Source organism: Alosa pseudoharengus, unplaced genomic scaffold, assembly GCF_046254945.1.
Source record: "Alosa pseudoharengus isolate Yale_2024_CS ecotype anadromous, Long Island Sound unplaced genomic scaffold, YU_APseudo_1.1 YU_APseudo_1.1_scf_8, whole genome shotgun sequence".
NCBI lineage: Eukaryota > Metazoa > Chordata > Actinopteri > Clupeiformes > Clupeidae > Alosa > Alosa pseudoharengus.
The window spans coordinates 37200513-37344691 of NW_027468870.1; the positions used below are offsets into that span (position 1 = coordinate 37200513).

At 42.5% G+C, this 144179-nt stretch overlaps 5 protein-coding genes across 16 annotated transcripts in view; 3 read left to right on the top strand and 2 right to left on the bottom strand.

The window, feature by feature from the left end:
• The window catches only part of LOC143111756 (polyubiquitin-C), a 2709-nt gene extending 2006 nt beyond the window's left edge, over positions 1-703 (bottom strand). Inside the window, exon 1 of the mRNA XM_076274011.1 lies at positions 568-703. The gene's annotated coding sequence lies outside the window, so the exon portion shown is untranslated. The remainder of the gene's footprint in view (positions 1-567) is intronic.
• A 2071-nt stretch (positions 704-2774) lies between these two features.
• cenpv (centromere protein V) lies at positions 2775-8919 on the top strand. 4 transcript variants are annotated; one of them, XM_076274013.1, is made up of 6 exons: positions 2775-2889; positions 2994-3076; positions 7469-7567; positions 7693-7762; positions 7849-7963; positions 8123-8919. In XM_076274013.1, exons 2-6 carry the CDS (start codon positions 3036-3038, stop codon positions 8251-8253), a joined length of 456 nt encoding a protein of 151 aa, XP_076130128.1. In that variant the 5' UTR covers positions 2775-2889; positions 2994-3035; the 3' UTR covers positions 8254-8919. The 4 variants fall into 4 exon arrangements, with proteins under 4 accessions (XP_076130128.1, XP_076130130.1, XP_076130127.1 ...); XM_076274015.1 differs by having other exon boundaries at positions 2994-3061; XM_076274012.1 differs by having other exon boundaries at positions 2833-3076.
• An 18526-nt stretch (positions 8920-27445) lies between these two features.
• ncor1 (nuclear receptor corepressor 1) lies at positions 27446-101141 on the top strand. Of its 9 annotated transcripts, none has more exons than XM_076275378.1 (48): positions 27446-27733; positions 30110-30315; positions 35864-35961; positions 37731-37938; positions 38292-38474; positions 39701-39859; positions 41990-42046; positions 42223-42275; positions 43347-43413; positions 45386-45558; positions 49521-49632; positions 50022-50200; positions 53460-53514; positions 54749-54850; positions 65278-65408; positions 66618-66808; positions 67244-67336; positions 70078-70140; positions 72656-72792; positions 73793-73904; positions 77669-78116; positions 78686-78803; positions 79520-79700; positions 81163-81303; positions 83690-83853; positions 84151-84271; positions 84491-84586; positions 84813-84907; positions 85032-85200; positions 85466-85579; positions 85703-85786; positions 86018-86259; positions 86926-87247; positions 87864-88082; positions 88555-88752; positions 89537-89659; positions 90989-91141; positions 91578-91719; positions 92049-92515; positions 92771-92902; positions 93665-93795; positions 94303-94559; positions 94846-94992; positions 95461-95594; positions 95839-95892; positions 96504-96716; positions 96991-97161; positions 97714-101141. In XM_076275378.1, exons 2-48 carry the CDS (start codon positions 30208-30210, stop codon positions 97947-97949), a joined length of 7353 nt encoding a protein of 2450 aa, XP_076131493.1. In that variant the 5' UTR covers positions 27446-27733; positions 30110-30207; the 3' UTR covers positions 97950-101141. The 9 variants fall into 9 exon arrangements, with proteins under 9 accessions (XP_076131493.1, XP_076131486.1, XP_076131487.1 ...); XM_076275371.1 differs by having other exon boundaries at positions 27447-27733; positions 78686-78911; XM_076275372.1 differs by having other exon boundaries at positions 27447-27733; positions 78686-78911; positions 93668-93795.
• Positions 101142-116028: 14887 nt separating this feature from the next.
• Positions 116029-123119, bottom strand: LOC143112731 (transient receptor potential cation channel subfamily V member 1-like). The gene is made up of 14 exons (XM_076274996.1): positions 122916-123119; positions 122488-122641; positions 122230-122382; positions 122019-122156; positions 121637-121935; positions 120019-120195; positions 119601-119831; positions 119346-119416; positions 118462-118627; positions 118260-118326; positions 117471-117835; positions 116640-116761; positions 116267-116370; positions 116029-116162 (listed from the first exon to the last, which is right to left on the bottom strand). Exons 1-14 carry the CDS (start codon positions 123117-123119, stop codon positions 116029-116031), a joined length of 2385 nt encoding a protein of 794 aa, XP_076131111.1.
• A 5552-nt stretch (positions 123120-128671) lies between these two features.
• Positions 128672-144179, top strand: part of zswim7 (zinc finger, SWIM-type containing 7) — a 15678-nt gene continuing 170 nt past the window's right edge. Inside the window, exons 1-5 of the mRNA XM_076274401.1 lie at positions 128672-128985; positions 129442-129463; positions 130286-130388; positions 138751-138855; positions 143597-144179. The exon at positions 143597-144179 is cut by the window's right edge and continues 170 nt beyond it. Of these exons, the coding sequence (XP_076130516.1) occupies positions 128907-128985; positions 129442-129463; positions 130286-130388; positions 138751-138855; positions 143597-143713 (426 nt within the window). The 5' untranslated portion in view covers positions 128672-128906 and the 3' untranslated portion in view covers positions 143714-144179. The remainder of the gene's footprint in view (positions 128986-129441; positions 129464-130285; positions 130389-138750; positions 138856-143596) is intronic.

The following is a 144179-nucleotide window of genomic DNA, read 5'->3' on the forward strand; positions in this document are numbered from 1 at the left end:
GTATGATCCACAATGCCCACATCTCAGTCATGCATCAAAATAGAAAAATACAAATATACATATTACTTGGAACATTTCTGAACGCAAATAAATATATAATCCTACCATTACAACAATACATTAAATGAACAGTACAATTGCGTTAAATGACCTTCAAAAAAAAGCTGAAATGAGTTTAGCTCCGTCGGACTGAAAAGCAAGTCACGGACGCCATTTTATGACATCCGGGTTCTTTGTTCCGTGTCCAACGTTAGTTTCTGTTGTGAATCAGCAATCCTGACATTAACGTTAGTAAGCGAAACTTTCGTTTTAATCAAATTGTCCACCAAGTTATTGATTAAAAGGACAGATTCATCGCGAGTCACATGGTATAATATTCTTATCACAGCCAAGTAACATTTTAATCGGTCAGCAAAATAATGACGCAGTCGTCTTTTCAACCAAGTTAGCCATTTTAGATATGTTAGCCAACCGCGCTAGGTTATGAAAACAAGAAAGCCGGGTTATAACATGAAGACGTAGAGAACAAAATTCACGACTTCTAAATGTAGTGAAAGAAATACTTACTCTTTCGACTCCGACAAGGATGTAACGTTACGTCTTTTGGTTTCCTTTGCTTCTTTTCACAGCTGTCGTTCTTCGGTATATCTGCAGCTCTGGCGGATGGTTGCTGTATTTATACAAAAGCGGTATTGTGACGTTTTACAGGCGTCATGCCATTTTCTCCTTCCGCTTATAAAAATAGTTCCAAATTCTAAGCAATGTGTGTTTCATTGACATTGATGTCAACAATTTAAAACATTTGAAAATGAATATTTGTCACTGCAAGTATAAATGATAGTTATATATTTGACACTTCCTTTCGAATAAAAAAAGCTGCGGAGTGATACACCGCGAAGAGCCCAGAAAATGCGAGAAACTAGAGCTAGGCTACGCCTTCTTTGGTGATTGGATAGTAATGTTGTTTATCGGTTGCCATTGGTTAATCATATTAGCAATCACAATGTGTCAAGCAACAACGAGCAAACAGTTTTGGTGTTGAGCAATCTTGTCCATGTAGGCCTACAGTATTTTATCTCAAATGACTGTTGTTTTTTGCTAAGGTTACACACACGGCATCTGGACAACTTATTTCAGTGTGTAGGCTATTTATAAACATGTTCGAACACCCGCCATGACATGCTCTGCTCAAGACTACAAAAAAAACAACTTCTTTCTCAAGGATATGTGTTTTCAAAGCAGACATACATAACTCAAAAATATGAAGAATAACGTTAGCCCACAGAAAGTTTGTTAAAGAGAACGAACAAACGGTGGGCACGTTTTAGAAAGCAGCTTACAGTACGAGACTGAAAGAATTCCAAACACAGTTTGTGTTGCCAGATGGGGCGTCTACTGTAAAGTAGGTCAGGTCAAAAGAAAGCTGACTCCATCTCTGTTGGTTCTACTGTGCTTCACTTGCACTTGCTAATCATTGACATTAAGTGGAATTTAGGCCTCACATGTCAGCACATCAAACAGGACCTAAAGATTACACAGAAGAACACTATTTTGTAATGTCTGCTTCTTCTGCCATTGTTGGAGACAGCTAACAATGACTTTTTAATTTCTGGTTGAGGGTAGTCTATGTTGTAGCCTAATCTTAGGAAAAAAGACCTAAACTGAAGGGGGGGGGGAGTAATCTCTTCGCCTCAAAGGTTCCTCCAGCTGAGAATGTGGTTGGCCTATCAAGGTCTTCAACAGTTTCAGACAGAACAATTGCTTTGGGCAGCAATTGGCTTACAATAATAAAAAATGACTAACATTAACTAAAATTGTCCACAGAGTTGTTAGTGTCTCATTTTATTTTTTTCCAATAGCTAATTTCTAGTCTGTAAGGTGTGGTTTTCTATTTTAGGTCACTGAAATGCCCTTTGCTTCAGAACTTGCCAGCTTTTCATGTGACACGCATGATATGCCACGTCACTGGGTGTGACTGGGTCTGTTGAAAGAGTGTAGGCCTACCTTGACCAACTTGTTTGCTGGTCGTTGTTGACTATTTACTTTACTAGCTGGTGTTCCAGGAACAAGTGTTTTTTCTAGCCTTTATTTTTATTTTAAACGCATAATTATACACAAGTGTGATGATCTAATTTTGTTTTCTACATGGGAACTTGAACAGTGCCGATAGGCCTATATAAAACCTTTAAATGTGATTGTGTTACGCTATATTGTGTTTTTTCAACAAGGTGTTCTGTGTGTGGTAGCTTAACAGGTGACAGCTAGGATTAAGTCATAATCGCCTGATTTAATCACTTCCTTCATTAAAGAGGGGTCTAAAGACATTCCTATTCAACATATACTTAGTTGTTTAAGCGCTTATGTGTTATGGTTTATATAATGTTGTTTTATTTTAATTGGGCTGTTAATTAATTTGACATTATTGTTTATTATTGATATTCTCCTTAATGTAGTCTTATTAGCATGTTATTGTTTTTATATTATTGATTGAATTGACATTATTGTTTTATTATTGCCTTTCCCCTTTTTTACATTGCTTTTTTATTAGGCTATTGATTGAATTGATATTATTGTGTACTACAACTATTCTCCTTACTATATTTGACCTAGATTTTAATCTGTTCCCTGCTCATTTTTAAATATTATTATGTTGTTTTGTATTTATATGTCGCTTTGGACAAAGGCGTCTGCTAAATCCATAACCATAACCAAAGTATTTTCCGACATCCATGTATTTTCATAAAGTAAGCTTGTACAGGGCTACACAAGGCTAGTCTGGACATGACCAGACGCTGTCATTGCCTATCCACGTGATCTTGTTATCTGCTCATGCTTTTATAGCCTGCGGTTCGGATTCCTCAAGGACGCACGAGAGTTCTGCCCTATCACGTGTGGTGAACTTACAATAGTCTTACTCTTAACCTCAGCCTTTTTGGAACATAGCTCGTACGTTTGTCAAAGAACCCATTACCCTATTCTCTTTTGATTTACAGTCAACAATTCCAATCCCGTTGTCACTTGGCTGAAGAAGGTTCATGGCACACACAGAGCAAAACCAAAGGTACCCGAATAAATTGTTAATAGGATTTGGGACGAGTTTAGCCTAACAAACCACTGCCGTGGTCATGACACTGCTGCAAAGTTTAGCAAGGGCAGAAATGTTTGTAATCAGATCGCCGATAGGTTATTTTAGTTCCGCATAGTCTAGTTAAACTTCATAACCTAGCCTACTTGTGTAGTCTAGCTACGTCAGGCTTGAGCCGTAAGCCCTGGCGACAAAAGACCAGTGCTGCCGTGTTAGTTAATAATAGTCCTGCCTTTTTTCTATGGACCCTTTCAAGAGAGTTCCATTATCAGCATCATAGTTGGCCCCACAAGACTTACTTTTCAACATTCCATGTTATCTTAATGCAGAGGAAGTAGATTGGGGCCCAAATAGAACGTTCAAGCATTGTTTTTGTTTTTATTGTTGAAAGGGTCTATATGGCCAGGGTATTCATTTCAGGCAAAGATATTGCACCTAATCAGCATGTAGCATACCTATCCCGTAGCCTAATTGTCGCCCATCTCATAATAACAGTAAATAAACCTACTTATCACCCTATGAGTGCACCAGCTCATTTGCATGTCCCTGAATTGATTGAAAGTTAACAAGATTTAAATTATTCAAATTTTAAAACAGGCAGTTACAAGTCATTTTTTCTATATTGCTGCAGGGAAATATGCTTCTGGATTTTTAACCTTCTCTGTGAAAACGGTACACTAAAAAGTGTAAAAGAAGTTAAAAAAAAAAAAATATATATATATATCACTCTTTACAGGAAATGTACTGTAAACTTTTCACCAATCTACAGAACTTGACTTTTAATACTGTAAAAGTGCACAAACACAAAAAAATAACTTTCAGTAGCAGATGAGTCTTTAGGCAAAATGTGAATATTTCACATTTTCACCAATTCTAGCTTGTTCGTCTCAACTTCATCTTCAGTTCAGCCTCTTCTGCGGCCCACTCACTGGCACATCACACCTCTTGTTGCCATGTGATAGTTGTTGGCTGCAAAGTTATATCTCTTACCACCAGCCTTGGTAAAGCCAGAGACAGATCTCTGCCCTCCAAAGTTTTTTGTCTCACTGGTTGACTGTAAACAGAAATTGACGCCCCCTACTCTTTTACCATGCGTTTAAGCATCACCAGTAATATGTATGCACCCATGAAAAATGTGTGTAGTACATCGATACATCTGTTACAGTACCCTCCAGAATTATTGGCACCTCTGCTAAAGTTGACTAAAAACAGGTATAAAAAAAAATCTGATGGTTATTTATTGTAATCTCACAATGAAAACAATGAGGAAAAATTCAACCTTGAAGGGAAGAAATTTATTTTCAGAAAAAGGGAAATCTCATAAAGAAATAAATATTTTTAACAAAAACATGTTGCCCACAATTATTGGCACCCCTGCTTGTAATACCTTCTTAAGCCTCCCTTTGCCAATGAAACAGCTTGTAATATTCTCCTATGACACCCCATGAAGTTGGTGAATACAAAACAAGGGATCTTTACAAAATCTCTCCAGATCATCCAGATTCTTAGGTCCACACTTGGGCATTCTCCTCTTTGACTCACCCTGTTTGGAGTTTAGATCAGGGGACTGAGATGGCAATGGCCGAAGCTTAATTTTGTGTTCAGTAAACCATTTCTGTTTTGATCTGGATGTTTGTTTTGGTTCATTGACCTGATGAATGATCCAATCATGACCCACTTTTAGTCTTGGCAGAGACTGACTGATTTCCTATGAAAATGTTCAGGTTTTTTTTTTTTTTTTTTTGGGGGGGGGTTCATGATACCATGCACCTAAATAAGGTTCCCAAGGCTTTTGGAAATAAAAACAGTCCCGCAATATCACAGCCTCTCCACCATAATTCTCATTAGGCATGGGGTTCTTTTCAGTATAGTCATTCATGTACACCAAACCTACCTAAAGTGTTTCTTGCCAAAGAGTGCAATTTTCATTTATTCTGACAATAGACCACACTTCCAGACACTACCATTCAGTAACTCCTGCCATTTACATTTGTAATTAAATGACTGGAAAGGCTTTTACCTGGCATACCCTCTGAATACCGTATTTTCCGGACTATAAGTCGTACCAGTCAAAAAATGTGTCATTAAGAGGAAAAAAACATATATATAAATATATATATATGTTGCACCTGAGTCGCAGGACCAGCCAAACTATGAAAAAAAGTGCGACTTATAGTCCGGAAAATACGGTAATCAATTAGCAGTGAGGTCACTTTTGAAGATTTTTTGGGGGACTTACCATCCTCCTGTGCGTGGGGGCAAGATAACCATGGGTCTTTGTCCAAGCATGTTTGTCACATTTCTAGTTGATTAGAGCCTTTTAATTATTGTCTTATATGGGCATTTTCAATGAAGTACCTAGTTTTTATAGCCATTCCCCGACTTACAAATGTCAACCAACTTTCTTTTTATTTAAATTTAGTGTATACTCTTGTTGAAAAAGGACTCCGGGATTTATTTACTCTGGTCTCTGTGTCACTTTATTTTCATATCTTAGTGGAAAAAGTCATGAACTACTTCTAAGTTTACAGACACTGATTAACTTGAAAAAGTTGAAATAAGATAGGAAAATACTTCTGTTACATTTTGTATATAAGATCTTCTAGGGGTGCCAATAATTGTGGGCAACGTGTTTTTGTTAAAAAAAAAAATTCTTTATGAGATTTTCCTTCTTCTCAGAAAAAAATGGCTTCCCTTCAAGGTTGGATTTTTCCTCTTTGTTTTCCTTGTGAGATTACAATAAATCGGCAAAAGATTATTTTTATACCTATTTTTAGTCAACTTTACCAAAGGTGCCCATAATTCTGGAGGGTACTGTTAATTAAATATATTGTTGCACTCTAGGTTTATCTAAGTCTAAGTCATGGTTGCTGCTGTCACAGCAACATGTGACATTCTTACCCTCCATTTTGAACTCATGTGGCACGCATCTGTCGCTACCATCTGAGAGCTGATTCCATCCCCCATCCCTTTGCCATCCTGCAAGGTCACCCTGGGATAAGAGGAAATTGTGCAGCCAGTGCAGTTAGTGGCAGGAGTGGCATAGACTGAATTTTACATCTGGCTAAAAGCTCTGCAGCAGTTTTCTGTGTGAATGCAAAATTTAATTTTATCATTTCAGACTACCACATACATGACTTTGGTCTTCTGCACCAGTTGTCACCACGTTTTCAGGCTCAAATACCACACCACAAGTCCTACATATTAATGAACAGACATGGTTGGTTTGTCCATCTCTGGGTCTTGCTTACCCGACTGCAGAGTGGGACAAAATGCCGTACTCTTTCTACCAGTCAACATAGTTTCAGTTTGTTTGTCCGACTTTGGCATTTCTAATGGTCTTAACTCATCGCAAATTACAATATAATTGTCTACTGTCTAGTAACAAGAAAGACATTTCTTCATTTGATGCCTCATAAGCCTTTAGGCTATATATTTTCAGTTATGGTATAATATTGCACTAAAATAATAATCACATCATTAGATAAATGACTTATTCTTCTCAGTAGACCTATACAAAAGCAGCTGAAACACACATTGTACACACATAGCCTACACTTACACTTACAACTGTCTGAAATAATTAAATCACAGCCTACAGTACAACCTAGCAGTGATTCCTGAGACACCTTTTGTGGGGATAAAATCCCTCATCCTTGACTACTTATAACTTGGTCACACATGGCTGGTGTATTTAGGTTTTTCTGATATATTTGCAAGTGTGAAAAACCTGAGTTGGAAAGCAAATGTGGCAGTTATGTATAGCATTTCTGTTTTAGTCTATTCTGCACAGCTGTTATGACAGACAGAGACCATTTTTTTGTCCTGCATGCCTCAGAGGCTTAAAGGTGCAGTCAGTGCAGTCAGGGATTGCACAGGAAGTCGTGTTTGTTTGTTATTATGTTTATATTTACATTTATTAGCAGACGATTTTGAGCAAAACAAACAATATTATGTATTAACCAAGGACCAAATAAAACACGCCAGAGAGGTAGCTCACCGCACATTCAGTTTTTCAGATGGAAATTCCACGCAGGTTTTTTTTTTTTGGGGCGGGGGGGGGGCAGGCTGCCCCCACTTTGTTTGTTTCCTGAGCCTGGGCTGCCTACAGAGACTGGGCGTTTTTAGAGTGCACTCACGGAATGGGCAGCTAACGGTCGTGAGGAGACGATTGCTGAATGTGACAAAAAATGCTATGGGCTTGAAATGAAGTAAAATCTCTCACTGTACTTTTAAATTCAATCTCTCACTAGCTATACTGCCAGCAATCAAAACCGTCACTCTCTGTCAACACCCAAAGGTGTTGTGGAGACACACAGTGGACATGGTGGGTGGCCACATGACAAAAATACGATTATCAGTTTGTTTTGTACTTTCACACAGGGAGAAAGAGTGTCTGGTCCAGCACACTGGGGGATGTCATTGTGGTGCCGTTCGCTTTGAGGTCTTGAGTACCCCTGACCTACATGTATTTGAATGCAAGTAAGTACCTGTGATATCTGACCAAAAATCAATGCACTGTAGCTCTGGCACAGCCCTTCAGTCCACTTTCCTCATATCCTGCCTGTGGCTCCAGACTGTAGATGTATTTTCTCTTCTCTTCTCAGCTGCAGCATTTGTACAAAAAAGCAGAACCATCATTTTATTGTGCCAAAGGCCAACTTTACACTTCTGAAGGTAAACCAACTTTGCGTTTCCACACATTCAGCATTATGAATTTCCATAACAATGACTCCATTAACAAACGTCTTAATGTTTAACAGGGGTCGGACAGTCTTACTACATACACATTCAACACGCACCAAGCCAAACATATGTTCTGCAAAACATGCGGGGTCCAAAGTTTCTACATTCCTCGCTCCAACCCAGATGGCTTTGGTAAAGAATAACTCAAGGGCGATTCAGTGATCTTACACATATTAAACAAGCGGTGAAACCCATGTAATTACACAAACAAATGACCCCTTGTTTCTGATGATATCTGAGCCTGCTGTGAGATTTGTTTATTAATTCATGTTTGTGTTTTCCTCCTTAAAGGGGTAGCACCTCATTGTTTGGACTCAGGGACAGTGTGCAGCGTGACTGTAGAGAAGTTCAATGGTGCAGATTGGGAGGAGAGTATGCAGAAGCATCAAACTATAAAGAACATGTCAAAGCCTTCTGAATAGCTCTGAGATAAAAAGAAAAAAAACAGTGTCTAAGTGCTTGAAGAGTGATTTATTTAGGAGAGAGGGCAAGTGCCCTCTGCAAGGGCAAGACCTTTCTTAGGCCACATCCACACTGTTCTGTTTTTGTTTGAATCCAAAACACTTTTGTTACATTTTTGCCTCTCAGCTACACTACCGAAACAGAATGATGCGAAAATTTCATTTGGAAACTTTGGCTCTGCATTTTAATATTGACAGCAAAATCTGCAAACACCTGAAAAAGATCATGTTCCCTTCATGTTTGGACATTGTGATTGTCAGTCGGATGTTTCTTCTCTCTCCATGACTAACTGGGTAAATGCAAGATGGAGAATGAAATACAAGCTTTACTGGCCTTGCTGTCTTTAATAACATATCAGTTAAATTCTACATTTTACAATGCTGGCAATTACATGACTGTTCATGTGATTTGTGCTAATGGTCATGAAATCCACACTTCAGGAATCCAGAGTAAAGGAGGTTCTGGAATGGCAAATGTGTGGATGGAGATCGGATTAGTTTTACCATGGTGTTTTAAAACAAAAACATAATAGTGTGAAAGTATAAGTTTGCTGTTTCATCTAGTGCTAAAATATGATCATTATTTTGAGTTGTAACATGATACAATGATTAAAAAAACTTTATTGATATGCTGACTCATACGAATGAATTTATTACCAGGGATATATTCAGTACATCTGATCCTATTACAAATATACCAGTCAAGATGAATGTCCTTTTGGACGAGTTCTCCAAAGGGGGAGTCTTAGGCTATACTTAGTACTATGCCAAGTTAAGGGCACTCTCTGATTGAGGGTGATGTGTTTGGATACCAACATGCCAAGTGGTGCAAGCTGGCTTACCTTGGCGGGCATGCACTTTTTAAACTGACTTAGCAGATATCAGAGGGGATGAGCCCTTACTGACAGCTCAAGGACGGAGAAGTGATTGTTAAAGATACTGGTATGGTCTCACAGAATTGCAGACCATATAATGGAATACATCTGCTACTTCTCTAAAAGGTCAACTGAGAAAGGCTTGACTGAAATTGCTGTGATGTCATATGGCAGATGTCAAAAAAGGTTTAGGACAATTTAAGTACTACAGAGGCCTAAAGGGACATGTCTAAAATATTTGTTTCAAGTTTCTGGTGCATCAGAAAGTTTTGCGTGTGTGCAATACATTTAAGGGTGAAGTACCTCTTTAAATAATGTGGTATAAAGATGCTGCACTGCTGTTGGTCAAAAATAACATCACTGAGTTAAAGAAAACAGTAGGTGGCGCACTCTGCTGAGAAATACAAAATATCTGTAGGTCTACTGGAAAATCCTCATGAGAGATGCATTTACACTGTACCATTTTTTTTTTTACTACAGTAGGGTTTTAATATGCATTTAGGAGGCTGGAGGCCCTTGTGATTGATTTTCTCATTGTTGCAAATTTCTTGGCACAGCTCATGACCTTTTTCCCCTTTTTGTCCTTTCTTTTTGCAAAAAAATGTCTTAATCTACATTGCGTTCATGACATTGGCAAGTTTCCTATTTCAAACAAGTTGTTTTTGTTTTGTTTACTCTGTGTCATGTTGCTATGCGTGTGATGCTCTGTCTCTCTCTCTCTCACACACACACACACACATCTTGAATTTCCCCTTGAGGATCAATTCAAGTCAATCAAGTATCTATCTATCTATCTATCTATCTCATACACACACACAAACAAGAACACAGACCACAAAGACATAAAAACAACAATCTGAAAGCCTGATGTGGTTGAGAGCAGATACTGAATACCTTGACAGGTTCTTGGAAATCTCTGTAACCTCCATCTTAGTCACACCTCCTTGCTTATATGATAAGTTATATCCAAGAGCCACATCTCATGTATCATCATGTATCATCCCACTCGGCAAGAAAAAAACAACTCGCTGGCCCAAGCCCAAACTTGAAGTGGTGAAATAAAGGGCTCAACAGCCAAGCCAGTGGAGCAGCTAGTCTCCCTCCATCGAAACTCTGCACATTCTGAGATTGTTAAGGAGAAGAGGTGATAGCAGACTTGGAAAAACTGCATATCTTGATTCCTTGACACTTTTGGTAATGAAGGGGTAAGGGTATGTAATATGTAAGGGTTCTTCCTGACATAATTCAAGATGTCTACATGATCAGTATGGTAAATTACAGCCCAGTCCATGTAAGAAAAAACATTTGATTTCAGAGATACTAATCTATGACCATGTGATAGCAATACACAGTCAGCTGGAAAAAAAAGACACAAGAAATGATGCAGAGCACCACTCAACAGTGACCTCTGTGGTTTTCCGGTAACTGAAAGATTGCAATAAGGGGCAGTATTCATAGTCTGCTGTAACAAATTAGGTGGATCCTAAACGGCAACTTGTATAAACAGAATCTAAATTCTTCTCCATATGAAACCTGTAAGTCATAGAATTGTAGGGGATGCATGGTACTGCATATAACAATATGAAGGAGACTGGGGTTTCAAAGTACAACCAAACATGGACATTCAAATGTAAAAATAGCTGCTCAACCATTCACAATGTTCAGTTTTCTGTGGCTAAATTATGTTAAGTCTGTCTGTCAAACTGTTTTAGTATCACTGCACTTCTTAGCTTTGTCACTTTGTTGCTTGCTTCGTGACTGCTGCCTAAGTAGAACAGCCTAGAACTGTTTGGACCCTAAGTTAGTTTGTGGCTTTGAGGCTATCCCTCAGCTATGTGCCAATAAAATACATGAAGTGTGATAAAACTAGAGAGAGGAGAGAGAGAGAGAAAGCGTACTAGAAAGAAGGAATGTGTCTGTGTGTGTGTGCGTGCGTGTATGTGTGTGTGTCTATGTGAATCTGTGTATATGCCTTTTTATTTTGTACTTGAATGTTTTGTATGTGGTGTGATTGTGCATAGAAAATTATGGAGTCTAGGAGTTCAGACAGTGGGATTAGGTTTATGGACGTTGGCCCTGGCTCTAGGGTATGACTCTGCAGAAAGCTTGTCCATCCTTTTTGCAAGCCACAGTGTTTCCACCAAAAAGAACACTAAGAAAGAAGAAAAGAGTTAACATACAGCTATTTTAACATTGTCATATGATTGACATAGCCACTTATTCAGCATACATCTCAACCATAAATGATGAACAAGATAGTCAAGAAACAATGACAAAAAACAGGCTTCTAAAGTTCCCATTTCAATGTTACTTTTAAGGAATACAGTAAAAAAAATGTGTGTGTCTCCACTCAGACCTCCTACTATTCTGTGTACAGAATTTTGTCATGCTACTATCTACAGACAAACATTTTTGTCAGTATTCTTTACTGCTGTATACACATTTGACTTTCCTAGAAGTTAAATCAGAAGAGTGGTTGTTAAACTTGGGAGAGTGCTGTCTCTGTATGAATGAGAACAAACATAAGGCTGCTTGGCAGTGGATAACTGATATTTAGGAACCTCTTCTGTCTGGATTTTTTCCCCACACAATGAAGGAAAAAGTAAAAAAGAGGAGGCGGAGGAGAGAGAGTGAGAGAGAAAGAGAGAAAGAAAGTATGAATCATTTGAAAAGCCAGCAGTTTGTCAGGTTGGGTTTGGCAGAGTCAAAACATACCACAATCTGCTTCTCCACCAAACACAATGGGGAACCCCATCCGTCTCTTTCAAGTTCAGAGGCAGGAAATGTGAGTGTCTTTCACTGTGTCCAAGGCAGACAACAGCAGTAGGTTGTGGAGAAACCAGGGCAAAACAGAAAAATCAGTGACCAAAAAATTAGCTATTTGCTTAATTTACTTCATATTAAGCATTGCTGGTTAAAACAATGTGTTAAATGTTTTCAAGAAAGGGACACAATGTGTGCTTTTACGATTCAGGCTGAAGAGGTTAAATGAATGGTATCCAGGTTACACAAATATGGGTCAGCTGAATGTAGGCTAGTTTACAAAAACGGCAATGCTGCTTTGCGATTGTTGGACTTTTATTTTGACAAGTTGTTGTCATTCTGTCTTCCACATTCATGAAAGGTTTGGTATGAATGTTGAGTCATGTCTCATAAAACAGTCATGAATGCTTTATGTGCAGTTTATGACAGCTGCTATGAATGTGTTATGAACTCACCTGTCAAGTAGTGTTACCCATTTCTAATATCCATTCTCTGACTTCCCAGATAGCAACTGTCAACCCTGGGGGCACTGTGGCACAACTGCTGCAGCGCCAAAACAACACCTGGGTCCTAGTGCCCATAGGGACCCAGGTTATATCCTAATCCCACCCCATCTCTCTCTCCCACTCGCCTCCTGTCAGTCTCCTCACTGTCCTATCCCAATAATATTTTTTTTTAAAAGCCAAGAGCAACTGTTGGCCCACTGGGGGCAGATCTGATGATCTGCTGGCGTTTTGCTCATGGGTTTTCTGGCGGTCCACTGATGGGTTGCTGACAAACGCCCCTGCATTTTGCCAATTGTGGTCCAAACATCTTGTTATTTGTCGGTGTGTCAGTGAAAAAACAAGATGTGCTTAGGATGCTGGTGCGTTCATTGTGCATTTTGAGCCACAGAAAAAGGTAACGTCACTGACTAAGAAGGTAACGTCACTGACTGGTCTAAAGTGAAAGGTGTAGTATTTCACTTTTATTTTGAGAGCGCACTGTCAAGATATCTAGCTTGTGATCTGCCTAGTGGCGAGACCCTGGCAAGGGGTCCCCGGCAACGCAATGCACTGTGCAAGTGTGCTTGGCTGAATGTCCTTAAAGCGATGGTTCGGAGTAATTTCACCCTAGGGTACTTTGCACCAGGACCCCGTGCCAAACACCCTCCCAAAACCTGTTCTCCCTTGGTCGAACCCTGGTCGAGTAGCGCCGTCAGAAACTAATGACTTTCTGCAGGCGTTTATGGAACCTATAGAGTATCTCGTAAATTACCCCACTAATAATGCCCTGAATGGTACGAAACTTCTACAGTAGTACAACTAGTTCTTTACTCATAAAATGAGGCATTGAAAAGTTTGTAAGTACACCAGGAGTTTATTTAAATAACACTTGCCTGATGGATTCTGCTCTCTGCTACCGCTGCGTCGACGTTACTTCCGTGATTTGGGAAAAGCCTGTAAAAGTCCTGGCAGGAAGCATGCATAAGGATGTAGATCCAGGAATGCACTAATATTTTATTCGTAGTACCAGTTTGCAACAATTATTAGTTAACACTAAGTTGTAAACACTTCGGAAAAAAAATATTAAAAACTGGATACAAAAAACTTTGATGCAATCTGATAGGACAGTGAAGAGAGTAACAGGAAGCGAGTGGGAGAGAGAGATGTGGTGGGACCAGGAAATGACCCAGGTCGGACTCAAACCCGCCAATGATATGGGCGCTGTAGCCAGTTACACCACAGCGCCCCCTATCCTTAAGATTTGTATTGACTCGAATGGTCCTGGGGTGAGAGTTACTTCTTTTCTAGCTATGCTTTCGATTTTAACTCCTTGTCAGTCAGTACAGTAAAAATAAATACCTAAATGTAAGACTTTGTTTTGTTGTTATCTATGAGGTTAATGCCTAGGCGAGTACAGGTGTGTGTATATTCTGCTTGTCACACACACACACACACACACACACCTGTTTCAGCAGAGCAAGCTTTGGTGAAATCCTGGAGTTCCATAGATGGTCATGCGTGCAAGCAGATTGTTTCTGCAGAGAGCGTTCTGCAGAGAGCGTTCACTTGTCATTATTATACCAACTCGCTGTGGTGCAAGTGCTCCTTGCTCTTAAAGGAATTAGAGATGGCACTTTGCATGGTGAGACCATTTTCCCCGCTGTCAAAATACCAAAAGTGGATTCAGACATACAGTAAATGCACCTACACTAAAATACAGCCAATTCTGTTGCTTAAGTGGGCTTGTGTTTTGTTAGACTTGTAGTGACTTGTGGGAGGGGCAAGTGGAAGAGAGAGAAAATCAAGGGGTGGGGGGGATGTGTTTGCTTAGATCTTGATTTCAAATTCCTTTTGGGAAATTTTCTGGAACTTCTTTGTGTGGTTGATAATAATCTTGGGGTAAACCTGCCAAGCCTGACCCTAGAGAATCGCCTTCGTTTACTGCACCAAAAGCCACAGGACTTCTGGGAGATTATTAGATGTATAATTATGTCCAAATGCAGACAGGGGATGATTTGTTTGTCTCAGTCTATCAATTACCAAGAGAGGCTAGGTTGGTAAATGCAACCATGTCAACTTAGAAATTTGCTGCATCCATACAAAATAAGACGTTCAATGATGTCTGGACAAACGCCCCTTATAGAATGTAGATGCTTTGGGCATGTGCCAGAGTATTTGCACATGGCACAACTCCTCCCCTTATGGATTTTCTAGGGGGCCTTGCTTTAAGCTAACAAACAAATCACCCACACGTCTCCAATTTAAGATTATAACTTAAATAATAATTTCTGCACAATATAAGACATTTAGGAGAATGTTGGTGAATGAGGTCCATGTTACAATGACATAGAGTTCTGAAAAGTATGGGACAAACTGTAGCTGCTTTCAGACATGTCCTTCGCAACATATGCAGATCTTTGTCAAACGGAGGTCCGACCCTTTGTGTGATTCAGATATGATGCTAACATGCGGACATTATGTGTGAACAACACCGACGCACATGAACAGAATCTCTGCGTGGTTGAACACACACATGAACAGAATCTCTGCGTGGTTGAACACACACATGAACAGAATCTCTGCATGTTCTCCGCTTTGTTCAGATTTGAGCTCATTTACATAATGTCAGACGGAAATACTAGTAGGGGAGTAGTGTAAGAGCCGGCTAATTTCAGAGTTCCAAATGTCCAGTTATGTTGTTCAGAATATGGCCCAACCGCTTGGCATCTGCAGAACATGCGGACTGACACCTTTGTCTGAAAGTAGCTAGTTTTATGCAAATATAGTGCAAAATCATTGGAGAGTGGAGATTCAAGCCTATAACTAAATATATAACTAAGTATAACTATATATAACTAAATTAAATATATATTATAAAACATATATAATGTTAATGATGTTTAACATGTTATGAGCTTATCTACTTCAGGGCCACTGATGAGGACCACTCTAGCCAAAACCACTGCACTGGCAAAACTGTAATGTTGTGAGAGTGTTTCACATTAGACACAAAATGGAAACTCTGCTCTGTGATTTATGCTGAGGAGCATTTCCGTGTATGCTTAGCTGGAATGCTGGCCAGGAGACGGCTGAGGTCAAAGGTCCGAGCTGCCTTAGCATCACATTCATCTGCAGTTACAACTCAGGGAACACAAAGGCCCCCTGGAAGCCTCACTACCCGACTTTTGTTTCTTTTGTGCACCCTGTATCCCACACCATGTGAACTCTCCCAATCTGTTCTCATTGGATGTTGGAGGATGGTGTATGGAAGATGATCTTTTTTTTAAAGTTATGTTACTGCCTTCTCATTCTGTGTTTGTGATTTATCCCCATCCTGCTTCTCTCTCTCTATCTCTCTCTCTCACTTGCTTTTTCTGTTTCTATCTCTCTCTACATAGACATCAAACAGGAATGAAAGAGAGGCAGTCGAGCAGATCCAGAATGATTCAGACATGCTCGGGTCATGGCAGTTCAGATGAAAACAAAAGTCCTGCGGGCATCATTAGAAATGGGGGAGTGGAGGCGTTGTGTTTAACCATTTACATCACATGGAAGAACACTAACTTCCCAATCCACCAGGAGATCATCTACATAGAGGACTAACAGATCATTCTCACTTCGCACCACATTTTGAGAAGAAAAGTACAGGCAGTTGACAACTGATTGGGTTGTGCTATGGCAGCCATTTTCCAGGACTTGGCTCTGAATGAGTTAAAAAAAAAAGCCCCCAGGGCAACATCCCAACTCAAGGTCAAAGAGGCAGGAGAGGGAGGGAGGGAGAGAAGCCAAGGGAGTGCCAGAGCCAGAAAGTATGAGATGGAAGAACAGGCGTGCTGAGTTAGAGAAAGAAAGTGAGAGTGTGTGTGTGAGAGAGACAGATGGATTATCAGGGAAAGTGAGAGAGAGAGAGCGAGAGAGAGAGAGAGAAGAGCAGTGGAGGAAAGGCTAGACACAGAAAGGGGGAGGGAAGGGAAGAGAAATGATCACTAGAGGGTGTCAGACAGGGGTGGAAAGGAGTGGCCAACAGAGGGCATCACCCCTTTGCCCCCTCCCCCACCATCAACCCCACAACCACTCTCTCACAATGGGGCACACCCTCGGTGACTCCTCTGGGGTGTGATGGATCAGGACACAATCAAATGCTTGCCAAGGTTATGGGGGTCAGCTATGAGGGATACTAGGTCACAGGTGGTTGCCGGGCAACTGCTTATAGGGAGGCTGACAGTGAGAAACAACTGTGACGCTTTCATGTTTTACCTCAGGGGTCTCAAACTCAAATGAGCTGGGGGCCACTTCTGCCAACGTCATCTGATTGGAGGCCCGCGTCAGTGTTAAAGAATAATACAAAAAAGAATGTCTATTTCCTAAAATGCAATGTTTTTTTTTTTCAAATACTGTATTTTCAAATACAAAACTGCAAACAGAAAGTGCAAGTCTTTTTTTATCTATTTTTAGACACCTGTGCTATAAAATAATGATAAAATAAATATAAATACAAATTATGAAAAGAAACAAAAAAGCATAAAAACAGGTATGTGCGTGTTTCACACCAAAAAAAAATATTTTCCTCTCATAACTTATTTAAACCTGGCATATCAAAATTTCAAAAGGCCATGGCTTGAAAGTGGTCAGAGATAAAGTCCTACTGTAAATGTAAAAATCTTTGAGTATAAACAAAAGTTTATGAAGGGGGTAAATGTGCCCATCTAATTTGCCCCTGGATGGTAAGCACCTCAAATTATGCACCTTTCAGTAAATACTGGATGTTGAACTATTTGAGCAGGTTTACTTTCTTTTTGTCATATTACCCAAATAACAAATTAACAGGAAAACAGTAGGCCTAAGATGTAACAATATAAACTATACTAGCCTGTTCCACAAACCGTTATTATAGGTCTACAATAAAGTAGCCTGGTCAAATCAGTTCCTATCGCGGGTGACTTTGTAATTCTTCAGAGCTGTCTGTACCACGTCCATTACGGACACTATCATCACGATTACCACCGCCACCTCGAGCTATATTGGGCAAAGGGTCGAAATAAGCATGGTATGCTTAGTGGACACCGTCGTACGCAAAGACGCACCTCCATTCACAGACGCACCGTGACTATCACTGTCAATAGACGATCGATCATTATATAATCTCCAAAAGGCAGATATTCTCCTTCAGAATCAGAATAGGTGAATAGCATAGCCTACCCAAGACTTCATCACACGTGAACGTTTTTTCAACATTTGGTGTAGGCCTATTTCTGCTTCAATTTGTGCAAAACTAGGGCAGCCTTGGCCTACTGGTTAGCCCTTCGGACTTGTAACTGGAGGGTTGCCGGTTCGAACCCCTTGAGCAAGGCACCTTACCCCTCGCTGCTCCCCGAGCGCCGCTGTTGTTGCAGGCAGCTCACTGCGCTGGGATTAGTGTGTGCTTCACCTCACTGTGTGTTCACTGTGTGCTGTGTGTTTCACGGATTGGGATAAATGCAGAGACCAAATTTCCCTCACGGGATCAAAAGAGTATATATACTTATACTTATACTTAGCCTATACTAAAACTATGACCTGCATCGCTTCCGCGTCATTACAAACAAATGCACGTCTTCATGTTTCTCGCGTGTAGGCTAATAGCCTACACCAGGGGTCTCAAACTCAAATGAGCTGGGGGCCACTTCTGCCAACGTCATCTGATTGGAGGGCCGGCTATTTCTGAAAATGCAATGTTCTTTTTTTCAAATACCACACAAAACTGCAAACAGAAAGTGCAAGTGTTTTTATCTAGTTTTAGACACCTGTGCTAGCAACCTTAGCTTATAAATAAAATAATGATAAAATAAATATTAATACAAATTATAAAACAAACAAAAACCATAAAAACGGGTATGTGTGTGTTTCACACCAAATAAAAATATTTTCCTCTCATAACTTTTTTAAACCTGGCAAACTAGGTGTCAGGGTTAAGAAAGCAACACCATTGGATTTTTATATCAACATTTCAAAAGGCCATGGCTTGAAAGTGGTCAGAGATAAAGTCCTACTGTAAATGTAAAAATCTTTGAGTATAAACAAAAGTTCATGAAGGGGGTAAATGTACCCATCACTGGATGGCAAGCACCTCAAATTATGCACCTTTAAGTAAATACTGGATGAACATATTTGAGCAGGTTTACTTTCCTTTTTTACCCACATAACAAATTAACAGGAAAACACCTAAGATGTATACCAACACCTAAGATGTATATGGTTTAGTGATGTATTACTAAACCACAAGGCCTACAATAAAGTATTCTGGTCAAATCAGTTCCTATATATCGCGGGTAATCTAAGTACCCAGAAGTTCACATCATATTGCGGGTGACTTTGTAGTTCTTTAGAGCCCTGTTTCTACTAGCCCTGCTGTCTGTACCACGTCCATTACGGACACTTTCATCACGATTACCACTGCAACCTCCAAGCTATGTTGGGCAGAGGGTCGAAATAAGCATGGTATGCTTAGTGGACACCGTCGTACACGCAAAGACGCACCTCCATTCACAGACGCACTGTGACTATCACTGTCAATAGACGATCGATCATAATAAGGATATTCTCCTTCAGAATCAGAATAGGTGAATAACATAGCCTACCTAAGACTTCATCACACGTGAACGTTTTTCAACATTAGGTGTAGGCCCAGGGCGGGAGTGGGGCCACTTTTCAGCCCGGGAGTTTCAGGCCCAAGACCGGTCCACTTTTTTAGTGGTGGTGGAAATTGGATAAATAAGGCAACATTTCAGCTCTTACTATCCTGTAGTTTTTATTATAGGCTAATATTCCACAAGGATAGGTTGATAAGTTAACAAAAACAGGAAGGAAGAAATAAAGCATTTGAAATGTATCCCACAATTCCACTAAGAGGCATAGGCTATTGTTTACATGTTTTTTTATGTTGTTGTTTGGTGATTTGCTCCTTTACTACACCCAAACAAGCCATATAAGTTGATCATGTAGCCTACTGTCATAGCCTACTGTTTTTTCTTCCATAAAATAACTTTAATTCATAATGGTTAACTCTATTATCGTTTCTACTTGTCCCTATAGTCATAGTTAATTTCGGGCTCATCATTTTCAGCGGGGGACTGGCTGATCTGTTGCTCAGGCTAGGCCTACTTTTGTTTTTAGGCCTATAGGCTACTGCACAAGCTTGAGTTTTGTTATCAATATTTGCATAATATTATAAAAGTCTATGAATAGCCATATTGGATGATACCATGCTAATATTTTAATTCATTTAATATGTTACTTGCGAATAGGTTGACACGCTACAACGTCCAGTAGGTTATTAGCCCAATTACGCCGTCATGGCTATCTCTCTTTACCAGTTGCCAATGTCTGTCCTCTTCAAAAAAAATTGGAAGCATGGCACATTTGGCAGAATTTCCCTCCAATACTTTTCGTCTTTTTTACCTGGCCTTTTCAGTCACTCATGGCATCTTTCTACCATCCATCCTCCCTGACGCTTATCACTACGGTAGGGCCGGGCCGGCTGGTATGTGAGAAAACTTTTTAGGAAAGACGGGCTATATGGACCCAACCAATTATCTCTTCTGGGGAGGGGAGAACAACCCATGCAGAGGCTGCGGTGTTAGGCATAGAATGCGAACGTGTGTGCCAACTTTAAAATAAGATAGATTAGTTTGCTAACTACCACCGTCAAGAGTTGGGTCGCGATAGTCTGTCATTTTTAAAAAGTGGGTCCCCAGAAAAAAAGTTGAAGAAACACTGGATTAACGTGACAAATGCCAATATTTTTCCCTCGTCCGGCCCAAAAGTGAAGCGGCCCACCGGGAATTCTCCCGATTACCCACTCCGGGCCTGTGTAGGCCTATTTCTGCTTCAATTTGTGCAAAACTATGGCCTGCATCGCTTCCGCGTCATTACAAATGCACGTCTTTGTGTTTCTCGCGTGTAATTCATGGGTTTCATCAGGTCCCTTTCCACAGGTGTATAAAATCAAGCACCTTGATTATCAATGCAGACTGCATGGTGCTTGATTAATACACCTGTGGAAAGGGACCTGATGAAACCCATCAATACAAGTATTTCCTGAAAACTTTGCGCAGCGATTTTGGGTTTGAATCTAGCTCTGGATGTCTAGCACATATGGAGCAGTATAGGCTACAAATTAAATTTGTCACCGTACTTGGATCTATCGTCTACTTTAATCAGTATCGTTGTTTGTCGCAATTAAGAATAGCCTCAAGGGCCGGATTACATTATTATTTTGACATACGTCGCGGGCCGGTTTTGGCCCGCGGGCCCGGTGTTTGAGACCCCTGTTTTACCTAAAGATTGACCTGACCAGATGAGAAGTTGGCTTGCTCTGCGAAGTCCACGCACGAGAGTTAAAATATTTCTTTGTGTAGTTTCATTGTATGCTTTTATGACACATAGGGTCTAATTCACTTATGGATGATGTTGGCAAGTTCTTACACTATAGCCACAAAATCTGTTTGATTCTTAGGACTGGACGATCACTAAATGACCCATACAGCACATATGGGAACTAAACCACAAAATGTTAATTATTGCACCATCATCTATTTTCTTTAATGACTAGAAAGGCATTTTTGAAGAGGCAATTGATTAATTAGCTCCTTAAAAATGTTTCAACTACATATTAAAATAACATTCAAACTAACAGCCAAGCACCTCTTTCCTTGAAAGTGGAGCGAGGGAAAAAAAACAGAGAAAAGAAAAATTAACCAAAGACACATGATCTATCTGACCTTTCTCATGCTGAATGAAGTGAGACTGTTAGCTTTGCTATGGCAACAGCACCAAATGACCTAGGGTAACCCCCCTCACACCACTCCGCTCCTGCTCTATAGCTCAGGATGTCATTGTCTAATTGCTTGCAGGCATCCGAGTGCAGTTGTTGAACTTTGGCCTACTGGAGAGGCTGTGGGACTGACTGACAGTGCTTGTTTAGTCTGGTCACATGGGGCAAAGGCCTAGGAAGCTGCCAGGTTCCTGTCCCACTAATTTGTCCACAGCCCGTCGGAAGAGGCTGAGAGCTGAGCCACGGTTAACTCTTTCACTAGTCCCAGGATGCAGAGCAGCACTATTTAGTGTCAGACAGTGTCACTGTTCAAGGCTTTATTGAGTAAAATCAGATGTTTCAATTGAGACACAGCATGTAATTATTGTACCACATTTTTTTTTTTTATCTCGATACACACAGTTTTCAAAAGTCCTGCAGTGCTCTCTCGTCTTTCATTGCTACAGTATGATAGACAGAAATGTCAACATTTATATACTCATATAAGAGTGTAAGTTAATATATACTCATATAAGTATATACTACTTTCTACAACAACCTTTGAAGCAATATTCCAGCCATTTTACTTTTGAGACAATTGCTAATAAACAGAGAATGATGGCCTTGAATTTCCTGTTCTCTGACTACCTTTCTAGTTGCCTCTCATGATTGCATCAACATACACTTAACTCTGCTCTGCCACAGGCTTGTGCTATTTTTTGTCCTCTGCTCCCAGCCAATAACTCAGTGAGGGCTATTTATTCCCCCAGAATCGATTTATAATTGAACATGGGGTGGTGCATAAACCAGCTCTTTTAGCTCTCCGTTCTCTAGCGTTTTCTCCTTGTGTTCATTTAGTGGAGCCAGAGAAAATCAAGTCATTTTGCCAAAATCCACTTTTCGATGGGTTTTTCTTTGTAGAATTGCAAAAGATGGAAAAATAATCTCACACTATTGCTCACAGCAATCAACAATAACTGGCTATCTCTACAGATCTTTTCAACACCAAAGCAAAATTCTATTTAGAATATAATATATTCAGTTGTATATTATATACTGTATTAAACTGTTCATGGAATATATTCGTTTTTTTTTTTTACTTTCTCGATCCACATGTAAAGGTTTGCCGTGTGTTTTTGAGGAATACTAGACAGTGTTCTCTATGTATTCTAAAGCAGCATGAATACTGCTGTGTGGTACAGTAGGCTCTAGACTGAATGAGTTTTAGAGAGTGCACTGAAAGTGGTCAGGTCACAGGTCAGCTCAGTACAAGTGAAGGGGCACTGAACCGTGTTCAGATGTGTGTTGATCACAAAGGGCCTCATAACGCACTGGGGCCCTGGAGACTGTCAACACAGCTGTCGTATTCAGTGAGCATTAAGCTCTGATGAGGCTGGCACAGAGGCATGTGATCTGATAACAACGACACTAACTTAGAGAGAGAGGAGACCACTTTGCTCTTCTTTGGATGTATACATGCATATTTTAATATGACTAGTGACATAAATGTTGAACACGTTCAAAAGTGTACATTCTTCTGGTAATCAGACCATGCTTCGACATGATATCATATGCTGCAGACTTCACATGGCTGTAACCAGTGACTGACTGTAGTATATCAATTTCCTCCTATTACTTACACACATAAAACAGTGACCTACATTAGAGAATCCAAATTGGATGAGGTCTTTAGAAGGCCAAATCTTTGCCCACAGTATTTTGTAATTTGACAAACCTTGGCACTCATCTGTGAAACGGAATAAATATTGTCTGTCTCTCTCTCTGTTTGTGTGTGTGTGTGTGTGTGCCAAAACCAAAAGCGGGACAGAGAAAAAAAAAGTTGTGGGCTTTGCCCGTTAATACTGAGAACACAGGAGAAAAAGGAGAGTATAGGGGATTAGAGTTCATAGCCAAAGCAGACAGAACAAACTAGGATCAAAGTTCAACTACACATATGTGTGTACAGGATGATAAAATGGTGAGAAGGTTGAAAAGTGCTACTGAGGGAAGACACACACACACAATCCCATACACACACATGCACAATGTATGACAGAACAGTCGAGGCAAGTTGCCAGCAGACTTTGAGAAGCTGGCTGTTTCAATTTACATGTGACTAGTGCTGAAACCAGTGGCTTTATGTATCTAAGAAATGTCCTTGTTGTTCTCAGAACTGGGAGGTGTTCTGGGTATGACCATTCAGCAGTAAAAGTGATACAGGCACGCACCCAAACCCACAATCAATGAGAAAGAGAGTCTACCAAAAAAGGACCTTGAAAGTAACAATCTCCCTTAAGTGGGCCATATCATAAACTTCTCTAGGAATTTAGGTTGTTCTTTGAAACAACTGACTAGCTCCAGACTGAAATCCAAAGGCCTTAAAGTGACATGTGAACATGAACGTGATGATGTGAAATACTCATCATTACGCATAATACAAAACTGCCAGTGGATCATGCAGAAATGGCCATGCAGTGTGTGGTCCAAAAGAGATGGCAACAACTCTATCTACTGTCAGCACTGTGAGCATTGGATTCACAAACGCAGCAGCTGCTCAGTCACCCAGGTGAAAATAAGAACTAACACTACCTTCAAATGCCATTCCTTTAATGGGACAAGAGCCACACATGATGATAATATACATGAGATTATTCTGAGACACAACACACTGTTGCTAGGAGACACCACTGGCCATCGTGGAGGGTTAGGCCTGGGGCTAATTTTGTGACTGGTCCTTAGGGGGGGCTAGTCCTTAGCCTAGGACTACCAGAGATAATATACCCCCAACGAGAAAGGATTATTGAACCAACAGCTAAGTCGCTTTGGATAAAAGATGATCCACCAATCTCCTTTCTCTCTTACCCCTGAGACCAGCCAAATATATATTTTTTAGTATTCAAGTATTCAAACAAATGACCATTTTTAGCACTGAGGCTTGGCAGGGGCTAAACGAGGGAAGCCATGGCCTACTGGTTAGCACTCTGGACTTGTAACCGGAGGGTTGCCGGTTCGAGCCCCGACCAGTGGGCCACGGCTGAAGTGCCCTTGATCAAAACACCCAACCCCTAACTGCTCCCCGAGCGCCGCTGTTGTAGCAGGCAGCTCACTGCGTCGGGATTAGTGTGTGCTTCACCTCACTGTGTGTTAACTGTCTGCTGAGTGTGTTTCACTAATTCACGGATTGGGATAAATGCAGAGACCAAATTTCCCTCACGGGATCAAAAGAGTATATATACTTATACTATACTTAAATGTTATTGTGGGTATAGCAGCTACACCACTGGTCCCTTCAGATAAACAAAAAGAATTTTAGACCACTTGGATGCTGAGGATAGAACATGAGGCATTCCAAAATGAAGAGTGAAAGGATCAGTTCATCTGCTTATCATGACCGTAGTTTATGTGCAATAAGAACTGGAAAATGTTTGGCAATTTTGTATTTGTTTTATGGTTGGACTAGCTTTAAATATATTTCAATAAAATAAAGTTTACACATAGATGAAAAATACTATGACATTATATTCATACATTAAATAGCTGTTGTCATTTACACAGGAGTCAAGGCTGGTCTACGTTGAGATGGAAAACCCTATCCAAGTCACCCCGCTCACAATTTGTTTGATCTACTGCCCTCTGGGAAGAGGTACAGAAGCCTGCGCTAACGCACCACCAGACTCACCAACAGCTTCATACACCAGGATGTTAGGATGCTGAACTCTCACCCTCCACCCTCAGCTAACATCCTGGACTTTGGACCCACAATGGTTGCCTTGCAGTGCACTACTCCACTTGTACACTTGCACACTTTGCAACTTGTTGTTGTTGTCCTGTTGTCCTGAAAATACAACACTTCTGCTGCTCTTACATAACTTGCACCACTATGCCACTTGCTTACTTAGGTCAAAGAGAACTACCTCAGCCATTTATTGGCCTGACTTTGCACTATTATATTGACTGTCTATGCACAATTTCAACCTAATTTTGCTGCTCTTATTTCTTCATTGTATTCTTATTTACTTTTTATTGTTTACTTGAATGTTATGTTTGTCTGTGGACTTAATTGGTAAAATATGTGTTGTCTTCACCGTGGGATAGTGAGAAACGTAATTTCGATCTCTTTGGATGTCTGGGCATGTGAAGAAATTGACAATAAAGCAGACTTTGACTTGAGGAGTCAAGGCTGATCTACGTTGAGATGGAAAACCCTATCCAACATCCTGCATCTAATGTGAGATGCACTAGCCCTCTGGGAAATAGGCATAGCATAGTGGCCTAAAATAACTTGCCAAAGCAAGTACTTAAAGCATTGAGGGTTAGCAATATCCATAATGCAGCCTACAATCTACTGACTCAAAGTTTATAGCAATGCTGATAACCACTGTTATTTCTTACCACAAATGGGCTCCAGGTTCAAGTCCAACCTCATGTAATCTCCTGAACCCACTCCCCATCTCTCTCCCACTAATTTCTGCACTATCATACCAAATAAAGGCTAAAAATGGGACAGGCTTTATACAATGACAGAGACGAGGTCGGCGGGCACCACACCAATGACTGACCTAACAGGGTTAGTATTAAACAACATGGATTGTGTATTTTCTTTGAGATTGTGTAAAAAACACTACATTCAAAATCTTTGTTGATAGGAACAATATGTTTGTTGTACCTCTGAAAGGATTCGGTAAAGAGTTTAAGTTCTAAAAATTTAACTTAACTATATTGGCCATGAGTCCAGACCTCTTCTCAATTGTGAATGGGTTTGGTGTCAGCAGGCTAAGAGTCAGACCCAATCAAAGGTACTGTTCTTCTACTTCTAATCTTCTCCTTCTTCTATCAGATAGGCTAATACAGCTTCTGGGACAGCACCACAGTCTAACTAATGACAGTCTCCCCAACCCACTCTTTTGTGCATGTCTGAGATGGTGAAGTGTTAAATGGTCAGGGGATGTGCCCCGATCTCTGCAGTCTGATCCAAGGCCATCTGTGTTTTTGAAGAAGGTGGGGGTGACCTGTTGTTGCAAAGCTTTGGGGGTCTAATCGTGTATGACCTGTGGTGACAGAGAGAACCTATACACCAGGTCAGGCAAAAGCTTTGTTGTGGTTAGAATTAGACAATTTGATTTGTAGCGAGACCACTGTTTGCATGTGTCTGTTGTGGGTGGGTTTAGGGGCCTCTCTTAAGAGCATTTGGCAACTGTGTTTTATAAATGAAAGGTAGAATTGTTGCTTCTTTTCCCTTTGTTTTCCTTCCTTAATTACAACAACCATCGAGCAATCTTACTGAATCATTTCTGATTTCTTTTTTGTTTTGTTTTAAATGCTGCAAAGAAGTTATTTTTTCAGAACTAACCTTCTACAAATGTAAGCACTAAACTCGTATCAATTATCTTGAACTTGAACTATGGTAAGGGCTACTCTGTGGATTGTTTACATGATCATATCATCTAAGTCAAATAATACAAAAATAGAATAAGAATTTGCACTCGTATTTAACACTATAATGTAGCCACCAATATAACGTTAGACTCCTCAACGCATAACGTTAACGTTCCTCACTAGAGCGCTCCTCAAATCCAGTTCAGTCAGAGACTCACTTTATAGGGGACTTTAGTTCAGTATAGAAAACATCACCTTCGTGAGTAGGCTATCAGTCAACGATAACGCAGTATGACATATGATCAAATAAAATCAATTTAGGCTATAAGAAAATCTTGAACGTGTAGAGGAGCTTTGTCATAAGTGTTCCATAAAACATTCCGTCTAAAACTATACGCTTTCTATAACGTTCCACTTGACTTGTTTGCAAATCTGCTCAAGGCTTTATTCCATTGACGAATATTTATTGTTTTGAGAAATGGCTTTTCACATTTCAATGGTGAAACACATTTCAAGAAAGTGTATGATTTTGGGAACATGGTTGATTTTATCTGAAACTGTCAACCATCGACTTTGGATGCGACACCCTGTATTGATAACAATGAACTCAAACGTGATTATGCAGTTATACAACATCATTCACGGAGACAGCATTAGATACCGATGAAATCTTAGTCCTATTAAAGATTAAAAAAAATAATAATAACCTATCAAACAGAAACATATTTGTTTCATAAGATAAAAAGGTTTGGGCGGAGTGTGAACTGAGGCATGTCGGAACTTTAGGTCCGCCTGTGGGGAGCTATTTAACGTCACACCGTATTATCCTAGATGGTAAATGTTAGAAAATAAAGGAATGCCAGTGCTTCGCTTAGTTTAAAAAAAATCCATGATATCCCGTGTCTTTAAGGAATATGTTATTAAGGACTAATCGTAATATAATGAATCGTTTTGAATAATATACAGTCCATCTACATGCATAAGAACAATAGACGTAGTACTTCTAGGACAAATACAATGTTGAAGTGTGCTGCAGCCTTTAGCCTGCAACATTCGTTCAGTCCGTCATCCGCGGAATAACAATCACCTCTCGCACTTTATCGAGAAGTACACATCTTGTTTTTTTGGGAGGTTTACATTACCGATATGTGGTATGTTTCCATTTCATCTCACATACTACTGTAATTGCATGTATTTAGAACATATTGTGTTATATTGTTTAGACGTTTACGTCTGTGTGTAAGCAGCTCCTTGCAAGATGGCGGCTTGGTTGAGAATGCAGAGGTGAAATCAAACCTAGCTCGAAATACTTGTCTACTATTATTGCTCTGTAGCATCTAGTGTCTTATGATTTTAACTTTGAAAGCAATACATACTCATGCACGAAGCGATTGAAAAAACAAATAGAAGTGGAATTGAATTGGAAATAACTCCACCATTTCTTGTTACGATATCGTTAGCTAGCAATAACAAGCTAACTAACCATTTGGCTCTCTTAGCTGTGTCAGTTGGCTAGCTACCTAAGAAATGTTCCCAGCTCCCTTACTAACTTATGAAATGTCATAGAAACAATTCTATAATAGAAATTGCCTCATTTGGAGTACACAATTGCTTATTCAACTCGTATGATTAGGTTTAGGCGTAATTTAACCCACATAGCTGTGTATTGCTGGTATTATAAGGAGCTAAAAATCAGCTAGACACATTATTCTGCACCGTTAGCTAGCTCGTAAGCGAAGTTGGCTAACGTTACAACTACCACACAAACAACGTGAACATTTTAACCGCTAGGTCACAGACAAAACTTTTTCCTTGCGTTATTTGCTTGCTATAGCTTGTTAAGTTGGTCATTCCAACGTCACGAAGGGTAGGTTGGTTGCTATCGTATTGTCATATTTTAAATGGTAACTTGAAGGTTCATAGCTAATAGCCAAGTTACGTATTTCTGCAGTGCTCTGAAAAAAGTTAATCTTTGCGATCTAAAAGTGTTAAACGTTGTAAAAAGACAAAGCAGACTATTTAGAGGCTTGTCGTTGAAAGGGAAAGATTAAGTTGTCTAGTATGTCATGATCTACCGAAAAGTAACGTTCTGTTTTCTCTTCAAAGTGTTTAACCGTGTAATGTTAACTTGCGCGGGCAATTAGACTTTCATTTGACAAACTTGGAGGAACTGTGAATGTGTTCTCGTAAGTTACACATCTGACTTCCGGGCAATGTACGTACATATCACCGTATTTCTTGGACTGTAACGTAACTCCTAGGCTGTATCTTTGTCTGCCGTCTGTTTTTCAAGACCTAGGCCTACAAATTCTTTCAAATGAACATCGCTGGCAACTCAAAGTAGCTATTATGTAATGTAACTGTCTGCACGGTGTACACAAAAATATCAACCACCATAAAAACGGAGCTCTGTAAAATATATATGGCAGATTGCACATAATAGGCAAATGTGGTATGCTATGTTTGTATTAGATATGTGGTCATTGCTTTCATTATAGTGCATTTCAGATTGTGTTTGAATTCAGTGTATGGATGAACGAGTTAAGAACACAGAGGACATGTTACTGAACTTGGTGGCAGCTATTACGTGGTTTATTTTCTGTGAAGTATATAAGCCCTTTCATTTTTAAATATCTTACTGAGGGCAGTTGGAGAAGGGTCCTCCACGTGAGTCAAAATGACAGACAGATCATCAAAGCCATTTTCATGTGAAAACGACTTTGATCATCCTCATTTGATCATCATCATTTTCATGGATAATGCTACAGCCCAGCTTATGATGTGTAATTATTGGGCTCTGTGTGTGGGTAAGCTTAACAAAATGCCACGCTGGCTTGGTTTTGGTTTGTTTCAGCAATTCTTGAGGCCTAATGGACAGTTTTCGTACCTTCATACACATACAGTGCACAACAAAAACATAAAGTATTTTCCTCTTTGAGGAGACAAAGTTTGGCCACTGGTAATATGATGATGTTGGCATGTAGGCTCTTTACAAAATATGTCCACAAAATATGGCCACCAGCGCTATCAATGGTGTGTTTGTTTGTCAGGCTAGGTTTTTACTGTTCCTACTTGTTGTTCCCCCTTTTCTTTTCTTGATGCCATCACGGAATAATATAAACAAATATGACTAGTCATGGATATAACAGAAGTAGGCCTATTCATTTTGTTTTTGAGTTTTTGGGTATATTGGGTGCAAGGAGGAGAGAGACAGCCTGTGAATAGTTGGATTGGTAGATTGGTAGGACAATTTTGGAGGAGCTAGCTGGCAGTCTGGCAATTTGTGTATTCTAAATACAAATTGGTCGCTAGCACTGGGGACTGATTTAGAGCACCACAAGCTTCTGAGGTCACAGACTGGTGCAAAATTGTGGACGAAACTGACCTGGCACAACTATCGACGACAGAGTGTAGAATTCTCAGGGTCCTACTGCAAATGCATCTTTTTTTGTTTATTTAACGTTGCTGTCTCTCTGATCCTCTCTCTGTGCACATTTTGTTTACATGTCTTGTGTCTGTTTCCGCAGGTGGTTTGGGTTCTCAGTCATGCCCCAGCTGAGACCGTGATCAGTGCCCCCAGCATCTTGCCCAGGCCTAGGCCTGGTTTGGCGCAGCCTGAGCCAGCATGTCCAGCTCCGGCTACCCCCCCAGTCAGGGGGCCTTCAGCAACGAACAAAACCGTTACCCTCCACACTCTGTCCAGTACACCTTCAGCTCAGCACGCCATCAGCCGGTAAGCTTGCTCCAGATGTGGAAGCCAGGGTCACTCTGTTCTCGTGCCACCCACACATTTTGTTTGCACTATTAAAGTGTCTATTAAATGGCACACACAACTAATGCCTCAGTTGAGATAATGAAGAGCTTCTGGTGTTGGGGGTTGATGGCTGACGTGGCAGTGACCTGCTACACACAAACACGAACACAAATTCCTTAGAAATGAACTCAGCTGATGCTAATATTTTGAAACGGGCCTGCATTTCACACAATAAGTATAACATGTTGGCAACACTGGCAAAACAGGAAGTGGTGGCATTTCATTTTTCATTGTCTCTGTTTACCACTTAAATTCATTCCTCCTGTCCTTGAATCCAGCCAACATGTTGATGAGCTAAGATGAAATGGCTATTTTTTTTACACATCAAGGGTGTACATGCACACTAAAGCATGATGGTTGTCATTTGAACAGCACAGCCCAAACCAGGAGGTGCTTTCATGAGCATATATAGTTCATATAGGTAACTGCTAAGAAGCATATACCGTAACTTGGCTACTGAAAACATGCTGGGTTGCAGGCTACAATTATACATGTGAAAGTCTACAGGAACGCTGTAGTTAACATCCTAAGGCAATAGTTTGTAATTGAGCATTTAAGCGCTTCAAAAGAGAGATCATTTGATTCCAATTATGACACATTTTCAACTCTTTTGAAAGAATGTATGAATGTGAATAATATATTTCCAGTGCATGTTGTTGACTTTAGACTTGTTGACATTTCATGGCCGGTTTTGATTTTGAGTACAGCATTGCTGTTGTGTGATGATGGCAAGTTAAATTTCTGATCTTATAAATTGTGGCATAAATTGGCAGATTTTGAGTAGTACTTGTCCATTAGGGGAGATAGTTGGCAGACATGGTGGTTAGCCTCTAAATCATTTTTATGACAATTAGGAAATGCCTTTGAACTCAAGAAAGTTGTTCTAAAACACACCAGCTGTCCTCAACACTCTGTAACCTTTGTTGCATGTAGTAACGTCAACGACTCGTTAGTCAGGTCAAGTCGGCATTAATTAAAGACATTATTTGTGGCTGGGTATTGCAGGATGCTTTGTGATAAGGTTATACATCATGATATGGACTCTGATACAATGTATACATTTTGTGTTCGTTTTAGTTAACCTGTATTTCACACAAAGGGCCAAACAGTAATGGTATCTGTGGCTTGGTATGGTAAGATACATTGTCATAAAGTTTGCGTCGTCATAAAGTTATGAGTCATGAATGATGCATTGATTCCGATTCAATGCATGTTGAGGATGCCCGAAAAAAAAACATTGTGTACTTTGTGTAGTGTGTGCTTGCAGTTTAGAAGAAACCCTGTGAGCTGATAAGCTTGTGAATTTTATGTGAAGGCCAGCAGGGACATCAGTGTGGTTGTGTTTCGACGGCCATGTGGATTTAAGAAATTATACATGGCACAGAGAGTATAACTGTATCTAGCAGAATGGTCTGGCTTTGGGCTTGATTTTATGATTGAAGTAAAAAAAAGCTAACATTTTACTCCGCCCATGGCTCTGTGATTCTTTGAATGTACACAAAGAGTAGGCCTCTGTCCTATCCAGATGAAGTTCCTTATCCGGATGTCAAGCAGTGTTCTCATTAGGTTGTAGATTTGTGTCAGGGCTTTGTTCTGTCATTCATCTGCTTACACTAGCAGGAAAACATTCTATTGAGACTGCGTTTGTAGTGTAACTGTGATGAGTGTTGTGCAGGAGGTCAGTGGAATGCAATGCAGATTCTTCTTCGCAAACGTAGTCTCTGCAGCGTCACAGGCGTCACAAAAGGTAGGGTTTCCCATGGGATTTCCATGTTCTAGGCGTTTGTGTTTCTGTCATTATGCAAATCTAAGATGGCCCTGCTCCTGCCTATTGTGGACATTTACTGACCATCTTTGACAAAGCTGTGTGCTGGCAAAGGAAGGATTTTCAGGACAGGATTGTCTCTGTTTTAAGCAATGATTGCAAATGGATGAGTGATCATTTCCTTGTGCAAAAATGAATTTTGAAAATTTTTTCATGTTTCCCAGGCCTAGTTGCCTACTGTAGCTCACAGTGAAGCTCCTAATGAAAGGTTGGGACTAATTGTGGGCTTCAGTGCAGACGGATTTTGAGGAATGCTGCATTTTGCTGTGTTTGTGGTTTTTATTTTGTGATCCACAAAGACGGCCTCAATTCAGCTCTCATTTATGTGTGATGACATCAGCAGCAGTGCTGGGAAATATGGACCAAAATTCCTATTTCTTTATTTCTTGGCCGCATTGGCGATACGCAGTGTATTTTCTACAATGTGGGCGTTTTAACTGTTCAGTTAAAAGCCAAAGATGATCAAAAGACAAAGGCAAAGACAGGGTTTCATTCCTGGTTTAAAATATGCAGATCACCAAAGATTAAAAATGATATCAGGGCTCCAGAGTGCGACCAAAATTTTTAAGGGTGCGACTAAAAAATGTTCTGGGTCGCACTGGTGCACCTAATGTCATAAGGTTGAGCACCTAGACTTTACTCGCATCTGCTGTCTCCACGAACTAAGCGGTTGTTCTACTTTGACTAGTGGTGCATGGTGCACCAATACTGCAAAAGTATCGCAATACCCTGAAATGAGAAACCTCACAATACCTAATTGTATTAGTATCGATATAGCCTACGTTTAAGAATGACAGTCGTGCGCTTCCCGTAGCCTATGTGTCTTTCCTCCTCACACGCACACAGCTGTCGTGATCCGAGCAAGTAGCGATGTTGATTTGGACCTGCACCTCTCAAGTTTGTGTTGCCTAGGCTATGGAATTTAGTTAATTTAGGCCTACTGTTGAGTTTTCTGAAATAAGCTACACAACCTATTGCGTTCTTCTCGACCATGTTTTAAGAAATAATTTCTTTCGTTAGTTATTATAAGATCAGAAGACCTCCGTCTTTCACTATAAGGGTTGTATTTCACGCATTTAGCAAAAGCCCCAGACAGCAGCGTAGTGGTAATCGGGATTCGTTATTTGTATAAGTTGTTTGATGTACCGTCCGGTAGCCTGGACTGTGCGATCGCAGCTCCTCACTTTCACTTTCCGCAGTCGGCATTGCCGATAATAATGTGGAATGAGATGCATAGCATATGAGGTTGGTAGCCTACAGATTAGCCTACTGAAGATTTTAGATGAGTGACCACGATTGTAGTCTTGAGTAGCTTTTTGCTAGTTCCAGCAAAGGCTGGCAATGTATTCCGCTGGTTTGTGCACAAATGTTCAGATTGGTTGTCTGTTCCTCTTTTTTACGTGGATTTTACTGAACTTTGCACACAACTAAGGGTAGCCTATGTCTCTTAGCTGTCCACTTTCATCAGGTCGCATTGGTGTATAATATATCATGGTCCATCGCAATGTTTTACTGTACACATCATCCAATGCCAATTAAGGGGACATCGCCCAACCCTAGTGTCAACTGTGATCCTGTGTGGGATACTGTTTGTGTATTAAGGTTTTGCACCTACGTCATAATGTCATGTGACCGTCTGTTTACAACTAGAGTGGTAGGCAAGAATGGTAGGCAAGGCACTGCAGAGAGTGGTAGGCAAGCCTACAACAGTCGGGTTGCATAGGCTACACATAGTTACAAATAGCTTCAAAATTGAAATTTTAATATCAAATATTGACCGGGATGCCGACCACTTGTGTAGGCCCTAACAGTTTGTTTTACAATAAGAAGCAAAAAGGCGACGAACGACCGTTTAGCCTACCTATCCTCGTGGTTGTGGAGGATGATCATTAGCAGCTGTGAAGTCTTTTATTCTCAAGATAGCCTAATGGTGTAGCCTACTGTCTACGAAGACGTAGGCTAAAATACAACTATCTACAGTCATCCAAAAATGAATTGCCAGAGATAGGCTATGAAGGGAAAAAGTGCAGCATTTTAAACATGGCAAGATTATTTTTACCGGAACAGTTTGTTCTAATTTGTCTCGTGAAATTCGTGCTTGTGGACATCAATCACCTATCTTCTGTCCTTCTATTTCAAGTTATCATGAGTGTCATTTGATTATATAATCACAACAAATGCTAATAAATGAAAACAGAATAGGCTTATGTGCTATAGGCTAACGTTACAGGTCACTTAGACTAACTCCCGTATGTCAAAATAAACTGATTTGATCCTAATTGTTTAGCGATCACACACAACAACTTAACACAGCAACCTCAAACACCACTGTTGAACCTAGGCTACGGCTTCAATCATGTAAGAAATAAGCAGTTTATGAATTATCTTTACCCGTTTAATCAAGTCCACATGACCAAAATAAAAACATATTTAAAGGCTGAGCTAGCATAACAGCCTAATATAGGCGATGCTGCAATGGATAACTAATAAAAAAAGTTTCATACAATTAATGAACTTTATCACTCACATTCTGAGTTTTTCCGGGTGGTTATATATCCATGCAGATCGTCTTCGAATAAGCCATCGCTGTTATATGATATAATATGTTACAGGATTCATGACTAACGCCATTAATGTTACATGATGCTGACTGACGCTAGTAGGCTACCGTTTTAACGTCTGCTGAGTCTACTGCCTACTAAAACCTGTTCAGTTGAAGTTAAATGATCAAATATTGTTTGATTTTGTGTCAGCTTTCAGAAGGAAGACATGTTCCTTTCTGGTCCAATTTCACAGCTTCTAAGAAAGCTATATCGTCTTCGTGTAAACCGAGTTTTGAACAGAGAAAAAAAGTAAGGCTACCATTAGGCTACATGCAGGTTCTCCCATAACGTTATACAGATCAATGCACCAAATCAGGGCGATTTTAGCGAAACAACGTTCCTGTGACAGGCTATCAAATATTGAACAATGGGCCTGAAATGTTGACATTGCTGAAATACAGAGATGTAGCCTAGAGGCAGCTGCAGACAACGATGTTCAATGGGTTCAACTTGTCCCTTGCCTACCAGCTGGATGTAAACAAAGCTATAGAACCTAGAATACGTCACATGAAAAACGTTAATAGACCCTTTCAAGAGAGTTCCATTATCAGCATCATAGTTGGCCCCACAAGACTTCCTTTTTAACATTCCATATGCTATCTTAATGCAGAGGAAGTAGATTGGGGCCCAAATAGAACGTTCAAACATTGTTTTTGTTTTTATTCTTGAAAGGGTCTATAGACGTATTAGGGTATTTTATACTGTATTTGTACCAAAACTGACATTGTACAGTGATTCGAAGAGCAGTAAAGTGTTGTAAGGCTGCGTATACAAAACTGTTTTTTTACAGATCAGCTGGCTAACACTGCTTTTGCCAGCTGCCCGTTACGCCTGGTCAAACCTGTTGTATTTTCGCTGTTAATATTTTTTGTATTATTTTATTCAGACGAGAAAGATGCGTTTAGATTTTCATGTGAACAGTTTAGGAAATGACATTATGACTTATGACATCCCTTCATTCTTCTCTCTCTCTGTCCTCTGTCTCTGTCCTCTGTCTGTCTATCTCTCCCTCTGTCTTCTATCTGTCTCTGCTGTGTAGGAATTCACCGTCCAAGACTACCGGACACACATTCAGGACCAGCAGCAGGCGCGACGCAGACCCTCTCTGCTCTCGGAATTCCACCCCGGAACTGAGAGGTATATTCATTACGGGTGTAAATCTCTCATGTAAAAGACTATACGATTCGCATCTAGATACATGGGCACGATTCGATACAAGAAAAGATGCATGTCTTTTCAATTCAGTTCGATTCGATGCAGTTCAAGAATGGAAAGCATTCTGAAAGATTTTTTATAATTTGCTCAAGGTGCACATTAATTTTATATTATCAGTTATCATGGTCATGGTTGTCTATTAGGCAAAAAAATGTGTGAATATGATTATCTAAACTGAGGTTTGTTTCATATACTGTATTGAAATGAATGAAAAAAGAATAGTCTACATTTCAGTCAAACACAGCAGCCAAATACAAATTTTTTTTTTATAGACTTTATAGATTTTATAGAGTTATATCTGATTGTTTTCATGGAGCTGTAGCCTTGTTGAGGTAAGACAATACCGAAATAAAATAAAACAATGCTTAAGACACTCTTGGCCTTTCTGGGTTTATTTTGTTCCAACGGTAGACTGAAAGACCGGGCCTAATGCAGAAACCTATAATGCCACAAGTCTGAGTGAATATGAACAAAATAATTGGCTAATAATTTGTGCATCGTTTTAGCAAGGGCCAAATTATTATTTAACATTAAGGAAATCCCTTCATCAAATGTAAGGCTATACTCTTCAGACTATCGTTGCTGTTTAGTGTTTGATTTTGAAAAACAAAAGAGTAAAAACTGTAAAACAAACGACCGAGTTGTGCGAGTTGTCACATGCTTAAGTTGCAGTAGATGTATGGGTAATGAGGTCATTTGACAACTTTGGGAAATGAATGTAGCCAAAAACGAACTGCATTACCCACAATTCCGTGCCACGTATAGTTTCAAAACCGGACGTGGGATGAACGCGCTGATTGGAACGTAAATGAGAGTCTGAGCGAGCAGAAAAGGTTGTGAACCGATTCGTAACAAGTAAATCGATATAACGACCGGTTCATTTCAGTTTTATTCCGATACGGGGCTTCACGTATCGATCTTACACGTAAAAAAAACGGATACCGATACGTATCTGTTAATCTTTACACCCCTAATATTCATATAAGACACTTTTTTTTTTAAAAGTGTTCAGTCCTGTGAGGTTTCCCCTCATGGAGTCCTCTTAAGGCCACAGATGTAGGTAAAGGTGATGCAAAAAAGGTAGAAAATAAGCGAACTAGAGCTACTGTGAGGGGAAATTGCATACAGATTGTTAAAGAGAATAGAATGAGGAAGTATCCTAGAATGACCTTGAGGCTCTTACGAGGAGGCTACACCAGTCACGTATATATACGTTCACAGAGTGTCTGCTGCAATCAGCTTTCACTATAATCAATTGAACTGGCTACACCAGATGTGATAGTGCAGTGTTTCCCACAGCATTGAATTCTATGTGTGGTGGTAGATTTGCAGAATTAACTTGAATGCAACCAATAACTTATGATGCTAACCAGATTTAAGCACAATTTAGCACAACCTGGAAAATCATTGTGTGGTGGTCAATGTTGATATTGTGGTGGGCCGCCACAAATAAGTCAATGCTTACCTTCGAAAAACTTAGACCGGTCATCTAAAACAATTTTTTACGCAAGCAAAAAATTGTAAACGTGTGCAGGTAAACATGTGTGCTTCTGATGTGCCTGGTTTAGCCCAGGCCTTATTCTGAGAATCTTTTTTCTAACCCATCATGCATTGCAGCAGTTTGGACAGTGTAGCTTAGTTTGTTTGTATATTTTTATTTATTTATTTATTTCCTCTTCTCCTGCTCCCAGGCCACCGGAGAGGAGGCATGGGTACGAGCAGCAGTTCGTCTCGTCCCTCACCTCTCAGCCTGAGCATGAGTCCCTGGAACCCAAACGGCCACGCGTTGATGGGCCGTTGGAGACTCACTTCGCCCGTGCGCCAACAGGCACCATTGTCCTGCCCGTGCCCCACGTCATGCAGGATGGCATCAGGTCTGCAGCTGGAGAGGTCAAAAAGGTCGGTCACTGTCCCACTCCATCATAGGTCTCATCAGCATCAGTAGACATCAGAGTAATACTTTAGTTCAGAGGTCCAGAGCTTGTTTTGTGGAGACTATCTTTAGCCTCTTTTGTGGAGACTATCTTTAGTGCAACCACAGTCATAAAAACTCAGTCAGTCTTCAGAGATATCTTTTAGAAGCTGAAGTATTCCACCTGAAGGTGTTTTTTCAGCTCTAAGAAGTGAAATGATTCTCTGTTGTATTCGACTGCTGCTCTGAGACCTCAGAGACTTGCTGCTCAGTTGGTCCCAGTGGGTATGCTGGGTCCCATCCCAGTGCATCCTTCTTCTTATTCCTCTCCTTCCTACAGGAGACACAGTTCAATGTGAAGGTGGAGGCGTCCTCCCCGGGAGGAGTGGGTCAGCATATGGCGGAGGAGCAGGACGCGTCCCCTTCCAAACTGTCCAAGGAGGAGCTCATCCAGAGCATGGACAGGGTGGACCGAGAAATCGCGAAGGTGGAGCAGCAGATATTTAAGCTCAAGAAGAAACAGGTGAGTGGACATGTTCTCTGGTTGGGCCTCCCACTCTGAGATGTGTGTGATGTTTGTGAATGGTCTGCAGTAGTCTCTACTCTTCAAAACAGGAGAAACAGGCCTTGGGAGTACTTGGTGGCAGTTATGTTTGATAATGATGTTGTCCAGTGGTAGATAACTGCCCACTGTAATAGAAACTGCACACCAAGCACACTTCAAAGTAGAGACAAATCAGACATATGACTGTCGGCTTGGTCTTCGGTCCCTATTAGTCTTTCTTATTATCCCTCACTCTCAGTTTTATTTCAGTCGCTGCAATCGTTGTGCTGAAGTTGTCCTGTCATTTTATTGTACCTTGATTTTCAGCATGGACAGAGGTCATTCAATGCTACACAACATTCGGTCGCCTGCAGGCAGTTGGGATACACTGTAACAAACAGAAAAAAAGTGGAGCAATGAGCTGATGCTTTCGCTTCCAATGGGAGATAATCTTCAGATGTACCCTGCTAACAAGGGCCACTCCTTGGCCTCCTCAAGTGCTCTGTGCCTCCTCTAATGCCAAATCCCTTGCCCTGAGAGTTTGTAATAATGCGGTGAGGAGGGCATGCAGACGCATGCTCAGTCAGCCTCCTCTCCCCTGCACTTCCCCTCTGTAATTACCGTCTCTGGGGCAAAGGGTGACTGCAGACTTTGAGCTGAACTGGTTAAATTGGCTTTCCCTTCCTTCGAGTTTGTACCTCTTGTTGTAGGAATGGGAAAGAGGGATGGATAGATAGATAGAAAGAAAGGAAAGAAAGATATTTCTTTTTCTCCTCCACCCCATTCACTCCCTCTGGTTTGACGGAATTCAGCTCATTAGAGAGGAATGCAAACTCTGCTAGGGTAAAGGAAAGACAGAACTTTTTCACTTTTTTTTGGTTTTGTTTGCTTGGATTATTTGCTTATTCCAAGTGTGCCAGTATCTCATAATCTTTATACTATAGACTGTTTATTTACAAGTCCTTGAATGTGTAAACAGAATATTTTGTCAAGCATGTTCCAACTGTCCTCTCCAAAGAGTGCAATTACAATGTCCATGTACAAAGGCAGTTATGAAAAATGGGTTAAGTAATCGTTTCAACTGACAACATGATAATTTGGTTTGCAGAGGAGTGCAGTTTCAGTGAGGTAACTCTTTTATGCCGATGTAGTTTCATAACAGTAGACTGGTAAGACTTATGTTTTGCATATGTCCTGTCCCCTAGCAACAACTGGAGCAGGAAGCAGCCAAGCCAGTGGAGCCGGAAAAGCCAGTGTCCCCCCCACCAGTGGAGCACAAGCACCGCAGCATCGTCCAGATCATCTACGACGAGAACCGGGTCGGTGCACTGGGGACCCCAGTCTCGCTATTGCACACAACTCCAGTAGGCAGATATGAACAAACTTGCGCTTAAGATCTAACTGTGCCTCAAGGGTAGACACATCAGCACTAGCACACAAGTTTCCCACAGCTAGCAACACGCAAAACATAACTGCACCGTCAAATGGGCCTACGATTGTAAGGGAAGTTGCAAACTGATTTGCCTGAATTCACTGGCACACAGACTAGTCTGTTGCACTCTGTGACCTAGCCATGCTTAGAGCTGGATAGAAACCAGTTTGTCAGACATTAAACATAGTATCATTATATATAATTTTTCAAAATGTGATTATATGCATATGTAGACAGTGCGTGCATTGTTGTGGGTCCTAGATGATGTTGTTATTTGTGTGTGTATGTATGTGTAGATTAGGGTTTTCCAGAAGCTTTGTGCATGTGCTTTGTGTATGTTGAGTGCTAGCCAGGCAGAGGCAGAAATATTGAGTAGACGAAAAAAAGTGAGAGGTGGAGAAAGGCTTGTGTCTGTGCTACAGCACAGTGGGAGGGAAAGGGTGAGAGTGACTGTGAGGAAAGGGGGAGGGAGGGAGGGGAAAGAGGCTCCAGGGTTACTGTAGTTCAGCAGTGTTCGTCTGGTCTGTGTGCTGGCAAGACGTCACTGGGGCTTGGCTTGGAGCTCCGACATTCATTAACTCTTTCGGCAGGAAAGAGCAGAGAGGACTGACTGCCACACAGGCACACTCACCTCCCTCTCTTCCTGCCTCTCTTTCCTCTGCCTGTGTTGCTTCACGGTTTCTAAATGTTTAGTACTTATCCCTAAAAGAAGGTTTGAGAATTGAAGTTGTTGTTGTTTTTAAGCAGATTTCCACAGCTTAATCACATATCGCAAATCTGTGTGTGTATCTAAGCTCATTGAAGTTGTTTTTGTCGTCATTTGTAGGAGATCATGTGTGACTGTCCAATGCTGCAAACTCATTAGCTTTTTTGTTTCCACCCATCATTAGCTGCCAATCGTGTTTTGAGTAGCGCTGTGGTTGGCTGACTTGGAGGAAAAACTAAAATGAAAGCGGCAAACATCTGAAATGTAGCGACGCAAAACTCGCTGAAGTTGCTAGGGGTTTCCAGGGTTTGCTGCTGTGTCTCTCTTCAGAAGGCAACCTTTTTTGGCGTTTGACTATCAATTTGAATATTATGCTTTGTTAGTGTTACGCAGGCAGAACAGTTCGGAACGCATTACAAATTAAATTGCTATTTTCTCCTCTTCCCTCCCCCCTCTACAGACATTGTCCATTGTCCAAAACGCCATTTTGTTCTTTTTCTATTTGAACAGCTGCATGTTCTCAGCCTTTGATTCATCATTGTTGAGTGAACAGGCTGTGTTATCACTAAAATAATATTCCAGCATTCCCTCTTAAGTTGTACAGAATACAATATTATTAATTGTGCCATTGGCAGAGGAAACTAGACTTGGCATTTCTGTCACACACACACACACACACACACACACACACACACACACTCACACACTCCCATGTATGCACACTGAGACTAACAGATTTGGCTTCAAACTAACTTGTACTGTCTCTTAAGTCTGCTGTCTCTTATTACCTCTCCTGCTAAAGATGTTGTCTGTGCCTTTTGCTGGGTATGTTGTATGCACTCAGAACATGGGAAACAAGCAGTTGTGTTCCTGCACGTCAGGCACTTTTGGAACACTATTTTTTTTCAGAGCTGAGAATGGGGGGAAAAGTGCCACAGAATGTTTTCCATAGATCTTAAAATATAATAAAAGACACTACTTTGTTGCTTTTGCAACTCCGTGTTTGCGCTAGCAACTGTGAAAGTATGTAGATATTAATGCAAAATGGCATAAAAATGATTTGCTTAAGCGCATGAAGAGCCATGTCCTCTTAAATTAAGGGAGGTTTTGGACACACAATTGGCCCTAGAGTGTGTATTTGCAAAGTGTTACCATACCATCAACTCTATGACAGCAAAGCAGGAAAAAAATGCTTGCTCAGACTGGAACGGACATAACACAGCGTGAGTCTGTTCTCAAAGTGGGTGGTGTCGACACTTGTGTTTTAATCAAAAATGTGTGTGTTTCCACTTATTGATGTATTCTTTCTTTCTGTTTTCTCCCTCTCTTTCCTTTTTTCCCTTTTTCTTCTCATAGAAAAAAGCAGAGGAGGCCCATAAAATATTCGAAGGTCTTGGTCCCAAGGTGGAGCTAGTAAGTGTTAAGCATTTGCTACGGTGGATGTATGCAACATACAGTAATGTCTGACTGTCCAGCTCCATGGCTGCTGGTGTAAGCCAGATTTGGAGTCCTGCCCAGCTGATTGTTAATCATTAGCCTTTCCCCTGAAGGAAGCTGATTCCAGTGTGATTTTCCCCCCTTTTCCCCAGCCCCTATACAACCAGCCATCAGATACTAAAGTGTACCACGACAACATAAAGACGTGAGTATTTTCCTTTATTTTGCCTTTCAGAAGAAAAAAGGCTGCACTTTGCATACAAAAGTGTTCATTGCAATAAAGTGTGCCCTTTTTTATTCTCATCTGTTCTAAGTTTGGCTTAGCACTTTGAAAAAGAGAATAAGAGACTGAGTGAAGCCTGCTCCTACCACACAATTCTGTTGTACCTCTGTGTTGCTTTGAACTGAGCCGGTGCCAAATGAGGGTAGAGCCAGAGGCTGTGTGATGGCGTGATAGTGAGTGACTATACTGCACACAGTTGGCCAGGAAGAAAAGAACCCAAATATGTGTGTTTTTAATTTCCAGCGTGGGACGTGGAGATTTTTACCAGGCCTCAGTCCTCTCTGAGCAGCTCAATTCAGCTGCACGTTTTTTTTCCTCTGCTGAGTCACCTGGTTCTGTGTTTAGTCACGGTAGAGAGAGAGGCTGGGGGAGGAAGTGAAATGAGTGTGTGTGTGTGCGTGTGCGCGTATACTGTGTGTACACTGTGTGTGTGTGGTTTTAGCGTGTCTGAGGGTGAAGGACGGGTTGTCTGGGCTGAGGTTCTTATCAATTTGTACAGTATAATGAGAAAACGGCTCATCAGGTTGGCCTTTGGTTGTGAGGCAAGTTTGCTGAAGGCCCAGTCGAGTGGTCTCTGCTGCTTGGTGGCCTGCTGCAAAGCGTGCAAGAGGTGGCTTCTTACACTAACAGGAGCCACTTCCTCAAAAGTCTAACTCATCATTAAAAAGCTACTATTTTGTTTTGAGTTCTGATAGACTCAGAGGTGATATTTCGTTGTGTCCTTCTCCTTCCTATACCTGACATCGGCCTACTTACTTTTACATTTTGTGCTTCTGAGTAGACCTCAAAATGTCTTGCTAGGCTAGATTAGCCTGTCATAATGTCTACACCAGAGCTTAGCAGGATTTCCTGATAGTGTTACCCCATGCAGCTGCTGCATATTTACATTAATGGATGTGCATTAAATCATGTCAATTTGACAGACATTGAGTATCCATATGACTTTTCAGAGAGTTTGCCATGGAATAAATGGCTGCCCATTTTATTTTACAGTAACCAGCTGATGAGGAAGAAGCTCATATTGTTTTTCAAGCGGAGGAACCATGCACGCAAACAAAGGGTTAGTATGTTCACTCTTAGTGTATTGGAGGATGCTGGAAGAGACAGGGACTTCCAGGAAATTGGAGCATACTTTGAAAGGGACCACAAAAGGCCCACACATACTTTTTTGGACAACCTCACAGACACATCACAGACCCCCCCCCCCCCCCCCCCACACACACACACACACACACACACACACACACACACACTACTATGTACACATACTTCCAATTATGTTCAGATTTGAGGTCGGCAAAAATCCTATTATGACAGTCAAAAGCACATGGTCACTGGCGAATAGTTGAAACAAATTTCGGGGTTTGTCCAGTCCTTATTGGGTGTTGTTTAGTTATGAAACGTTATGAAACGTCCGGTGCACGGTGCAAGAAGGTGGGCCTTATGGTTCTTAATCGGTCATGGGTGTGTTTTGGGCGTAACATCATTTAAACCAATGAGAATGACATCTGTCATTCCCTTTAACTGCGCGGAGCGCAACTTCAAAGTCTGCATTGGTATTTTGACAGTCATTGGCGCATTTGAAAGAATCTGCTTGCACGCGAGACTGTAGGCCCTATGGAACAGTTATTCCACTAAACCATGCTTTATTAAAACCTAGCATAGTGTAGCCTTCACGCATTTGCACTCATCTATTATTTGATCTCATTGGCAAAGTGAAACTAACTTCACCGTGGTGTCAGTCAACGACAAAACAGTTCTTCACAATTAGTAACACTTACCCTAATAATGTTCGAATTACTTAATAAAACAATGTTTATCCTGCAGAGGAGTTGCTTCTCTTGAGGTTGAGGTTTCTCTTGGTCAGTGGCGCAATGCGTTTTAGGTTGTGTACAATAGCGATTTTTAGACAACGCACCAGACCACTCCCTAGGTTGTTAATTGCCACACCCCTGGGCGCATTGTTTAAAAACAAGACGTGCAAAATATGAAAATAAACTTTGCGCTGGGAAAATAACGAGTGTTCCGCCATGCGCTAGGTGGAATATAGCGCCCTCAGTGTTTACATCGCAGATTATTATTTGTTAAAAGTAGTGCATACATCCCTCCAATTCATAGGCCTTTTAAAGAGTGGTATGTTATCCTTAATGGCAATCCTTAGTGGCAACTTCTCTTTCTTTGCAAAATTAAATTATCAGACAAGCAGAACAAATATACCCATCCCCAGTCTAAGCACACTAATTTCTACAACAAAAAGTTTTCCAGTTGGAAAGGACATGAACTTGTAATCTCTGCTCTTCTTGTCTAAATATATCTCAGTTTTGATGAGGAAGTGTTTTGTGTTTATGCTTTATTTGTTTATTTATTGACCTATTTGCTTACATAAGGTTGTTGTTTTTAAAGAAAGGTGTAGTTCAGCGAGGTCAACTGTTTCCCGGCTACTCTGATGCCAAATTAGACAGACCCTTTGGACTCTGAACAACGAGAAGGGTTAGCATGGCTATCTGCCAAGAGGAAGGTGAAGTGTTGGAAGCTCACTGGAGAGCATGAAAACAAGGCTGCATTGTCCTCTCTAGTTTTTCCTCCCTCTCTCTCTCTCTCTCTCTCTAACTCTCTCTTTCTCTCTCTTTTTCTCTCTCTCTCTCTCTAACTCTCTCTCTAAATCTCTCTCTCTAACTCTTTCTTTCTCTCCCTCTCTTTCTCTCTCTCTCTCTCTCTCTCTCTGACTCTTTCTTTCTCTCTCTCCCTCTGACTCTCTTTCTCTCCCTCTCTCTGTCTTTCTCTCACTCTCTCTCTCCTTCCCCCCACACTCTCTGGTAGTATTTCATCTGATTGTTTATGCATATTTCATGTACACCACTCCAGTAGCATACAGCATGTCAATTCACATCTTGCCCTGTGTGGGCTGGGCAGTGTAGGAACAATGATGGAGTGGCCTCAGCGAGTGCGAGCTCTGACAGTGGGGAAACCCAGTAGTGGTGGGGGCTCGGAGGGTCGCTCCTCTGACGCATTGCTCTTGTGCTGCTGAGCAGGAACAGAAGATCTGCCAGCGCTACGACCAGCTGATGGAGGCCTGGGAGAAGAAAGTGGAACGCATGGAGAACAACCCGCGCCGCAAAGCCAAGGAGAGCCGCACGCGCGAGTACTACGAGCGACAGTTCCCAGAGATCCGCAAGCAGCGTGAGCAGCAGGAGCGCTTCCAGAGGTGAGTCAGTGTTTCCTCTACGTTGATTTGGGAGCGGCGGCCCGCCATGGCAAAATGAATGCCGCCACCTATCAGAATTAGTGCAGACGCTAGGGGTGTAACGGTTCATGTATTCGTATTGAACCGAAACGGTACGGGCGTCACGGTTCGGTGCATGAATTTACACGGAGAATACACGGTATAAAAATACATAAAACTCGTGTGCGGATTAATTAATGTCATGCGCAATTACTGTTAAGTAGCGAGAGTTACGGGAGTTCTTTAGCGACACCTAACGCTAATCTGTAGGTCGTCAGTCGAGTCCGTCAGTCATTAGCAGCACTAAGGTTAGACCCACAAGAGTTAGAGGATCCGCTGGTCTCTTTAAGATCGCAAGTTTGAGAACTTCAGTTACAGTAACGTTAGTACAGGCGAAAGAGTGGTGGATAAGATGAAACTGTGTGTCGGCGTTGTTCAGCAGTTGTTGGGTATGTGAGTGGAAAAAATGCTACACATATTCGAAGCCATCACCCAGATGTAGGCTACCAATCACTGAAACGAGGGGAAAAAAAACTTCCCCTGCGCTTCAGCAGCCTTTGGATACACATACAAATAGGGCCAAAACCTATGGCTTAAATTAAATGATTTCGTAATGACAGAAAGCTATGTAAATCGCGTGGTAATTACCTTTATGTTGGGGTAACTTGTAACTTCACACATGAGGAGCTGGTAGTGTTAAGTGCATAGACAGTAAAATAAAGTGACAACGCTAACCAGGCTAATAAACAAACCATGCTACGGTGAGTTAACGTCAAAGGGCAAAGTCACGTGACTTCTAGTTGTAGTCTGTTTATGAAATGAAAGGAGCAATTTCGTTTTTAAAAAAAAGGCAAAATAGTGTGATATTTTCACAGTTAGTAGGCTAGATTATTACTTTACACACAATGAAAAATATTGAGGCAAATTGTAGACCCTTCCATATACAACTAAACACAGATGTTGAAGGTCTTGCTTAAGTGGATTTTTTCTATGTAATTTGCACTTTCAGAAATAAGAGATACTGTAGGCCTATTTTCAGTTTTATAGCTGATTGTCTTATTTTGTTTACAAGTTACAGATGGAGTCTGGGTACTTATTGTACTGTTTAGCCTACATCTTACACACTTCAGGCTGTTGCAGATAGCTCAGGGAAGAGACTGTATGACACTAGATGGTACAGCCTGAGACATGCACAATAAAAAAAAAATGCTTTCTGCATTTTTGTTTTGCTTTTCCCTCCATTGTACTGAACTCGTACCGAACCGTGATGTCCGAACCGAGGTATGAACCGAACCGTGACTTCTGTGTACCGTTACACCCCTAGCAGACGCACATGTATAGTCGGCGGACCGGTTGCCTTTTAAATGAACCTGCCGACGTAGCCTGCCCCAGTGGCCGCCGCTCACATTTCAATTTAGCAATAAGTAGACTAAAACTAGTCAGTGGTTATCTGAACCCGTGCAGTTTCACTCCACATATTGTGTTGATGTAGCCTAGTTTATTGCAAAAACATTAACTTTCTTCCGCAGTGTTTCCTCTTCATTTTGCAGCGGAGTCCACTGCTTCAGAATTAGAGCAGGCGCACACTAAATTGTCCGGGGGCATGGAAGGTTATAATTTCCCTCCGCTAGCTGGTGCTCCCATCATAGCTATTAAACAATAATCAGCCATACTAATCAGAGGTATCTGTCTATTTTAATTCCATAAATTATGAACGTTATTTACGGCGCCATATGCTACTGCGGTAGGTCTGTCAACAATATTGCAAAAACCACGTTAATTTCCACATAACTTGGTGATTAGGTGTAGTAGATCTGACTCAAAGGGGATTTCAAAGTATATATAGTAGCCTTTTTTTCGCAACAATAGTCTCTCTGTGTCCATTTAGTGCATGATGAATTTGTGCGTAGGCAATTGCCGATGTCATTCATTTCTTCATGTCTTACAACATAAATAAATGCATTAAAGGCACACTATGCAAGATTTTCACCTTTATGAAGCCAATTTGATGGTAAACGAACTTGTAATAGGCAAACGTTCACCTAGCATAGCTATACAGCATAGACGTAGCGAGTCCCTACCGAGATAACCAGCCATGCAACTTCCAAGAGTGGCGCCCCGCCAAAACTCGCAAGAATCTGAAACATTACCTTGTCAGTAGATATAGTTCTTTGGAGATAGTTTTTTGCCTGTTATTAATCCTTCACCTCTACAACAAAAGCATTTGCATTGTGTACAGGGGGGATAAGTCGCGAGAAGTTTGCTACTTAACTGCTAAAAAAAAATCTAGAGGAAACACTGTGAGTGGTGGGAAACATGGCGGCCTGGCTTCTTGGTTGTAGCAGGGATGAATATTTGCATAATACTATAAAAGATGGCAACAGTGTTTGTTATGTGAGCTTTGACAATGAAAGAGCACTTGAATGTTCATCACCACACTGTTTCTGCCTTTAGACTAGGTCTCGGTTCAGCGCAGGGAACCATTATGGGTTTTCTTGCTAAGTTCATAATCAACATTTAGTACGAACCATGTAATGGTGTAAATTGCAGGGAAATTTACTGCCCAAAAATAGAACATTTTGCAGATGTTGCAGCGGTCTTCAAAACTGTTCCCAATAGATAGCATGTGAATACATACAAAAAGTATCTCTCCAGAGTCAATGGAGGTGCATTGATGCCATGTTATTGACTACAACATGCAAATATAATGCATTTTTGGTTAAATTGGTTTCTGACATTGAAACAAGGTCTGTAAAAAATGTATGGGCATTGGCTGCATTCAGAAACTAAGGACCTGTCATCACCGTGAGGTGAAGACAAAGCACATTGACAGCTGCATGATGCTGGGTGTCTGCTTCTACAGGACCTTCATTACATGATACGTCCCATGCCTGGCAATTTGCTGTGGTGTGAGTGAAATTGAGAAGCTGGCACATTTTCCAGTACAACTCTGTTCAACAGGATTTGGCGATCTATCAGGATCTATAGGCCTATTACCAACTGCTTATTATGCCCTTACCTGTTTTTTCAGTCATCAGTCAGTCTGGCTTTGACATTACCAAGGATAAGAAAAATCCCCCTGTTTTTATGAGTGGAAAATTAAGGCGTATTTCCTCCTATTCAGGTTTTACCCTATCCTCTACCTCCTATAGTTTGTTTACCTGGGCTTGTTTTGGAGGAAATTCTCCTAAAACTAAATGAGCTGCCCTCAGAAGTCTCTCAGGACAAGAATAGCCCTCAGGGAAGGATGTAGCGAGATACTCACCGGCTTCTGCAAGCGGTAGATCAAAGGCACTTTGGGTGGAATTGTTCTGAAGTGGTATCAGTTTGTCATCATTTGTTTTCTCTGAAGAAAACTTGCGTTTTGTGGGTTTTCAAAGGTTGAGGTTTTGAAGAACACTATAAATTGGCTGACCGGAGCTTGCCCTCTGATTTGTGTACAAAGCAGTTATCGGAAGGCTCAGTGTTTTTCCCTACTTGCTGCGTAAACACAGCTCTCCATTTATAGCTGCTCCAACACAATACCTCTCTGGACTCTCCGGACTCCCTGGCAGTCATGAGCTCCACTATGACCGCAATGGCAAGAACCTGAGTGAACCTGAGTGGCCATGAGTGAATGAAAGTAAATAGGACCATGCTAGTTAGCTACCCAGCTACTGGCATTAGCTTCTGGTGGAGCTGATCTAGTCTGGGAGGACACATTGAGCTCCAGTGTTTTTGGCTTATTGCTGCATGATTACTGTCCATCCCAGAGTCCTCTGATGTGCACTGGTGAGGAGCAAACGGGAATGTACTGGGCAGAGAAGGTCTGGCTAAAATAGAAATGTGGTGTTCATTCAATCAGCTCTGTTTTAATACAGCTCAGACAGTGTTCTATGTTAAGTGCTGTTTTTGTGCATTACATGCTAGTTCATTGCATATTGTTTTTAAATCTCTCCTTTAAGCTCTTTTCTTGCTCTCTCAAGGGTGGGTCAGCGAGGAACCGGTCTGTCCGCAACCATTGCGAGAAGCGAGCATGAGATATCCGAGATCATCGACGGCCTATCTGAACAGGAGGTGGGTGAGCTTCTCCACACAGGCATTTGCCATGGCAGATAGGTGATAGGTGTGCCTTGAGACCTATCTTGAGACGGCAGCTGTTTAGTAATAGTCAGGTATGGAGGGTAATTGTACACTCCCAAAATAAGGAGCTTTTTTAAAATCCTCTATCTGTGTAGCCAGATACATGCCAGCCAAAGAAATCAGACAGCGTCCTGCTTGAAACCACCGCAAAACCATACGCACAGGCAGCTTTTCCAGCTAACCATCTGTTGGAGTTGATCTGTGTGGGGTGGTTTGGGTTAAAGTCACCACCCTTGAACTTTTCTCTAGATCTCTCGTTCTGGCGGCTCACTTCTGTCTCTCTCTCCCTTTCTTTCTTCCCCTCGACCTCCTCCCTGCGTCAGAACAACGAGAAGCAGATGAGGCAGCTGTCCGTCATCCCGCCCATGATGTACGACTCGGAGCAGCGACGTGTGAAGTTCATCAACATGAACGGCCTGATGGAGGACCCCATGAAGGTCTACAAGTCCCGCCAGTTCATGAACGTGTGGACGGAACATGAGAAGGAGATCTTTAGGGAGAAGTAAGTGTGTGTGTGTGTGTGTGTGTGTGTGTGTGTGTGTGTGTGTGTGTGTGTGTGTGTGTGTGTGTGTGTGTGTGTGTGTGTGTGTGTGTGTGTGTGTGTGTGTGTGTGTGTGTGTGTGTGTGTGTGTGTGTGTGTGTGTGTGTGTGTGTGTCTTGAGCTCTGCTCTTTTTTTTTATGACGGGTGTATTTTCTAAGATGGGTTAATGCACTTCTGAGACCATAAGACATGCTGGCTTATTTACAGGAAATGGCTTGACTTTGTGTGTGTGTGTGTCTTGAATGAGAGAGAGTCCAACAATTCCATTAAATCCGAGTGTTGTTTTGGTGCTGATCCATACTGTAAGGCGAAGCTTAAAGTAAAGAGCTATAGATTCTGCAATTTCATAGCTTACTTCACAACCAGACTTTTGCTGCTGTCCTGTGGAGGGGGGCAGTAGGGGGGAAATCTCACACAAATTACCCTCCATAATCATTTTCATTTTCCTCCTACAAATCAAATTGACTCAGGAATGTTAGTGCAGTCTGCAGACAGCTCTTGAAAAGCCAGTGTAGGCTGGAAAAGTGTTCAAAGAAGCACATGTATGAATCCCACAGGCTCTGCCCATAGAGCTTAAGAGAATCCCAACATGGCCAGAAATCAGGAGGGAGAGCACGCCAGTCACAACACATTCCTTTGTCATCCTCTCGTCTCGACCATCATGCCTTTGGGCTTCCTGGCTTTTTATTTATTTATATTTTGATATTTTTTTCAGAAACCTGTAATCTCAATACTATTTTTTTACAGTTATACCCAGTCACGTGACAGGTTTGTAGGCAGCTTGTTACTTAGGTAGTTTCACAATCAGGGTGTGCGCTTGACATTTTTCACACACAGGCCTGTGTACCCCAAAATATGTCATATTGTTGGAATATTATATAAATATGTATTATTCATGCCAAGACTTAGGAGCACCTTGACAACTGGAAAAAAGAACGGTAAAAATAAAATTTCCTGGCACAAAATGCACCTTTCAGTCATTTCTATCCACAAATTGGGGTTTCATTTTAAATCTAAACCACTTCCACAACTCATATTAGCTAAATTATACTATAGACAAAAAATTTGACCACATTAGACCATTTGGTAACATATTACAAATTAAATGTGAAAAAGTTTAGTGAAAATGTTAACAGACATAGTGGATGTTAAGGTAAACAGTAAAAATTAGATATTAGCCTTAGAAAGAGCTCAACTGACTGACCCTTTGCCAGAGGGTATACCTCTGCTATACTTCATACATGTACCAAGCAACAACCTCCCAACAACATGCTCAGAACCAATTTGAACATCAGAAGCATGTATGCTTCTGGAAAATCACCCTAAACTTAACCACCAAAGTTTTATGCAATACAAATTCCACATATGTTTGCACATGTTCTTTTTCTTACATTACATAGATGGTGATACCATAAGGAACAATAATAAACCATATAAAGAGTTCACACCAATATTTAACCTCATACTAATGGCAAGAAATTGCCTTTGTTTCTGATGTCCACTCCTGCACATTTCAAGTGTAGTGTTTAGGGTTATGTTGTGTAATGCTGTCATGCAGTTAACAAGCATATTTTACCAGGTGGTGCTATATGCTATCCTGGACACGCCCACCTTTCTCCTTTTAGTGAGATACTAGTCTGGAACACCATAGTGTTCAGTTTTTTCCCCTCAGACAAAAAAACATGTCAAGCCAGTCAGCGACGAGAGGGGATGATGAAAATCGAAACTGACTGTGGTAAATGGTAGAAGCAATACCTGCAAGGCTGCAAACATCAAAAATTGTAGTTGCAATAATGCAAACATTTATTTACAGTAAAGGTAGACTCACACATATTGTTTCCTGACTGCTGATTCTGTTTATAGTTTGTAAAGTTTAGGCGAATCTCTGATCAATTTGATTTGTTAGGGTGGACAGATGATTTCAAAGTTAATGCTATGTCTATGCCCATCACCATGCTAGCGTTGTAAAGGATTCCTAATCGTGAGTGACCAGGCTATTCACTCGTGAATGAGTATGTTTTACCAGGCAAGCTATATACCCCTCAAAAGATGAAATAAACGGTCATGTTTTTATAAGATGCTTACATTGGTGCCACCTAATATGTTCCATTCGGTCATTTGCTCATATATTTGGAGGGATTTCTCTTCTTTAGATTCTTTAGATACACTGCCCATCTGCTTTGACCATCGGGTTTCATCATGGAATCCACAGGTTATTTTGGTTTTGATCGATCCCCGACTTGAATCTGACACTTTCAAGGTTTTTAGTCAATACAAAGGCTCACCACTTAATGAAAATGGAATCTAGTTAATTCTATTTACCACCTTCTTACCGCAGAGGGTGAAGCACAGTTGACTGAATTTACAATTGTGATTACAAATGCGATTAAAATAGCATAATTATGCACCTGTGAAAATATGCATTGGGATACCTTAACTGTATCCATAAAACTGTTTGATAACAGTGTCGGCATTTTACCATTTTTAGAAGTAACATATTAATTATCTGTGTGTTAAGACAAAGAAACACTAAAATGTCCACTCCAACTCAAATGTTTGACAGTCCATCAGACACAGCTCAGTCTAGATATGTTAGTTTTACAGTTGTCCAACAACATCAGAAGCTCTCAGTGAGAGGCAAGCAATCATTTAAAAGTGTCATGGCTATTCAGTGCAAAACAAATGACAAAAGAATATTTGTAGAAATTGGTGTATTTGCCACAAAAAACCTTAAAGTGTAAGTTCAGTGTAAATTGACCCATAGCCTTGTTGTATAAGCTCACCACATGCAGCCCATCGGAAAAAGAATGAGACAATTTGGGACAATGTAGGCCAAGTTATGGACAGGCAGCTTAAAGCAGACCCAGTAAACTATGTACTACCCATCTGCTTTAAATATTTAGGGATATTTACTCATGAAGACAGACAATCTAATACTTTGTTTTCACAATATCATCCCTTCCTGAGAGTTCTCCATGCACTGTTGCTTTGAAACAACTTTTTTTATCCTTCTACAGAAATATACTGATATATATAATGTGTAAAACCCAAACAATTACATTTTTAGATGGTTTAATTGTTGACCCTTTTGAAACAAAGTGCACACCCTGATTGTGAAATTATCCACTTAAAGCCAGGTTTTTTAAAATAAGCGGATTTTGAAATAATCAGTTATGATTTCACTCTGTTTCATTAGTTCCCACATTTCTTTTCTTTCAGGTTTGTGCAGCACCCAAAGAATTTTGGCCTCATTGCTTCGTATCTGGAAAGAAAGGTGAGTTTGTTCGGCTCCAGTGTTCTGCATTGTTTAAAGGATAATTCTGGTATTTAGCACTTTGAGTCCCTTTTCTGGTTTGTTTTGGATGAACAGGAGTGGTGGACACAGAAATGTTGATGATGGGTCCTGTCTCGACTTTTTGACTCGTTTAGAATCGCCTTTGACTGCTTCAGAGTGGCTGGCTACAGGCATGCACAAATGTGTCCTTAAAACAACCCTTAAAGTTTGTTTTCAAAACTGCAACTCACCGAGTGGTTACTGATGTTCCTTGATGTTCCAAAACAAGTAGCGTAGCGAAATACAGTTTCTGTCGGGTTTTATTTGGCATTTTGTAAAATCCCTGATCTGTTTGTAGAGTCATTGCTCGTTGATATTACTGAGCTAGCGGAAACGGAAAGGGGGGCTGTTTACATTTGGTTATAGTCTTTTCGCTTGGTTCTCCGTGAGCAGAGCAACTGTCTATGAGCAAGACACCAAGTTCCGTACAGCTTCCTTGTACGGCAAAGTGGTTGTCCCCATCAAGTGGTCGGGAGTGTGCTAACGCTTTAGACTCAAATATCGAGCGGAAGTTTATACGTGGTTGTGAGGTATCTGAAAAAATAGTACCACTATTAGCACGGATTGAAATCATACATTGCGCCGATATATATATATATATATATATTTTTTAATCATCAATGAACTCCACTAACCACTCGGTGAGTTGCACAGTTTTGAAAACGAACGTTAAGGGTTGTTTTAAGGACATGTTTGTGCATGCCTCGTCAACATTTCTGTGTTAACCACCCTAGTTCATCCAAAACAAACCAGAAAAGGGACTCAAAGTGCTAAATACAGGAATTATCCTTAAAGTTGCAGTTAACTTTTGAATTTTGCAATTTAATTTTTCACAACTCTGACTCGGTGTTCCCTGTAATCAATGCAAGTGAGTTTTCCTTCAGTATGTTTCCCTGAAATGCAGAACTTGATAGATTTGGATTATTTGAACTTTGTCCTGAACAGTCCTGCATAGCCTGCACAGCAGCTCATGTTTGACCACAAACCTGTGACCTGTGGTTGATGGGATAGACATATAATGTTTTGCACTAGCTCTGTGACGAGCTCAGCTTCCCTTTTTAGATATCCTGCTGATGCAGAACTACTGTATGTGGTTGTGCTTTGAATGCACAGTTAATGCATGTGTCATATTTTATGTGTCTTGACCAGTTATATGTGTTCCTCTTTTCTACAGTGTGTGGCAGACTGTGTGCTTTACTATTACTTGACCAAGAAGAACCAGAACTACAAAACACTGGTGCGGCGCAACTATAGGCCGCGGCGAGGGAGAAATCAGGTGAGCAGTGTTTCTTCAAGTATACCTAAGTATTCTTCAAGTCCTCAGAGAGTCTACTCTTTTTTTTTGGGGGGGGGGGGGGGGGGGGGGGGCACACACACATGTTTTCTGTGGTCGTTGGTGTTTTGACCTTTTGACAAAAGGCTCTGGCCTTTCTGAGGTGGTAAATGCTTCTTTTCCATATGCCGCCTCTTTGGATTCCCCTGAGTTTTTGTCCTTGGCGTGACCTTAGATATTCAATTTCCTTTTCCATGTGAGCAGTGCACTACTGTGCTAGTGATATTTGGCTGGATATGTCAAGGTTGGAACAGAGCAGGGTCTGTTGATGTGCAAAGTAACAACACAACAGATGTCTTCTTCCAATCCTGTGAAAAGTAGAGGGAGCCTTTTTCTTGGTATTCCACATTTATTACCCTTGGAGAGCAGTAAATATCAAATGCCAGCTCTTATCACAGGAGAAGGAGATGCAGGAGCACTGTTGCCCAGCTGCAGAGAGAGACTACTGCGTATTGCTTTCCCACTACGTATTTGGGCAGCCTGTTTTATTTGAGCAGCTACCTCACTATGCTGGTTAGTCTCTCTGTTTATTTAAGTTAGACAACCTAGTAAAGTAAGGATTGTCTGGCTTAAGGATTGAATGCTGAAACAATCAAGCTTCCTCTTGTGTACATTTAAAGCAGTCCCACTTCACCCACTTTATCTCAATGGATATCATTACACTTGGTCATTTTCATTCGCTTTTGCAGATGAGTTATTTGTTTGTATGTAAACCAGAAGTTTGTATTTATTTTATTTTATTTTATTTTTTTTCTGGGTATTGATGTTCAAGTTAGGAGGCCCTCTAGTGACGACTTGTATCCAAAGCAGTCAGTCGTCTGTTTGTTTGTGTCTCTCGTGTGTGTGGTATGTGTGTTGTGTGCTGTGTGTGTGTTGTGTATGTTCTCTGAGAGACTCACTCAGCGCAAAGGTTTTTGCTCTGAGGTTAAATGAGAAACAGGCCGAGCGGTTGGGCTCAGTGGTGAGGCGTGATTTATGGAGCGCTGCACAGCTTCCCAGGAATCTGTTTTATCTGCCTGCCATAGACGGGTGGCTCCGTGCTGCTTTCCAGGGACCAGGGGGGGGGGGGTGGACGATGAGGTGGGCGTTAGGGGTGGGGGATGGGGGTAGTGGGAATGGGGGGGGGGGTGGAAGATGATGGGGGCTTTAGGGGTTGGGGGGGGGGTTATAGAGGTGGGGGGGAAGGAGCAGCAAAACAAACAGTTCCACTTAGCCTGCTCTCCCATAACACCCCAACACTACTGGAGCAGTACTATGCATCAGTTCCATGTTTATGGTGCAGCAGTTTACATTAAGTTTGGGCTTTATTTTTGGTCTGTTCCCCCCTATTACTTTTTCTCCACTTCTCCACTGCCGTCTGTGTCGTGGTCTGGAGTCTTGTCGGTGTGAGGGTTCTGAAAGGCTTACTTTTGTGTGTCTGTGCGCAGACCGGTCTTGCCACTTACCGAAATGCCTGGGGTGCTGAACTGTTGCTATGGAGCCCTGATTGGGCATGCTTATCTGATGGTGACGTGAGCAGTGTTCTGAGCCATTTGGCGTGTTTGGGTGTTCCAGTGAAGCTTTAATGCCACCAATTGCTTCTTCTTTTTGTCGCCATGCACACTTGGGTTCTGTTTTGACATTTGGCATTATTGATTGCCCAAATGAAAACCATGTCGTCTCAGGTGGGGGGTGGCAGGTGTTAATTTGATTTTATAGGTTTTTTTTTACTTTGCTGGAACAAATGAATATAGTTTGGTAATCACAGGCTTGTTATGGATGTTTGTCAGAGTGTTTATTTCAATTAGAATAACACAGTATTTTCCCATGTTGTTTTGACCTCCCTAAAGGTGGTATAGAGTGTGTGTGTGTGTGTGTGTGTGTGTGTGTGTGTGTGTGTGTGTGTGTGTGTGTGTGTGTGTGTGTGTGTGTGTGTGTGTGTGTGTGTGTGTGTGTGTGTGTGTGTGTGTGTGTGTGTGTGTGTGTGTGTGTGTGTGTGTGTGTGAGAAAGCGCTCTGCTGGCATGGGTTGGGCTCTGGCTGTGACCTGTGTTCCCAGTGCCCTCTCTGTGCGCTCCCTCCTCAGGCCCTGGGATCCAGTACAACATGTGCACCATTAGGAGAGGCCATGGTGGGCAACTGGAGGAGCCCACTGTGACGGGTGCTGTGCTGTTGTGCTGTGCCAAGGGTCGTGGAAGGCTGGCACACAGATGGGAGGTGTTCTTCCTTTGTGTGTGTGTGCAGGGTTTAGTGCCTTCCCCCCCCCCCCTACAGAGTGAATTATTGAGGGTGCACAGGTCTCTCTCTTGCTTTCTGTCTGTCTCACGTATTGCACGCTCTCTCTCTCTCTCTCTCTCTCTCTCTCTCTCTCTCTCTCTCTCTCTCTCTCTCTCTTGGCCCGTTTGCCGGTGGCTGTGTACGGGTTGCTGCCGTGTAACATGACTTGGCCCCGCCGCCATTTGCCTCCCTGCGGCCTTCCTGTCTGGCATAGACGTCACCGGCTCTCTGCCTTCACCCCACCGCACCCACCCCCTGCTGCTGCTCCAGCTACACCCGCCGGCTCGTTTCGTTTCATATGAATCTCCTCTTACTTGTCATCATGTGTGTAAACTGCATATACCTGCATCAGACTTCCGCGGTTTAAGAAAGCGCTGTCCTGGGATAAAGGATTTATGAGTTTGTATGTGCGCAACGGTGCTGTGTTGTAACCTGCACTCTCACCGATTTTCATGTTGAAGGATTGACTCTGTTAGCTGAATGCCGCATGGTAAAAATGGAATCCCTTATTTTATTGTTTTATTTTGTTTTTATGGTGTTGGGCAGTCAATATGTCAACGTTTCCCCAGTACCTTTCCTCCAGCAGGCCAGCCATGCTCTTGAGTCTCACGGGGGTTGTAAAGCCGTGGTGTACTGTACTAGTGCCCGTAGTGTGTCTTGTATGAAAAAGAACATAAAAGGTCCCCCTCCACACTACACCCATTGTATGGCACTGGGAGGATGTGGCACAGACCTCCAGGAGATGCTGATTTTATTCTGCATCATCTGCTGACAAGAGGTGGAAAAGTCCAGCTCTGCCTGCCCAAGCGTCAGGGGCCCGGACCCAGAAATGGAGAGATGGAGAGGAGAGTTTGGAGCGTCAGGGAGGTTTCCCTCATTTGTGCGTTTCCCCCCCTCTCTCTGCACCTCATTGATGATCCTGGCGTGTTCGTCATTTTGTCAGTGCATATGGATTACTGGCACGGCCAAATGCATACATCAGTTCACAGAGAGGGCAGAGATGCTCCCCTGTGTGTGTGTGTGTGTGTGTGTGTGTAGGTTTTTTTCCCCACAGCACATGTGTTTGTGGGATCACTGCTCTTAGGACTTTGGGATTGGCTTGTGTGTGGGGGTGGGGGGGCTTCCTGAACCATCACATATTAGGAAGAGGATGTAGCCAGTCTCCGTGTTTGTGTTCCCATTCTGCATGCTATGCACATAAATTCCCTCTCCACTGTATATGTGAGAGCCACAAATCACCAATCACCACATTAAAGCACCTCTCTTCTCCTCCTCCCTAACCTTGGCATGCTAACAACTAGACAACAGCAGCAGCAGCAGACCTTATGCACTCGTTTTTCTTGTTGTGGTGCTCGGAGCCAGTGGAAGAAGACACTATAAACGACTGCCATATTTGTGTGTGTGTGTGTGTGTGTGTGTGTGTGTGTGTGTGTGTGTGTGTGCGCGCGTGCACGCGCCTGTGTGCATATATAATCAGACCCACTTGTCTTGGATTATGTGGGCGTGTGTTGGCAACAGAGAGCCCACTGTCTGGGATCCATCAGGAGAGATCACAAGTTTGGCTCCGAGGTCAGTGGTTGCATGTGTCCGGCTGTCAGGAGTTCGATATCAGTGATGAAAAAGATTATCCCCTCAGCCTGTGAGGACAGCCATGGTGACCTTGTGCACCATTGTACATGGCAGTAGGCATTATTAGATTTCTGGATTCTGTGTGTGTGTGTGTACGTGTGTGTACATGGCAATATTGTGCATAGCAGGAGGCATTATTAGATCCTGGATTCTGTTTGCGTGTTTTGTGTGATGGGGGGGAGGAGAGAGAGAAAACACAAGATCAAAAAGTAAACCCGAATGAAAGGGAATTATTTTGGCATCACGTGAACCTTTTCAAAAAAATGGGAATTTATGTGTACAGCCAGATGCTTGCAGATACAAGCAGGGGTTGGTTTGTTGTCTGCGTCAAGTTTGCCTGGGCGTTCATCATAAAGGGTTACATAAACAGGGCCCTGTCGCTGTGGTTAAACAGGAGTCCAGCTCAGCACTGGCTTTGTCCTGTTCCAAACAGACTTCTGGCTAGAGCTTTTTGTACTGGCAGAAATTCCCTGGAGAACGCTTGAGTGTGTAGACAAGCGCGAGAGGGAGTGGGAGGAAGCGACAGCGCAAGCCAACTCTGAATATGCAGAAACGGAAAAAGAGTGATTGGGAGGGGTGGGGTGGGGGGCAGAGTCCACACTGACGGCCCGAACAAGCTGTACTCATTTTTCTACCCCCGTCACCACACCACACCACGCCCCCCCCCCCCCCCCCCCATCCTCTGCCACTTGGCGTGAGAAGCAAAAAATGTGAGAGTGAGGGGGGGAGAGAGAGAGAGAGAGATAGGGGGAGGGGGGGAGAAGTGAGTACACAGAGAGAGAGAGAGAGAGACACCCCTATCTCTAAATCACCCAGTGGTACACTCCGGTGCTCCTGACAGGACCAGAAAACTTGCTGTGCTGCCGTGAGTGCCAATCACAGGGGAGCACTCGGCGGGGATTACCTTGGGTGACCCCCGCATAGATTAGAGCGTGCATCCGAGATGGGCGACCCTTTAGGCAGCTTAAGCGGCCCGATGACACGCTTTCCTGGAATGTGTGCAGCCGAGCGAGGCCCAGGCTGCTGCCCGCGTGCGCTCAGTGATGCTGGCTGCTTGGCCACGCCGCTGCTGGAGCTGCCGCTGTTGCCTCTGTCTCTGTCTCTCTCCTGCTCCCACCGCCACCACCACCACCGCTGCCGCTGCTGCCGTAAACAACACAGGAGAGCCGCTTCTGTTCGGACCATGCTGGTGGACCGGCTGGCCCTGTTCTGACCCGTAGGGATAGATGAGCTTGCAGGTACGTACGAGTGCTCGCTGCGGGCGGCGGGCTTTGAAGTGTGAGTTTGAAGTGAGCTTGCGTTGCATATCCCTACGCCCCTCCCTACCCTCCCTATCTGTTTTTTTTTTTCTCCCCTAATGCTTCTCTCCCTTTCTCTTGTCATTCGTTTCCTCCTCTCATTCCATGTGCTGTTGAACTGTTTATATCATGCGTCCTAACAAAGCTTTTGAGTCCCTCTCTCCCGTTGCTTCCATCTCATTCCCTAGCCGTTCCTCTTCCTGCGGTGCATGTACTGGCATTTTAGCTCTACAGCTTTTACTTTTTGTCTCCATGTGGTCATCTGGAAGCCTAATTTGACTTCATATGTTCCACTGTGGAGCCACTTGGGGCTTGTGAGAGAACAAGGGGAAAACGTGGGAGATGTATAGCATTCGGCACTGGAATTAGTTTCAACTATTTTGTTTTATGTTATTTTTTTTCTTTTCTTCAACATTCAACATGAATTATGCCAGATTCATTTGTATATACTGTATTACAGCATACTATTATGTTACTTTTTCTTAAACAATCGTTGTGCACCTTGTAATTTCTTTTAAATGTAGTGATATTTCCAGCCTCATTGTCAAGTGTTGCGTATTGGCGAAGGGTTAGCCAGCAGTCATCTGTTCCAGTGTGTAGTGTCTGGTTACTGTAGAAAAGTCATGCACTATGCATGTTCAGCACTGGCAGGCCTCGCCTCAACGAGGATTTAGTGTTTTGATGGCAGACAGTGCACACATGAGTGGGAAGGTTGTGAATGCTGAACAGAAAGATATCTGTGTATATTCCTTATAATCTGAGACAATGTTCTTGTTGTTTTCTCCCCACTGTCACAAATGACAGGAATGCATGGCCTTATTAACACGTTTCCAAGTCTCCTGGCTGATGCTCTTTCTCTTTGAAATGTTAATTTGTTCAGCTGCCGTTTTGTATTGATTTTTGTTTTTTTGTGCACGTGTGGTGCTGCTGCCCCTGAGATGTTAGGCAAGCAAATTTTGACTCAGCTTTCAGACATTGACCTGAATTTCCAAACCATCAGGTGTTCATTTACCCAAGAAGTATTCCTCAACATTCAGATGCCTTCCTGCTCGAGACCTCCTAAAACTGTAAACAAACCGAAGACTCGGAAGTCGGAACCAAAGACTGTAACCAAAATGTAGTCCTCCGCATTAGCCAGTGTGGTTGATAGTAGTTCTTCTTCTTCTTCTCCTTCTTCTTCTTCTTCTTCAGTGTCTTAGTGGCTCCCTCCCTCCCTGCACTCTCATTATCAGCTCTACACAAGTGTGCACTGGTGATGAAATGCACAAAGCCTTTCATATGGCTTTCTGTGTTTCAATGATCTATCAATGCTTAAGCCATCCTTACAGCAGAAGACTTTGACAAGATTTGGGAAAGATTCTTGAAAGATTGTAGTCTTTTGAGTAAAGCTTGAATGGGGGGGGGGCATTACTCAAAAGGCTACAATCTATCAATTAAAATGAGGAAAGAGGGAGGAGGAAGAGGATACTGGGAGAGAGGGAGGGCCAACACTGTGTCTTGACTCGGGCACAACTGGTGATGGGAGTGACGACTACTGGGAGCCACTGAGGAAGAACGAGAACCAACTTTTAACCACACTGGCTAAGGCACAAATATGTCCAGGTAGGCAGGATTAGACCGGCGCTAAGGGTTTATATTGGAAGTTAAACCTTTTGATGTTGATTGTTGATACACATGAGCGCTAAATGCCCTGAACAACTCTGGGCCTGGAAAAATGACGTTGATTTCCTTGAGTTTCTGTCATGAGGACAGTTATAATAGCGTTCTTCTTTGGGAACTATAGTAAAAAAAACTAATGTGTTTTGCAAAGCAGCCTGAGGTGTGTACAGTACAACCACCAACAGGCACAAAACACCCACATACCCAGAGCCATTTTAACAATAGGTGGCTGTGGTTTGGTAAGGATGATGGGAGTGATGCAAACAATGACCACTGTGAGTCTAACACAAGATGTTGGGTAATTTTACATTGAGCAAAAAGGTTAGCATCTTTGATTGAATGCCCTTCTTAACAAAAATATCAATGACTGATTCAATGCCATACTTTAAAAATCAAAAAGAAAATTGTAAGTTTGCGCTACCATTGAAAAAGTTAGCATCGAGCCCTAAAACTCAAAAGTTCAGCCTTGCTCTTCACACCACGGCCAAAGAGGTGTCACTAACCCCATAGCTGGGCTTTTACCCAAATCGAAACCCCCACACCCTTGAGCCCTGAGCCATGATTCAGCAAATAGGCCAGGCCTTTACTCCGAGAACGAAGGGAAAATTTGCAGTCCACAGAGATTCCTCACTGTGCTGCGCTGTGCTGCGCTGCGCCAGGCGCTGGGAGCTCTTTGGCAGGCAGAGAGGATATGGCCGCCGTGCCACGGCACTGGAACCGGCTCCAAAGCAAACACGGGCGCTCCCGAGGCCCTCCGCTGCCTAATGAGAAAGAACTGGCCGGCCCAGGTTAGGGCCAGGATGGAACGCTGCGTAGCGGTGAGGCCTGCAGTTTCCTCTCACAGTTCAATAGAGATTAATTCGACTGAGATATTGATACGTGTAGCTCTGCTTCTCTCTATCTCCGTCTTTTTTTCTCTTCCACTCACTCTCTCTTTCTCTTGTGTCTCTCTAGCGTGTCAGATTAGTCTATCCCTTTTCCCATGGCAGCTGAGAGAGTCAGTCTCAGTCTTTTAGTCCTGTTTTCCATTTGTATCGTTCCCTCTTATACTGCCTTATTTGTCCGATGAACATCTTGGAGAGCAGCATTCCTCTGGTCCATCTGGTACCAGCATGGGATGAGTGCACTGGCCCAGCCAAGCATGTTCCAACACTGCTCTTTCGTGCAACAAGTAGGGGAGGAGCTGTGAATCCTCTCCTGCCAGTAACCAAAAGCGATGCGTGCTTGATATATTGACTACGATAGCTTTACTTTTTTGTATAGCTGGGTAATATTTAGGAAATGGGAATGAGGGCAACTTTCTTTAACTGACCGTGTCCTCTAGTCTCCTCTAACGGAAATGCTCAGAATGAGTTGTGTTAGTTTATAGCTACAGCTCATGAACAGCAGCTCCTCTACCCACCTTCTTGGTTTTAAACGTTTCGTGTTTGCCCAATTTAAAAGGGGAATGCCAATTTCAATGTGTTTCCTGTCTTCCATCTACTGAACTATTTATTTAAAACATTCTGTATCTTGCAGTGGAGTTTGGAAAACCAACTGAATATAGTGTTGTAACATCAGGACCGTACTTTGGGAATCTTTTAACTGAAATACACATACTTATTTGGTTTGGACAATCCTTTTTTCTTCTAAGTATTCTTGATACTTTAAACATCTGTGTGTGTGTGTGTGTGTGTGTGTGTGTGTGTGTGTAGATAAGTTGAATGCTGAAAAATGCCCAGAAGCACTGGTGTGTGGCCTTTGTGAATCTTTGTTGGACGATGTTGTGGTCATTTGTTGGACAATATTGCAGTCATTTGATGGATGACGTTCGGTCATTTGTTGGACAATATTGCAGTCATTTGTTGGAAGATTTTTTTATCCACAGTGACTTACAGGTGTGATCCAATTTAATGATCTAGCCTAATTGCTCTCATATCTACAGCAGTTTGCTGTCTGTCAGTAAATGCAAATTTGTTTGCCATTGAGAGTCTGTGTGAAATATGGCCAGAGTGGCTGAATCTGAATACACTCAGGGATACTGAGCAGAGTTTTCACCAGCAGCATTCAGCAATATGCAGCAGATATCACTGGTATGTCATGCATCACTGGTATGCCAACACCATGCATTGTGGTCAGTGTTGGATCATATTTGCATCCATGCATACATGCATTTTTTCCCTCAATGGTTAATAAGTAAGTCTCTCTCTCTCTCTCTCTCGGTCTCTCTTTTTCTCTCAGTCTCTCTCTCTCTTTCTCTCTCAGTCTCTGTCAGTTTGTAGTGAACAGCTTTGCCTTTTCCGCACCCTTTGAACTCTGCAGAGCCAACAAAGGCCCCATTGTGATCGCACTGCTGGGGTGTGTGATCCGTCTCTCCAGACACCCTTTCCATGTGAAGATCATCAAAGGTTCTCATATTCCTAATCTAATCAGCGTGGGGTGCGTGACCAGGCCACCTCACTCCCGTCTCCGCCTCCTCTCCCCTTTCTTTCTTTTCACCCTCTTGTGCTGTTAACCCAAAGGAAATTGTAGGGCCATAGAATGGAACAACCTGAGGGCAGCCTATCTCCCCTCATTACAATGTAATGAGGCCACGAGGTGAGGTCTGGTAAACGTCTCCATGGAGTTCACTTGGCCATTTATATTCATTTCTGGTATTTAACCTTTTAACACGTCTCTGACCGCTTGTTTGCCTTTAGCCACTAAAGGACATTAGTTGAGGTTTGTCTTTGTTTATACTTAAAGCGTTTTTGAATTAAAACTATTTATGTGTCACCCTCCCAAGCCAGCCTTGTTTGTCAAATATCATACCAGTTTTATGAATCTGAAGCTAATGCCACAGCAACTAGAGGCGATGAAAGACAGGAAAAGTTGTTATATAGCCTCTCCATTTTAGCAATTGTGTTTGTGTAAACGGCCGAATGGTCTTGGATTTGGTTATTGACGATTGGACGAGGTCAGCTTAGGAATTCGGCATTTTACTACCAAATAGGAACTGGGTAATAGCTTGAGGCTTTGACTGCCTCAGTGCGTTAGAGGAAAGACTGATGCATTTCTTCATGCTTGATATATCTTTGTGGTTGGAAGTGACGGGCCAGTGAGTGGTGTTTTTTAGATAAGCAGTTGTGTGCAGTCCTACATGTCTGTCTGTGTCTGAATCAGATCAGGTAGAATTAAAAACAAAAAAAAGTTTCAGTATGACCTGAGAGGCCCTCTAATGTGTGTACATGCCGGGCATTCTGGAAAGACAAAAAGCACAGTCAATACAACATCTACACACCCTTTCCCTGGGAAGTTTGAGACGTTGATAAAGCTTTGTGGACATTTGTTAAACTTCTTAGAGTTTGAAGGTCTATGTAACTTGTATATGCGCCTTTGTCATGGGGAACTGCCAGTGTAAAAATTTGCAATCAGAGTCCCAGCTGTACTTCATAGCAAACTCCTTTTTTGTTACAGTTTCAGGATACTCATATTATTGCTTTCCTTTTTTTACAAAACTATGGCTAACCTTGTGTTATTTAAAAAAACTCTTCCTGTTGGTATTCCACAGCAGATAACACGGCCCTCACAAGAAGACAAGTCGGACGATAAAAACGAAGAGGACAAATCTGAGAAATCTGAGAAAAAAGAGGACGAGGAGAAGAAGGAAGAGGAGGAGAAAGATGAAAAGGAGGAGTCCAAGTGAGTGCCCATCTTTTGAGCTGCAGCATAGCATGCATCGTGCACCATCTGGCAGAGAGAGAGAGAGAGAGAGAGAGAGGCAGAAAGAGCAAGAGGGGAAGAGCGAGGGAGAAAGAGAGAAAGAGAGAGGCATAGAGAGAAAGAGAGGGGGGGAGAGGGAGAAAGAGAGAGGGTGGGGGGCTTTCCCACAGGTCCTGATGGACCTGGCTCAAGTCAGCCTCTGCCTTTGACACTTAAAAGCCAGTTATAAATTGCCCGCAGTAAATGAAAGCATTCAGGGTCTCAGTCAGAAATGTTGAAGTTTTATCTGGGGGGGGGGGGGGTCATCTGCCCTTGAAAGGTTTTAAATTATGCCAGCCACAGTTAGTGTGCAATCCTCTTCGTCCTGCTTCTGTCTGTTTTGACCCAGCCACTGATGGTTGTTAGAGCTCTTACCAGAGTTTCACCCCCCTCCTTACTAAGAGGAATGTTTTTGAAATGGTGTCTAAAATGTTAGTACAGTCACTGTCACAGTTTATTTGTTTTTATCCGTAATGTTGAGATCCTAGTGGTGATTTTCAGGGCTCTGACCAGAGTCCCCCCCACCACTGCCATTGCCACCAGCACCTATTCACACTATTATTTTTGAGGTGTACGTTTTTGGGAGACTCTCTCTCTCTCTCTCTCTCTCTCTCTCTCTCTCTCTCTCTCTCTCTCTCTCTCTCTCTCTCTCTCTCTCTCTCTCTCTCTCTCTCTCTCTCTCTCTCTCTGTCTCTGTCTCTGTCTCTGTCTCTCTCTCTCTGTGCCTGACCACTGAGTCGCCTGCTCTCTGCCTCCTTTAATGGCCTCCATGTCCTCAGTTATCCAGGTGATATTGTGTAAGTGTCCAGTCAGCTGTTGGAGCACGCCGTATTTAGTTAAAAACCTGCGTTTGCCAGGAACAGTGCCCTTTCTTTTTTCTGTTTAATCAGATAAGAGCAGCTTCCCTGTAGTCAGACATTTGACTTATTCTTGGAAAACGTAGTGTGGCTCGGAGCGAGGGACTGTAGTGCATGATGGTGGGGGCTACACCTGGACGAGTTGGTCCACTGCACGCTGTCTGTGTCAAACAGACGGGTTGAGAAAGAATTGCTTCGAAGCCACGAAGTGTACATAGAGGCTTTGAACCACTTTTGGAAAGTTGTGCAGGTAAAAATGAGCTGCGTGGCTCCGGGCTTTGTCTCCCTTAAGGGACCTTGGCAAAGACAGAGACAAGTGTGACGGCGGGGAGGACGAGGACGGAAAGGAGCAGAGCACGCCGCGCGGACGCAAGACCGCCAACAGCCAAGGGCGCCGCAAGGGCAGGATCACCACGCGCTCCATGGCCAATGAGGCTGCCTCCGTGGTGTCCGATGAGGTCCCTCCACCCCCACCTGAGCCAAGTAAGAACCACCCCCCCCACTCTCACTCTCACACACACACACACACCACACCACACACACACACACACTCCTCCATACCCATTTTGTAGTAGTAGTAGTAGTAGTAGTAGTAGTAGTAGTAGTTGGCATACTTTGAGTTGGTCATCAGTTGCCTCTGCTGACAATGCCATGAGAGGCAGGGATCTCTCTTCTGGAGTTGTTTTCCTACAGGGAGGTTACACCGGCATTTAACTGAAGCGTGCTGTTAGCTTAGTGTCGGTCTAAATATGCAATTTGCAAAACAAATATATGAGAATTATTTTGTCTACATTTCTGAAAGGTCCCAGGGTTCATTGTCAGTTAGGGCTGTTGTTGCCCCTGCATGATAGAGGTGTTTGTATTGATCACATGTCTACCTAGGGCTCCTTGTTTAATAATGGTTTTACCAATCTCCAGGTTTGCCTGAGCCTGTTCAGCCACCAAAAACTGAGCAAGGTCCCAAGACTGTACGAGAACCTGCCAAGACCGCTCCAGTGACCATGGATAGAGGTATGGAAGCTTCATGCTCTACTCCTTTTTGCATTTGGTTGTGTAAGCTGCCTATGCTTAATAACAATGTTGAATGACATTTCCTTTTTTACACCATCTGAAAACGACATTTACAAGAGGCCAACATTTAGCAGTTGATGTTGATGGTTTTAGGAAAGACAACTCATTCAGGTGACCAGGCCTCCAAATGGTTGTTCCACTTGTTTTGAATGTGCTTGAGCCTTTGCCCTTTACACGTCGTCCCTGTGCAAGGTAGAATAGTTCCTCTTCATGTAGCTCCCAATGGGTTAGGCTTTGAGAGACCGGTTGCCAGGCAGCCGCCCTCCTCCCTCCTCTCCTCCACCACCCTCCTCTGGCCTCCTTCACTGGCACAAAGGGCTTAGGGTTTGTGGGTCTCCATGGTAACCTTGTGTCTCCCAGGTGGGATTGTTGCCATGCCTACTTACTGTAAAAATGGTGGTGGGTAAACTCATTGACTTGTCCACTTCGAAGAACTGCTTTTCAGGCGAAGTAACAAGTAAATTGGTGGATTCTTTTTTTAAAATGTTATTTTGATTGATTCTGTTTTTTTGGGTCTTATGTCACCTCTTATGTACTCAAGCCCAGTTTTGTCTTTCCTGTCAAAGACTCGGTTTGTGGTAAAGACTAAATTGTTAATCAGAGACATAACCTAATGTATTATCTTATTTAATTAGGCCAGCTAAGCTTCCTCAACAAGACGCTATCCTACGCTTTATTTTTTTTGGTCATATACCGTAGTACTGCAGTGGAGTTTGTTTTTTATGTCTCGTTTCATATTGAATGTTTCACTGGATAGAAGGCGGTCCTCAAAAAGTGTATTGCTCTGACATTGTCCCCATTGGGCACATCAGACGAGTGTGGCACCATCATGCCCAGCTGTGGCCCCTGTCCTCTGCTCACCTCGGTGTCCTCATGCCATGTCGGGCCATGCCAGGCCATGCCAGGCTTTCCCCACTAATATGATTAAAGCCATGCCATTCTCCCCCCTGGTCAGTGTCAGATCTAGTAATGGTCTGTTGGACTGAGATGCCTCTTGGAACTGGGACCTGACTTGAAGGGGACCATCTGCCCATCTTGTCCACTTGGGTCATGGCCAGTGGCAGGGATTCAGCCTAGTATGCGTGCGTGCGTGCATGTGTGTGTGTGTGTGTGTGTGAGACTGCTCGTACGCGTACCACATGCACGTTTCTTTCAGTGTGCGTGTGCATATACATATGCATGTGTTTGTGTGTGTGAGCTGAAGATTGGGGTGAGGGATATGCCCTGGCCTTGCGTCGCGGACGTAAAATGAGGACTGAGGCAAAGCTGTGCATTGTGCAGTCATCTTAAGAGGCTTCAGCCCTAAACCTTAGATGTCGCTCAGACTTGGAGAGTGTTGTTTTCCGGGAGGGAAAAGTTGTTATTTGTTCCTAGGTTGGAGACATTGTGTTCATATCAGATCAGATTGAAGGTATCAATGTATACACCAACAAAAAATATGACTCATGCAAATATGTGTGTAGTGTACCCCTTGGTTTTTAAGCAGTTTCTGGAACAACTGGACTCCTTTATGTCGTTGTGACATTATTTGTGTTTTGCAAACAATGTTCTTTGTGTTTGATGCTTTGTATAGAAGTCTGAAGCTTTACTAGTGCCAGTTTGTTTCCGTATGTATCATTTCAATGTCCTAGCATCAAGATGTGTATCATATAGCCGAGGCGTTGCCTGTATACAGCCCTGTTATGTGAGCTGTGTGGCCCGGGGATCAGGGGTTAGCAGGTAAAGCAAACAAGTCTCCAATGAGCCAGCAGTGCACTGTAATATTTATTTGAGTAGCTTCAGCAGCCTCGGCCTGGTCAAATACGTTCCGTCCAAGACGACGTCTAAACAACTGTGGATGGATCAGCTCATCACAGGGAACAAATTCACATAAATGTCAAAGGTTCACGGGGCGCTATATTTGTCCCGATGCTTACTCAGTGTCGAGGAGTTCAACGGAGAGGGAGAGCGAAGAGTTGTGGAAGGCCCTCTTCTGGCTGCTGTGCAGAGAGAGCTGAGGGGCTGAGGAACACCAACAGCCAAGTTGAGGGGATGTTATGGAACATGCAGAGGGCTCAGAGTATGTTAATCTGTGTGTGTGTGAGAGAGAAAGAAAGACTGTGTGTGTGTTTGAGAGGGAGAGAGGCAGAAAGAGAGGGAGTGTGTTTGTGTGTGTTTGTGTGTGTTTGTGTGTGTGTTTGTGTGTGTGTTTGTGTGTGTTTGTGTGTGTTTGTGTGTGTTTGTGTGTGTTTGTGTTTGTTTGTGTTTGACAGAGAGAGAGAGAGAGCACGCTTCTGTTTGTTCAAACCCTTTCCCAAAGACGGAGGTGGTGCTCACCAGTGTTTCAGCCGAGATCAGCTGACTGGCCCTCCCCTTGTTGGAAAGGGAGGGGGGGGGGGTCAGGCGTCTGGTTGGTGCGGCAACGAAACGAGAGAGGGAATGAGGGAAAGGCTAGAGAGAGAGAGAGCGAGAGAGAGAGAGACAGAGGGAGAGAGAGAGAGAGGCAGGTCCCAGCAGCCCCTGAATGTAAACAGATTATTAGATTAGGCTTCGTGAGGAGGAGAGCGTAGTGCAGCCGAGTCTCTTGTGCAGGCAGTCTCTCGTTCTCGCGCTCTCTCTCTTTCTCGTTTGCTCGCTCGTGCGCTGACGCTGACTGCTCCGGCTCACTCTCACTCTCTCTCCCTCTCCCTGTGATTCTGCAGGAGCTGTCGAGAGCGGAGAGACGTCTCGCTGGACTGAGGAGGAGATGGAAATAGCCAAAAAAGGTAGGCCTCTTCAATTCCACTCTCTCTGCCTCTTGCTCTGTCTGTCAATCACGATCGGTCTTGTGCCCTCACTGGCATGCTTTTATAGCTGCCCCACCCCCTCTCCTTCTTTCCCCCCTCCCCTTTTCTCTTTACTAACATGCACTTTGTGCATCTTAGGCCACAGTAAGCCACAGTCGAATGCCACAGTTGAACAAACTGCCTATGACGGGTTAGGTCTCCTTTAAAGGCCTGAGATCTAGTCATTCCAGCATTTTGTCGGGAGTTGTGGACTTCACTGGTAGACGCGAGTTTGGCTTTCTTTTTTCAAAGTCTTTGTTTAATGATCTAAGAACTGGAGCACGTCAGTTTCTCAGTTTCTGTCGGTCCACTTGAATGTCGGGGAACATATCTGGCTCTTTGATCTTGGGCAACACTGGCTCTGACAGACATATTGTGGCGGCTAACCCAGCTTCACAGCTGGACTGCAAATTCAAATGCAGTTGTCAGTGCAGCTGATGCGAGACGAGGCCTGCCTAGGCAAATGGAGGGATGCATTTCCTAATGAGCCATACTTTTTTCCTTACATCGGCCAGCAACAAGGTCATCCGCGGGCATCCATCCTTCCCTGCTGTAACTTAAAGCACACCTCCCAGTGGTGGAGCCCTGAGGAGTAATCAGGATGAGGCTGAATAGGTGCTTGAAATGGAGACTTGCCACAGATAGGTGACTGCCCGCTGCTATGCGTACTTTCGCTCTGTAAATCGGGCCTGAGTTTTTCTACCAATGGCTGTGTATATATACATAACAGTCGTTGGTTTCCACCTCTTCCTCCCTGTGGCCCTCTGCAGGCCCGTCCTCCCACAGGGTGCTCAGCCTGATTATTATGGTTGTGCTGGCTGCTGCTATTCTTGCAAGGCCAGATGTTTATTCTGATGGATGTCTAGAGACAACTATAGGGGAACTTGGCGTGGATCTGATGTGGGAATGATTTGACTGTAAGCCGAGTTTTGACATTTTCTAAAGCAGTCTGAGGCACTGAAGGGAGGGGACAAAGTCTAAGGGGTTCGAAGTCTATTTGTCCTTTTGCCAAGTCGGGGAAATCCTGTGAGTATGACCTTGTTGGTGGCATATCTATTAAATAACAGAAGCAAAGTTTCCCATAGAGGTGTTCTTTGGACACCATAAGACCATATGGATGCAGATTTATTCCCAATGTGTGAGGCTGTAGATTGGCTGTGTTTTTTTCTCTGGGATAGCAAAGCTGCTGTTTACTCTCACTCTCCCATTGTTTACAGGTCTCACGCTTGTTTTGTTGTTAACGTCTTAACGTCTGTTGTTGCTTGTATTTGTTTGATGAAAATGGTTTTGGCTATGATGGCTATTTGGATATGAGTGGGTTGGAAAAAGCCATAGAACATAAGAATGTCAGCCATTAATGTTTCTGAAGTTGTAGAATCTATCTGCCTTGAAAGCACAAGCAACAACGGGGGCCGCTCTGGACTGCTTCAGAGGGGAGTGTGGGATGGTATGCGGTCTCACACACATGAAGCTCTGCTGCTTTGTGCACTTTCACACACTGACACAGCGACCTACTCAAGCGCCCAATGCACAGCTAATTCCCAGACGTGAAGCACGTGCACACATGCACACACACTCACATGCATGCCTCTACTTATAAGAACACGCTTAAAAGGCTGGAGGCTATCATTTCATCTTGTTCTGTTTGCTTATGTGATTTTTTCAGAACTTGTCATTAGTGGTTTACAGTGTGTTTGTATTATAACAGAGAGTGAAGTCACAATGCTACACCTGTTGCCGTTCTCCTGTGATGCTGTTTACAGTCCCTCTCCTTAGTCACTGTTGCTAAAGAAAACTCTGTGAGTCTAATGGACTAATCTGATGCTAAGTGGAGGACACACGTCGTCAACATGGCTCTCTTCAGAATTCCCAAATCCCAAAACCTCATCAACCCTATCAACTGTAATCATCAGAGATGTCCTCATTACCGCCCGCTGATAAATCAGCCACACCTCTTGGCACAGTCTAGCGTAGCCAGTGTTAGCTCCATACTGTTTCACCAGTGTGTTAGAGGACCGTGCCGAAGGGGAAGGCAATGAGCATCAGCAGTCAGTGGCAGCAGGCACTCTCGAGGAATGACACCCTCATGTCAGAGTTAGGCTAATGGGCTACTGCTTCCCACTGTGCACCCTAAGCCCCTTCAAAGCTGATTGGGAGATTATATTCTGACAGGTTGTAGGGTGAAGGAGATGTGCTGGGTGTCTAAGGTCATGGGTCTGGAAGACTGGTGGATTGTTTTTCCAGTTGCTTCGAAGAAACTGGCCTTGCGGGAGTACTCGGTAATGGAAAAGATATGCTAGCTATCTTTTTTTTTTTCTTTTTCTTTTTTCTCCTTCCCCCTCCTTGTTTCTTTATTTTTTCTTTTTCTTTTTTGGCTCTTCCTCCCTTTCTCTCCCACTTTCATAACAGTGCAGTGATCTTTCTCTCTCCCCTCCCTCTCTGTCTCCCCCTACAGGTTTGGTTGAGCACGGCCGTAACTGGTCGGCTATTGCCAAAATGGTGGGCACCAAAAGCGAGGCTCAGTGCAAGAACTTCTATTTCAACTACAAGAGGCGGCACAACCTCGAGGAGCTGCTTCAACAGCACAAACAGGTAGGCGCTTAAACACTGCTTTATTGTCAATGTGCTGTTTTTTTTTGCAAATGCTAGATTTGGCTTTAGCCATAAGGAACAAGCTGTTCTGGTGTGTGTAGTCATTTAACTGTTGTGGTTGGTTTCATTTTGATATATCGGCTAAGGGAGGCCGTGGGACTCGGCCTGTTTTCCACTTAAGACCGAGGCCAGCCCCACAGCTTTTCCTTCTGGCTTAATCACCTGAGAAAAGCCTCAGCTCTGTGTTTCCATTACGGGTTATTGCATCAGGGACATTACAGTAGCACACAGAGAGAGCTTGCCAACTTCTAAACGCCGCACATTAGCTGAGTGAGTTAATCTGTGAGCCTCACTCTGCGGCCATCCTGACATTGACACTTATTTTAAACATGACCATTGTGAGCTTTTTGTATGTTGTCAAAAGTGCTAATGTTTATGTTTCCTAAGAAGATGCCAGCTACATGGAGTTCTGATTCTTGAATTTTTCTTCTTTCAATTCTGTGTTCCTTCATGTTCCATTAAGACCTCAGCTCCTTGTTGTTGTATCCTGTTACACAAGTGCATATCCATCTGGGTTATTGATGGGGCACAGAGTCCAGTTCCCCAGTTTTGGTCTGTTACTTAGTACCCCTACATTGACTACCTTTAGCATTTTGTGAACTGGTTTCAGATAAAAACAGTCGTTCCCATTCCTAAGGATTACTTGGGGTGGATTTAGTTCATTGTGATTTCAGTTTCCCCATTTTATAGGATTCTGCCCTTGTGACTAGTTTAAGAGGTCACAGAGGACACAGAATAATCAGACTAAACGTGGAACTATTCAGCATCCTTTTGCAAACCTTGAAAACCAAAACTGGAATGCACTTTTGCACTTGCTTGTAACAGAAAACAATGAAAACGGTTCCCCAATGGGCCACTTGTGTAGACTTGTGTGTGTGTGTTGCTGTTGTGTCCTGCTCTGTGTGCTGACTCTGTGCAACCCTGGCTGTGCTGTGTGCAGGAAAGGCGGGGGCACAGAGGGGATCGGGACGTGTCTCAGAGCGAGAGCATGGCCTCCACAGCCTCCGCGGCAGATGATGACGAGGACGAGGACAACCCAGAAGATAGTGAAGGTGAGGGACCCAAGACGTGCGCACACACACGCAAATATGGTTTACTGATGACCAGACATTCAGATATATTCAAATGCAATGACATTATCTGCCCATTAGTACCAACATGCAGCAGACTTAATGCAGACAGATGGCAAAGGTTTGCACAGACATGCAAATTCACGATTGGACAAACATAATTTACACACGGTCACACATGTGTGTCCTCAAGTGAGGGGACCTGTGTATAAAGCAGACTCTAGGGGAGAATATTAACCTCAAAAAGAGGACTGTTGGTCCAAGGTCTTAACAGTCTAAGCTACATCACATCAAGGTCAGTCTCTCTACGAATTTTTAGGAACAGAAACGTGTATAGGCCTTTAGAGTGGTAGAAATGCCATGTTGGTATTTAGTGCGTAGTAGTGGGCTGTAGCATTTTTGTGAGCAGCTTAATAGTTGAGCATTTCACATGCTCATTATGATTACACGCTGGCACGTCAAATCACAACAGCCACAAGAAAGATTCTGCAGCCGTTTGAAATGAATGACGCTAAGAAATGCGTCATTGTTGTTGCTGATGTTTGACCTATCTGCTGCAAGTTTGCACTTGACATAAATGCATCACTGCCAAAAAGGCTTTTAATGTCTGAGCTTTGTTATTAAGACAAACAGGTTTACTTATTCTAATTAAAGTACAACACAAATTTCTGTTAAGAATAGCTTTTTATCAATAAATATTGGTTGTCGCTGTGCATTGGATATTGATTTGTTTTATTTATTTTGGCAAGACCTTTCACCCGATTCCCCAAATTTGCCCCAAAACACATAATAGAGCCAGGCAGGTCAGGAGCCTCTTGCCTCCCTCTGCCTGTACTTTTAATGAGAGCGAGAAGGGATCAGATGAGGAGAGGTGGGAAGGGTGGGGGGCCGCGTCGAGATGAAAGATCTCCACTAATTCTGACGGCTGGGGCATTTCTTATGTAAGTGTTCCCTGGCTTTGAAGAGTCAAGAAAGCGTGCTGCAAGGAACACTGTGCCGCTGCCTGCACCACTCGTTTGATCTGGCGGCTGCCTCTGGCCCGTACCTCTCTCTGGGTCTCTCCCCAACCTAACCCCCCCCCCCACCTCTCTCTCTCCCCCTCTCTCTTTCTCCCTCTCCTCTCTCTCTTGTCTCTCCTCTCTCCTGTATCCCTCTCCCTCTCTCTCCCCCTCTCTCTCTCTCCCCCTCTCTCTTTCTCCCTCTCCTCTCTCTCGTCTCTCCTCTCTCCTGTATCCCTCTCCCTCTCTCTCCCCCTCTCTCTCTCTCCCCCTCTCTCTTTCTCCCTCTCCTCTCTCTCTTGTCTCTTCTCTCTCCTGTATCCCTCTCCCTCTCTCTCCCCCTCTCTCTTGTCTCTCCTCTCTCCTGTATCCCTCTCCCTCTCTCTCCCCCTCTCTCTCTTCCCCTCTCTCTTTCTCCCTCTCCTCTCTCTCTTGTCTCTCCTCTCTCCTGTATCCCTCTCCCTCTCTCTCCCCCTCTCTCTCTCTCCCCCTCTCTCTTTCTCCCTCTCCTCTCTCTCTTGTCTCTTCTCTCTCCTGTATCCCTCTCCCTCTCTCTCCCCCTCTCTCTTGTCTCTCCTCTCTCCTGTATCCCTCTCCCTCTCTCCCCCTCTCTCTCTCTCCCCCTCTCTCTTTCTCCCTCTCCTCTCTCTCTTGTCTCTTCTCTCTCCTGTATCCCCCTCTCTCTCTCTCCCCCTCTCTCTTTCTCCCTCTTCTCTCTCTCTTGTCTCTTCTCTCTCCTGTATCCCTCTCCCTCTCTCTCCCCTCTCTCTTGTCTCTCCTCTCTCCTGTATCCCTCTCCCTCTCTCTCCCCCTCTCTCTCTCTCCCCCTCTCTCTTTCTCCCTCTCCTCTCTCTCTTGTCTCTTCTCTATCCTGTATCCCTCTCCCTCTCTCTCCCCCTCTCTCTCTCCCCCTCTCTCATGTATCTCTGGCAGTCTCTCTATCGCCTCTCTCCAGCCTTTCATCAGTCATCTTCTCTCAGACTTTTTCTTTTTTTCTTGCCATATTTTTAATTGGCACTTGCTGTTCATTTTATCTCTTCTGCTACCTCTCTGTGTATCTTCCTTTATCATACTCACACCGTAGACTAAGGGTCTCCATGTTCTTTTGAACTTTTGCAAAGATATGCTTCCATTGGCTACACCAGACGAGCAAGTTTTTTCCCCCTTTACTGTCTATGCGTGCGAGCAGCGTGTATGCGCTCCGCTTCCTTTGTTGTTTAAAGATTTAATGGGAAACGGATTTGGAGCCAAAGGCTAAAATTTAACACAGCTACAATTTGTAAGGCATCACCAATATCAATTTAATGTTACAGATGTATGGCTACATACTTTCTTAAAATGGTTCTGGTCTAGACTTAAATATCTATTGAAAACTTCACAATGGAGCGTGTTTTTAGAGCGTGATCTGCAGGCGACCTGTTGGCTATATTTAGAAGGTGCGCTGGGGGCGCCTCATAGCCGTCCCGCGGGCACCGTGTTGGAGACCACTGCTGTAGACCCTCACACACACGGTGTCATCACATCTATATTTTATTTTTATTTTTTTTCCCAAGACCTGAAATGCCCTTGTATGGACTGACATAAGCTGGCTGTTTGGGTCTTGTTTTGAATATTCAAATAGGGGCTTGCCAGAGCTGTGTGTGTGTGTGAGACTAGACTAATGGCTGGTTGGCCGGCTGTCTGGTCCTGGGCTGTCGTCAATGTCTGCAAAACCTTTTTGCCTTCACTGAAGTCCCAGAGTCTTAAAAAAGAACAATAGCATATTTCCCCTTTATATATTTGTTTTACTCCTGTTTGTATCAGCATATGCTGTTGTGATAACGTTATAACTTTTTTTGGCTGCAGCCAGCTCGTGGAAGTGAACTTGTTAGCTCTTCCTCTTACAGCACTTTTGGCTCTTCTGAACAGAAGGGAGGGAGGAAGGGAGGAAGGGCGTGAGAGGTAGAAAGGGTGCAAGGGACAGACACAAGGGAGGTGGGGGAGAGAGCAGAGGCTTCTCCCTACACGCCGCTGATACTCTATCTTGTGGATAGTTTGACTCTGCAACATGATCTAAGGCAGGTGGCAAGCTTTTGCTGTGTGTTTGTGTGTGTGTGTACGTGTATGAGATGGGGTGGGCGGGATATATGGGCAGATCCAGTAATATGTTGGATGTCACTTTGCCCTACTTGCTGTCACGGTGAATATTCTTTAATCGTGTGTTGTGGATCATCTGGTGCCAGGTTACTGTTTGGTGTTTTTATTGCAAAGTTAGAGGCCACTTTTTCTTTTTTCTTGTATCTTTTTCTGTCGGTTTGAAGAGCAATAACCCAAATTGTTTTGTATAGCACATTGCTGTGATGGCTCAGTCCTACTGGATCATACATGAGTGCATGTTAAATGAACCTAGATAACTAACAGCAGAATCCTTTTTATAGCATTGACCTTGGGAGGTGGTGGTTTTGTTCTTGTCAGGAAAGTCTCATAACTTACATTATGATGCCCAGCCTCCAAACTTTTATAGTTAATAGGTGGATTGGTGCCCAAGCTCATGACCTGCTGGTGATCTTGGTGCTTTGGTTTGTGTCTGTAACTGTATTGGAGGTGTTCATGTGACTGCAAGCTCAACATTGCTGCTCTCTTGCACTACATTCACTCGTGTAGAGTTCAGGGGAAGGGCAACCGACGCGTAACAGACACTAGGATGGACATATCCGCTCATGTTATTGCATCTCTCTCTCCGTCTCTCTCCCCCTGACCCCATGGCAGGTCCAGACAACAGCTCCGACACGGAGAGCGCTCCCTCTCCGTCTCAGACGGATCCCTCCAAAGCCGGCGGGATGGCCGCGCAGCGGGACGAGGACTCCGCGGCGGCCTCGGCCTCCGAGCAGGACGCCTGCGCCTCATCCAAGGGCCAGGAGGTGCCGCCGGACGAGCTGCGGGTCAAGCTGGAGAAGAGCCCGGAGGAGTCCAGCGGCGACGTGCCGGGAGCCCAGGAGGAGCGCGGCCGCGGAGCCGGACCCGGCGGCTACGACGCTGCCCAGGTGCACACCAAGAGCGAGCCCCAGGACGTGGAGATGAGCGGCAGCAGCGGCGTGCAGGTGAAGCTGGAGCCCGAGGCCAAGGAGCGGCTGGACAAGCACGGCGAGCACTCACACTCGGACAACGACTCCAGCGCCACGTGCAGCGCCGACGAGGACGTGGAAACGGAGCCCAGGTGGGTGGTGCTGACCCGAGATCCCAGCAAGCCACACCTCAGCAGCATGCTAGTCAGACAAGTGCAGATGCATGTAGTGATGCCTTGTCAGTGAATTGCATTGAGATGCTGTTCAGCATTATCGTAACCACAACCTTGATGTATTGATGATGTATTTCACTATTAGATAAGATTAGTTAGAGTTAGTTACTGAAATAAGTAGTTACTAAGAATTTGCTGTAACTTTTTTTTCTCAGAAATGGGTTTCTTATTAAATGATCCTTTAACTGTAATCACTGTGCCAATGTTCTGTTAATCGGACCACTGAGATTGGGAGGGTTTCCAGCAGGGATAATGGCTCCGTCTGATTGCGCCCTGCCACCACAAAGCAAGGGCCTCAGTCACATAATTTCCAGTCTGAGGCAATAACGGTTTTTGTAGTGATCGATGCGGCGGTCTCCTACACTTGTTTTTTTAAAGCAGATAGCAAGAGATCCTCCATTTTGTATGTGCATTTGTAAGCAGGTGCTGTTTTTCTCTGTGTCTGGGTCCAGCTTCCTCACCCCGCTGTCTTCTCTTCCCTCCCGTAGGATGTACGACAAGCCGTCTATGTTCAACCCCGCCGGCTCGGTGCTGGTGTCGTCCGCCATGCCGTCCCCACTGAACATGCAGCAGCTCCAGGAGCGCGCCGCCGCCATCCCACCCATGGTCAGTTTCCATAGCTACAACCCCCACAGCTCCATCAGATATGCGGAGCGACTGGGAGGAGGGCTCAGGGTTCAGAGCATGTCGTATGTAGACCACCACCCCCACCAAGTGAGTTCAGACCGCATCCCACCCACCACCATCAACACCCCCCCCCACCCCCCCACCAATCATACCAATCAGCCTCAGCAATGCACTGGTGGTTGTGTGTGATACTCTGTGCTGATTTTGTCCAATCTTTGCTTCATTAAACAAATCTAGGTATGGCCCGAGCTGGAGGTATGTGGTATAGTAAGGAGAACATAAAAACATGTATCGCTGGGGATACAGCAATCATGGCATCCTGTGAACTATGATTGTGCATTCTGTGTATGTAGCCGTGTGCTGGGGGTGTTAATATTGCAAATTGTCCGGTGGTCTTGCAGGAGAAAGACCACTATGGTGGTGGGCGAAACATGCTATGTAACTGTTGCACTGTCAGTGGGCGGTCAGTATTTTGCTGGGCCAGTTTTGTGTGGGGATGAGAAAAGGCTTTTCTGGAATGGAATGTCCGCTCCGGAGTGTGTTTATTTCCATCTTACTTAACTTCAGTACGCACATTGTGCAAACAATTGGGATTTTTAAGTATGTGTTTATTCTGTGTCTTTAATATTGATGGATTCCCATCACTATGTTGATGACCTCTATTCTGATGTGGGGTTTTGAATGTGACCCCCCAGGTCCCAGGTGTGTTCGGCCCTGGCGGCGTTCCCCATCTGAGTGCCTACAACATGTTCCAGCACCAGATCAAGGCGGCGCACGAGTCGGCGCACCAGGACGACAAGCAGCGGCAGGACCAGGTGGACCTGGAGCGCAGGCCCCGCTTGGCCACGCGCAGCCCCACCGTGCTCGACCGGGAAGGTGAGAACCACTTCAGTGCAAATTCCAGTACCAGGTTATTTTGCAGGCGTGTTGGAGTAAGCAGTAATGTCGCTGCCTGATGGTTGGCCGCCCCATGGTAGAATCCCCAACAGGCCATTGTGAGTCTGTGTGGCTTTGGCTAAAAGCCCCTGCTAAATACCAGTCAGTTTAGTTTACTTTTACTTTAAAGGTTGTATCAGCGATAGCGGGGATACGTCACTTCTGTTGATGTTCAAACAAAACAGAGAGCTATCTCGCTACTCCCTCCCCCTCCCTCCCGTGCAATTAAAACTCTCCTAAACGCGCATCTCGTCGGTTATTGGTTGAAACACTTTATTTTGCCTTTGAGGGGTTGCCAACCCTTGTTGGTAGCAATTGTTTTTGTGTACAGATCTCGGAGCCTAGGCTGCCTACAGAGACGCGTTGTTTTTGACGGCCTGCTTATGGGGCAGGCAGCTAGCGGATCGTTAGGAAAGATTAAATGAATGTGATCATTTATGTTTGGGCCTTTTTTTGGGCCTGAAATCGCTGATACAACCTTTAAAACTCAAGAATTAGTCTGGATGGGTGCTGGCTGGGATGAATGACGTGGTTATGAGTCTCTGCTCACTACTGTCTGGTTGGCAGGTACTTTGGCTCATGTTGTTTATATGGTGGTGTTTGCTGTTTGCTATAGCTAACTGGTACGGTGCACAGTGCATAGATTCACTATTTCTTGGCAGTCTATCGTCTTTTTTGTGTAATTAGTGGGGTTTTTTTGTCAACTTTTAATTCATGTCTGTCAGGCACACTGTCGATTTCACCCACATATATACCATTATTATTTTTTATTTATTTATTTATTTTTTCAGTTAATGCTTTGTAAGCAATAAGATGGCCTCAAGGTGCCTGTTAAAATCTGTTAAAAACAGTCTGTCCTGTCTGATACTTGACTGTAGAATGTAGCCATGTGACCCTTTGGCAAAGATGAGTTGGTCTCAGTGGTTCAGGGACTGTGACTCTTCAAGGGTGTTGGAGTTGTGAACAGGACTTTTCTTTGAGCAAAATACAGTATTCATATTCAAACATTCAAAGTGATTTGGCTTTTTAAAAGGATGACCTCATTTAGCCTTGAAGAAGGCATTGGGTAAGACTGAATGATGTCCATTTGAAGTGGCGATTGATTGTAAACCGTGTGCTTTTATCACCCTTGGCAAAGTTTGTCAGAAAACATGACTCAAGTGACCTTCTCAAAACTTTCCCTGGAGTTCTTTTGTTGATATGCACTATGTGGGTGTGGCATAGACAGGGAAGTATCCAATCATACTGTTTTGTATATAACCTAGATAACTGTTAGTTCCTATGCAACCATCACAGATTTATTGATGTTTTTATTTCAAATGTTATTTTTTCAATGTGTTTATAGCTTTGGCCTCTGAAGGGAAATTTAGAATTCAGTTGTGTGTGTTTGTTTGGTTTCCAGGCAAGCCATTCTACATGCCTTATGAAGTGCAGGATGCCCATGGAGGGGTTGTTCGGCCGGGCACTCCTTACCGCCTCTCTCCTCGCGATCCCAGCAAGGCCTCGCCACAGCCGGACCCTGCGCGCTACAGTGTGCCACCTGGTAAGTAGGGTGCCTGCACAGAACAGCTTCACGTCTGTGGTGTGGTGTACAGTAGTATCTGATGTGTATTTCATGCACTGTGTGCAATGAAGCCTTAGCTTTTATGTTAATACAGTTGATGTACAAATTATGTGGTAGACTGAAAACAAGGTTGCTTTTCTGACTTCAGGCACACTTACAGTACATAGGTTATATGGTCTTTTAGGCCCCCACCATGAACTTCAACGTAGCGCTGCCTGGAAGGCGCTAGGGTTAGGCAAGGGTTAGGGTTAGGATTAAGTGCCTTGAAGTCAACGGTGGCAGCACTGCCTTCAAGTTGACGGTGGGTGCCCAAAAGACCATCAAGCCTTAAATGGAGACCAGGATCACGTTATTAAAAGCCCTTTACAGCTGTAAAGTTGTACAGCTGTGGTGCCCTGATGCACCTGTGATGCACTATTTTACACCACATTTGGGTCATTTGTGACTTTCTAGCTTAGTAGATCCTAAAAATAAAAACTTAAAATAAAATGTCAATGAAGTTCAATATACTGTTTTTGGATGTGGGCAACTTGCAGAACTTTTGTGGTATAGCTAAATACACATGGTTAATGGTTAATTCATTAATGGTTAAAATATCTTTGCCAATTTCTTCGTGAGGGAGCCTTAATCTTAATCACAGTATTATCGATATTTCAGCCTGGCATCCATCAGCGGAGTAGTTTCATAATGGTTTCGTCATGGGCGAGTTTGCTTCCTTGTCTCTGTGCCAGTGACCCATGAGCACACTGACGTCCCCCTAGTAGGAACTGGCCGTGGCAGATTTGCATGTTACGTGTTTATTTTTCAAGGAGAGGTCACCAGAGTTGCTTCCTCTACGGAGGCCACTGTCATTAAGTGCTGCAGTGCAGCCTGTGATTGGTCGCTGCTACCCCAAGTGACTGTGGCATTTGCACCCCAGACAGCCGGACCGGTTGTGAATGACGTTACCCCACCAGCAGCTTTTTGCACTTTTCGGTGGCGTCATGTCATGTGCGCTTGGCCTGACCCAGTGTGTGTGTGTGTGTGTGTGTGTGTCCGTCTGTAACTGAAGGCCGCTTGTCAATATTTTATCAGCCGTATATATATTTGAACAAGTGACTTTGGGTCAAGGATGACACTAAAAAGTAGTCAGAGGAAAGGTGGGGTGAGGTTTTGTCTTCTGTTTCTAGCATGGCCAAGGTCCAGTGATGGCATATTTCTACATGTTTCCATGGAGAGGTCTACTTTACAGTTGGGCATTTATATTGTTATTACATTATATATATTACATTGTTAAGTTATTATGTCTCATGAAACAGTTACTCATAAAAATAAAACGATAGCAAAACTGAATTTGTTGAGATTAAGATAGGTAGATTAAGTTGTAGATCACCTGGCAGAAAAGTAAAAGATAAGGGCTCCAGACTTTTAAAAGTGAAAGGTTAGATGCAAAGCACACCAACTAATGGATAGCAGTGAAATGATACTGCACTATATTATGATGCAGTCCAAAAGAAAGGCAGTGTGAAACCACATTTCAGGCTTTGCTATGCTAAATCTAATTCAGCTAGATCTAGCCGGAGATTAGCAAACAACAATCTCTCTGCTCCTCCCTCCACTTTGCAGCCCATGTTCCCGAGCCAAACTGTTTAAAGTCTTAACCTACAGCACCGGCACAGCACAAGTGTGCTAAGGTGTCTGCTATTGTGAGCAGCACTGCCTGGCAGTAGGCCATAAGAAGAAAATCCCCCCCACAGTCAAGGTTATTGCCAGCGTTCCAAGGCAGGTGTCAGAACACTTAACCATATGTGCAACTATAGAATCCAATAATTTCCTGTGTTTTAACAGTTCCGTGTACAGAGCACATGACTGCGTTGTATGCAAATTTTTAAAAAGGTGTTAAAACGAAACCACACCAGTGTATTAACTGCAGTCTCCAATAAATCAGTGCTTTAATCTTCTTAAGAAAGAAGAATGAAGAAAAGAAATGTATTCTCATGCTCCCATGACGAAGACAGTGACTGCCTAATGCAGCCATACATTCTGAATTGCACAGCCACCAATGGGATCATTCATACAGACTTTATGATCACTATGTGTTATGCCATTGAAACTATAAGTAATGTTATTACTTATTACTATAATGGTCCTCGTCATAACTACACATTGATGAAGGCCAGTTCAATTCGCTGGACTTCTAAAAAGCTGCCTTGCTGAGTGCAACCAAGCAAAGTAAAACAGAGCTGAGCCAGGGCCTGAGTGGATTTCCGTGTCCGCAACCGAGAGTGAGAGAGACGGCAAGGCAAGACCAGAGGAGTAAAAGAAATCTGTCTGAATAAATATTCTACCTCTATCCCCTCCCCCTGCCTCCCCCACCTTGCCCCAGTTCTCCAGCCAGCGCCCAATCAGATGGTCCAGAACCTTACAGACGGGGTCCGCATGGCCTTCCCTCGGCACAGACCGCCCAACATTCCGTCTCCTCCTCCGCTCATTCCCACCTCCAAGCCCACTGACAAGCCTACGTTCATCCAGGGGGGCTCCATATCCCAGGTAGGTGCATGCGCTCATCCAGGGGGGCTCCATATCCCAGGTAGGTGCATGCGCTCGCCTGCGCACGTTTGCCTGTAAACAGATGCCAGTGTAAAGCTTACTCGTCTCCAAAGGAAGAACTGGTTCAGTAACGGACCATTTGTGGCTAAGTGTGCTTAAGGAGTAAAGAGCGGCTCTTGGGTCGTTTCAGTCTGGATGTTTCCCTGGACGCGTTGAGCGTTTTAATAATAATGTCGTGTGACCACTCTCTCCTTCTGACATTTGCTCTCATGCCCCCCTCTTCTCGTCTCTCTGCAGGGTACGCCTGGCACGTACCTCCCCTCCCACAGCCACGGCGTCTATGGGCCCGAGGCAGCCAAGACCTCCGTGGGCTCCATTTCCCTGGGGCTGCCAAGACAACAGGACCCCGCCAAGCCTGGTAAGAGAGAGCCCCTGTTGTTTTGGGTGTCGTGTTGATGCCATCTAATGGAGAGGCGTACGGATCAAGTGATTTTATGTTTGTTGTGCCAAGCTGTCCTCCTGTTTGAACGTTTAACTTTTTTATATATTTTTTTCCTCTCATGGGCCCCTTCATTCCAGTTGTCTGGGTCGCGCTCATTTTCACTGACACTCCCTCTCTCTGTTCCTCTACTCGCAGTGTCCTACATAAAGCAGGAGGAGTGTTCCCCACGAGGCCAGAGCTCACAGGGCGAGGGTCTGCACTCCAGAGCGCAGTACGAGGGAGTGGTTAGAGGTACGGCCCTTCAGCCTCTATGCCCTGTCGTGTGTGTGTGTGTGTATGCGCAATATTTTGTGTGTAACATGATCTTGTTTGTAATGTTTTGAGCTTTACTTTGGATGTACATACTTACGCTTACAAGTAAATCAGAGCATGCAAAGTTATGTCAGTAAAACCCAGAACATGAATTGCCAAATCCAATGTGTGAATTGCCAAACACGTCACCTCTGGTCTCTGGCAGGGGGTCCAATGTCTGCCATCCAGGACGTGGGCATGGCGAGAGGCTCTTCTACCAAACCATCAGAGGGAATACCTTTCAGAGGCTCCATCACACAGGTAGGAGCAACAGTCTGTGATACAAAAGCTTTGTTGCACTCCGTTTTATTCTCAGAAATGACTTTCTTCTTGACTTCAGAATCACCTAGAATCACTCTCTGTCCTTCCCCGTATCCTCCTCAAGGGCACGCCAGCGCTGCCACAGTCCAGTATAGCCGCCGACCTCCTGAAGACGACCATCACCAAACTGGCCACGGAAGAGCTCAGCAACTCCGAGAAGAGTCGGGCAGAGGCCATGAACAAGGGCCATGTAATCTACGAGGGCAAGCAGGGTCATATCCTCTCTTACGATGGTGAGAGCCTGGTGGACATTGCTGGCCACTTTTGCAACTGCTTTTATTTAGTTTTGCATTTGGTGGTTACAAAAGTCTTGTTGTGCAATATTGAAATATTACTGCTGTGCTATTAAACTTAGTGTGAACCCCTTGGGAAGTTTATTTCTCAATGCACTTTAACGAACAAACATCAGTGATGAATGTAGAATGAACTAACAAAAGCATCCAAAACAGTAGGTCGTTTGTTGAAATACTAATATCAATATTTTTATATTCTCTATAGCCATCAAGAACCCAAGAGAAGGTACAAGGAGCCCACGCCCTGATCTCAAGCGTCCTTATGACATGATGGAGGGGGGGAGAGGTCCCCCTGGAAGGGACTCTGTACCCTATGAAGGTGAGGCTGGACTTTTATGGAGATTTCTAAGGCTGTGTCCTTAGCAGCGGTCTGGCAAGCGTCTCTATAGATACTAATTAGCTTGGCGTGGATACTAAACACTTGTTTGTCCATCCCTGAAAGGGTTAATAAGCAGGGCTCTGCCCAGAGATGGGTCTCACCCGGAGTCCAAGGATCGCAACGTTGTCACAGGGTCCATCATGCAGGGTAAGGAATTGCATACAAATTGTGGAGACCTCTTAGGATGACACTTTTTTTTAAAAGTACTTTTTCGATTTTCTTTTTTCATGACATAAGTGTTGGTATTGTCATACCGAAAGCTGTTAGTCAATGGATGTATCCTTAAATTAATGTCAGCAGCTATTTCTAGTAATTAATGTCATTGTCATATGCCATTAGTGTTCACAAACAGCATTTTTTTCCCCCTGTTGCTTTCAGGGACTCCTCGCACGTCTGTGGAAGCTTATGAGGAAGGCATGAAGTACGGCAAGCAGATCAAGACTGAAAGCCCGCCCATTCGCTCCTTTGAGGGGGGCATCACCAAGGGCAAGCCCTATGAGGGTGTGAACACCATCATCATCACCAAGGAGTGTGGGCGTTCCATCCACGAGATCCCCCGCCAAGAACTGCAGGGCCAGGACAACCGCAAGACCCCGGGACTGGAGGGCTCCATGAACCAGGTCAGGACTCAGTGTTAAATAGTCTTAGTCTTAGTCTTAAACTGTGTTAAATAGTCAAGCATCACATGATGTATTGCTGAACTTTTCTTATGAATGTCTAAGTGCATTAATCTGAAAAATAAGTGCAGTATTTGAAATGTGTGATTGCTCAATTTTGACACGTAATGACCATATTGACCCTGTGATGCTATTTATGTGAAGAATAAGGAGAATATACTGTACAGTGTTATAGTCACTATATAAGCATAGTACATCACACAATCATTTTTTCATACATTATATATCTGGATGATGCCATACATTAAGTAACCTATGGCTTGTGTTGCTGAGGGAAAAGTATAAGTATAGAAATATATTACACTTTGCATAGCCTAACGCTAGTGGCAAAGCCAGCAGTCACTATTCTATTTTATTTTCTAAGTTTATTGCCACAACCTTACATCAACATGTCAAGCAACATACTGTACTCAGTACTGAATCGCACCCTCAATGAATGTGACTTGTGAGTTTGGTGTTTACATGCATAACATTAGCTGTGTAACATGGAGTTATGTGAAACAAAGTATCCCCTGAGGACATTAAAGACTATCTACTATTGGTTTTGTGTGCATGTAGATTTTCACTGTGTACTCAGGGCTGACGACGTGCCTGTTTTTCTGCCCTCAGCAGTCCACCATCAAGCATAATGTGAAGTCGCTCCTCACCAGCCCCAGCAAGCTGCCGCACCCAGGCATGCCCCAGCTGGAAGCCATGGAGCGGGCAAAGTACGAGGAGGCCGCCGCCGCCAAGGCCTCTAATGAGCGCGTGCGCCAATCCGTGGTCAACTCCACCTCGGTCCTGCGCTCCACGCACCAGGAGGGCAACAAGTCCCAGGTCAGCCCGGTGATGTATGAGGACGCCAACGCCCGAAGGACCCCGGTCAACTACAGCAGCAGCGGCAGCAGAGAGGTGTCCAGAGCATCCCCACTGCTGGTGCGAGGACAGGAGGGTATGTTTGGCCCACGCTGTTCTTGAAGTTGACCTCTGGCTTAATACTCTGTTGAAGTAGTCTTGATTGTACATAAACATGTCTATGTAACTTTTCTTCATGTTCACTACACTCTGTGGACATGTACATGGGAGCTCATGGACATGCTCCCAGAGTGTAGCGCTGTAGTTGCCTGGCTGCGTTAGCTGTTGGCTGTAGCAACTTGAGCTAGGTAAAACCGATTGTTTTTTGGGTTTTTTCGTACTCGGTGACTTCGAGAAACAGAGATCCATGAGAAAACTTGCCGGATTTCTCCTTTCAGTCTATTCCAAACATTGAAAGCCAGAGGAAAATAATACTTTTTAGAAGAAAAATATCATTTTTGAAACAAATTCTGGAAATATCAGGGAATTTTGTCGTGGCAGTTTAAAATGTATTTGCCGAAAAATATATTAATACAAATATATTTCCAAGCAGCATTGGTGTTTATAGTCTTTTCCATTACTGCTTGCTCCCGAGTGGTCATGGAAATTCAGGATTTTTGTTAAGGAAAAGTCATGGAATTTTACATTTGGCTTAGAGTGGGAACCCTATGTGAGCTTCAGTCTGATGTATTGTCTGGCGGTGTCTCCTTTAGGGAGCATCACAGCCGGGAAGCCGGTGTCTCACGAGAGGAAGAGCGCCCTGATGTCCACCCAGACTGGCAGAGAGAGTGTTCCTGCCAAGTCTCCAGTGCTGACCGCCGACCCCATGGGCTCACCCTTCGACCCCCACCATCGACCCGTCATTCCTGGGGAAGTGTACAGGCCTCCCCACCTGCCTCCACACCTGGACCCCAACCTTGTTTTCCACCCAGGTAGGGGCCTCACTCCACTCCACTCCACTCTCCACACTTACTGCTGCCCCTGTACAGGACTTTTAAGTTCTCAGGCTCTAAGCTAGAATTTAGATATGGGCCAGGCTGTTTAGGATTTGAAAATAGATCATTGTAAATGATGGCTTTAGAAAATGTCTCATAACTTCAGGCACAGAAACCTTCCTTTCTTTTAAGCCCTGCCTTTCATAACACGGCTCTTAGGGGTGGTGTTTGAGATGCACAAAGCTGTTATTCAGTGTTGTGTACATATTGCATTGTCTCTGATCACCCTACACTAGTGCTACTACTCCAAGGTTGTGCATGAATAAGGCCTTTCCTGTCTGTGCTGTGCTGGCCAGTGCTCTTGTAGCGTTTGGTCCATTGATGTCAGTGGGCACGCGGCGTGTACCTGTGAACTTCCTGCTCATGTTTTCCCTCTGGTATCTCTGTTGTCCTGCCAATCCTGGAGCAGCGTACATATTTCCGCGGCAACCGTCTCCGACGGGCTACCACAACACGTACCAGATGTACACCATGGAGAATACGCGCCAGACCATCCTCAACGATTACATCACCTCGCAGCAGATGCAGGTCCCGCGGCCGGATGTGGCCCGGGTGCTGTCGCCACGGGAACATCAGATTCAAATCCCTTACCATCCTGGACCACGAGGTATGCGATTTGTTTGTGTGTGTGTGTGTCTGCATGCTTGTGTGTCTGTGTGTATGTGAATGGACAGTGGTGTGAAGGACTGTGAGATGTGTCTTGTTTGTCTGTGTGTTGTGTAGTTTGAAGAGTTTGTGCTCGTGTGAACTAGTGGCAACCTTTTCCAGACGAACAGAAGCAAATGACCCTGGCAAATTGCCTGCCCAAACACTCAAAGCAACCAATAAAACATTAAAGGCTGGTGCTGTTAACTGTATTCTCTTCCTGCCCATATCATTCTATTTTCACAACCTGATAAATGCTTCAAATTAATTGTTCCATTCCATTAAAATTGTAATTGTTAAATGATAATTGTGTGCTCAAACGTTGTGGGAGGATTTATTTCACTCACTCATGTAAATGTGATGATGACACTGCTCTCTAGAACCGGCTAAGCTGAAATTATTGATTTTTATGGGTGCAGTTGCCGATAACAACCAGGGTTGCACACTGGCTCCTGGTTCCGGGCTTCTGTTACCCCGTATATCCACTATTCCACACTGCACCTACGTGTAGTATAATCTACTAATCCAAATACTCGTCCACAATTTGACATGAAACAGAAGACATGAGATTTGTAGTCAATAGCTTGACAGCCTAACCTGCCGGCAGTTTTCCGCTCCTTACTTGCTCCACTTGTGAGGCGGCCGGAAGCTGAAGCTACTCTTAAGATGTGTGTGGATGGCTCTCTTGAGAGTTGGATTCGCTCTGGTTTGTTCACCCTCTGGCCCTTTGCTTCTGTCTGCAAAAGGTATTATTGATCTAGCCCAGATGCCACGAGCTCCTATCCTGTTGTCTGACCGCTTCACCTACCTCCCTGGAGCTCAGCCCCCTTTCTCTCCTAGTGCTTTCAACCAAGCCTCCATGCTTGCAGGTGAGGATACCCCACCCTCCCCACTCTCATCCCCACCCACTCCCCACTCTTCCCACCCAGTTTCTTCCTGCACTATCCTCCCTCCCTCCCTCCCTTATCCCTGAAGTGACAGGATAGCACCTCTTTCTCATGGGCGCACCAGCAGCTCCAGCACCCAGTGTTTTGAAGAGCACCTCACCTCACTGGGGGATTTCTACCGTAACGTCTCCCAGGGCAGTGTGTGCAGGGCAGGTGGAACGAGGGCCCAGGAAGGAGGGTTCATGTCAAGGTGGTGTCTCAGGTTTCAGACTCTCTGGGTCATAAGTATCAGTCTTTGTGTACAACCTGCCAGGATTTGTGTACAGATTGTTTTTAGTCAGTTATCGTACATACTGTATGCACAAATTACGCCCTCTTCATAAACTTGAGTGTGGGTCAAGTCAGTTCACACAAACCTGCTTAACTTTGTTTAACTTGACTTGATTATCAATCTGAATATCCTCTCTTGGTTCTTGAGGTACGCATGTTTTTAGTGTGGCGATCGCACCATTGATACATGTGGCCCGTTACCTTCTGTGTTTATTCACCAGGGGCTTAAGTGATGGCATCAGATCCAACACACACACACACACACACACACACGCACACACACAAACGGGCAGCTGTTGAGTTGAGAAATGTCTTCACGCAGGTGATGAGATCATGTATTTGATTTAGCAGCACAACAAGCTGCCTTACCCCCTACGATGGTATCAAATCTAGTTTACTTCAGGTCACAGGAGGAAAGAATAACCAGTGTGTGTGTGTGTGGTGTAAACACCACGGTGTGTGTGTGCGCAGAGTTGGAGGGCAAACATGAAAGAGACCCCCTCTGTTTAGAGCTGGAGAGATTTAGTTTCACCCCAGCACCCCCTCTAAAGGCCCTGATGACAGTATCTCTGTCATCCCACTCGCATGTTGACATTACAAGCATAAGGAAAAGCTCTTAACCTCAGAGGATTACTTTTCAGGGAGTCGCCTTTTAAAGGAAGTGATCACGGGCTTATGTTTGTTGAGAATCGATTACCCAGAACTGTTTGGGTAGACCTCAAAGGTGAAGCTTGGCACTACAAAGAGAGAGAGAAAAAGACTGCTAGCATCTACTTTACCTGCCCTTGTATTCACAAAGCTAGTAATAGTGCTTACCTGAGCTGTGGCCCTTCACTCTCCAAAGGAGATCGTTGTATTCCAGCTCAACATGTCCCTTTGCGTTGTTGACCTTGCTGTTTTGTTTGTGGATGTGTCTTTGTGTGCGCGTGTGTGTGTATTTGTGTGCGTTTCCTATCGCTTCCCACGCTGTTGCCATGGCAGCCAGCGCAGAGCGGGAGCGAGAGAGGGAGAGGGAGCGTGACCGAGACCACCGGGAGCACCGGGAGCGAGAGAAGGAGCGCGAACGGGAGCAGAGAGAGCGCGAAAGAGAGAGAGAGCGGGAGCGCGCCGCCGCCAACGAGTACATGCGTGGAGGTAACACTGTGGAGGATTTTATTCTTCTTAATGCAGTAGCAGGTAGCAACATGTTCCGCTAACCTACATTAAGACAACAGGCTTTTCTTTGGAAGCCCTTAAAGGCCCAAGTTCCAATGTTTAGAGGCCAAATTGCAGTGGTGCAGTCAAATAAGATGATGATCTTCAAAGGAGAGCTATGGAATTCACCACCGTACATTCACCGACTTGTCCTTAGATAAGCCAGTCATATCTGTCCCTGAATGTTTTGTTTAAAGCCCATTTTATGTTGTGGTATATCTCTGTTTTTTCTGAAGTACCTTCTCATTGTGTAACTAAATGGGTCTCTCTCTCTCTCTCTCTCTCTCTCTCTCTCTCTCTCTCTCTCTCTCTCTCTCTCTCTCTCTCTCTCTCTCTCTCTCTCTCTCTCTCTCTCTCTCTCTCTCTCTCGGTGTAGGTCCTGAGCGGCCGGGCAGGCCTGGTAGCAACAGTTACCTGCGCTCGCCCTCGCCCTCTGTGAGGGCACAGGAGAGTGCCAACCAGCAGCGGCCCAGCATTTTCCAGGGCACCAACAATAAGAGCGTCATCACGCCCCTCGTGTAAGTGCCCTAGCAGCCCCACGAGTGGCCTAAGAACGCTGCTAAACTGGGCCAGGCTATCTCTGGGCCACTCTGCTGAAACAAATAAGGTTTTTAGGAGGAGTAAAGTAGGTTAAACGGCTATTCAAACTCCAAATGCAGTTCAGATGGTCTATTATGTGTGTGTGTAGAGCTGCATCACTTAATCATTTTCAATTAAGTAGTATATCTTTTCAACAGTCTTATCTGTAGTGCGTATGGCCTTGAATAAAAGCTTCTTCTAAGTATCAGTCACCTTTAAGGTTGCCCACTAGACTCTTAGTCACTGATATAATCTGGTCTCCCATTAGAATGTCGTCAGCCCAGAGTCGCTACAGCAACGCCGCTGTCGCCCTGGCAGCCCTGGTGGACGCCGCTGCTTCTGCCCCGCCGGTGGACGTGGCCAAGGTGAAGGAGAGCCAACAGCACGAGGTCCAGCGTGACGAGGACATGAGCTCCTCGTCGGCCCGCCGAGCAGCCGCAGCCGCCGCCTTCAACGAGCAGCAGGAGGCCGAGAGGCGGTCAATGCAGTCGCCGTACGGCAGCATGGCCATGCCCGGCGGGGCCAAAGGCCATCAGGGCTACATGGAGGCACAGGCCGCAGCGGGAAAGGACAAGAACGCGCCCACCAAGTCTCGCATCGAGGAGGAGTTGCGCACGCGCGGGAAGACCACCATCACCGCCGCCAACTTCATTGATGTAATCATCACGCGCCAGATTGCCTCGGATAAAGACTCGCGCGAAAGAGGCTCCCAAAGTTCCGACTCCTCCAGCAGTTGTAAGTTTATTTCATGTGATCATATGATCTTTGCTGACTTAACCACATCCATCCAATAGCCAACTTACCATGGAGTTACACATTTTTATCAGTGAGGACCGCTCCTGATTAAGTAACACATTCTACCACATAAAATGTGTCCCTAATGTTTGATGTGCTTTTTTGGAGTTCGATATGATTAGAAGAATGTGTGATTGTGCTAAGATTGTTTAGTGACCAGTTGTGGTGTATGAATCTCCGTCTCTCCTCACTCAGTGTCATCCAATCGGTATGAGGCCCAGAGCGGAGGTGCCGTTGAAGTCATCAGCCCTGCCAGCTCCCCGGCGCAGAGTCAGGAGAAGCCCGAGAGCCCCTTCCCCCAGGAGAAGGCCTCCCAGCCACCCTCAGGTGCGAGAACAGAGCGGCCTGACCCACACTGTGGGCATGTGTTTAGGGCATGCGGGTCTGTTTTTAAATAAATAGGATTTGTTTGGTGGTCGTGTGATTACTGGGCTCAAAGTGTTCAAGCACTGTGCCTGACGTTAGGCGTGGTCTGGGCAGTTTAGGAATTGAAAACAGGCAATATGCTTACAGGCCTATGGCATCTTCAAAAATGTCTGATGACTTCAGGCACATAAATGTTCTTTGCTTTAAGCCCCTGTGGTTAGAGCATGCATATCTGTTTTAAACCAGTGGGTTTGGTTTTGTGTCCACCCATCGAAACTTGTTTATGCTGAACGAGCTGTACAAAGCTAGGTGATATATGAATGAGCTGTAGAAATTGTTTTGGAATTACAAACCTGGATTATCTTGTTGAATTTTCCATTGCTCAGCAGCAAAAAACACCGCTTGTTTGCCCTCAAACACAGGCAATGCTGTGAGCTAAACAGAACAACATGCTGGTCAGCATAGAGTCCTCATCCTCACCCTCACCTCCTCCCCCACTTACCTCACCTTACCCCTACTTACCCCCACTTACCTGATTTTACCCCCACCTTACCCCCACTTCCCCTGACTCGCCTCACAGCAGCTTTAGAACACAGCTGGGTACCGTGCTATAGAGTCTTCAGAGTAAGCCCGCAACTCAACAGGCTGCTCTCATCCTCCACCTTCTAACCCCCAACCTTCTTTTGTGTGAGTGACACACTAATGAGCTCATGCTCTGCTCAGCAGGTGGCATGAGGGCCTTCGACATGAGCCGCTACCGTCAGCAGGTGGAGCGGGACCAAGGTCCTCCAGCACCACAGCAGCCTCCCACCCCCCAGACGCACCGCGTCATGACCCTGGCAGACCACATCTCGGTGAGGAGGCCCAGCACAAGGCAGACAGCCGTCATTAATGCGCTTTTACACACAGCAGATACAGATACTAATGTAGTGTAGTACACTATACAAGCTGATACTAATACAGTGATACTACACTGCAGATACAAGCTGATACTAATAGAGTGGTTCTACACTGCAGATACAAGCTACAGATACTATACTGCTATACAGATACAGATACTACTACAACATTTTTTTTTTTATGGCTTTTGTTGCTAGGGGTGGCTAGGAGGGAAAAAACACAGAAATGGGGGACATTTGAGAAGTATACACTACTTATAAAGTAGTGTTTCCGTGGAGAAAACTACTTTTTTACCCATTACTTTACCAGTTTACCAGTTTTTTTAATTTCCCCTAGGGATCAATAAAGTATCTATCTATCTATCTATCTATCTATCTAGTTCCCTTCTGGTTCTGGGGATGTTGGCTTATTTGCATGGTTGAGTTAATGTGTGTTTGATGGATTTTGTTCTTCCCATACAGCATATCATAACCCGGGACTTTGCCCGCAATCACGAGCCCAGCCCAGCCCCTACATCCACGCCCTCGTCTTCATCCTCATCCTCCTCGTCTGCGTCCGCCACATTCCAGAGCTCGGCCCCGCACGTGTCCGGCTCCGGATCGGGCCGGGCCAAAGGGCCCAGCAACTACAGCCCTGAGAACCCGGTCCTGGCCTCCCACCACCAGAGGCCCTCCAGCAGGGTGTCCCCTGAGAACGCCACGGACAAGCCCAGGTCCAGGTACGTGGCTTTGCACAGACACACCAGCACAACACATCCCCGCCCCCCTCCGCTCACACCTGCATGTGTGTACACAAGGCTATAGATGAGTATGTCTGTACTAATTGCGAATGTTGTCCTATTTGTATATGATTCTCAGTTTTATATATTTTTATTTTTATTTCTCTTCATTCAAAAAGAGTTCTTTATTGAGCCAAATGAGTAAGTGTAAGTATTTTTTCCCTTGATGAGAGTGATGAAGGTGGGTTCGGGTAATGACGTCTACTTTTGCGCTCATCCTGTCCAGGCCAGGGAAATCTCCTGAGCGAGGTGGTCGACCTCTGGAGAGTTACGAGCCCATCTCTCCACCCCAGAGTTACAGCATGGACAAGCAGGAGGCTTCAGCCGCTCTGCTGCAAAGCCAGAGGAGGGAAGCCGACATGCCTGAGCAGAGGTGTGTGTGTGTGTGTGTCTGTGTGTGTCTGTCTGTCTGCCGGTGTGTGTGTATATAACTTACTGTCAGTCAGCAAAATTTATATTTAGCTTGTCTGTTTGTCTGTGCACATGCTTAGATGTGTTATTTTGTGTGTATGTGTGACCTATCTGGACATGTCAGCAAAATATAAATTAAGATTTAGAGTGTCTATGCTTCAGTGGTTAAGTGAGACCGAGACAGCGAGAGTGGATGGTGTGTGTATGTGTGAGATACACAGACACTGTAGCCTGGCATACGAGCTCTGCATGCCCATAGGGGAATGCAGCCCCCTCCATGCCACTCCTAATGTGGCATCGCAGTGGAGTGGAAAACGGGCGCCGTGCCTAGGGGTGTTTTCGGTGCCCCCCCCACCCCTCCTTGTCCTCCTTGCCCCCATCCCGCGTCACCTCTGCTCCCCTGACCCCCACGACCTTTCTCTGGTTACAGGACGGACTCACGCTCGCCAGGCAGTGGCAGCTACCTGCCCTCTTTCTTCACCAAGCTGGAGAACACTTCCCCCATGGTGAAATCCAAGAAGCAGGAGATCTTTCGTAAGAAAGGTGTCGGTGATTCTGATGTTGGTACGAGGATACCTTTCTTGTCTTTCACGTTACACGAACTTCAGAATCAAGTTACATGAAAGAAAGTTAAAAAATGTTTAAATGGAAATGCAATGATAAATGCAGTTCTTATTCAAGCTCTCTTTTGACCCCTCCTACTTACTTTTTCTTTTGACCCCTATCAGAAATGTATCAACCTATTTCCTATTTTTGAAGTTTTTTTGTCAACTAAGCTGTAATGGTGTGTGTTTATTTCTCATTCCAGGCAGTGCACAACCAGGTACAGAGATCTTCAACTTGCCTGCAGTAACCAGCTCAAGTAAGTCCTACTTCAACTCCCTTTATTAATCCCCCCCCCCCCCCACTGCCTGTGTTTATTTACCCCTCCTTGCACTACTGCAACTGTGGCACAAGAATGTCACTATATTGCAAAGTATATGTGACATTGAAACTTGAAGTACCCTCACATCCCGGCTCTTCAGGGTCTTAGCACATTAAAGTCGGATGCAGAAAATTATAGCCTGATCCAAAAAATGTATTGACAGGCGCAAGTTTTGGAATTTGTGTTTCACAGCAATTTTGAACAACAAATACAGACTCACTGGCCTTAAAGATAATGCATACTTTCTCCCATAAAGTGCAGGTCTATAAGGCTAGGAATATACCTGCTGTTAGACCAAGCGTACGCGTATGCGACCTGCACCGTCCTGTCAACATATTCGTTGCCGCATACGTGGCCAAAACGCATGATACTGGAGGTCTTTGCATCTTGCGGACGTGTCACGTTACCACACGTCCACGTGCGCGACCGACGCACCAAATGAACGCAGAATGCGCATGGCGGCCATGATGCGTAGCAGCAAGTATAACTCAACCCTAACCTGTCTTTATTTGTCTCTGTCTGTGTGTTCGTGTGTTCTTGCCTCTCAGGTTCCGTGAATCCCAGGAACCACTCCTTCAGTGACCCGGCCAGTAACCTGGGCCTGGAGGACATCATCCGCAAGGCGCTGATGGGGAATATGGAGGAGCGGCCGGAGGAGTCGGCCCAGGCAGGGGGTCCCCACGGGGGCAGCGCCAGCAACCCCACCAGCATGGCAGCGGTCAACGAGGGCCGGCAGGACGCCAACCCCTCCCCAAACACAGGTACGGAAGGTTTACTACGTATAGCTGTGAAGTGACATTGAAAAGGTCTTTAAAAGTCTTACGTTTAACTTGGAGAACCCTGGCGGGTACTTTGAACACACACGGACACACATAAACAAACATGTATGCACACACAAATACATGAAATCAATGAAGTCTTTGATCTACTTCATTTGTGACTGAAATACAGTAACACTCCATAGTATGACCTGTGATCAATAAAAGCTGAGTGTTTGCGAGAGACAATGACTGACCATTCTGGTTTCCTCAACAGGGAAACAGAAGCTGCAGGGAAAGCCTAACAGCCGCAAGTCCAAGTCGCCCAATCCTGGACAGGCCTTCGCTGGGGGGGAGCGGCCATCCTCCGTGTCCTCCGTCCACTCTGAGGGGGACTACCACCGGCAGCCCCCCGCCTGGGCCTGGGAGGAGCGCCCCTCCTCTACAGGTCAGAACCGCCAAACACTCAAATCATATAAAAACGTGTTGTTGCTGTTATTATTATGTATTAATAAGTCACTTCATTATTATTGTTATGTGTTATGTATTAATCACTTTTACTATATGAATTGTTTATGCTATGTCGATGAAATTTGCAGTGAATATTTATATGTAAAGCTAGATTTAAAAAAAAAAAACTAATAATAGTTGAATGAAGTTTTCAGTATTCAACCCTCAACAGATTTGTAAAGGAGAACAAATGGCATAGTGCGTTTTGGTTGTGTAGACCTGCTTGGTTACTATGCTCTTGTTAAAGCTGCGTAGCTGCAGTGTTCAGCTGGTGAAGTGTCAACAATTCTGTTAGACCTCTGAGCTCCTTAATTAGACATGAGCTGGCCAGAGGAAGGCTCGATGAGTCCCTCTCACCTGCGGAGTGGTGAAACCCATGCATCCTGTTACCTCCCCCTGGACTAGTGTTGTATACCTCACCCCACTCAGCTTTCCCCCTTTTTGTCCTCTCTGCCTGTCCGCTGTTTCACCCCCCTCTCCTCCCACACAGGGTCCATGCAGTTCCCGTACAACCCTCTGACCATGCGTATGCTGAGCAGCACGCCGCCCACCTCCATGGCCTGCCCGTCGCCCTCTCTGCAGTCCCAGCAGCCTCCGCCACCCACGGGCTCCATGGCCTCGTCGGGAGCGCCAGGGGGGGCGCCGGGACCGCAGCCAAGCCGTGTCTGGGAGCGCGAGCCGCTCCTGTCGGAGCAGTACGAGACCCTGTCAGACAGTGACGACTGAGCTCAGCCACGAGACCAAGGACGCCCCCCTCTATCATAAAAAAACAAAACAAAACAAACCCTTGCATCGCCTCGCTTCTGGGCCCTGAGGGAACAGCCCCGTCCCCCATGAACCCCCCACCCCCCCACCCCAGTGCGGGTCTGCGCCACACGCCCCCCACCTCGCCCTGCCACGAGCCTCGAAACGCAGGCGGAACGCTGCAGGGAACTGCTGGGGTGGCACTTTTGGTGCGCTAGCGCCCCCTGGTGACACAGCCAGTGGAAAATAAGGGGCACAGACTCCTGACACGTTGGATGTTGCCACGGTGACAAGTATGTTAGGAGCTTTTTTTTTTTCTTCTTCTTCTTCTTTTGTTGTTGTGGAGAGACTTAACCACGTCACCTGGCCGGGGGAAAAGGCAGCTTAGACTTGTGTTGGCAGAGGTATGTGTCAGTGTGTTTTTTTTTCCTCCCTCTCCTTCCTTTTTTATCAGTTTTTAGTTCACATTACCCAGCCCCCCTATCTTTGCTGTTCCAAACAGAAATCTGATTTTTTGCAATTGGTCTGTCCCATTAATGACAGAAATTACCAAACTAATGACACCTCTGCACCATTGTTGCACTTTTTTTGCTTTGTAAGCTTTGACAGATATAAAGGCATACTACCTAATATAAGTTATTTAAGCTGCCCCCTGAAGGGGTTCCTTAATTTGATTTCATCAGCAGTCGGCATCACCCTCGGACTTCCTGAGTTCCAATCCATCTTCTCCAGTTGCAGATGTCCTATTTCCTTTAGAGTATGGTACAGCTCTGTCATGCGAGTGGCTTGTCAATACCATTTTTTTTTTTTTAGTCTCTTCATGGCCAGAGGAAAGCTGATTCTCTCTTTTTTGTCATTTACGTTAATAAAACTCATTGTCTCGCTCCTGGGTCTGGTGTATCATTCGTTCATTTGCCAATGTGGTTTTGTGAAGGATTGTTATTTTTGCCCCAACTGAATGACCGTTGAAAAATCAAACATTCTGATTTTTGTTCAACTTGTGTGGGAAAGCCTTTGTTTTGCAAATAGGAATATGTTCATTCGTTCGTTCAAAATATGGTTTGTAGTTAGTACCATTTTTCCTAATGTTCAGCAGTTGAAGGTTGTGTTGGTGAGGAATAGGAGCTCTGCTTTCCTCAGACAGTCTTTAAGAACATGCCAACTTTGAGAGTTGGCTTATTGGCTGTATGTTCCAGAGTTAGATAAGAGGATGCATACCCCTCTCTTCTCTGTACTTGGCTAGCTTCAGGCTAGCTACAGGCTAACTGGAACAAACCCACTCCCAGTGAATTATGGTAAGCTAGGCCAGCGGTGTCAAACTGGGTTATTGCACACAGAGAGAAAAGGAGGCTATGTATTCTCTTATCTAACTTGGGTAGACAGCAAATAAGCTAATTTTCCAAAAGTTGCCTTAAAGTTCCTTTAAGGTTTGGGTTGCCAGAACAATAGCCCTAGGCTGCAGACGGAGGAGACTTCATAAGCCTTGAATAAGGTTGTCCAGGTCATGTAGATTGGAAGGGTTTAATCACATTCAGTCAGTCAATATGTACCACAATACACAATGGAGATTACTACTGTTGCATAGTGGAAGCTGAAAAGCATATACCCAAGGCATATAATGCTCCATCCACCACAGACGTCACAGACACCGATCATGTGAAGAGATTTTGGAATAGTTCATTAGGTGACGAGCTTGGTGCTTCGAATTCCCCCCAATGATTAGGATTTGTGTATTGATCAAAGATTTCGCACTAGCTTGGTACTATGTGTCATGATTGTAACATTTCCCAGGTTAAAGCTACAGCATGTAATGTTATGTTCTTTTTGTTTGTTTTTCTTCTCAGTGAGTCATGTATTAATGTTGGCAAATGTCATCAAAATCTTGTACAAGTTAAGGTCACTGAACAGCCTTGCCGGGCAAGAGTTATGTTCTCTTAGTGAGGCTCTGCCTTACATGAGCTACAAATCAATGCTTAGTTCACCACAGTGTCAGTCCAAAGTGAGAATTGATGTTATGGGCAGGCTTTACTTTACACTAGGTAGATTTAAATGTACCTGTGCACTCTTGACAGCCTTAACCGTTCCGTAATGTGTATGAATGCTTGTAGTAAGACATTAATAACCAACAGCACATTGTGTTTGCAATAAATGGCTTTTATTTTTCCAAAGGGAGAGCAGTTGTCTCACACCCAGGAATATGAATGAACCAATTGAGTCTGCAAACAATACTTAAAATACATGTGGTTTAAATGATTATATAATTTTTCTTCCTATCCTATGTTACGCAATAAGGAATGTTTGCAGTTCATCACCATAGATGTAGTTGAATACATAGTAGCCTGGCTCAACTGAAGACTGAGATGATGATTTTGGGTTAGTATTTATTCCATGTGTGTTCTTCAGGAACTGCTCCTTTTTATCTGGCTAGCCAGTACTACGCAGAACTACAGGCAGACTGTGTTCATTACGACAAATCACTTCGCACAGGTCAATAGAAGTGTTTGGGTGGACAAGCGCGGACATCAGCTCCACCAGCCATGGCAGACAACCGTTTGAGAGGTTTTTTTTGTTTTGCTAGTGTGGTGTGTGTTTGTAAACCAACCAATTATAGTATGCGGGGATGTATTGTTTACAAATCCTGATTGAAAAAAAATCCTTATCTGACTGTGAGCAACAAAGACAACTGCTGTGTGGAAACTGTGCCTAATGTCGATAAGTAGAGGTCCACTGTGTGCTTGGGTTTGCTTTTGCTTTGCTGCAGACAGGTCTGGTCTGTTATAGACTTGACATTTTGTTTTTTGTTGCTTATGACCTGAAAAAAAAAACAGCCTACCCTTAAGCTTGTCTCTGGTCATGTCTTATAAGGATACATTTTATTATAAACTTTGTGACATTGTTATTCACCCTGTGTCACTGGGCAGGTGCGTACTTTGGCAACAACAAATTATAATTGATACTTGAAATCTTTTTCAAACAACTGAACTGGTTATCACCAATTAAACCCTGCCACTTGTGGTGCAAACCTTGCAGTGGTTGCTTTTTCATTAGTTGAAAACTGAGACTTGAAAACCAGTGTGTCTTCTGTTGAAAATTAATGTTTGTATTGCACAATGTCTCTTTAGTCAATTACAAAAATTCAGACCAATCAATAAAAGTAGACTGTACATACTGAAATGTTATCCATTTATTTTTCTGATCACACAGCTAAAGCATTGTATTGTCGTCGTGTCTTGTAAGAGCTCTTTAGTACAACATTGTTACAATATTCAGGAGGATTCATTCATGCAGGGTGTCACAAGTGGGATGAGAAGACATTGTGAATGACCCAGGGAAAATTATATGAATAGAATTACAGGAATGTATTAATGACTTATATTCTATTATTCTATATTATTAAGCTAATGGTTGAAAATTCAGTTGTACTATTTATTGGGGTCTCACATAAAAAGAGCATTCTCTTCATTTTCAAATTTCAGTTTGAAAAACATAAAAGCTACTCCTGGAGACAGTGTACACTGATATTCTCATGCACACTCACATTTACAACTGTAGCATAACAGGTAATTTTCATGCTTTCTGTGCTGATTTTGTAAGCATAGCCTCAAACATTGAAATCAATGGGAGTGGTAATCTATCTCTCTGTATGTCAACATAATATGAATGTATGGGAGACACTGCCCTCTTCAGGCCTGGTCAGGTGACTGCGGACTCATCTGCTCGTGGTCAGAGTTGGAAGAGAAGCGCGCCCTGAAGCGAGTCCTCAGAAGGCTCCAGCCATTTTCTTCTCCTGCCACTGGAAAATAAAGAGCTTTGACTACCCCACATAAAGATTCAATACCCCCTTTACCTTCTCTGTTGACCGGCTGTTTTGAGATTGGTCGTGCGTGTCTTACCCTTCGGGGGTGCAGGTTTCTCCTCACATATGGTGTCCTGCTCATTGTTAAAGTTCTCCCAGTCTTTCACCTGCGACTCCTCAACTCTGACCAGAAAGTGCATACAGACATCACTATTTACCAATTACTAGGATGTGTGTGTGTTATTAGACACAGACACTCTTCTGTTTCCTAACATTGGTACTATTGAAATGTTGTTTACTTCTATATACATCCCAGTGTAGCTATATACTCACTCTACTACCAGATAAATTCACTTTGCCACTGAAAAATATTGCAATCAATTAGACTTTTTTACCATCATCATGATATATCAAAGCTTATATTTTCTCCATGTGTCCAAATATAGACTCACCTGAGGCACCATCGTCGGTTATCACCTGCGGAGCCACCCAGGTCTTTCTCTATCCCAGAGCGCAGCCTCCTCCTCAGGCACTGGGGAAGAACCCTCTCCATGTCTAAAATAGTAATAGCACGCTGTGGAGCACACAAACCCTTACAAACCTACAGGCATATATGTACATCATGATGTTCCCTTACAGAGGTCTTTGTGCACATCCCAGGTGCGAGACAGAAAAATCTAAATTGTCCACACACTTCGTGGTAGTTTATTTTCTTACTTTATTTTATCATGTTTGGCTTATGAATGAATGACGTTTCAACCTACTCAGATTCACTCTGAATCTGTTAGGCTGATATCTACTGTAGCTGACATTTTGATGGTATGTCCTCTGCACTGATATTTTAATGTTCAATGGGCACTTCAGGCCAGGGCATTTGGCATTACAATAATAACACGAGCAGTCTGCAGACCCTCCTCTAAAATATGGATCCCAAAATATGGATCCTGATCTGTCTAAATAATCATGTAGGAGGACTGAGATACAGGTTATGTTATACAGTATGTCTTAATTGGGCCCCTCAATCATATGCCATGGGCTATGTTATTCACCCCTGATATCTGAATGAGGCCTCTCAGTCAAATAACACAGTTCATGCTGTGATGTTATAATCATGTGTGGTAATCATGCTTTGTAATTGGCATCTTTTTTCACAGCAAGATGCCTTAAATATGTTGATGGTTATGTCACATTTTTTATCTGTCCATTTCTTTTCACAAAACCTGCCAGGAGTCATCATTTAAGGGGCTATTTTTCAAAATGTTCTGATATACCAGATTTTCATACATTTCACAATATTCATGTTTACTGGTAAATAAGCTGTATAGAGATTGAACAGAAAGGCAACACATTTTCCATCATGTTTACTTTCTTTCCCTGTTTGGCATACCTGTAGTTTCCAAATGTTCATGCTCTCCTCTGTGAGTTTCTGCACAGTTTGGCTCATGAGGGCGATGAGCATGTTGAGGAGTAAGATGTAGGTGAGGACGATATAGGAGATGAGCAGCACATAGAACACCTCCTTGTACTGCTGGTACTGCTCAGTGAACTCCAGGTCCCCCATGCCAATGGTGAACTTGAACAGCTCCAGAGTGGTGAAGTAGAAGTTGTTGAATGTTGGCTTGTCACTTTCACCAGAGTCACTGTCAGGCTGATGTTTGATCGCTGTTTGATTGATGTTTGATTGAAATGTTTGAGTGCTGGATGCTGAGGTTGTGTTACTGTGATCTTTTGGCACATCCATTAGTGTGACCACAGCTGTAGGAAGCACAATATAACGTTATAATGGACATACATGTAGTAAAGTCTAGTTTCATGCTGTATCATTATAATATTTACATAGAGAACTTTCTGCTCTTTTGTTGTAACTGTTTCAGTTTATTTTTGTCATTGTGGAAATACTATATAAAGCTTTTCTCATGGTTGTGTAAACACAACACAAGCTAAGCATCAACTTGCTTTCTTGGGTACGTTGTGTTATACTGATAACTAGTGACATACTAATAACAATATTTTGATGCAATTTTATCAAATTGATTAGATTACTGTGAAACTCCTTGAGTCACACTGAACATTCTGGGGCCAAGTGGATAGCACAAATCTGTACCTTCGGAACAGTCAAATATGTACTAATATATGGCAATAATACGTGATAATATGTGAGCATATAATTAGCGTGGCCTTAATACCAGCTGAAAACCCAAAGAGGAAGACAATGTAGACCAAAAGGAAGCGCAAGAGAGAGAGAGAGAGAGAGAGAGAGCTTCAATTGTGTGAAGATATCCACACTGAGTTGTAAACAAAGGCATCTTGGTTTTTGAGGAATGTGTGGGGTGGGCAGGGTACCTTCTGTATCATGACACTGTAGATGCCCATGTGTCTGAAGCCTCTGGAGAAGTACAGCAGGTTGAGCCACGACAGGGCCAGACTCAACACCAGAAAGCACAGGTGCTCCACCTGGCCACACCAGTACAGCACAAAGGAGATGATGCACAGCAGAGCCTGGAGCAAACTAGGGGGCAAACCTATGACAGTGAATAAAACTCAATGGACATTATTCACATATGCCAACTCAAGCCTCTGGGTTGAAAACTAAAAGAGGGAAAGGCTGGCTCACACACAAAAACAAAAGTAGAACAAGGTTAGGAGTAAGTTGACCAACAAAACTTTTCAAACAATACGTTTTATTTTTCCTTAGAATATGCTTACATTTTATATCTACTGTACTTAAACCATTACAATATGAGTAGGTATAGTGCCTAGTCATTTAAATCATGAAAGGTGATTTGAAAGATGAGGAGCAAGCAGCCTCTATCAGGAACAGCTGAAGCTTAGATCAATATTACATAATTGTGTATGCTGATGTTTCAGACTGAATGTCTATACCTTTACCCTGATATGATCAGAAGTGAGCTGGAAGCAACATGGGCAAAGCCAGCTTAAAAGCTCCTTGGCTTACTGGAATAAAATGCTACAAATTATGTTTGAGACACTGTGGGTTTCATCAATATCCCGTAAGTAACTTGATGCCCCAAATGTCTTCCACTATGCATTACCAGGAAGCACTGCTGCTATCAGCACAGCTAATAGTTTTTTATTTGTGTAGTCATCTATCTAAAAGGTCTAAAGAAAATGAACACAAAAATTACAGGCACATTATATAACATTATTACAGAAGTTAATTGAATTTACATCATAACTTTATATTAGTGCTAATGGTGGGCTGACCTTCTGTGTAGGCCTACTAAGTGATTAACATCATTAAAAAAAACTTTTCAATAAATGTTTAAGCAGGACATATGTATATTATATATGAGATGTGTACTGATTGCAAACTTACAAAATCAGTTCAAAGTATCCATCGATCAGCAAAGACTGCAAGTTTGGACGTCTTCTTTTGAGAAGGATATACTGCTTGGTAAAAATGGACACAGTTCAGGACATGTTCCGTATAATTTCAGTATGGCTATTTCTAATTTAATTAGTAGGCTAGGCTGCTACATTTTCAGGTTTAGACAATCATACATAGACACTAGCACTCCTATTTCTTCAATCACTGGATTCAGTTTATCATATGATTAGTGTTACCATGATGACATTAAGTCATATCATTAAGTCTTATCTTGATATCTGGCGCCCCCTCGTCCTCAACGTGACTGGTGTCCATGGGTCCCTTGTCTTTCCCCGACTTGCCCAGCGCACAATCCAGGAGATTCCTCTTCTTCTCAGCTATTTTTCTCCCTTCATCTGCATTTATCTCTTCTTTACTTCGATCATCAGATTCCAGCATGAAAGTTTGAGGATTAGTGGCCATAGTGGTTCCTCTTCTCTGGCTGACATAGTGAAGAATGAAGGCATATTTAGCATATTTATAAGTATTTTTCTCACTGAAAACCCAAATTTATGTATGTTTTTCAATCTTTGCATATTTGTACTCATATTTAAAATGCTTTGGGGCCTAGTGAACTACAAAATCTTGTGAAATGAAGGTTATAGATAGATGTAGGCTCTATAGAGCTCTGGGGCCCCATTACAGAAAGTGAAATATCTTATCTTAGTTTAGAACGCCATTTAGGATTTTTGGTATTACAGAAGCATGTTTCCTAACTGCATTTAGGGAAAAAAATCCTATCTTAACTTAAAGGAGAATTCCGGTGTGTTGAAACATGATACCGAGTGTGAACGTATGTCTCATAGCCCATCTCAGCTTGTCCCCTGAACTCCAAAATCTGGCGCTAGTTAGCCGATGCTACCAAAAGCTTTTTCAATGGGGGTGCCTTGGCATCGGCCTAGCCATGCAAATAAATCACTAGGCCTATAGATGACATTTCTGCCCACTAGGCCTATAGATGACATTTCTGCAATAAAACTTTAGGGTACTCAACATGAAATCACGACTAGACTATAGCTTAAGCAGATGGACTGAGAATGTTCCCTTTTGAATTTATAACTAACCACAGAATGGATACATTGACATGATATTTTACACTGATTCAGGATTTACCAATTTGGAATGTTTGAACATATGTATGAACACTGTAGTATTTTATATATTTATTAAGATAGATAAGCGGGTACACCCAGGTAAATCCTTGAACCAGATTAGATTATTTGATATGTATCGCCATATATTGAATTGCACATTTTGTAATTGATTTATTTCGTCATTCTGTTATTTATTTATTTCATGAATGTAACATTTGTACTATTTGCACTACCTAATACAATTAAAAATGTTATATGTATTGACAATACAGAAAACAAGTACTAGTACACCATCCAAGTTTCTAGTCATTAATATTAAAACACCTCTACCTCCAACAGCCGAATTTAGTAATCTTCTGTATTTCTGGTCCAGACATTCTATAACCCTAATTTAGATAATTAAACAATACTTCTGAGTCGAGTGCTACACCTGCATTATACTGATATAATGTATATCAAATTTCATTAACAAACCATCCAAATAAAATGACTACTTACTGTACGTTCTCCCTGCATTCGTAAAAGGGAGTGACTTTCTCTCTCTTTCTCTGAGAGTGCGCGCGTGTGTGTTGTGTGTTTGTGTGTGTGAGTGAGAGAGTGAGAGAGTGAGAGTGAAAGATAGAAGGGTTGGGCTTTGTAATAGCCATATCCTTTCTCAGGACTTGATGGGAAATTGATCGATATATGCAATAACATATTGCAGAGAAAAATTATTCAGCATGACAATCTGTTCTGGGAGACAAAAAACAAACCCTACAGTTAAAATGTTTCAAATGACCCGGAAAGTTTTCAGCCCGTTTCAAGTTCTCCACATTTTGTTATGTTTTGTTATAGTCCAGGCAAAGTAGCATTTTACGACAGACTAATTGTAAAATAATTCTTTGCAGCTTAGATCATTTCTATGAGCTGTCCAGAACAACATAGTAAAAGTCCCAAGAAATCTTAGTTGAGGAAATATGTTAAATTATCATCAATCCGAGATGCCAATAAGGCCAGGCAACAATACACCCCGATGGTATTTTGTTCCTTTACTCATATCAAAATGATACTTTACACAATGAAAGAACCCATGAAAAGTAAAAATGTTTGTATTACAAGTTTCTTTGAAAATGAATTTTAATATGCAAATCAGCTATACAATCGAATATGCCCAAAATACACCCAAATAGGCTTAATTTTCTCCTTTACTCCTACTACAGTAAAACTTTAAATAGTATACATGAAAAGTAACTTTTTTGTATTACAAGTTTCTTTTGAAATGGATTTGAATATGCACATGAGCTCCACACTTTTTGAATATGTCCTAATTTGCATAGGCAGAAACACAATTCATATGTATGACAAATAGGCCCAACCTTCATCCAATCATCCTACTGCCAATGGGTGATGGCAATGCTGCTTTTAGACTGGCCTTTAACCTGAAAACTGCCTGGCTTGGTAGTACCTGCCAGGGGTATAATCCCCTCTGGTATAGTCTTCAGGGTCACGGAGGCACACAAGCCTCCCCACCACGACAAGGTAGCAACAACAGTGGAGGAAGTGTTTTTTGTTTTATTTTATTTCATTTTTTATTTTTAAAGTTTTTTTTTTTTTCTCTCATAACACTGCAAAGCTACTTTCTACTTTGACCCTAAAAATTATTATATATATATATATTAAATGTCTTTTTGTACTTTATGTAAATAGGCTACAATTGCACGAGTTGATAAAAATGTGTAAGGTCACACAACATGAAACGTGGCGATTTTCCAAGCGAATAAACAGGAGAACTACAATGTGTGGCGCAATAGCACTTGGGAGTACTTCGACCTAGCATAGTAATATTAATTAACACCTAATGTAGATCCTATCCACCATGAAATCACTATAATACTTCTGCTTGCTATCACAACCCTTCACAATGCATGTTATAACCACTACCTGCTACTTTGCTAAGTCAGCTCAAACTAACGCCAGCAGGGCAGGTTGTCTCTATTTACGGATGACTGTGTGTGTGCCTCGGAGGGGGAGGAGAAGGGGGAGGCTGAGGGGTCGATCCAGCATGAACTCTGTGGTGGATAGGATCAGTGAATGTCTAATAAGGGGAGAACCATAGAGGGGAGAACCGCCACTCTCGGGAAACTTCCGGTTTCTGAACTGGTTGCAGTTCCTGTTCTGGTTCCACATGAGGGCGCTCACAAAAAAGCGCAGAATGAATGGCGGTTTATGGAGCTGAACCCCACAAATCCACTTTTGTCGGGATATAATTTTTGCCCAGAAATTTGAATGTTGCATGCAAAAGAGGGGGGCAGAGAAAATACACACCGCTGAGTATTATATTTTTTGAGTCACTTATTTGTTCTGAAAAGCCTTTCAAATGCGTCAATGACGTCATTCATTAGCAGAAAGCTAGTGTGTTGTGGGCAACAACGACCCAACCTGTAAGAAATCGAAAGGACGTAAGTACTCGTTCATTCAACTTTTGACCTAAAATCCATATTGATCTTGCAGAAACCATAATCCAATCTTCGATTTTTCAACGACAACCAGGTGAAAGAGACACATTTAGCCGTCTAGCTCCATTTTCTAAATTCCTGATCCTCTGAATAAAAACAGAAAATTGGAAAAATAGTTGTCAAGACGGAAAAAATGAAAAATTGGATATTTGAATCCATTTTTCTGTGTTTGTGTTGAACTGATAAGCGTTACACGGACCGGTTTTGCTTGCGATAAGTTTTAACCAAAGATTCTAGAACAGAGCCTCGGTTACTAGGTAACAATAAACAAACTCAAAGATCGTAATTCTTGATTTTGCTTACAAACTGACGGTTTTATGCGTTCACTAAACAAAGATTATGGAAATTAAACACCACTTTTCTATCAAAAAGCTTGTTGTAAAAGGCATAACTTGTTACATTTAAGAACTAGGTTTTTGCTACTGTAGCTCTGTGTGTTATGAGTCCCATAGAACAACACTGCCATCTACTGGATTAGAAAGTCTGTTAGCAGGCAAATTAGAGGCAGGCTATTTGTGGATTTTTGGGTGGCTTCTCTGCAGTAAAGTCAAGTCAAGTCAAGTCAAGTCAGATTTATTTGTATAGCGCATTTAACATGCACAGAGTGCAACCCAAAGCGCTCCACATATAAGACATACATTTAAGAAATAACAAACACAAAAGATGCCGGACGGAGCGGCGTAGTCGCCAGCGTACCCGTGACACCAAGACATACAAGACATACAACAAACAAATTAATAAATAAAATAAATAAAAATTAAAAATAAAATTAGTCCAATTTCCAACCGGCTGAAAATGTCCAAGGGCAAAGATGACCCGCGTGAAAACTTTGTCTCAAAAACACGTGTGCTGATCCACAAATGCGAAAACGAAAACTGCGTGTGCTGGTGATCCACAAATGCAAAATTAGATTTCACAAAGGCAATTTTCAGTTGTACAAATGCCATTTAATTTACAAATACACATCTACAATTGTGAAAACAAATTTACAAGTTACAAATATGATTTTTTCATATATCCCCCTCTGTGCATATACAAATATTATTGAGACAAATTTAGCTCTATACTTTCTCTGCTTTTACCTCATAGGCCTAATAAATTATAGCCTTCACTTAGCAAAGATAATGGCAAACTATTCTGGCAACGTCTCGTTTCATAACTGGATTGCATTTTTGTCTGCTTTTCATCACATTATTATGACCATTAAATGTAGGCTATAGGCCTACTATTTTGCACGCTAAAATCTGATTCATCAGGTAAACACAATAAAGAATGGGAACGTAATTCTAGTGTAATTCCTCTATGTCCTGTTGGTGACCTCAGTGAGAAGTACTGTTAAGATGCTCTTAGCCGGTAACGAGAACTCTGAAGCACTCGTAGATCTACGAGTGTTTTCACAACGTTCTTAAGCTACGATGGTTTCGGCAAACAGTCGGCAAATCTTAAGACGTTCGTATAGGGACTTTACGACGCTCTTTGGCTTCAGATGCTTTCGGGAAGCTGGGCCCTGTGTTATTTCACTACGGGGCCCCATTCAGATATCGGGGGTAGGCTAAATAACATAACCCATCGTATAATCAAGGGGCCCTATTAAGACATAGGCCTAAGCAGCGTAATTAAGGATCTTTGCCTGAACCTTTGGGTCCTGCGCCCAGGAGAAAGAAAGGAGAGAAAGGAGGAGAAATGTCCAAAAATCATTGAGAACTCAAGAAGATGTTTAGAAAATGCATAGTTTGTCAGATATCAATGTTACAAGTGATCATACCTTGCTTGAATACATACTAAAAATAGTAGACCTTGGGCTACTTGACTCGACACTTTATTCATTAAATGATTCACTTCTGTACACTTCTATTCTGTAGGCCAGTGTTTCCCAACCTTTTTCCCTCGAAGGGCCCCCTTGCCTGTGTCTAGCTTTCATGCGCAATGTCCACATCTGTGGACAGTAACTTTAACTCTGATTTCTATTTGTTTATCATGTTGATATACTCCAATCCACTTGAGGGCAATTTTAATAGATCCATTGCAATATATTAACAATATGTATCATCTTATTTGGAATATTGACTGCTTGATGACATCATCAATTCAACATGGCTGACAGTAATGGCCATGTGCTGAATGCTCCAGGCATATCTGTAAAAAGTTTCTAATCAAGAAGGCTAAACCAGGTAAAAAAAATATTATGGTGTACAGGAGTGTGTGTTGAACAACTCTATGAGGTTAGAAATCATATTTGATGTAAAATATAGTTTGTAGACACTAAAAAACAACTGTCCACGTATGTGGACGTTGTGCAACAGAGGAGTTGATGACCAAAAATCTGATTTTGTAACTAGGACGTTTTTTTTAATTTGTATTGTTCAAATATGAATTTAACTACTTTAAATTACAAAGAAACAAACATTTGGTAAACATAAATAATGACCTAACTACATGTTATACATTATGTGAACTGCCTATTTATGACAACATTACAGAAATATATAGAGACCAATGAATGGTGTGCATGTTTTGCAAAGAGTAATATTAGGTGACATTAGGTGATGACTGAGTGGTGTACGTACACATACAGTACACACACACACACACACACACACACACACATACGCAGTGTTGTAATGTAACGGAGTACAAATACTTCGTTGTACTTAAGTAGAAATGTCACGTATCTGTACTTAACTTCGCTATTTAAATTTATGTCAACTTTCACTTTTACTCCACTACATTTCCTAGATAAAATGTATATTTTTACTCCGTTATATTTCCACTAAGCATCTTCGTTACTCGTTACTAAAACATAAAATTAGAAGAAATGTGTGCGACAGCAATAAGGAAGCGTTTGGCGAATCACTGCTCCTAGATTGCATTACGCACGCTCCGCACGCTGCGCGCTCTATTTCAGCGCTGTTTGTTGCTAAAGGAGGAGGACGCACAACTGAAACCGCCATGAGCACGAGCAACTACTGGAGGACCTCCCATAATCATACACGACCACCCCGACGATAGTGGTGAACTCGGCGAACAGGGTAGTGGTGAAGATAACGTCATACACCCGTGGCCGTATTTGCAATAAATGTTTCTGTACATTGGCAGCTTCTGTGAAGCTGAACACTCCGCTACCTGCCTCAGCGGCCTGTGAAAGGCTATTTAGCATAGCAGGACTTGTCTTCGGTCCAAGAAGAGTAAGACTTAATCAGGCCCATCAGGCCCGGGGTGGGTAATCGGGAGAATTCACGGTGGGCCGCTTCACTTTTGGGCCGGTCGAGGAAAAAAATATTGACATTGGTCACGTCTATCTTTTCTTAAAGTAGGACACTTTCCGCATTCTGTGCATGACACCAATGCAATGACTCTGCATGGGTTGTAGCCTACGTGAGGGAGTTCTCCCCTCCCAAAAAGAATTGGTTGGGTCCATAGCCCGTTTTTTCCAAAAAGTTTTCTCAGATACGGATAGCCGGCCCTACAGTAGACACAAGCGTCAGGAAGGATGGATGGTAGAAAGAGGCCAGGTGAGACTGAGCAGCAGATCAACCAGTCGACCACTGAAAATGATGAGCCCGAAATTAGTGATGAGGAGGCCATGACTACAGGGACAAGTAGAGAGGATAAATTAAAGTTATTTAATGTAAGAAAGAGCAATTACCCTACATGATAAACATATATGCCTTGTTTGCTCAGAAGAGGGTGTAGTAGGCTAAAAGAGTAGGCTAAATCACCAAAGTGAATTATTACATAACCTTTACACATTTGTTGAACCATGGTACTAATAAAAACTACAGGATAGTAAGAGCTGAAATGTTGCTTCATTTATCCAATTTCCACCACTATGGAAAACGTGGGCCGGTCTTGGGCCTGAAACTCCCGGGCACTTTGAAAACCAGCTTCTTTTGAAGATGAACAGACACCTTTTTCAGTTTCAACTAATGACTGGCATATTAGTAGCTGCTGGACATAGGTGGCATGTGTGTGTGTGTGTGTGAGAGTGAGATGGTGAGTAAGCCCTAGAAATGCTCATACCACATGACCAAAATGTTCAGGTCATTTTTATTTAAAGAAATAAGTTATTTATTTTTCATTTTTACCCGAAGTTCATACAAAGTGACATTTCTGTTTCTGTTTTTTTCTTTGATGTCAGCTCTAAAAATATGCTGTTTGTTCTTTGAACTTAAGAGAATTGTGCCTGAAAAGTCCTAGAAAAGAATGCGATTTTGATTTGATGAGTGAGATTAAGAAGATATGGGAACCCTGAATATGCTTTATGCTTTACTATAAAGCCAAAATAAAGTTCACAATAAAAGTTCAAAATAAAACCGCTTGCTTTTTACTTTTTACTTTTACTTCAAATACTTAAGTACATTAAATATCAGAAAATTACTTTTGATACTTAAGTACAGTATATATCAGATACTTTAAGACTTTTACTTAAGTAATATTTTAAAAGGTAACTTTCACTTCTACCAAAGTCTTTTTTTAGTACGATACTTGTACTTTTACTCAAGTATTGCTTTCTAGTACTTTATACAACACTGCACATACGGTACACACTCACATACAGTACACACACACGCACACACACACATACAGTACACACACACACACACACATACAGTACACACACACACACACACACACATACACACACACACACACATACAGTACACACACAGACACACATACAGTACACACACATACAGTACACACACACATACAGTACACACACACACACACAGTACACACACATACAGTACACACACACACACACACACACACACACACACACACATACATACAGTACACACACGCATACAGTACACACGCACACATACAGTACACACACACACACATACAGTACACACACACACACACACACACACACACACACACACACACACACACACAGTACATACACACACATACAGTACACACACACACACACAGATCTGTTTAAAAATATGTTACATGCTAAAAAAGTAACATGCTGTTCATAACATTACAGACATGATTGTAAAATCAATCAGTTTTTGAAACTTTTTTCAAATCTTTTGAGATGTTTGTAAATATTATCTTCTAAATGACATAGTAAAACAATATTTTTTCTGCAGTTAACAACATAACCAACATGATATGATTGTAAAATCTACTTTTTTAACTGGATAGATATTTTTCAATAATTTATATGTTATCTGTTACAAAATATGTTCAAAAAATGATCAAATACTGTTATAAATAACTCTTTTTTTAAATTGTAACTCTTTGTAATGTTGCAAAACACCTTCAGAATATCCTTCTGTGCCATTAAAATCATTACAGTTATGATGTACTTGAAAAAACTGTTGGTTTTTTGCATTAAAGTCACATAATGGTCCATATTTTCTGTCATTACTCTTTTTTTTACCCCATTGTTGCGAAAAATTATTTTCAGTTTTAGGCTCATATAGAGTAATAAAATCAATATTAAAAAAATCTAGAGAATTTTTTTCATAATGCGTGCATGAAAGGGCTAAGACAAGCCAGGGCCCCCTACCCGAACTCTTACCCGCACACAAAAATAATAAAGTGATTAATTACAAACTTATAAGTTCAGAGGTCAGAGGTAATAAATAGCTACATGAATTTAAAGGTGGAGCAAAAATATGTTTTACTTTGGAGTATACAGAATTTTGATTATCCAATTGGCTGTGTTATTGGGATTTTATACATTTAATGTGCACAAATATAATTTTGGCAACCTCACAACCTCAGCCCAGGCAACATTGTCCCCCTGCAATCTCTGGCGACCCCTAGAGGGGTCCGCGGACACCAGGTTGGGAACAACTGTGTAGTAAGGATATTGAAAAAAGTTACAAGGAACGAGCTCAGCGTGAGTATGGAAATTGCTTTCATGTGCTTTGGACGTAAGAAGAGAACTTAAGTTTGCCTAGTTAGTTAGCCTATATATTTTTCTTCCTATCCTATGTTACGCAATAAGGAATGTTTGCAGTTCATCGTCACCATAAATGTAGTTGAATACATAGTAGCCTGGCTCAACTGAAGACTGAGATGATGATTTTGGGTTAGTATTTATTCCATGTGTGTTCTTCAGGAACTGCTCCTTTTTATCTGGCTAGCCAGTACTTCGCAGAACTACAGGCAGTCAGTGTTCATTAGGACAAGTCACTTCGCACAGGTCAATAGAAGTGTTTGGGTGGACAAGCGCGGACATCAGCTCCACCAGCCATGGCAGACAACCTTTTGAGAGTTTTTTTTTGTTTTGCTAGTGTGGTATGTGTTTGTAAACCAACCAATTATAGTATGCGGGGATGTATTGTTTACAAATCCTGATTGAAAAAAAAAAAAGAATCTTCTGTTCATTCATCTGTAAAACAATCCTTATGTGACTTTGAGCAACAAAGACAACTGCTGTGTGGAAACTGTGCCTAATGTCGATAAGTAGGGGTCCACTGTGTGCTTGGGTTTGCTTTTGCTTTGCTTATGACCTGAAAAAAAAACAGCCTACCCTTAAGCTTGTCTCTGGTCATGTCTTATAAGGATACATTTTATTATAAACTTTGTGACATTGTTATTCACCCTGTGTCACTGGGCAGGTGCGTACTTTGGCAACAACAAATTACAATTGATACTTGAAATCTTTTTCAAACAACTGAACTGGTTATCACATCAATTAAACCCTGCCACTTGTGGTGCAAACCTTGCAGTGGTTGCTTTTTCATTAGTTGAAAACAGACTTGAAAACCAGTGTGTCTTCTGTTGAAAATTAATGTTTGTATTGCACAATATCTCTAGTCAATTACAAAAATTCAGACCAATCAATAAAAGTAGACTGTACATACTGAAATGTTATCCATTTATTTTTCTGATCACACAGCTAAAGCATTGTATTGTCGTCGTGTCTTGTATGTGCTCTTTAGTGCAACATTGTTACAATATTCAGGAGGATTCATTCATGAAGGGTGTCACAAGTGAGATGAGAAGACATCATCAATGACCCAAGGAAGATTAGATTAATAGAATTACAGGAATGTATTAATGACTTATATTTTTATGTTATTAAGCTAATGGTTGAACATTCAGTTGTACTATTGGGGTCTCACATAAAAAGTAAAAAAAAAAAAATTACACTGGTATTCTCATGCACACTCACATTTACAACTGTAGCATAACGGGTAATTTCAGGCTTTCTGTGCTGATTTTGTAAGCATAGCATCAAACATTGAAATCAATGGGAGTGGTAATTTATCTCTCTCTAGGTCAACATAATATGAATGTATGGGAGACACTGCCCTCTTCAGGCCTGGTCAGGTGACTGCGGACTCATCTGCTCATGGTCAGAGTTGGAAGAGAAGCGCGCCCTGAAGCGAGTCCTCAGAAGGCTCCAGCCATTTTCTTTCACCGGTGACTCCGCATGCTCTTCTCCTGCCACTGGAAAATAAAGAGCTTTGACTACCCCACATAAAGATTCAATACCCCCTTTACCTTCCCTGTTTGTTGAACGGCTATTTTGAGATTGGTCGTGCGCGTCTTACCCTTCTCTGGTCGGGGTGCAGGTTTCTGCCTCCCTGGATCCTCACATATGGTGTCCTGCTCATTGTTAAAGTTCTCCCAGTCTTTCACCTGCGACTCCTCAACTCTGACCAGGAAGTGCACACAGACATCACTTTTGACCAATTACTAGGATGTGTGTGTGTTATTAGACACAGACACTCTTCTGTTTCCTAACATTGGTACTATTGAAATGTTGTTTACTTCTATATACATCCTGGTGTAGCTATCTACTCACTCTACTACCAGATAAATTCACTTTGCCACTGAAAAATATTGCAATCAATTAGACTTTTTTACCATCATCATGATATATCAAAGCTTATATTTTCTCCATGTGTCCAAATATTGACTCACCTGAGGCACCATCGTCGGTTATCACCTGCGGAGCCACCCAGGTCTCTCTCTATCCCAGAGCGCAGCCTCCTCCTCAGGCACTGGGGAAGAACCCTCTCCATGTCTAAAATAGTAATAGCACGCTGTGGAGCACACAAACCCTTACAAACCTACAGGCATATATGTACATCATGATGTTCCCTTACAGAGGTCTTTGTGCACATCCCAGGTGCGAGACAGAAAAATCTAAATGTTTTAGAAGAGAAGTCCACACACTTCGTGGTAGTTTATTTTCTTACTTTATTTTATCATGTTTGGCTTATGAATGAATGACGTTTCAACCTACTCAGATTCACTGTGAATCTGTTAGGCTAATATCTAGCTGACATTTTGATGGTATGTCCTCTGCACTGATATTTTAATGTTCAATGGGCACTTCAGGCCAGGGCATTTGGCATTACAATAATAACACGAGCAGTCATGGCACTTCAGACCCTCCTCTAAAATATGGATCCCAAAATATGGATCCTGATCTGTCTAAATGATCATGTAGGAGGACTGAGATACAGGTTATGTTATACAGTATGTCTTAATTGGGCCCCTCAATCATATGCCATGGGCTGTTATTCACCCCTGATATCTGAATGAGGCCTCTCAGTCAAATAACACAGTTCATGCTGTGATGTTATAATCATGTGTGGTAATCATGCTTTGTAATTGGCATCTTTTTTCACACCAGATTTTCATACATTTCACAATATTCATGTTTACTGGTAAATAAGCTGTATAGAGATTGAACAGAAAGGCAACACATTTTCCATCATGTTTACTTTCTTTCCCTGTTTGGCATACCTGTAGTTTCCAAATGTTCATGCTCTCCTCTGTGAGTTTCTGCACAGTTTGGCTCATGAGGGCGATGAGCATGTTGAGGAGTAAGATGTAGGTGAGGACGATATAGGAGATGAGCAGCACATAGAACACCTCCTTGTAGCGGTACTGCTCAGTGAACTCCAGGTCCCCCATGCCAATAGTGAACTTGAACAGCTCCAGAGTGGTGAAGTAGAAGTTGTTGAATGTTGGCTTGTCACTTTCACCAGAGTCACTGTCAGGCTGATGTTTGATTGCTGTTTGATTGATGTTTGATTGAAATGTTTGAGTGCTGGATGCTGAGGTTGTGTTACTGTGATCTTTTGGCACATCCATTAGTGTGACCACAGCTGTAGGAAGCACAATATAATGTTATAATGGACATATAGTAAAGTCAGTTTCATGCTGTATCATTATAATATTTACATAGAGAACACTTTCTGCTCTTTTGTTGTAACTGTTTCAGTTTTTGTCATTGTGGAAATACTATATAAAGCTTTTCTCATGGTTGTGTAAACACAACACAAGCTAAGCATCAACTTGCTTTCTTGGGTACGTTGTGTTATACTGATAACTAGTGACATACTAATAACAATATTTTGATGCAATGTTATCAAATTGATTAGATTACTGTGAAACTCCTTGAGTCACACTGAACATTCTGGGGCCAAGTGGATAGCACAAATCTGTACCTTCGGAACAGTCAAATATATACTAATATATGGCAATAATACGTGATAATATGTGAGCATATAATTAGTGTGGCCTTAATACCAGCTGAAAACCCAAAGAGGAAGACAATGTAGACCAAAAGGAAGCGCAAGATATCACCAAGAAGTATCTGTCAGTGTCAGAGACAAACAAGAAAGAGAGAGAGAGAGAGAGAGAGCTTCAATTGTGTGAAGATATCCACACTGAGTTGTAAACAAAGGCAGACATCTTGGTTTTTGAGGAATGTGTGGGGTGGGCAGGGTACCTTCTGTATCATGACACTGTAGATGCCCATGTGTCTGAAGCCTCTGGAGAAGTACAGCAGGTTGAGCCACGACAGGGCCAGACTCAACACCAGAAAGCACAGGTGCTCCACCTGGCCACACCAGTACAGCACAAAGGAGATGATGCACAGCAGAGCCTGGAGGAAACTAGGGGGCAAACCTATGACAGTGAATAAAACTCAATGGACATTATTCACATATGCCAACTCAAGCCTCTGGGTTGAAAACTAAAAGAGGGAAAGGCTGGCTCACACACAAAAACAAAAGTAGAACAAGGTTAGGAGTAGGTAAACTGGTTGACCAACAAAAACTTTTCAAACCCAGTGCCCAATTACTTAAATCATGAAAGGTGATTTGAAAGATGAGGAGCAAGCAGCCTCTATCAGGAACAGCTGAAGCTTAGATCAATATTACATAATTGTGTATGCTGATGTTTCAGACTGAATCTCTATCCCTTTACCAGCTTAAAAGCTCCTTGGCTTACTGGAATAAAATGCTACAAATTATGTTTGAGACACTGTGGGTATCATCAATATCCCGTAAGTAACTTGATGCCCCAAATGTCTTCCACTATGCATTACCAGGATGCACTGCTGCTATCAGCACAGCTAATAGTTTTTTATTTGTGTAGTCATCTATCTAAAAGGTCTAAAGAAAATTAACACAAAAATTACAGGCACATTATATAACATTATTACAGAAGTTAATTGAATTTACATCATAACTTTATATTAGTGCTAATGGTGGGCTGACCATCTGTGTAGGCCTACTAAGTGATTAACATCATTAAAAAAAACTTTTCAATAAATGTTTAAGCAGGACATATGTATATTATATATGAGATGTGTACTGATTGCAAACTTACAAAATCAGTTCAAAGTATCCATCGATCAGCAAAGACTGCAAGTTTGGACGTCTTCTTTTGATATCTAGTAACTGAAAATAAAGAGGTGTTAGTGTGTTCCATCAAGAGACTGCAGGACTTACTTCATGGTAACTAGTCCAAATAATGAATACTGTACCTCCCTGCAGAATAAATACAATGACCCCCAGAATGATATCTGCTGTCCTGCTGCATGCAAGACTCTTGCTTCAGTGGACTTGGGTAAAAAAACAAAACAGATTTGGTTATGGTCATTAGAGGAAAGTGTCCAGACAACATCAGAGAAAATCCACAGAAGCTCAACTCACTCACCATTTGTTTGTTTCCAAAGTATGCAACACAAGTGAAGATGAAGACATACAGAAGATACATGAGGAATTTGAAGAGAAATATTCGATGTGCAAATCTGTCCCATTTCTCATCCAACAGTTTATTAAGTGGCTCCACTTGAAGCATTTCCAGACGTTTCTACAGACAGTTTGATATCAACTTTAACCACAGCAACAGTTTAAATGTATAAAACATGTCCAATGGCATTATTGGTAAAAACTGGCTGAAAAGTAAGTACTGAAAAGACCTGGAAAAAACTGAAAAATTGTTGCCACTGTTCAGATAATGAGTTGTTTTAGGGAACATTATACATGATGTTGCTTACGGGGATTTCGCTGCCATAGACGATTATTTCCAGCACAGAGTTCTCCCCGTATGAATCCAGAGATTCCAGGTCATATAGCGAGCCGGAGACAGGCCCATAAGCCCACTCTATAAACTTGCGGGACAGGCGAGTGCTTTCCTGCCCTTGGATCTCTCGATGCATCATGTGTTTCAGCAACTATGGAGAAACATTTTTAATTAACAAAAAAAAAAAAAACAACATTAACCCTTAGAACCCGATTGACGCAAAGTGCGTCAAAAAACACACCCTTTCTTCTCTGTTACATTGCTCCAGAACGGTTCATCGCAGCGAGATTAAACCTTTATTGCACGACAGAGCAGAAGTGGGGCTTTCCAACGAGACTACACACTTGTCTGTACGATCAAGTATGAAAATTAAAAAAAATCATGAAATTAAATCAAATTGCATCATATTTACAGTCTATACTTCTCTGCATTCACCTGCACACACATTACTCTAGTTTGAATTACTCGCGAACCCGTGATCGCATCGATATGGCAAGTATATCAGATGAAAGAGGGGGCACAGGGCTATCCATTGGTACCATGTTTATCGATCCTTCTGGCTTATAAAACCAGACGAAGTGACTGCAAAATAATAACCATGTACACAAACCCACGCTGCACACTCATTACTCTCGTTTGAATTACTCGCGGACCCGTGATCGCATAGATATGCCACGCATGTCAGATGAAAGAGGAGACTCAGAGCTATCATTTGATACCAAGTACATCCTTCTGGGTTATAAAACAGACGAAGTGACAGCAAAATAATAACTTCATATAGCTGGACTTACCCCACGTTTGTGTCTGTTCTTGTGGCAAAGCATGTTTATAATCCAATGCTATCATGTGTTTCTCTATGGCAAAGCATGTTCATATTCCGGTTTTGAGATCCTAGCAAATTCCTGCATGGCATCCAATTCAAGGCTCACATTGCATCCCAATTTGTTCAACAAATAAACACCTTCTTTGCCTTTACTTTGTTCATGGCAATGGAGTAAAGAGTTGAGAATTATTATGACTGCATACACACAGGCACGCAGGCTAACACGCAACCTCGGGTCAAGTCAGGTCAGATCAGTTCGTGTCACAGATATGGAGCGCAGAAAGGTCATTTTTCATCACTAAATAAAAAATGCCATTTATTTCCGTAAATCACACAGCAAATATTTCTGTAAATTGCTCAGCCCCAGAGTATCCCTCCAACATGGCAATTATATTGCCCGATTCAGGACAGTCTGCCCTACACACACATGAAATGCATGTAGAGCTGTGAGCTTGCAGTGGTGAGATACATGTCGAAATATAAGAATTTGTATAATACACTTTTTATATTTTAATTCTTTAAAAATCAAAATAAAATCAATGCTAGTATTAATACATGAAATGATGGCAGATCTGAATAGCCTAAACTCTCCTGAAAAAAACAATATATAATATATGTGTGTGGCACTTACAATGACCAGAATAAATCCTTATGAATAAAGGTAGTGAAAATGCCCTAAAAACAGCTTAGGGTTCTAAGGGTTAAGGTACTCTCACCAGATGAGGGAGATATGTGGTATTTTAATTAAAGACTGATCACACAAAGTTACCTCAATCTTGCCTGTCTTGGCTGCTAATTTAATTGGTGTGAGGTGCTGCTTGTTCTCAATTTCCTCCAGTTTGGTTTTTGGGTGAAGCTGGGCAACTTTGGTCAGAATGTGGTCATACATCTTAATAATAAAATCAGTGTTCTTAGGGCTGTTATCTGCTACAACCACCAGGGCGTGGAGAACCATGTTGCCTTGTGAGTCTGTCTCGCATACATTTGCTTTCTGATACTGGTTTTCTAACAGGAAGTCAACTATGTCTTTCTGGTTGGTGCAGGCTGCCAGGGAAAGTGGTAACTCTCCTGCAAACAGAAATCACAAGCTTTTATTTGGTTAAGTTCAAATTGACACCATCATGAACTGATTACTACTACTGATATCTCACCAAAATAGAAGCAGGGTCCATCATGCAGCTGGAAGAACTTCCCACAGGCTTTGGCGTGGACATCAGCTCCTTTCTGTACCAGAAGCTCAACAAAGTATTGACTCCTTCTCTCAATGGCTACATGAAGGGCTGTCTGACCTAGAGAACAGAGGAACATTTCTCTGAGCAATTTTATCTAATTTTTCTTGAAAGCTTACTGATAAAGACTTACCTGAGTAATAGCTGCCAGTATAAGCAGCGTTAACAAAGGGCTCCAGGTCTCCCATTTTCTCAGCAATGTCAAGAAGATACTTCACTGTATCATTTTCCCCATTTTTCAGGTTTAGTAGAGCCTTCACCAAGGGAGTTTTACCAAACAAACGATCTGACAGGACATACGAGTAAATACAACATAATGTTCACTGCAATGCCACAGTTGTAGCAGTGATAAATGCATTTATATTATATGTGCATTTGTATTCTCACTTACAGAGAGAGTCAGAGAGCTTTTTGCCGTATTTCTCCAGATGTTCCTGTATTCCGTTAAGCCGGGTGACATCTCTGCTGGCCACAGCATCAAACAGGCTCTGCCTGAAGCTCTCCCCAGCTTCAGTCCCCAAAATATAGCTGCCAAAGACATCTCTCTGTTCAGTAATATTATGACATTGCTTGATTCAGAGTGAAGAGAGAAGGATATACTTCTTGGTAAAAATGGACACAGTTCAGGACATGTTCCGTATAATTTTAGTATGGCTATTTCTAATTTAATTAGTAGGTTATGCTGCTACATTTTCAGCTTTAGACAATCATCATACATAGACACTAGTACTCCTATTTCTTCAATCACTGGATTCAGTTTATCATATGATTAGTGTAACCATGATGACATTTAAAATATGATGGAGTAGCCTACCTCACATTAAGTCTAATCTTGATATCTGGCGCCCCCTCGTCCTCAACGTGACTGGTGTCCATGGGTCCCTTGTCTTTCCCCGACTTGCCCAGCGCACAATCCAGGAGATTCCTCTTCTTCTCAGCTATTTTTCTCTCTTCATCTGCATGTATCTCTTCTTTACTTCGATCATCAGATTCCAGCATGAATGTTTGAGGATTAGTGGCCATAGTGGTTCCTCTTCTAGTAAAGAATGAAGGCATATTTAGCTTACAAATATTGTTGACCATTTCTCTCACTGAAAACCCAGATTTATGTATGTGTTTTAATCTTTGCATAGATTAAATTTAGGATTTTTGGTATTACAGAAGCGTTTCCTAATTGCATTTAGGAAAAAAATCCTTCTTAACTTAAGATAGGAATTTGACCATTACAGAACCATCCTAACTTGAAGAGCTCTTTTCCAAAACGTTATAAATCCATGTTTCAAGTCATGTTATTTAATTGTGTATTTGTGGTAATATCAATAAAAGTGCAGTTGTGTCGTTTTGATTGAGTAAAGATAAATCAAATAACAATAACCCAGTTACAGTTCCACTGAAATTACTTGGAAAAAAAAAATATATATATTTCTGAAAATGCCTTAAAATGGTGGATATAGCGTTTTGGAAAAGAGGTCAACATGGGTTGTAAACCCAATTTATTTGCACCGCCAATTTATTGTCACCCTATAGACAAGTTAAAAGCATTATATCTGTCTTTTCTGTTTCATCATCCCCTTAGAACATTGGTTCCAGGTCAGGTGTGTCAAGTCAAGACGCAAGACGCAAAGACCTCCCCGATGCAGAAAGAGTTTTCTCCACCAAGTTAATTAATTCTGTATATCGAGACACCTTACAGGATGTTATTCTGTCTGTCCCCCATGTTGCCAGTCATTTATGTAGGCAATAGGCATGCATTTATAGCACAAAAAGGGAAATGCAGTTCGGTTTAAATAGAGGCCGATCTGTTCAATTTGTTGTTCTACATTCATTGGTTACGGAAATGATGGTGGGTAGTATGCCATGTCAGTGGTTCTCAACTGGTCTGGCTTTGGGACCCACAATTTCCCATGTTCGTAAAGACGCGACCCATATATATTTTTAGTGTTCAAGCCAATGGATAAGGCAAGCTACATGGTAAGACAAGCAAAGTGCCTGTAGGCCTACTTGTTTGAAACATGCGGATGTTTGGCATTAGCCTATTTGTGAAGTCTTCAGCTCTTGATGTCACCTTTCAAAGTACTCAACAAGTAGTATGACTTTGACAGGGGTGCCTTGCCTACAGCCGTGCCTACTGGTCGGGGTTCGAACCGGCAACCGGTTACAAGTCCGAAGCACTAACCAGTAGGCCACGGCTGCCCCTTTACAATTAACATTTTTATATGTATTGACAATACAGAAAAAAAGTAGTACGCCATCCAAGTTTCTAGAGTCATTAATATTAAAACACCTCTACCTCCAGCAGCCAAATTTAGTAATCTTCTGTATTTCTGGTCCAGACATTCTATAACCCTAATTTAGATAATTAAACAATATTTCTAAGCCGAGTGCTACACCTGCATTATACTGATGTATGTATATCAAATCTCATTAACAAACCATCCAAATAGAATGACTACTTACTGTACGTTCTCCCTGCATTCGTCTTGCTTGCATAAAAGGGAGTGACTTTCTCTCTCCTTCTCTGAGAGTGCGTGCGTGTGTGTTGTGTGTTTGTGTGTGTGAGTGAGAGAGTGAGAGTGAGAGAGAGAAGGGTTGGGCTTTGTAATAGCCATATCCTTTCTCAGGACTTGATGGGAAATTGATCGATATATGCAATAACATATTGCAGAGAAAAATGATTCAGCATGACAAATGACCCGGAAAATGTTCAGCCTGTTTCAAGTTTTCCACATTTTGTTATGTTTTGTTATAGTCCAGGCAAAGTAGCGTTTTACGACAGACTAATTGTAAAATAATTCTTTGCAGCTTAGATCATTTCTATGAGGTGTCCAGAACAACATAGTAAAAGTCCCAAGAAATCTTAGTTAAGGAAATATGTTAAATTCTCATCAATCCGAGATGTGTGCCAATAAGGCCAGGCAACAATACACCCCGATGGTATTTTGTTCCTTTACTCATATCAAAATGATACTTTACACAATGAAAGAACCCATGAAAAGTAAAAATGTTTGTATTACAAGTTTCTTTGAAAATGTTAATATGCAAATCAGCTATACAATTGAATATGCCCAAAATACACCCAAATAGGCTTAACTTTCTCCTTTACTCCTACCACAGTAAAACTTTAAATAGTAAAAGTATACATGAAAAGTAACTTTTTTGTATTACAAGTTTCTTTTGAAATGGATTTGAATATGCACATGAGCTCCACTTTTTGAATATGTCCTAATTTGCATAGGCAGAAACACAATTCATATGTATGACAAATACATCGGCCCAACCTTCATCCAATCATATACTGCCAATGGGTGATGGCAATGCTGCTTTTAGACTGGCCTTTAACCTGAAAACTGCCTGGCTTGGTAGTACCTGCCAGGGGTATAATCCCCGCTGGTATAGTCTTCAGGGTCACGGAGGCACACAACCCTCCCCACCACGACAAGGTAGCAACAACAGTGGAGGGTTTTTTTTTTGGTGTTTTTTGTTTTATTTTATTTTATTTTTTCATTTTAAAGTTTTTTTCTCTCACAACACTGCAAAGCTACGTTCTACTTTGACCTTAAAAAATATTATATATATATTATATAAATATATTATATATGTCTTTTTGTGGCAAGTGACCCAGGTAAGTGACTTCAAATTTATCGTTTTTATGCATAGGTTATAACTTACTGAATGGACATGAATGTGCTAGTTATTTGGCCCCTGTTTTTTTTGTGACTTTATGGCTTCTTTATTAGGCCTAGTGTATGTCAATTGCATATTTAAAATGGATTTTTCCAAGAAACTTGTAAAACAAAAATGTTACTTTTCATGTATACTTTTGATTGTAAGGTTTGATTGTGATAGGAGTAAAGGGAAAAAAAGCCCATTAAGATTTATTTTGGGCATATTCGATTAGTATATTGCATATTTAAATTAAATTTCAAAGAAACATCTAATACAAAATGTTTTACTTTTCATGTACACTTTCATTGTGTAAAGTTTTATTGTGGTAGGAGTAAAGGAATTAAGCCTGTGCAGGTATATTTTGGGTAGCCTATATTCGATTAGTGTATAGCTCATTTGCACAATCAAATTCATTTTCAAAGAAACCTGTAATACATTTTTTTTTACTTTTCATGGATACTTTCATTGTGTAAAGTTTTATTTTGATAGGACTAAAGGAAAAAACAGCCCAATTGGGGTGTATTGTTGTCTGGCCTTACTGGCACACATCTTTGATTGATGAGAATTAAACATATTTCCTCAACTAAGATTTCTTGGGACTTTTAGTATGTTGTTCTGGATACCTCATAGAAATGATCTAAGCTGCAAAAAAATCTTTTACAATTAGTTTGGCTCCAAAATGAGTTACTTTGCCTGGACTCATCTTAGTTCATATGGGAAACTCTGAGTGACGCTGATGGTCGTGACGTTAACCGTCTTGTTTCTATTGCCGGGGTATTTTATATATCTGCGGTCTGACGTCAGACTCACGCAGTCGTGAGATGACAGCGCTAAATTGCTCCCTCCTCCTCCCCAGCTCCACCTGTCTGGATCTGCTTAGGATAGGGGGGTCTTTTTGATTCCGACCTTGTTATATGTTCTCACACAGCAGCATTCTTCAGCAAAAATGGTATGAGGCCTACTCATGCAGCTTTGTTTACACAGCTCTGCAGCAGCAGCGTCTTGAGCTGATATAGGCCTCCATGACCAAGCATACTATCTTGTACCCACTTACATCAATAAATGCATTCTGTCTCCATCTGTGAGTTTCTTATCTGAAATGGATTATTTTTTTCTCATCAATCTACACAATGCTTCAATACTCCACAAAAACAGGTGTTTGGAGTGCTTTGTAAATGTATATAAAATGAAACAATTAAATATCCCAATTTACTATTGTAATGTTACTGTATTCAGACCCTTAGTTTTAACGCTTGCAGTTGAGCTCAGCTGTGGTGCATCTTACTTCTATCAATGGTCCTTGAGATGCTACAACTTCATTGGAGTCCACTTGTGCCTAAATTAATTCATTGGACATTGTTAGGAGGGGCACACATCTGTCTATATAAGGTCTCACAGTTGATGGTGTATGTCAGAGTGAAAACCAAGCCACGAGGTCGGGAGAACTGTCTGTAAACCTGCGAGACAGGATTGTGTCAAGACACAGAAAACATTGACAAGCTTTTTATTAAACTTTTGAATGACGAGTTAGCAGTTTATTCTTGACAGTCTTCTTCAAATACTTTTCACAAATAAAGCAGCTCTCTCTTTCCTTGGCCATGTCCTCTTTCAAACAAACATAATCAACTAAGCTATAGCTCCTCTTCCTATCAAAGCTACAATGGACACTCCTAATGAAAATAAATTATTGTGTCAATCACTTTCAAATGTTCTGTATTTTATGTAATTAATAGTAAGACTACTTAACTTAAACCTAGGGATGACATGTCATGGTCAAGGAAAGCATTAAAGGTGCCATGTGTAATGTCCGCCAAAAAATCAATTCATACTCCACATTCCATAAAAGATGGGGCAGTATACCTCCAGAAAGTGAGTTGGTCTACCCTCGAGTAACAACCGAGAAACGTGTATTGCAGTTTGGCTGGCGGTTACGTTGCCCGCATACCGCCTCCCATGGCCGAAACTGGTATTATGACACCTGTCGGGCTGTGGCTAGTAATTTAGCATGCTAATTCAGGTTGATATCTCTGCAGCACTATACCTTGTTATTTTTTAAATCACATCATCGCCCTTATTTCTTCTCATTCTTTTGATGCGTGTAGCTCATTTTTTGGATATTTTTACCTTAATTCTTACACATGGCACCTTTAATAAAAAATAATGTTTGAGTTAGCCTACTAGAAAGGAGGTCTGTTCAGCTTTTCAGACTCTGCAGAGTTGCAGTAAACTCTGGATATTAACTTGGACCTACTAGCCTACCATCCTAGACTGGTTATGTTCTGCTCAAAAATTGGGCTTAGATGTCATCTAACTGGAAGTAAAAGTGAAAACACTGTTTGGTATGCAAATTATTGCAGTAGTCTACAGTACATGAAAAATAAATAAAGATGGACTCTAAAACTGAAGACAACACAAATCTTGATCAGTTGGGGGGGGAGCATGGTCCCCTGGAAGAATATTTTTAAAACAACCCCATGATGACTTTTGGCGAGTTTTGTGGAAGGAAATGGACAGATTAACTTACAAATAGAGTAAGATCAATTAAAAGGCATCTTGCTGTGAAAAAGATGGCAATTAGGCCTACAATCACACATAGCAGACCTGTGCTATTTGACTACGGGGCCCCATTCAGATATCGGGGGTAAATAAGGAGGAGAAATGTCCAAGAATCATCGAGAACTCAAGAAGATGTTTAGAAAATGCATAGTTCGTTAGATATCCAGTAGTACTAAATGTTAGAAGTGATCATACCTTGCTTGAATACATACTAAAAATAGTAGACCTTGGGCTACTTGACTCGACACTTTAATTCATTAAATGATTCACTTCTGTACACTTCTATTCTGTAGGCTAATGGGCACAACGGGAAACGCATTTAGAACTAGGTCGGACACCGTAGTACTGATCATCAAAGAGGGAAACCTAACTTGAACAGAACTGTGTGTAGGCATATCTATGTATGGTGCAGGCGACTGCATGTAAATAAAGACGAATAAATCGTTAGCATTAGTTGTTAACTAATTTGAGGTGGCTAAAAAGCAGCACTAGCACAAAACTCGTTATCGTCAGATACGTAGAAGCTACCACAACAACCATCAAGCTAACGTTAACGTCGTAAACACGAACCTTACTACCACATGTCATATGTCATCCCCAATTTTTCCTTTTGTTGCTGAACAGTTGCTAAAGGATATTGAAAAGAGTTACAAGGAACAAGCTCAGCGTGAGTATGGAAATTGCTTTCATGTGCTTTGGACGTAAGAAGAGAACTTACGTTTGCCTAGTTAGTTAGCCTACTAGGCTCAACTTTAGTTACTCAGCTCTGCACTTGTTCTGAGAAGAGAAGTTGTTTAATCTTGGAGTAGGATTTAGCCTACTGGCTCATGATAATTCCCAAAATGGTCTACGGTGTAACTGACTCATTCTCAGCTATATATATATATATATTAATTAATTAATTAGAAGATTCCTCCTGCTCTGGCTTCAACTTTTTTTATGTTTGCCAGAGATGGTTGTGTAACTGGCCAGGTTTGTAAAAACAAGGACTGGACACTGGGGGGAGCCACCTACCTATTCCCTCTGATGAACGACCATAGCTGCTGCGGAAGCTCATTTTGCACATTTTAAGTCTGATCTTTTAATAATGGTTATATCTAAATCGTGTTCTGTTTTTTTCTAGTTCCTGATGATCTGCTCATTGCGTGAGTATCACTTGCATTCAACAAACAAACCTCCCCCAGTGCTCTGGTATCGTGCTGTTTACCTCTACGTTTCGATGAGGCAGATAATACCACAGGCTCAGAAAGTGTTTTGTTTTTAAGTCACGTGGATCAAAATCTGTGTAAACTATTTTTCCTCTCTCTCTCTTTCTCTCTCTCTCTCTCTCTCTCACTCACACACACACATACACACACACACACACACACACAACCATCAGTTCTACCATCATTACCCCACCACAATAATTGCAGTTTATAGGTGTGGGATGCCATGCTGGATGCCAGCTCACGGAAATCCCAAAATATGGTTTACTAGGGAAAGTTGAGGTTGGGGCATAGTCTTCTGTATACAGTCATAGATAACCTAGGTGGCTGTTGAGCCACTTCCTGCCTTGAGGTGTGTGTGTGTGTGTGTGTGTGGGGGGGGGGGGGGGGGCTTAGTCACTTCCTCATTACCTCTATTTTATGGTACCCACTGTAATTAAAAGTTGCTCTGTCTGCCAGTGATGGCTCAGCCATGACTTGTAAGTTGTTTAAGTGAAGTATTTTTTGTGACGAATACAACTGATGACCACATGCACAGTGTCTCTGACCCACAGTCTCTACAAAAATAACTCATCCCACTGCTGTGAGACCAGGACATGAACAAAAAAACAAACAATTTGAGTGATAATATAATGTAGACTTGGCTTATTTCCCATTTGGCATACTTTGGCTCTCTGCTATTTTGGTAATTGTGTGGACAATCTTAGCTGTTTATTTGTTTATTTTTGCATTGGACCAAGTGTTCTGTGTCTCTTTTAGGTTGCGGTATGTATTTGGGTCTTGTGCCCTCCAGGCCTTGGACCTTGTGGACCAGCGCTCTGTGACCTGTGTGTCATCTCCTAGTGGCAGAAGAGTGTTTCGGGTAAGGCCTCTGCTACACTACACCGACCGAATCAGTTTCGATACGGGGTTCCGGATAAAATCCGATCTGCGTCCACAAACACTGTAGCCTATCAGTTTGGGAAGCCTTAATAATCCTTAAAAATCATGACAAACGCATAGTCAATAAGTATGGATACAAGGGAATAAATAACCATCAGATAAAATCTGAAAACTGGGGGGAAATGGGATGTTTGCCAAGTTTAGGCTACTGCCTGGGTGCAAAAGACAGCATATTTTATAGAAATTCACATTATAATGGCAGGTATTCTTCCGATACGGCTGTGGAGCAAAATGAGTTCGGGTCTCCAGCGAATGCAAATTGGTCCACTTCAGATACGCTGATCCGATGGTCTAATGTGGAAGGGAGGGCGAATCATAACAGAAATGCGTCGGATACATTTGTATCCGACATAGTGTAGATGTAGCCTAAGAGACAGGCCTCTCTTTCTCTATCTCTCTCTTTCTCTCTCTCTCACGCCCACTCTGTCGCACAGTCATACTTACTCGAAAAGACTGCTGGAAGTCATTAAATCCTGCCTGTGGTTTACAATATAGCAGAATTCATCACCTTTGTTGACACATAGGCCGAATATGTTTTTTATACAAGCTGAAGTGGATCCCCTCTTCTCACCTCAGCTCGAAACAGTTGTTATTGAAGGTGCTCTAAGTGATGTTTCATTCAAAGTAAGTAGAGTTTAGTAAGTAAATGAAGTTTATTTATATATAGTGCATTTTCTGGCACAAAGGCAACTCAAAGTGCTTTACGGACATCACAAGCAATCTTAATGACAAACAATTTTAATCTCTTTCATAACGGTCTCCTCAGAACCCTTTCTTTGGACCTTAAGCTGAGTTGTAAGCAGTTATTTTGTATTCTTATTTGTGCAGTCCTCAGCTACCACAGTAGAGTCAGGTTTATTCGGTCTCACTGTTGTTCCATCTCACTGTCTTGAGCAACAGTTAACCACTCCTCCTCTCTCTAATAGAGGCTGAGCGTGAGACCGCATGACACAGCCTGACCCTGCAGAAGCATTTTTGGGGTACTGCGCCTCTTGCTACTGTCTTGGCCTTTAGCTAGGAGATCATTTGCTGACAGAACTCCACTATATAGAGCCCATGTGGTTTCCTGTAAACACCCACTCTTCATCTGGCTCTCTCTTTATGTGTCTGTGTATTTCTGTAATGAGTAAAAAGGAAGTAGTAGGATGTGACAAGCAAAGTCACTCCAGCACACTGTTTGATTCCTTTGTGAAGACTGATTTATTTAAAACTGATTTGGGGGTGCATTATTCCTGGCATTCAGAGGGTCTCGCTAAAATAACGTGTCATGAGGAATGTCTAATGAATGAATTCTGGAGTTGCAATAGTTTTAAATCACGAACACTCATGACTCAGTCATGGCAATGGCATTTAATAGCTACACAATGTTTCCCATTCAGTAGCCTCTTTGAAGTTTGTTTATTATCTCTGAAATACAAGGAAGGCCTAACAGCCACAATGGACTTCAAAAAGCCAGAGCATTGGCAGTTGACGTTTGCGTTTCTGGTCAACTGTGTCCATTGAGCGTTCATTTCCTCTAAGTGCCTTCTGTACTACCTTTCAATGGTGCTGTGGTGCCTCAGACGTCTAGACATGCCTTGTTTCAGATAGACCATACCACATTATCAAAAAGGGAATTAACCACACTGGTCAAAAAAGGAACATTGTCATGTGTCCGTTGTATTGTTGTAAGTGTGTGTGTGTGTATATATGTATATATATATATATATATATATATATATATATATATATATATATATATATATATATATATATATATATATATATATATATATATATATATATTTGTATGTGTATATTGGTTATATATTTCAGTAGGTTTTTACTATATTTTATTTTATTCTGTTGACCTAAGTGAGCTTGCAGAACTTTTCTGTGAGTCATAGATGTGGTGTGGTGACAGATTTAGCCTTTGGTTAGCCAAACTGTTCCTTGCCCGGACTTTCACCTCTTTGTATGTTTTTTTGTGATCTATTCAAATGTTTATAATCTAATCTCAAACAATCTCTATATTGATGTATTTATGTTTATATTTCTTAGCACTTTTGTCCAAAGCGACTTACCATAATATATTTGTAATGTCTCTTCGTCATTAGAACATTACCCTATTCACAAAATGGTAAGAGTGAAAATGTATAGCATTTACAGTAGATCACATGTTCAAATGATATATGGGTGTGTGTGGGAGCTTTTTTAGAGAGATATTTTACGTTGTCTTTTTATCTTCTTTCAAAGGTCATTTATCTGGGTATGTTCAGTTTAGAGTCTGCATAGTTCATGCAGAAGGAGTTGAAGGTTTGAGAATTCTGCTGACCGAGCTCTGCTGGGAAGGCCTTCATTAATGTGTAATTTCACATGTCATGCTGTGTAAAGATCAACCTGCCCAATAAGACCAATTGCCCTGGGGCCCTGTCTTTAACCTTCCCAAATCTGATTGTCACAGTGCTCACTGAGGCACTCCCTGTCCATGCATGAATCACACATGTTCCCAAGAAACATGAAGGTGATGTTCATGTCCTAGTTTTGCAATTGTTTGAGAGCAAGTGGGTCTGCTGAAATTAAAAAGATAAACATTGAAATTAAAAGGCTGAACTCTTCCTCTTCCATCATTTCTTTTTAAAATGTTCACTCTTCTCTCTCTTCCTCTCTCTCTGTCTCTCTCAGTATTTGTTTAAAGGAAATTGTGAAGTACAGTATTGATTATCTGTCTTGGGAGGTCCCTGAATAAGAATGGTAAATGAAACAGCTGCATACTCTATGTATGTAGGCTACATTTCTGTTGCCTTCTGAAAAAAAGAAGGTACACAGATGTGCTGTCAATATCTTGTACAACACAAATCTAAGACCACGTGTATACGTAGCAGAGGCTATTTGGAAAAAACAGATATTTCCCCTTTTAAAAAATAATTCACACCGATGCTAAAAACAGCTGGGGAAGGGTGTCGCAAACCCCTCGAGTAAACAGGTGGCCAATCAGAGTTCAAACAAACGAGGGAACAACATGTCACAATGCAAAAACGCCGTTTCCCCCTGATTACATGCAAAAGTGAAACCAGAGTTTCCACACATCTCCAACTTGTTTAACGTAATTGTTTATTGTTTTCAGTGATAAAACCTCCTTTTTCGTATAAATGAAAGGCCAACCCGCGAGGAAATATGTGTTTATCCATGTAAACGGAAATTCAACCAAGCAGTGGTATAACTGCATTATTATAAACAAGGCTTATGTATATAGTATGATAGTAGTATGTGCATATTTATTTACACTCTGTCACATTTTCCAGAATGATTTGAAAATAAAGGGAATGGAAAGTGGTTAAAAGGGAGTTTTGTCTGTGTGTGAGTAAAAGAGGGAGCGGGGACAGAGACATTAGCAATCTGCTATCATAACTGTTTGACAGCTTCTACAACTTGAAGAATGTTAGCTGACCTCCTACAGCCCTCACTTGCTTTCTTACCCTCACCCTTCTGCCACAGGGGGCGCTTCATACTGCTTGAACCCAGATCACTGCCATTTGCAGCTATATTAGGACTAGGGGAAGTGGTAAAGTACCTCTAAAACATACTCTTATATGAGGACAATAAGTGTAATTAAAGTCTTTCACTTCCACATTGGACTTAAGGCCCTAAGAGTCCAGGCAGAGTGGTGTATCAAGGCAACAAAATTCATGAGAAAATTCTGGGCTGGGAGATTTGCTGAAACCAGTGATCGCCAGTCAGCTTGAATGTCCTGCTCTGAGTTGAGAGTGCAAAGCTGTGGTAATGAAGGCTGACTGAGCCTGATTCTATCCAGAGGATGGTGGCATCTCTCCCCAGAAGCTTATTGTGCCTTGCTACCTCATGCTTGCTGACATTAATGAATGCGCTGGCCTTTCTCTGCCCATAGATAATGCCAGGTTTTTGTCACGGTGGTCGCCTTGCTACCTGAGCTGAACTTGGGGCGAGGTGGGCTGTGGACAGCTGTGAGCCTCCTGATAGATGGTCGCTGCTTCTTGTAACCCAGAGATATCTGAGGAACGTCCTCCGTCTACTGTGAAATGTGATATATTTATGTATGTAGGCAATGGAGGAGGCTTGGAAACATAGTTGAAGCAGTAGTGTGTCTTAAGAGTGTCAATTAGGTCCAGCAAGCTAATTTATTTTTCTATTGGGGAAACATTGCATCATGGTACACACATTTCTCAAGTTTTGGCACTTCCCTATTCTTGACAGTTATTGACATCGGATATGGTGGTTTCTAGTTCGACCTCCTGGAGCTCATAACATTGTTAAGTGTGCTTGAGTGGAAGAGGGCAGTTAGAGGTGTTGAAGCATCAGAACTGTAGTGAAAGCTACTTTTAGGTATCCGTGGGGAGCTACAGTAGAGGAACAGCTAGCCTTTATCAGTCCACTTCCTGTTTCTGAGGTATATTGATGAATGGAATCTTAAACAGATTAGTTTGTTACATTTGCATTTATTAATTTAGCAGATGCTATTACCGTAATTTCCCAACTATTAGCCGAGGATTACAGATTGATTTTGCAAACTTTCTTCAGCTATGAGGTTAATACACGGGAACAGTTAATATGGTATTAATATGGTTTTGTTTTTTTAACTTGCATAAAACACTGTCCTGCAGCTTATACACAATGCGGCTAATACACAGGAAATTACTGTATCCAAAGCGACTTGAATGAATGAGGAATGACATTTAAGCTACAGTGCAGAGGAGACTTAGGGTAGGAATTACTGCATCAGTCAATACTATTACTAGAGGGTAAGAGTGAAGACATTATAAGTACTAGTCACAGTGTAGTAGGAGGAGAAAGTAGTAGAAGGTGGAGGTAGGGTAGGGACAAGAGGGAGGTGTATAGTAAATGTGTTTGTCTGTTTGTCTGTCTGTCACTTTTCCTGTCTGTCTGTATATTCGTGTTGTCAGTCTGATTGTCCATCGGTCTGTTTGTCTGTCTGTCCACACGGTCTCTTCGTCTGTCTGCATTACTTTCGCCCTTTGCACTTTGGGGTTGCATGGAGCGGCTTCAGTAAACATTTGTATAATTAAACCAGAGTCAAAATAAAGTTGTCCTCCGAAGAGAGGGGAGGGCGTGGTGGGCCAAAAAAAGGAAATAGAAAGACATTGTGCACTACAACAGCAAAAAAAGGTGTTAGGTTGTTAAAAGTGTTAGGAGAAGAGGTATCCTTGGAAGAATTGGGTCTTCAAGAGCTTATTGATGATCGAGAGAGATATGCTATTATTTATTAGAAACTATTGGAAACTACAACGCTGAAAATGAAAGTGTATGGGATGGTTTAACCAGGGGGAACATGTGTCTGAGGCAAGAGGGGACGTGTGGCAGGCTGCCTGAAGATGCCTCTGTGATATGAATACAGCCAAGAGCAATGACACACAGAAGAAGAGTTATGACTGCCTTTTAATGAAAAACAAAACTATCAATAGGGCCTGTGGAGCTGATGGTGATGAACTGCTGATAATTTGATGTGGTAATTAAAAGCCCTGATTCACAAAGCTGTTGTTACAGGCGAAGTCCTCCCACCATCTTACTGCCACCGTTTCCTTTCACTGACATCTCCAACCCCTTCCAACCCTTTTCCCTGTTATACTGGCGCTTTATAGTTTCCTGTCTATTTCAACAGATCTCAAAGTGCACATCACTGAATGCTTTCTGCAGAAAAGATTCATAATGGTACACTAGTGTTTCAGCTGACCAAAACACACCCTCAAAATAGAGTGCAGCAAAAAACACTGCTTTTGCATTGCGTGCTGCGTTTTGTCATTCTGATTTGTGGTGCTTTCTTCATCGTACTTGTGCACTACTTCCTTTATTTCTCTTTCCCATGTCCTTTGGGGATCCCCCTCTGTCGACTGCAGAACAGATGGAATAGAGCTGTTCCTGCGAGTTTTCTTTGGCAGCTGCCGAGAGGCCCCAGGCTTGCTGTGCTCCTTTACCCCCAGGGTTCTGATTCCATAAGCATCCCCTCCAGCTGGAATGCAGATTCTCAACTCCTTTCGGCCGTGCAATCCCGGAAAACTGGTCTGAAACCTGGGGGGGGTGGGTGGGTGCATAATTTCAAGGTGCATGTCCAGCATGTCCAGAGAGAGTCCTGGATTTTTCCTGGCTTTGGTGTGGATTGTTGCCTGAATGCCTGGAAGTGTTCGCACTTGGGAATTACTTTTCTGTGTTTGCTCTATGGACTGGCCAACAGCACAAGTAATTTTGGCAAACATTTATATAGCAAAGGCTAATTCAGAGATCCTTAACATCCCAGAGGTCCTCAACAGTTGGTTGATGATCGACCTCTGTATGCATGATCACCATTATTCAGATGATGGATGAGATGCAAGCTCATCTGAAGTGCATGCCTCAAAAGATCTCAAGAGGACTCAAGAGGAGGTCACTATAAAAATAGTGATGTTACTTTTGTATCGTTGCTATACTCACTCTCTGTCTTTCCCATAATAATTGAACTCAAGTCATCTTGGCCCATCAGATGGAATGTCCCAGTGATTTGCTTTCAGTTCTGATAGCTAGCTATGAAGATGGAGTGGTGCTGGGACACTGTGATTAATAATGCAAAGTGCCTGTAGCTTACCCATCATCACTCTCTTCACTCTCTTCATCACCTGAGAATTGGCACTGATCGTGGACTGTGTAATGGGGTCACAAATATGCCCCCCAATATCGCCTGGGACGGCTGAGTGATTACCTCATGTCTCGATCAGTCCTTCCTGACTTCCATCTTCACCTCTGCGGGCGGTGTGAGCACTGACTGAAAATGCTGCAGTTTCCCTCCTTTGTTACTTTTATACAAACTACACACACGCACACACACAGACCTAATTGCTCTTGTGACTCATCTACAAGGAAGTGTTACTTTGACACAGACTGGGTTGGTGGTGGGTTTTTCTTTGGTGAGGAGGTGGGAGTGAGTTCAGCTCAGTGTGATTTAGTGAAGTTCCGACTCAGTGAATGCGTCTCCTTTGGGATAATGGAGTGCCCAGTGCCGTCACACACACGCACACACACACGCACACACACGCACACACACTCACTCACACTCACACACTCACTCACACTCACACAGACACCCATACGCAGGGCATTAGTCCTGTTGATGATGGCAAATCTATCTCCTCTGTTAATGTCTGCATGAGTCATTGGCTGAATGGGACTACTGTTGCCTTCCCCCACCCAAACAAGATTTAAGTCCCCTCAAAATAGAAGACAAAAATTCTGTTCCTTAATCAATTTCACACCCTACCTGGCCTTCATTTAGTGCATGGTTACAACTGACCTTTGACTCCAGCTTGATCGCTTTGGTGCAGCACATAATTCACACACACTGAAGCTCAAAGCACACGCTGTAGCTCGTTATTGACACATGTGTGTCCTCTTCTTGGGTTATCATAGTAAAGCCAAATATTCCTAGCATGAAATCTGCTTTTTTTATTTCTTCCGTGTAATGTGAGCTGGTATTCCTCATTATTTTTGTTTCACTCCTGAGGTATTCCTAGTCTGGGAAGGGTTTTCTGAATGTGTTGGAGCATGCTGGCTGCTGTGCGCTGCAGAGGTCCTTGGAAAATGAAAAGCACCAAAAACTGGCTCCTCTTCATTCCATGTTGCATTCACTATTCTCAAGCTATAAATTGGACACAGGCTGTGGACTATTTCCAGCATCAGAGGAACATTTGAGGGATTAGGAAAAAAACAAAAACAACAAGGAATGTTCTTCTATTAAACGGTTTGCTTTGCAAATTCTCTGCTCAGGATTCAAACGGGCTGTCACATTTTTGGAACACATTTGGGTGTATATTTCCATGCCACTGTATAGTACTTCCTCAAGTGTAACTTCCCAATTCAGATGTGTCGTTTCATTTCCATCTCTGCGCAGCAAGCTCGGGAGAGTGTTGCTTTTGTGTTGTGGGCTGTCCAGCTCTGCAGTGGCACACACTGTATCTGTCCTCGGGCTGTTTGGTCAGGCTGTGGGGTTTCCCACGCAGTGAAGTCAAGGGCAAACTGACTCTCAGACTTGGCTTTGGCCCCCTAGAGGGAATGCCAGAGTTGGCTCTGCACAAGGCAGATTTGACATTAACGAGAGTGACCCTGGTATCTCAATGTTGGCAAGACCAAGCTGTAGGAACTGCGCTGTGCAAACAGGTGGCTTTTTGAAGCCAATAAAGAGCAAAGCGTAATCAACAGAAGATGCCTCTCCCTCTCGTACTCTTACTTACTTTCATCCATCCCTCTGTCTCACTCTAATCTTGTCTCATTCTCTCCGTCAGGTCATGGGGGGCTCAGGTCAGCGCTACACCTGCTTCACCTCCTGTCACTATTGCCCATGCCCAGCCTTCTCCATACTGGTGCTGAAGCGGAACACCAGTCTGCTGGTGAGTCTCCTGTCCATCCCTCCCTGCCTGCCCACATGCGCTGTACACACCTGTACACATCTGCAGGCCTTTAGGTCAGCGTTCAGAGCGGTCCAGCACAGCATTTTGTCCACCCTCACAACGTTCCTACCATTTGCCGTCCTTGCTGCAGAAATGTTCCCCTGGTCTGAAAGGAAATTGCTAATCCCCAGAGGCAAAAAAACTTGTCTCCTGTTTATCTTACATGTCATTTGATTATGTGTGGTTTCAGTTCCCTCTGTTTAGCCACAAAGCAGTATGAGCCCTAACTTAAAAGCTGGGCAAAGGCAAAGTCTAAAATGAAACTGAAACATCTATTTGCAAATTACATGAGAAAGATCCTAGCACAAACATTGGTGGGTAGGCTAAAAGCTGTCTCATGCCACGTGATGACACATGATAGTTCATGCACAATAACTTTCTTCATAGACAACATGCAAATTGGGACCCCATGAGTGCAGATGGGAGCGGACATGGACATGCTGTATGACTTCTATATAGATGTGTTGAGATGTGTACATGGAATCCAGACCCATCTTAAAGCAAACATAGAATGGAAAAATGTTTTCACTTTGGCTTTGCTGAATAAGGAGGGATTGGCTCACTTAATTATTCACGTGGCTGCCAGATAAGCATGAGGGGACTCTAGATATCTGCTAAAATTGGTCATTTTATTCCCCAGCCTAATAATACAGTTGTAAATGGGCTTGTAGAATAGCACATGAGCATGTTTTTGTCTGACCAAAGTCGCATAACCTTCTATGTTAACATCAGAGAACAAGGTAAAACACTCATGTTCATCCATTCTATGTCATCTTTGAGAGAAAGGGAAAGGAACACTGTGGTGGACTTTTGTGTTCCTACGCCCTTTCATCACTCTTTGTATTTTTCTGTCCATTTTGTGACAAGCGCACAACACTGCAACACTGATGCTCTGTGAAGGTGTTAAAAAAGCAGAGAAATGCAGAGGTGTCTCGGAGTTTCTGTGGTTGCAACAATCACAAGCTGAGATCTGAGCAAGACACTGTTGGGGCTCTTGCATCAGCTAGTGCAGTTCTCATTTGGAGTCTGTTCAGTAAATCCCTCTCATTAGTTCTCTTTTCTTCTTTGATAACTTCATAAGGGTGTGTTGGATTTTCAACACGCGTTTTTCTCAGACGTCATAAACATTGAGAAACCTTTTCTCAGTTCCCAGTTTTACTGTTGATGTACATGGCCTGTTCCAGAGGTTATGGAATGCTGCATAAATCTTTTTCTTATTTTACACAGTTGCTGTAACAGTGGGTCTCTCATCTTGACAACTGCAGTAGTTGTTGCAGTCATAACAATGAAATATAGTGTACAACGTTAATAAATCCATCAAGCTTGACCCCTTCCCCTGGCAGCATGTGGTTCTGATACTGTTAGTGTTTTCGATGCTCGAGCTTGTGTCTTCTGTGTGTGGAGGTATGTGTGAAGTGCATCACCACAGTGTCTAGACTATGCCAGGGGCCAGCTGGTTTAGATTACCCTCATGTGTCAAAAAGCTCTATTTAGAGGATGTTTTCATACACACATACGGTATGCTGTGTGGGAGAGACAGAACAACTAGACGCAGAGTCATTATCATGAAGTCATAGCAAAATAATGGTGAGTTTAAAAAATATATATTGTTGAGGGGTGTGATGTAGTCCTTCAATACTCATGCCAGTATGAAAACAGAAATTCAGTTGTCTGCCATGCTTGAACTGCTTGAACTGCTGAAACAATAAATATGAGTTAAGAGGCAGTAAATGATTTACTAATATCTTTGCATGTCCCTGGATCGTAGCCTGAACTGATCTCAAAGACTGTGTACAACTGTACATAGTCACATTCTAGAACTGTCCCTGGAGCCTTCGGGTGGTGAGTCATGATGCTTCTGAAAGGGCGGAAGATCCCAGCTGAAACAAACCTGTGGTGTTGGTATAGGGGAAGCTCCCCTGGACGGTCATGCTTTTATATCCAGACAATGTGGTGTAGATCTTGGGTTGTTCATGAATTCCCTTCCCTGAGTCTTTTTATAGTGCAGAAGTTAAATGTGTCAATGCAAGGTTTTGGTTGACTGTTTTGTTTATGGGGAGAATGTTGGAACAGCCTGTTGCAACACTACATTTTCTTTGGCAAAATGGCTGAATTTTGACCGGCTTGTTATGATCACTCTGGCTAGGTTATTGTGATTATGGTCTGTTCACCTAGACACAGAATGCTAAAGCGCCAAAGGCAGAGAACCAAAAATAAGCAGCTAATGCCATCTGTTTGGTTAAGCAATCCCCGAGCACCATATTCAGACCCAGGAGCCTGCCATTGTGTGTGTGTGTGTGTGTGTGTCTGTCTGTGTGTGCTGTGTGGTAAACCAAACATCCTGTTAAAACTGACATTTGAGTTTCTATCCTCATAAAATCTTTCATTTAGGCTGTTTGTTCCCCCCATGGGCAAATTGTTGTTGTCTGCCCCAGAGCCCATCACAGCAGCTCAGAAGCAAAGGAGGCAGCCACAGCACAGTGGTGGTGTTCAGATGCTTGTCGTCACTAGTGAGTGTCTGCTGTGTCCTGATGCCAGTGTTACAGGAAACAAGGCTTCACTTACACAGAAACGAATGCTTGAGTGGGTTGTGGCTTACTCACCCAGCAAATTAAATGTTTCCATACAAGTTTTTCATCTTATATGCTTGAGGAGAGATGTCTTTTGATCAATACTCATCATCATTTCTTGATCAATGATCAATAATCACCCTTATGCACACTATGTGGATACTGTTTTAGACTTGATTTGGATTTAGTGTTATTTAGTATAATTTGTATTTTAGTATATTCTTTATCTTCTACTGTCCTTATTGCTTAGTTGTGTTTTTATATTATATACTTTTATTTATGTTAGTGCATGTTGTGTGTGATGTCTGTATGCTACTGAGACCTGGGGCCTGTACTACGAAGGGAGCTTAACCTACCCAGATGTAACCCAGGGTTACTTTGTTAAACCAGGGTTGACAAAACCTGGTTATCTTAAGTGGTGTTAATCGGTACTACGACGCTGATTATGAAGTTGATTTGTTGAGCCGGGGTTAACCTGTGCGCGTTCACATAAAAGGGGCGGGTTGCAGCGCAAGTCACCACTTTCAATGATGACGCGATCACCTTATTTTACGGATGAGGAATGCACAATTATTATGACAAGTTATGAGGAATTAAAACCCACTCTACGACAAAAATCAAATATGTCGGCAGTGAGCAAAGCAAGGCTGTTGGCAACGTATTACAGATCGGGTAGCCTAAATGCCTAAAAGTAAAGTTTTATTCCCACATGTTCTTCATGTGTTACGGAGGATTAGTAGCTTACGGAATGTCTGAAATGAGTTGAAATAATTAAACAGCCTAATTTGAGTTCATAGAAAGGCCTACAGATGCAACCCAATTCAGAAGTCCTGCGAACATTTCAGATGCAACACCATTGCCAAACGCACATGGCAGCAGGTGAAAATGAAACACAAAAACATTATTCAGAATAGTAGGTTTATATAGTTATAGCTTGCATTAATATTTCTTAATTATGAAAACATGTAGGCCTAGCTTATAGCCTTCACTTGGCCTCTGTTTTACAGCTAACAAGAAACAGGTGTCTTCGAACAGTACTGTGGAAGGAAAGGCACCAGTAGCAGAGGAGTTGGCCATCGCAAATAATAGTGGAAGGCCGATTATGGAGGGGGTTGAGAGAGGCATTCGGTCGGATTTTGGTGCTGTGGAAATGTGTAGCCTTTATGTGCAGGGTACAGTAATATGACATTCAATTCAACAAGTTTGTTAAAATGGTGATTTTTATTTATTAGGCCTACTGTTGGCTATGTCCGATTTATTTTAGGCTATTCTTGCTCAGATGTTCAGCATACTGTAGGCCTATGTCCGATTTATTTTCGGACATACAGTATTCTTGCATCACCGATTGAATACATGAATGTCCACGCATTGCTATGAGACGTCTTCCTAGATCATCTGACAAAGATAACGAATTCCCTCGGCTGACAATCTATATCTTAATAGAGAATATCGTCCGGGTAGGCTATATATTTTCTGGCGGTCTCTAAAACCCCTCGCCCTGCGAAGAGAGTCCCTCACGATTTGCACTCCAATGTCGTATGGATCATCCAGGTACGCCGACACGTCTCGGGAGAAATTGTTAGTGGAGGGGTGGTACTTATAAAGGGTGTGGTTAACGGAAAACTCGGGTTAACCAAGAACATAACCTGGTCGGAGCAGGTTTGAGATGCAGCGTAAATTGCCACGGCAGCATACCTCGGTTAAAACCTATCCACCTTTCGTAGTACGGGTTAATCGGGAAGTTACGCCACACGTGATCAAGTTACTCTCGAAGTTAAGCCAGAAACCCCGCTTCGTAGTACAGGCCCCTGACCTTGAATTTCCCCTTGGGGATCAATAAAGTATATCTATCTATATACTGACTCTACAGCATTAATGATTTAAATAGCACAACTCAGTAACTTTTCTGTCTCTGCCTTGGCTAAAAGAGTCTGATAATGAATACATGTGAATGTAACAGTTGGGATGATCTGTTGTGGCGGAGCACATCTGTTTTTGTTTGTGGATATGGGACATTGCTTGATCCTCTCCATCATGCTAACTGCATTACTCCCCTGTGTGCTGTGTCTCTCTGGTGACCTGTGCTGTCTTGTCTCATTTTCCATCCTCAGTGTAAGCACATTCTGGCTGCCTACCTGTGCCAGGCTATGGGGCTGTCCCAACATGAGCAAGTGTCCGACCAGGACATGTCACGAATACTGGCAGGTCAAGCGGACACTGACTCATAGATGACGGACTCCAGCGCCGGACAACCACACAGATGAAAGATGAATAAGGATACCATAGACAGCCCTGTAGAGTCTACAGTGACACCCAGACAGGTCAGACATAGCTGAAACACTCGCCAGTTAATGCTAGTGAGGGGAAGATGCTTTGTGTTCAGCAACTAGGATGATTTAGCCTTATTACCTTTAGCATCTGTCAAAACTAACTAGTAGTGGAAGTGAAAAGTGAAAGTAAAAAGGGATATGTTCATTTTGGCGAGGTCCCTGTTGACAAAAACAGTAAAATACAGCTTTCATACAGTAGGTTATATGAAACTACATGTGTTCCTTTTCATTTTCTGCTTTGCAAATTTTGTACAAACATGAGCTCAGTTTCAAATTTCACTTTGAAGCCTCTTGTGACCAGATGTTAAGCATGATTTGCATTCTCTGTGTGTTTGAGCCAGAAAAATAGCCATTTAATCCCATG

What these genes read in the sequence shown, in the direction of transcription:
- LOC143112731 (XM_076274996.1), bottom strand. Translation starts at nt 123,119, where the DNA reads ATGGCCACTAATCCTCAAACATTCATGCTGGAATCTGATGATCGAAGT. An exon ending in ACAGTGTCATGATACAGAAG is followed by an intron (nt 118,327 to 118,461) that starts GTACCCTGCCCA and finishes TGACACTGACAG; the next exon opens with ATACTTCTTGGTGATATCTT. An exon ending in TGAACATTTGGAAACTACAG is followed by an intron (nt 116,762 to 117,470) that starts GTATGCCAAACA and finishes TGTGCTCCACAG; the next exon opens with CGTGCTATTACTATTTTAGA.
- cenpv (XM_076274013.1), top strand. Translation starts at nt 3,036, where the DNA reads ATGGCACACACAGAGCAAAACCAAAGGTACCCGAATAAATT. An exon ending in CCAACTTTACACTTCTGAAG is followed by an intron (nt 7,763 to 7,848) that starts GTAAACCAACTT and finishes AATGTTTAACAG; the next exon opens with GGGTCGGACAGTCTTACTAC. An exon ending in CTCCAACCCAGATGGCTTTG is followed by an intron (nt 7,964 to 8,122) that starts GTAAAGAATAAC and finishes TCCTCCTTAAAG; the next exon opens with GGGTAGCACCTCATTGTTTG.
- ncor1 (XM_076275371.1), top strand. Translation starts at nt 30,208, where the DNA reads ATGTCCAGCTCCGGCTACCCCCCCAGTCAGGGGGCCTTCAGCAACGAA. An exon ending in GGACTCTGTACCCTATGAAG is followed by an intron (nt 85,580 to 85,702) that starts GTGAGGCTGGAC and finishes CATCCCTGAAAG; the next exon opens with GGTTAATAAGCAGGGCTCTG. An exon ending in GGCCTCCCAGCCACCCTCAG is followed by an intron (nt 92,903 to 93,664) that starts GTGCGAGAACAG and finishes TGCTCTGCTCAG; the next exon opens with CAGGTGGCATGAGGGCCTTC.